General features: G+C 38.5%; 2 protein-coding genes across 2 annotated transcripts; one reads left to right on the top strand and one right to left on the bottom strand.

Annotated features, from left to right (window-relative positions):
* Positions 1-1,682: 1,682 nt before the first annotated feature.
* Positions 1,683-31,964, bottom strand: SPATA7 (spermatogenesis associated 7). The gene is made up of 14 exons (XM_062495697.1): positions 31,911-31,964; positions 31,562-31,565; positions 24,191-24,253; positions 23,424-23,516; positions 22,491-22,538; positions 14,674-14,807; positions 8,075-8,331; positions 7,784-7,999; positions 6,689-6,755; positions 6,161-6,231; positions 5,282-5,335; positions 3,946-4,023; positions 2,526-2,583; positions 1,683-2,162 (listed from the first exon to the last, which is right to left on the bottom strand). Exons 1-14 carry the CDS (start codon positions 31,962-31,964, stop codon positions 1,683-1,685), a joined length of 1,677 nt encoding a protein of 558 aa, XP_062351681.1.
* A 17,459-nt stretch (positions 31,965-49,423) lies between these two features.
* Positions 49,424-98,474, top strand: KCNK10 (potassium two pore domain channel subfamily K member 10). The gene is made up of 7 exons (XM_062494717.1): positions 49,424-49,475; positions 72,070-72,398; positions 76,504-76,621; positions 79,790-79,950; positions 92,561-92,747; positions 95,833-95,975; positions 97,863-98,474. The coding sequence occupies exons 1-7, from the start codon at positions 49,424-49,426 to the stop codon at positions 98,472-98,474; spliced, it is 1,602 nt and encodes a 533-aa protein (XP_062350701.1).
* Positions 98,475-139,895: the final 41,421 nt, after the last annotated feature.

Here is a 139,895-nt window from a genome sequence, read left to right as displayed (position 1 = left end):
TGGATACATCTAACCACACTCTAGTTTTCCAACCAGTCCCTCTCTGTCAGAATTCTGCATAAAGTTGAAACAACAGTTTCCTAGGACATCCCTTCTGTTCAGCTCTCTGGGGTAATTGAGAAGGACTTTCCTTGAGGACAGGAGATCTGTGATTGCTTGTGACTGAGGATAAACCCTCCCTGCACTCTACTGACTCAGCCCCGTGGCCACATCTTTCCAAGAAGACAGGCTCTGATATAGGGATGAAAAAGTCCTCACATTATCTCACCTGCTTTTCAGTGAGCCAGAGCACTTATGCTGCAGGCCAGATTTACAAGGCAGCCACCTGAGTGTGGCAGATGAAAGGCTGGTGCCCACCTGCCCAACCACAAGTATACGGCTAAAATAAACTCTGGTCTCCTGTCATTTAAGTGCAATTTATTATTGTGGACAAAGCACCCAGGAAAGTGCTTTTTGTTTTCTTTGGGAATTTGTGTTCTGCACTGCAGTGCTGTGATTATGTCAGACATGTTTTTCTCTGGCTTCCTCTAGCTGGTTTTTGACATTTCTTTTTTATCTGAAAGTTTATCCTTCCCAAATGAAGCAGTGGTCTGTGTCTATAGGAGCTACCTGAAGCTTCACTGGGTCATCCGGCCGACAGAGTCACAGACTTAAGTCGATGCTCATGAGGCACAGGGGAGGCAGGTGGTGGCAGCTGTTGTGTAAGAACTGGTACAACTTGGGCCTGTCCTTGGAGGAAGAAGGTTAAAAACTGACCCTAGGACGTATTGGGGGACAGGCTTCATCCTGGTTCCTAAGACGTCTCCTACTTCCTCAACCAAAAGCAAGAGTGTAACTTGCCAGCATTTCCTCAGAACCTGTATTACTCATTCTGCAGCAACGGGAATGCCAGGCAATAGCTGTACTCTGATTATATAATCACATTTGAGTTGATTTCATGCAATGCATGTGCTGACTTCAATTGAAATTTTAACCAGAAAATACGTCACCTCTTTTCCATTGGCTGTACAAGGTGCCTGATGTGTCTTCTTCTAGATAGTCCTAGTCATCAAACAGTAAGCAACTCAATCCTTTTCCAAAACCAAAGCTTGATGCAGAATGCTATGCCATAGCTGTCATCAGTACAAGAAATTGACCTTAGCAGTCTCATTCAGTTAAGAACTGAAAATAAAAAACTACAGTCATTTATCTACATAGATCTGTCAGAAGTAGGATTTTCTTCTTGTGGGCTTCCGTGAGTGGTAACATATTACACTACATAGTACAGCTGTTTGTCCATTCTGGAAGAGGACATTGTTTGACCTTACATATATGTTAAGTTGTTCAATTTTTGCAGACTACAGAATCTCAGATCTTTATAGCAGGACCACTATCAATTAATTTATTTAAACCAATAAATATTTCATAATTTATTATTAAAGCTCTAAAAATATAAATCTAATTTTAATATTCTCTAGTTTGTTTCGAGTTATAGGCAATATATAAAAAATTCTTCTGATAACTGACACTTTATCCTTTGAAGTCTAATTCACACAGAGATTAATGCCCAATTAATGGTATCCTGCTAGAGAGATCTTAACAGTATTTAAAGAGAAGTAACAACAGTTTACTACTGGTTGACAAATGGCAGCTCACCACAGAAGGAGCTCTATCCCTATTTAAGAGGTAAGTTTTGGTTACTGTTATGAATAGTTACGTGAAATGTGAAGGGTGCCTGCAAAGTTTTCCTCAAGTTCATCAAGTTCCTTACTGACGCCCAAACCACAGTCACAAGAAATCAAGTTTAAATCTGCCTCACAGGTGGGTGGAGTGTCTGGGTGTTCTTCAAATTCCACACCACAGAAATCACACTCTGTCCCAGCATCCATAGTTTCTGTGGTATCTTCTGAAGACTCCTCCCTGCTGCGTGTCTCCCTTGACCTTTTGCTCCATGACAGTGAGTCACATTTTTTTGGTTTCTTTAGTGAGACATCCATGGTCTCACGAAATTCTTCACTTTCTTTCCTCAGCCCGTGACTTTCACTGGTAAACTCGAGTTCTTCTGTCTCATCAAACTTCTGTGGGTCCAAGGCATCCTGGCCTTCATGGATTAGCTCTGTCTCGCTGTCCTGGCCACAGCCAAGGTCTGATTTCAGCACGTCCAACATCTGGCGCATTTTGCCCTAAGGGGTGAAGGAAGAAGAGTGTGACACTTCTCCAGCCCCATGGCACTGAGCACTGCTCAGACTCAGGGCTTAACATTCACAGAAGGAAAGGGAAGCTGCTTACAATCAAGTGACTAAATTAAGCGCTGAGTGTCACCAAATTGAATTGGCTGCCATCCATTCTTTGCCACTGTACCTGTGACTCCTGACCTGCCATGACCCATGAGTGAGCAAATCTCATTTACAGAGAGAGAGAGAGAGAGAGGTTCCCCCTGAGTATTCTGGTTACCTGTACCCTCAAATATACCAATGCATTTTCCCTGCTCCTTGGAAACTTCACCTAAATCATATGCAGAGTCTATTATAAAGGGCAGTACACACCTCATCAAGGCGGTTCTTATTTTCTTCTATATAGCTCTCAAACAGTTGATCCAGAACCCTACAAAAAAAAAATCAAACTATTTCACAGGAGGAAAAACAACTTTTATCAGATGTATGTAACCTAATGACTATAGGTTTTTATTTCCATTTCTTAGCTGAATGGCACCTCTAAGACTGTTTCAATTCCACTCTGTCACAAACAGGGCTACCTGTAATCAGGAACGCACATGCTCAGCAGGCAGATCTGGCTTTGGACAGCACATGGCAATTGTGGGGTGACTTGTAGCACAACTGTGATCTGTTGGGCCTATGTGCTGGGAGAAATCAACAATCCAGTCATGATTCTACTGGCATGCTGAAGTATCCAAAATCTCTTGCATGCACCATAGTGGCTGCTATATACAAGAATAAATAAAAGGAATAAAATCCAGCTTCAGTAAAATAATCCAGAGAGAAGTCCTCAGTCCTGATAGCTCTCTTCCATTTCTTCGGCTGAATGAGAAAGAAAACTCTGTAAAGAAAGTGTTCTGTGACAACTGAAGAACACAGTTGCTGGAACAGAATTCCAGAAAGTAAAGTGAATTTAACCTAGCTTACTTGCAAAATTATTTTAAAAAATGTGCAAGAAAGGTTCTAACCGAAGAAAACATTAATGTAAAAGAGCCAGAAGGAGACTGCTCTCAAAATTTCTTGAAGATCAATTTTTTTACTTGGTGTATTTAGTACTCTCGTTTACAGCCTTGACATAAGATGAAAAAATAAGAGTGCACAGAACAGGAAAAACAGCTGGGAACATAATCAACCCAGAGCAAGATCAGAATGAAATGAGACTGCCTTGAATGCAGAATTTCAAAAATGTGTTACAATTCCATATATATATATTCTGTGTATGTACAGAAATACTGCAATGTTTTTTTGCATAAATTGAGAGTTGTTTCTTAGAATGAGCCAGTATCATTGAAAAAAAAATCTGATTTACCAGCTGGTGAACTTTTATCTGAAAGAGGATGTAACGCTTTCAACCCATGCTGAAGACTGAATTCATACTGGAACAGGAAGAAGGACAGAAGGGGAACAAAGACTCGTGACGTAAAAGATTAGTAACCTGGTTTATTTAGCAAAACAGATGTTGCAGACTAAAATGAGTTCTTAGTATTATTCCACCTAGGGCTCCAGCTCAGTTTTGAACAGAAGCTTTTATCTCATGCTACATAGCAGCAGATCAAAGTCGATGACCCAAAGGTATTTCCTAGTTCCCCTTTCTTACATAAAGAAAAAAGAAGAGGAAACAAAATGAAAGCAAGGGCTAACTGTGTATATGTGTGTATAAAGAAATTATTACTAATCACTACTTCCCTTACTTATGGAGTCCATGGGTTTCTGACATAGCATTACAAAATTGAAAACAACTGTAACTTACCTGTTAGAAAATAACCCAAGTCTAAGAATTTCATTTGTTACATCTTCGATGAAAGTTAAATATAAAAGCTCCTCTTCTCTGTAGGGAGAATAGAAACCCCAATGTTAAATGCTTTACCATAGAAACACATATGACATATTTTAGTAGGTTTAGTCACCTTCACAGGGAAGGCCATTAAGAAGATTTTACAGTTCTTGTATCAGCAGTTATTTTTCATAAAAGGTAATGCTATTATGACAAACTAAGTATTTCCTTCAATCTGGATAATAATAAAAAACTGCAAAATATGAGACTGTTAGAAAGGGGGTCATGGTGCTTTGTCTTTATGCTAACTTTCTGTTGTGGTATAAATTAGCACAAAGATCCCAAGCAAGGGAATCGGTGAATCTTCGCAAGTGTTTAGAACCTGCACTGCACTCAAGAAAGGGGAGCTAATTGGAAGGCAAGTGTACAATTGCAGTTTGATGCTCTAGGTAAAGGCTTCTGAAGGAGCTTCTAGAGAATCTGACTGCAGCTGAAAACTGCTGGTCCTAAATGGAAGCTGAGAAGGATTTAACTGCTTACTTGGCAGCATCAACTCACTTCAGCGTATCTCCTTGATGTACAAAATCTTGTTAGTGTTAGACATGACTTCCACCTCTATTTTTATCTCTAAATTGGACACTCTCTAAAAGTCTGGAGTTCTGCTTGAAAGACAACAGGAAGGAAAACCCCAGAAAAAAATATTTCAGTGTTTTTTCTCTTTCACAGCATCTTTCTAAGTCTCCGAAAGCATCCAATCAAACTCTATTGAGTCATTTTCCAGTCTTAATAAACATAAAATAAAAAAATGGAATACATCTTACATGATTTTCATGACATAAAATTTGTTATCATGGCGAAAGACTATAATTTTGGTTTCCCTATAGTCAAGAAGGTTACCTACAGCTGGTACTTGAGACCTCTATTATAAGCCTTAAGTTAGGCAAACACAAGCCTAAAGCATGAAGAATTAAATTACTTTTCCAAGGCTACTTGATGAAGCATTAGTAGTGTTTCTGAATATAACTCAAAACTCTTATAATTTTCATCAAATTTCAGTGCAGAAATGTGGTAAGAATGCCTTTCAATTTAGTGTTTAATTTGCCAATATTTGCTTCAGAGAAAAAGAAAACATAAAAAAAATGGAAACAAACTATAGGTACTGTACAATCTTCTGAAGTTTTAACTAATTTTCTTCATTTTTAGATTAACAGAAAATTTTTTAACTATTGCATGTTTCAAGCTCATTAGTTTTGAGGAAAGCTTTCTAGTTTGATGTTGCAAATGAGCAGAAAAATGGTTTAAGCATACTTACTCAGTATCGACAGTACTCCTTGGTGAAGACTTCTGAGGACACCATGATGACTTTCTAATCAGAGAATCAGAAGGCAAGAAAAAGAACATGTGAAACCCCTTTTAGACAACCTTGCATGTAACTTTCTTTTGGAGCCATGGAGTGACATTTTATGGTTTTCTTTTGCCAAAAACCCCACCATAACACCCCTAAACCCTGCTCCAGTAGCAAAAATCCCTGCTGGCACAGAAACCTGAAAGACAGTGGTTCCAGAGTATTACACCACCTCACTTGATGCAGTGATCACAAGACCTCAGTGCTACTTCAGATGTTATTCAATCTCTGTTATCTACAAGAATGCTTTTTTAAGTCAGAGTACATTTTTCTTCCTCAGATAAAAGTGCCTTTGTATGAAGAGGCCAGAGAGCAAATCAGTGAGTCATGCATGACACTTAGGTCAGCAAAGAGGAGAATCAGCTCGGAGCCCTTGGGTTCTGGCCTGATTTCCAACACTGCTCTTACATTGTAGCAATCCCAGTATTAAGTTTTCAGAAAAAGATGCAGGAAATGCTCCAGTAATGCAGTGTTTAATTATAGTACTATACAGTCTGTGAGCTCAGATGTACAGAACTAACGACTGAATTCATGTGTCATTACTCAATTCTGACAAAAATACTCAATATATTTCAGAGCTCTCTTTCTTAATTAGCTACCCAGTAGAACTTGCCACAAAAAAAAATGAATTTTGAAGTTGGGAAAGGCCATTGATATAAAAATCCCAACAAAAGTCCTGTGAGAATAAGACTTATAAAGAGAAATGCTAGTGAAGACTTATGGCCTAAGGACCAGCTGTAGAGAAAGTAACACTTCAAATATTCCCTCCTGCTGTAAATCAGGCACCTTAGGCTGGAGTATTGAAAACCACCTATTCCTCTCTCAGGCTCATCCAAAGTATCTCTTTCATCTTCAACCTGCAACACAGAAATAAAACTCTTTATTATCAGTGCAAGTACACAGAAAATTTTACCATTAAAATTAATGCAGTAACTCTTTGTGATTAGAAATTCCGAGAAATTCCATGTATTTTCTGAGAACCTCTGGGTAAACAGACAAAAGGCATACCTTCTTCTGCTGGAAAGTCATGTGCCAATTATCTATGACCGTGGCAGACATTTGATAGCGCACTTACAGAAAAATAAAAAAGATAAATTTAAAGAGATCTCTTCATGTGCCCCAGTGTTTTTTCTTACAGTTTCCACTCAATGTTCTGAAATTCTCTCCCTGTGGAACTCATTCATGTCACAGCAATAGAGAGAAGAACACCTAAATCAGCTGCTCACAGCTGTGGCAGTGGTGAAGTGTATTACCCCACAGTGATGGTGGCAGGTGTGGGAACAGTACCCAGATGACTGATGGATGCATTATTACCTCTGATGTCATCTTCTGCTGTTCATAAGTAACTTCACTCTCGTATGCTTTGTCTGCAGATGGAAAGCTACAAAATATAGAGAGGTATTAGATTCCCAAGTAGACTACTTTTAAAATATGCAGGATGAGAATGCCAGTGCCACTGTTGAAATGTCTCATCGGCCTGAACAGAATGTATTACTGAACAGTTCAGAAAATTTCTGCCAGACAGGTGATCCAAATTAATTATTTAGCTGCATATTAGCAGGAGATAACTAAATTATTCAAAATAATTGTACAGAATTAAGAATGGAGATGATCCTAAAATTAAAAGTGCACCAGGAAAACAGATGATCCATAGCCAGAAAGTCAACAGTTGCAATACAGAGCCAAAGCTATCATAATTCCAGTTTTAGGAAATCCCTAATTTATTCTATGACAAAACTGAAGTTGGACATGCAGGCATGGAGGACACAAAAGGGAAAATATTTCTCTTTACAAAGTAGTATCAGTAGAAACAAAACTAAATCAGAACTGTTCAATTTGCTAAGAAGTTCAGTGCAAGAGAAGGACACTAATTTTGTTTAAAATATTTTATATGGGGTATATCTGAAGGTATTTAAATTCAAGTGACAAAAAAAAATGAAGAGCCGCATTCAAGAGTTTGTTGGATGAAAAAACGATGTTTGCATGGTATATTAATTAACAGACTGGAAAGTATGAGACTACAGGGGCAATAGTGGGGAACTACTTGCATGCTTATATTGGTTAATTCTTTACAAGACAGAACTATACATCAGAGAGCACAGGTAAGAGAGAGAGAATGATTATCACCACCACATGCGAGATTTGACAGTTTGAATTTACTGGCACCTAATATCCCATGTGAAGAGATTAAACCAGTTGTTCCAGAAAGAAGACAGCAAAATATGCCAGTGAAAAAAGGAAAATCACATTCTGTTCTAGCTTTTGCTAAGGCATATCTAGAATAGCCTCAGAATAATTATTCTGGTTTTATACAAATGCAATGAGAGAAAAACATCTTGGTTTTATAAAGATACTGTTACGATAACATCTAAATCCAAGAATTTCAAAATAAAGTTTCAATCTCTGTACCTGATCGTATCAGTCTGTGTTTGAACTTCCACACGCTGCTTGCGGTGGTTTTTCTTCTTCTTTCGAGGAGGAGTGTAATACCTGTACTGTGACAGGAAAGATTTAGCATCTGATACTAAGGTGCGTGGAGTAAAAGGTTGTTCTCTCTTAGTAAAGCACTCAGAGTGCCTCTCTAGAAGATCCCCACTGCTCACTTTGGGGTTGTTTCCTTGACACCTCTGGGAACAACCAACAGTCTCAAAACTCTTGGCAAGATCCCTGCTGCTCGCTTTGGGGTTGTTTCCTTGACACCTCTGAGAACAACCAACAGTCACAAAACTCTCGGTGGAGCGACTGCGTGACAGTCCAGCATGTTTAACTGTTGGCCTTGACACACAGGTGCTTGAGTTGGAGTGGGATGCCTTCGACGTATGCCGACAACATTTCCTGGTACATTTTACTGGGCAGGAGTGAACCAAGCAACGCTTGCCATGAGCAGATGGTGCTCTTGACAGGTACTGTGCCTGCCCAGAACAGGGGAAGTGACTGTCTTCTGCTTCCATGAAAGTCTAGAAAAAAAAATAAAACAACATTTCATTGCTTTGCAAGTTACCTACTTTGATTATGATGACACTCCCAGCTATTACTGTTACCACCTTGGAGGTATTCTCTATGTAAAAACTTTCAATTTTTTTGTAAAATCAAACTGGTTTCACAGCAGCCTCAGTGCTAACAGATTTTAAAACCTAGTCACTGGAAATAAGAGAGTAATAAGCAAATAATTTGCTTCAGTAGCAAAACATTGGTGCTCTGTTACAGAATACTGATGGCTACATCAAACCAAGAGTTTAGTAACTCAAGAAATCATCGCACTGAGGCAAATTATTTTATCTGGATATACTCCGTTCATACCACCTGGGCAAGCTAAGGTGGACACCATCCGTAACTATCCCATGCTTAAAAATTCAAGATTATTCCTGAATTGTATTATGACACTGTAGCAAAGATAAATAAGACAGAAACACAACTAAATTCAAGTGACATTTTAAGGTGGAGTTTTTGGTTGGTTTGGCCATTTATTCAGATTTCTTTTGATAAATTAGAAAGAACAATTAAATAGAAATTTTATTTCAGTCACAGAGAGAGTTCTTAAAAATTTACAGTATCAAAACATAAATACCTGGACAGGGTATGCACACTCATACATTTGCTGTACAATGTGTCTGAAACACCTTATAAAAACAGCTGTTGTATGTTCTTTTCCTTCCTAGTATACAGCCACCCACCGAATATTCTGTCAATCAGTGAAAATTATGTATGACATTTTACAATCTCCATGGGCAGGCATACTGCACAACTGGAAGATTAAACCGGAAGCCTACCAGCAAACAAAATTTGTATGAACCAATTTTGCTTCCACACATATGACTATGAAATTAAAGTTCTGTTACACACAACTGTATGACACAGAAGAGATGACTCCCACTGTGTGTACTCAAACTATCCAGCACCACAACTCCCCAGAGACAGTGCTTACAGTGCAACAGTGAGGGAGACAAGCTGAGGATAGTGTTATTCTGGAAAATCTCACTACTGTCCCATGCAATCAGCAAGGCAAAATAAAAGCTGAATTATAATAAATAAGAAAACCCAATTCAAAATCAAGAGCTAACTTTCTAAAATTACTATCATACTTTCCCAACACTAGGGCAGTTCATATAGGTCCACATCATCAGCAACCAAGTGTTGTAAGGTTTTAAGAGAATTTATATAAGTAGAGATGTTTCCTAAGAAGTAAATTCAATTTCTAAGGCCTTTTGAGGTTTTTAACAAACTTAAAGTTTAGTTCAGATAGGCTAACACAGAAATTAACTTGTCCGTGTGCCTCTGCTACCTGAACAAAGAACAGGAAGCTAAGGAGACACCAGTACAGACCATAAGCTCTGTAGTGACAAAAGGAAAAAAAGGAAGATGATTTCTGTACTTGTTTCACTCATCCCTATTATAGTTCTATCAAACAAATAAAAACTATTAAGCAAAAGCATTTCATTACTTAAGGAACATGTACCCTTTGGGAAGCCTGAGAAAGAGTGGATGCAGTATGGTATGACTTATACATATGCTGTGACATGCATTTATTTATGACATTCAACCATAATGCCAGCTGAGAAGATTCACAGATTCACCAAGTAGCCTATCCTGATCTCACAATTAAGCTGTGTGGAAATGACTTTAAGAAAGTAACACTGAAACACAGATCCAGGGCATTTCCAATAAGTCTTCATTGCCTGAACATAATATAAACCTTGAGAAAATCCACAAGAACACTTCACTTTTTGAAAATAATCAGATGATTAAGATGTGGATTGAAGGCTGGATGTGTGATTTTCCCCACCAGGAAGTGACAGTGGACTGAATGCCAACAAAAGTCACAAAAACAACTGAAAAAGAAAGTGCCTGTGGGGATTCCACAAGATAATCAATACTTGTCCTGAGACTTCTGAAGTCTCCTATTGTGGTGGGCATGGAGAGAAAAAAAACCCAATGACCAAAACTGGAAATCTTTATAAATTTATTGAAAATTCATGACATTCTAACCCACAAATAGATAGTATAAGACAGTAGTAATATATTACTAGAAACCCAGTAAGACATAGTGTAGTATATTAACCTATGTAATTGGTAGTACAGCTTGTAAATATACACAGATTTTCTATTCTACTATTCAACCCTAAAACCTGTGTTTTTAAAAATTCTAAGCAATAGACTCTTAGTGTATAAATGCTCCATTTTCTCATAACACTGCTACTGTTATTGCTTAGAATCTATGCTATTTCATTCTTTTTCCTTTCAAACACAGTATTTTAAATTAAAACTCAATTATGATGAATAAACATTTTGTAGCATGCAGCAAATGCTATTTAGAGGAATATTAAAAATGCAGGTATTTTATCATGAGAATTAAGTCACAGATCATACTGCTGTCATACCATATAATTCCTTCACAACAATTTTTTCTCACACCAGTAAGACCTATCTAAACTATTCCAGTACCCCAAAATATCCAGAGCTGCGGGTGCTTAACGCATAGAGGATTTTTTTAGTTAGCTGATGCAAATAAGCTCTTCTTGATGGTGTCTCATGTGAATCAACTGTATTTTACTACTACAGCATTATTAAATGCTGAACTGATAACATGCAGTTACAATGCCAAACAAATGCCTGTGTTAGCAAGCAGAATAATGAGGTTTACCAGTGTGATTGTTTCCATATAAAGTAGTTGCAGTGGTAGCTCAGCACTATAGAAAAGAGATAAGACTAGAAAGTTTCAGCATCCACCTATATATAGATAAAAGCTAACTCCATACCTTTCAGTGTGTATTATTAACAACTTAGTTCTCGTAAAAGCTTTACTCTCAGTGACTCAGTTCATTGAGCTGCAATATAAATTGGATTGTAGAAGCATTTGTGAGCATATGAGGACTGGTTCCCTGCATTATGCAAAATAATTATTAAGAAATCATATGAAGTTATATCAGCCAATTGTTTATCTACACCTCATGAAAACTACATGTTCTGCTCCTCAGAAGCAGTTGAGTTGATCCAAAACAAGACAAAGGCACCAGGTTGACATGGCAGTATCCTAAATTTGAGCACTCCTTATACATGAGGAAGCTTAAGGCAGTTATCTTCTCAAACATTTCGTAAGTAGAACAGACCAAGTAGCTTGCTGGTGACTAGAGAGAATTGCAACCCAAAGCTGCATCTGTGTCATCTGTGAGATGTACTCATTCAAGTACTGAGAAAAGAATGTCTTTCAAAGGCCTTATCCTGAGGCAAAACTTTACTACTCAAACAGGGAGAAGCAGACAAACAGACAAAGAAACAATATAATGAACAAGGAACAGTGTCACTTCAAAAGATTTTAAGAAGTGTCAGAGAATGCTGTTTGTCCGCAATTTGTCTCTTTTGAACTTTCAGAAAACTATCCTGTGTTGCAATTAACTGTAAGCAAGTATGCTCACTTTCTGCTCTAGTCTGTTTTCTATAAAAACATCAGACGTTTAAGTAGGGAACAAAAAAAAAAAAAAGATAAAAACATGCCTACAAATAGCACACATTAAAATATGTTTAGTTCTATTCTTCAAATAAAATTTTTAAAAAATCCATTACAGTATATGAGCTTTAGCTATTAGAACTATCAAGAACTATAACTAATGCAATCTGGAGTAAAAAAATCTTAACTTATATCTTGCTTATCAACGTATGTTGCTATTCTGCTGATTCAACCAAGTATAACTGTTTTGAAAGATACAAATCTTCTCAATGATACATTTCAGCAACTCCTTAAAAAGTTTCATAAAGTATGTATTTATGCTTCAATTTTCTTAGTCACAAAACTGGGGTAAACTGAACAGTACTTTGCAACAAACATGTAGAGACTTTTGAATTTTCATGGACTCTATGGAAGGGAAAATTCAGTAAAAAGAGATCAAAGCATACTTCGGTCATTTGATGAGCAAAAGAAGTAACACAGAGGAAGAATCCAGATTTCTCTGTAAGTCAAGTTTACTTTCCACAAGAAGTTTAGTTTCCCAACTCAAAAGCCACTAAAATATCAGCTGCCTTATAAAAAACAAACTCTGAGAAGTTGCTAAATAGTTTTTCACAGAAAAGGTCCAAGGCAGTTCTCACTGGGGTCACTGAAATTACAGTAAGATTTATTTAATCTTGAAATTAACTTGCTCTTGTATGAAAAGGTCTTCTAATAGAAGAGTTCATTTATCATCAAAAAATGAGATCAAAGAGATGTTTTATGAACTGCTCTGTCAGGACACAGAAGCTGCAAATTTGCAATAAATGAGTGTATGATTCTTTTAACTTGAGAAAGCCATTTAAATATTGCTGTAAGTCAGCTGAGCACCTGGTCTCTGCTCTCTGGACAGAGCAAAGATCTACTATAGGAAGTGACAACTGGCCTTTAGATAAAATTCATACAAATATATGAACAAATTGAACGTTCTATGAATATATTCAGTTTGTATACTGGTATCGCTATTTTTCAAAACGATGTTCCTGGTACACTCCATCATTGTGTACATGTGTGTATGGGTATCAATTCTGTATTATGGTAGGTTCCTACTTTTATCAAATACTGTGATGCTATTAATAAGGGGTATTACTGAGTGTACATTAATTCAAACAACCAGCGCAAGAGGTAATTGTCACTATGAAGCCTGAAAGGAAATCTGAACATTCCTAATGAAAACAACTTTCTTGGATGCTCAGAAGATTCTCTTGCTTTGTTTCATCACTGACATCTCCCATTATGACAGAATTAATTTAAGCACAATAAATGTTCACACTGCTAGTATCATAAGAGTATAATAAATCTTTAAATATAAAGCATTTGAGCAGCATTTCACACAGCCACACATGTGTTGCATACAAAATTAACAAGAGACCAGAACCAGTTAGTGGTATTTCCCAATCTCTATTTCATATGTACAAGCAAATGCACAACTTTCATTCTTCAGAGAAAAAAAAAAATAATCTCAAAAATCAGGCTGAAAGGGATCTTGAAATGTCAAGGCAATGGCATACTTCAAATAGGTAAAAAAGAAAATTTACCTTCCTGTGAAGCAGCCTTCCTTCAGCTGACTTATGGTATTTTTCATTTATTTAAAAAAAATCATTAGCAGACAGAAATACCTATCAATAAGATTACTTGAACATGAGATATGAAATGAGATATGAAATATGAATTACCAAATCAGAGATCTTACTCATGGGCAGCTTGACTCAGGTGGAATTTTAGAAAATCTTATTTTGAAAAACAAAGGAAAGAAGCTGCACTTTGTTATAGTGCATAATTTTAATTTAAAGCTGGGAGTTCATGCAGTAATTAGACACACATGTTATTTGGTTTTGCAATGAAACAATTTAAGGAACTTTTTCTGCCCTAAGTTTGCAAAAAAAAAACCAAAAACATGGAAGGATAAAAATGGTATTAATAAGAAATAAAATTTATATTTTAAACATCACATTTCCTCCCTTTTCTTATAAATGCTTGTGCTTTCATCCATAACTAAGAGCCATGTATTGAATTTCAAAGCATTATTTCTCTCCACTGCAGTAAGGTCACACTCAAGCTGCTTGCCACAAAAATCAGTCACACAGAAAGAAACTGACAGTGTTTGCTGTACTACTTGGAAACGTCCTCTAGCTTTACAGATATTTAAATGATGAAGCTTATGCTGTTAGAATCAGAGTTAAATCATTATTCTGTTTTAAGCTGCAATTGCTCATTTACAGCGATGAACAAGAATGTAATTTATTGGGCTATTTATGTATTTATTTATTATTTAGAAATACATCACATACGTCTTGATGAAATGGCAGCCAAACTGAGTGAGCCTATAAGCAGAATATATACATTCAGAATGGCATGTTTTGGTTTAAGCACTACTTTGTCTTTCAAGAAATGCAACTGAATGATTTGGCACAGTGTTAGATACAAAATTTATTATCAACTAGGACTTTTCATTAAGAAAAAAATGGAAGATTCCTGATTCTTCTGCTTGGAAGGGTAGAGATAACAGAGTTCTGCCTTAGGAAATGATACAAAACTCTGGAGTGACAGACGACAGGAATTTCACCTGAGATGAAAGCAAGAGAATTCAAGGGTAATTAGAGCTTGTATTTACTGCAAGCACTCTTCATCCAGATACCTGACATCTCTGTCAGAAGGTCAAGACATGCATTCAGTGTTGGACTCATGCCAGGAAGACCCTTGTCTACTTTCTGCTGCTTGAAAGATGCCATCCCTCACTGCTTCACAGCAGCGATCAGCTGTTACTATGGGAGGCAAGTATATGATAGTATCCACTGAACAGAATTAAAATACATACCTTTCCAAAGGAGGATGGCAGCAGCCTTCTGCCATCTCTTGAACAGCACTGAGAGACAGCTTCACACACATGTGGTTTCTCTTCACACTTGCCTATCTTCTTTTTTAGTTTCTCTCTTCTTTGCTGGTCAGCAACTTAGGGAAGAGACAAAATTGGTCAGATCCAAACTGAAATATTCTTTGTTTCCCTAAGTTAACACTGCAGTGGTTTCCAATTGCTCCATAAAGTCAGACTATTGAGATATATTCCACTTCCAACACATAGCAGTTATAAAATTTATGTCTACTCTTAGAAGAAAAATTCTTAATAGAGTATGCTGGTAGCTGAAGCTGTGCCTTAACTTTCCTGAAATTTTCTTACCTCACAACAAACACCAGCATACATGTCTTCCAAGATCAGTGCTGCTAACAGAGGATTTTGCCCAAAGTTACAAGTTTTCTGTAGGTTTTTTACAGCTAAAACTCCTCTGACTGTACTCTTACCCAGTATTTCAGAAAAAAACCCTGTGTTTATTGTTAGCAAATATGATATGTAAAAAAATCCATGCTTACAATATGGAGTTTCCTAAATACAGAAATCCAGGGCAAAGCAAGCAAGTTTTTTGTCAAGAACACAAAAAAAAAAAAAAATGAAGGCCAGCTCTGAGAAGGCTACTGTCAGATCACGAACGGGGGACTTCTATCAGTCCACACTGGTCTGCAGTCCAAGACCTCTTCTACAGTGCAAAAAGTTGAGTCAGGTATCTATCAGATAAAGAAGCCCAAATGACGGGTGAATTTTCTGTGTACGAGTTTGTCATCAGCCACCTAAACCTTACATAATACAGTCCAGTGTTTTTGCATATTGGGAGCAGCCAGGTTTCACAGATGAAACAAAAAAATCATTTATGTTAGAAAAAAACTCCAAGAACAAGCCCAACCTTTGACCAAAACTTCCTCACCAACTACCACATTGAGTTGCTTCTTAAATACTTCCAGAGGCGGTGACTCCAGCACCTTCCTGGGCAGGCCATTCCTATGCTTGACAACCCTTTCCATGAAGAAATTCTTCCTGATGTCAAACCTAAATCTCCCCTGTGTCCTGTTGTCCTGGCACTGGTTGCCTGGCAGAAGAGGCTGACCATCACCTGGCTACAGCCTCCTTTCTAGGCAGTTCTAGAGTGTGAGAAGGTCTCCCCTGAGCCTCCTTTTCTCCAGGCTAAATAATAACCCCAGCTCCCTCAGACACTCCTCACAGGATTTGTGCTCCAGACCCCTCACCAGCCTTGTTGCCCTTGTCTGAATACACTCCAGCACCTCGATGTCTTCCTCGAAGTGAGGGGCCCAGAACTGGACACAATACTCGAAGTTCACAAAGTAAAATCAAAATGAGGCTGATGAAAAAGTTAATAATTTCATTTCTAAATAGGGAAAAAATAAACAAACATAGTTTTGAAGCCTGTATACCAAATAAAAATTTTCTCATTCACTTAACACATGTCCAAGTGTATGAATCATTTGTTTGATAGAGACACACAAAGGCCTTTGAGGATTTCTTCTCTGGTTTCATAATATATTTATATCATACTCTGGGAGACCCCAGTCACACATGCACTACTATATTTAATGCATGGAAATGCAAACTTCAGGGATTGTGTGGTACATTCTTCTACACAGCTGAGACCTATAGCAATCTGAGGATGTTTAATGAACCTTTAAAATGCATTCATCTGTGTACATATACCCTACACACGTTTAATCTCCAGGAAATACCTAAGCAAGTGAATTCATCGCATTAAACATTTTAGTCCCCTTTTAAGATAGAATTTAAGCTTTCATATGTAAAATCTTTTCTTTCATTGCTCAGGAAAATCCCACTTTCTCTTTCTTTTAATTCTTACTTGATATCTAAGACTTAGTTCTTAATTGATATGTAAAATACAGAGTAATTTATGTTATGGCTGCTCATTTATCCATCATATGTTATTAGAGTACTTCCAGTATGAGACTTAAATTACTGGGAGAATATTAGCTGAAATTGCAAATGCTACATTATACAACCCTGAATAAAAAATACACCTTCTAACAGAATAATAAAATATACTGTACCATTAAATAATTAAATGTGAATGCTTTTCTTTCTATACTGGGTTATTGTGTCTGTTCAAAATTGCTGTTATTTTTAATTCTAATTATGTCTGTCTTAAAAGTTAAGACTTTTAAGTGAGGAGCACTCAAAAATTAGCTACAGGGTATACATTTTGTATGTTTGAAATAAATAATTACTTATTCTGGGCCAATACAGCCAATGTCTGTGTATAGCATGGAGGCTATAAAAACTCACATCTTGCCTACTACTCAGGTAATATGGTAATGGCTGATTGAACAAATATCTAGAGAAACAATAGGCGAATGACAGCCCTACAAAAGAAAAATGCAAATCACACAGAAGCATCTGTATGAGTGGCATCATCATGAGTGGCATCTGAATCAGCAAATTCTTTACACTCAAGTGCTTAGGTGAAAAGTGGGTCTGCCTAAGACAAGACAAGCTTTAACATTTTACTGCATGTTCCACCTGCACACCACAGCTTAACAGGTGTGTCTTGGCAAAGTGCAAAGCAGTGTGAATATTACTGCAAGACAGAATTCTCATGTTATCCTTATTCTGCTCTTTACAGGAGAAACTCTGAAATTTGACATCCTTGAACGCCTTTACTACTGGCATAGTTAAAAAAGCTGTTAAAAAACCTCCTCCAGGACTGTGTGCTGTGACTTTTCACCCAAAACATGGCTTGTGCCCAAAAATAAAGAATGAAAGAACAGTAAGTATTCCAGTTAAGGCTATCTTGGGCTATCAGAACGATGACTGGGACTACCACCACCACGGGAAATGTGGAGTCTTTGCCTTGCACCTGTCACACAGTGAACTTAGCTCAGCTAATCCATTAAGTGTGTTCCACAAGCCATAAAGTCACTCATGTACTGAAAGGCAACATAGACATGCAAAACAGAATGTCAGAAAACTCCAGTGATATACACATCTTATTGCCAAGTTATGAATGTTTAGGCTAGATCTGTGGTAAAAGCTAGAAATTTTGAAAGCAGCGAAGTAAGAGATAGAGAAATCCTTCTTTAAAAAAGTTAATGTAGAAGTAAACAGACATCTGGAGGTTTGTTAGGAAAGCTCTGAGGCAGTCAACAAGTAGCACAGACAAATGCAGAAACAAGCATGCTGCCCTACCTCTCCTTAGCTGTCCTTTATCCACGCAAGGACTGGAGAATCCAGTCTTATGCTTTGCCTTCAGACAGATAGAAAAATTACCTGGAACTTTGAGGCACTAACTACAATATTACAACTGAGAGGAGCTGAAGATACTTAAGGCTATCATAAATAACCACTTGTGTTGCAATGTGAATATATTAAACAGAAAGAAAGAGACCAGCATTCAAGAGACACCCAACTTCAGAAGGGACATTTAGCTTTTAATTGAAAGAATTGCTCACATTTTAAGGTATCTTCTGCTTCAAATCCATTACAGATATAAAGATACACAGATACAGCCTCTAAAGGCTAATTAATTTTTCTGTAAGTCTAGACTGCAGCAGCATTTCAGGACGTGCTTAGAGTTCTGAAACAAATGGCATAAATCTGGGAGAAACAAACTAATCATATGTTTCACAGTCCCAGTCAGCTTGAAAGCTCTGCACTTAGAAGGACAGTATGACCTGGAATGCCAGTGGTTGTCAGTGGTTGTCCTTTGCTCTGAATGTCCAATTGCTAAATTTATCACATGTCACATCACAAAACAGTTAGCAGTCAAACTTCAAGTTATTTCATTTTTGATGTAAATAATCCATGACAGACAATGAAATATAAAGTTAGATTTAAACTGAGTTCAGCTTGCAGAACAATATATCTTATAGGAATTATCCAACACTCAGAATTTCTCCACTGTGTTTTATATATGCTATTTTTGCAATAACACACTTGGAATTATTATTTCCCTTTTGAATTCTTTCTAGATAAATTATACAAACATCATCTCAGCTGAGCTTGAAGTGCTTAGTGACTGTCCAGTGTATCAGTCAGTGGCATTATTTCTGCAAGCAAGCTCTTCCTTCTCTAAAAATTTTTACTATCCATTTCCTAGCTCTACACAAACTTCCAGTACAGCATGATTTAAGCACCTGGGGTGGGATCTCATCAAATGCAAATTTGAATTTTGCCATTAGCTATGAAGTTCAGGTTTCTTATAAGTCTAAATTTAAAGTTCCTTAACACAGAAAGTTTAGTTTTTGTAACTCTAAGAGATGATTTTGCAGTCCTTCTTCACATCTGGCATCAGTAGTACTGTTTCATCAAATAAGGGAGGAACCATCAAGAAAAAGGGTTACAAAGTATTTATTAAAGGCTTAATAGTGAAGCTTTGCTTTTATCAAATACAAAATAACAGCTATATGAAGATATCAGAAATCTGATACTACTAGGCAAAGTTACTAAGGGCAAAATTTGGTCATTGCTAAGACTTGGAAATAAAGCCTAGCAGTGAGCTATAAATCCTTCACAGGCATATTAGAAGAGGCTAGAAGCACTGGATTACCCCAAATGCATCCACCTCTGAAGCTTGTATGGGGTCCTCATCCAGCAGACATCTCCAATATACTTCTGACAGGAAGAACACAGCAGCCTGCCAACAATGACTGCACAGAACCAGCAGAATGCTGCACCAGCTCTAAAGGAAACATCTAAGCCTGCCCAGACAAACCTCCATTTGTGCACCCTACACAGAGGTCCATCGGGCTTCTAGGTGGCACTTGACTGTGATTTTTTTTCCGAGGTACCACTGGGGCAGCTCCCAAGGACAACTTATACACACTGTACTGAGATAATGCTGAAAATAAGTGGAATGCATAATTTTATTCTTGTTCTCTGGTATGTTATGGCTATTTTGTAATCCTGAGTAATGGTGGATAACTGTATAAAAACAATAGCTCTGACTACCAGTAGACAAATAATAAAGCTGGGCACGTTACATTAAACATCACGGACACATTTCCAGTTATAATGATGAATAATTATTTAAACATCTACAAAGAAAACATAATTTTATGTTTTCTCTATTTCTTGACCTTTGCAAGCCAAGACTACAGGCTTTCCTTGTTTATGTGCTTTATTTATCACATTCAATATGGCTGTTAAATTCCGTATTAGCACAACTAGATGGAACTTTTGGTCTGTTTAACTCATGGTGTCAGACTAGATGATCTAAAGCCTTTTCACAACTACAAGTTGTGAAAAATATGTTTTTTATTTGCTTATCTAAAATTAATTACCTCTCATTAAAAAAAACCCAACACCTTTTATTACAGAAGAAACTTTACAGTAAATAACTTCTGGGAGGAAAAAAGTAAAATCTTTTAACTACAGTTAAAAGTACAGATTCATAAAGATGCTTTCCCTGTAAGTTTTCCTGCTCACCAATTTTCAGACTTGATAAATATATTTATAACACTTTCCAAACACATAACACAGGCATTAGAATTACCTGAGTGTTTGAATTTTAAGAGCTTATAACTTTCATCTTCAGAAATACATACTTAAGGACAAGATCTAACAGAAAAAAAAAGAGGGTGATTTTGTGAAAGCTTCCTCTAAAATGGCAGCAACAACAAAACATGTAAGACAGCTTTTCATAGATCTCCGTTTCTTCATGATGTAAAGTGCAGACAGATAAATGTGTTCACGGGAAAAATTAAGATTTAAATACAGAATTATGCATTTCTTGATATTTTCACTTGAACTTAACCCTTTGAAAGGGTAGAAAACCAACATTTCCATCAGTCTGAATTGTTGCCTGTCCCCATCTCTCACCGCCCTCCTTCCAAGAATTCAAGTTCCACCTAAAATAGATCTATGGTGGGTAACTTCTCAGAATATTTGTTTTCCTTCTTCTCCCCCTGCCCCAGTATCAAAGAGACCTGTAGTTCTAAGCACACTAATCACTGGGTTCAAGTTGTACTATCAATATGCCTTGTGGAAAAACCTCTAAACATATGGGTTGAAAAGTTAGTACTGTTAGAAACCAGGCATGTATAGCAGCAGCTGTCTTACTTGGCACAGCCTTTGTCAAGTTTTCTGGCACAAGTTTCACAACCACAGACTTCTAATAGCCACTGGTATCAATCAACATGCTTGGACTAATTCTAAACATAGAAGTTTCACATTTCAAGAAGTTTCACATTTTAACAACTATTTTAAGTCAGTAAGCCTGATCTAATACACAGGAACATGCTCACTGCTAGCCCAGAGGCATGGCACCCTGCCTGCTTTGCTACCAGCTAAGATACCAGGAAAAGAACAGTGGAAACTAAATCCACTTTAAGGACAGAACACATTCAGTTGGCCAGGGAGAATGCCAACTATAGTATCATGTTTAATTCTTATACGCTAATGACTGATTCATGGCAACAACCCCAAAGGGAAATACTCACCTGCTATTCTAGCAGTACATGAAGCATATTTTCAGACGTTTTTTAACACTATCTGCAGGAATTCTGTTTTGTAACTCTATGCTATTAATAAATCTTATAATTTTAAACTAAATTTACCCCCCTGCTGAAATCTCAAAATAGAGAGGGAACAGAAATTTTATTTGGAATTCAATAACTAGTAAGACAAAGAACACAAAGAGAAAAAAATTAATAATATGCCTTAGTTGAAGCAATGACAGGCAGAGAACTACTGTGAGAAAAAAGGTGCAAGCCCTTCATCCTCAGTGACACCATAAAGATACTGCTGATATTCAACTATATTGAGGTTAAAACTGTGCCTGGATAAATCATGTGTCTCATCTTGAGCAAGAAAGAAGAAATTGTTTTGAAAGTATTCTAAAACCCCTTTTCCATTACTTTTCTTCCTCAGCACATTTTCAACATTCTTACTGTCTGAGTTACTGGCTGTCACCTCCACATGATCTGTTTCACAAAACAACAGAGGAAGAAAAATGATTCTCCAGTGATTTACCAGAGACTCTACAAATGGTACCTTGCACTGAGCTTAACACCTGAACATGTCACCCTTGGTTGTGTGGTTATTACAGTGCAGAAATCTGTATTTCTTGATGAACAATGGAAAGAACTGCAGGAAAAAAATACAATCACTCTAATTTTAGGTATGAAATAAAACTGAAATAATTTTTAATTTCATTCTAAAAAATTTAGCATTTATAAGGATAGTGTAGAAACTGAACAAGATGCACCTGGGTAGTCTTAACTTCAAATACCTTAAAGACAGTGAGACAAATAATGATGAATTTGAAAGAAGGCGTTTCCCATGGAATTTACCTCTTTGGTAACTGCAAAACTTTCAGCCTAAATGGCAGTTTCTTATCTTATGTGTTTATAAAGGAATCTTGGTCAAATAGAACAGCATATAAAGAAAAGCAGGTCAGAAAAAAAAATACTACTTGCATGCACACATTGAGCAGTCAGAGAAATCCTCAAAGGCTTTAATTAAGAAAGGTCCAAGATTTTTGTCTATGCATTTGTACCAGACACTTAAGATTATCCAATCTCTTGCAGTTGAGAGAGTTTTGCCATTGACAAATGAATTGTCATGCTAAGCACAACTAATCACTGACAGATCTGCCTCTACAGCATTCCATTTGATGCAGACCAAATGCATCTACAAGCAGCTGAAGAAGGATGTGAAAGCTGAATAAATAAGCAGACAAAGTTCTCAATTAAGGGCTATATGTTATTGTTACTCTTTGGTGGCTCTTTTGCTAAGTTATTTTTACAGAAGCATTTGAGTATCAACATATAACAAATACTTACATTTGATGCTGGACAACCTACTTTTGGGAACTGAAGAGTCTACAGCTGCTGAAAATAAGAAAAACACCAAATATGAGTGATTCAGTATTTCCTTAGTATACGTGATAGCTAGAAAAACTTAGTAATAAACCAACACAGAACAAAGACTAATTTAATTCTTCTCTATTTTAAAACATACTAGTTACTGTGTACTTAAAATATTATGTCTATATTCATATGGTCACAGGATTTGAGAGATACAATTGTCTGGGTAAAACATATTTAAAGGAAGAATCATTACTTAAATGAAGACTCCTTTCAAAAGGTTTCAGTACATTTTGTTCTGATGGTATTTACCTGCATACCTGAGGGTACTGAGTAAGTTACATGAGATAACATTGTGAGTATTATATTTGTCAGTAACATGATTTTCTCATTTGCAAACACACATGGCAAGATGAGTCCTCAGAACTCATCTATTACTATTTGCTGCAAGATGAACAAAAGATTATGAAGTTTTTGAAATAAAAACTAAAAAAAAAAGACGTTGTGATCTGAGTTTAACTAGAAATGTTCTGCCTTCATTCCTAAAATAATTTCCATATGTTTGCCGTTACAACTATCACTACGACTTTCAGTTCAGCATATTATTTCATAATTCATTAATTCATCAAAAGCAGAATGAAGCCAATACAGCACAAAGTGCTCTAAAATAAAGGTAGGATCTTTGGGAACACTTAAGGAAAATGTTTTCATACAAAACTTCTCATCTTAATAACACAGAAGTATTATTAAGTAGCAATCACATCTCCTTGCTGACCCATATCTGTGCAAGAAACAGGAAGAATAGTAAACTTCCTACAATCCTGTTAATTCTGTCTCGGTATGAGCCTACTCTGAGAGACTGAGCTAAATTCAGGGGGAGACAGGTCATTCATACATGCACATTTTTACCTTTGGCTGAATTAATTCTGTTATAATGAAACACCATGTGATTTCTGATCAGGTATTGGCCAGGCAAATGTCGAGAGGAGTCAATACAGAAAGCTGTAAGATTAAAATACATTTTAACATTAGAAAGGCAAGCAAAAAAATACTAAAACTGTTAGAAGTTATTAACTGCAATTCAAAGTCACAAACTGTTTAACTTCTTTGTTCAAAGGGAGCATTTTTTTACTAGTTACTATCACAGGAAATCATCCTGTCTCCTTTTTCTTTCTCCAATGGACCAATAATTCAATAAATAGCAGCAAATGTGGCTGAAATTGTACTATGAAAATGTTAACATGGAAACTTCCTGTTTCTTCACTCTGTTCTTTTGAAAAACAAAAGTATCTGAGGTGTCAGTACAGCACAGAAACACACACTAGCCCATGTAAACTACTGATCCTAAAGGAACATGTTTAACCTCAGGAGTTCTTTAAATTGGTAAAGAAATATATATATATATATATGTTACAGCTGATAAAGATGGGACATCTTTGTATATTTGTTCATCTTGCTGCCAATTTGTAGCCAGCAGTACAATCAAGCCAAAACTTACTCCTTGAAAGTAAGTAATGCACTAATTTTCAGTAATGCATACTAAATACAAGTACTATTAAACTTCTTCAAATAAGCACAATGTAAAACTATTGATAAAAAACATTTTAAGCTTAAAATCAATGAATTCACATAAAAGGAAACAGGTTGACCTTCTGATGAAAGTTTATGTCACTTACCATTACTCTTATTACTTAACTGTCCTTTAAATGGACATGCTGGACCACATCTGGGAATGACAACTGAACATCCACCCACTGTAACAAAACATCAAACAAAAACCAAAAGTTAGAGAAAAATCCCCACACATATTTTTATAGACAAGATAAAGTCTTTCTCCAAAGAATGCATGAAAGGTTCTAATGGATCTATTTTCGAAATCATATTCAATAATTTTACAATCACTGAACTACAAGTGTAGTTAAATACCTTAATGTAAACACCAAGATACAATGATAGTGCTCTCAGTGGTTCAGGGAGCTAAACAGCAGAACAGACCATCAGAACACTTTAGTCCAAACTTTACACGGGTCATTACACTGAACAGAGATACAGCCACAATTCTGTTTCCACTCTAACCTCCAATTTGTTTCAAATACAGCAAGAATTGATTAGATTTATTAGATTCAGAATGTTTCCACAATGACTGCAAACTTTTGCCAATAAAGCCTTTCTTTCCTGGTAAAATATTGCATTTCTCTACCATACATTATTGCATACAAGTGTAATTCACAGTCTAGCTAGATCCAACCTGAAATTCATTACTTCTGCAATTTACCATATGCAGGTGTTGGAAGAATGCAAGTCTTTGGGATGATTTGAATGTTAGATTGTAAATTTCAGTTGACAGAATTTTCTCTAATGATAAAAACCTGTATGCATATATACCTGCAATCAGCAGACATCTGAGAATCAGAAGTACCTCGTTCACAATTGCTCAAATAACCTAAATATTCCACTGTTTTTTGTGCTTCAGAGTCAGGCTATAATTCCAGAGGGAAGCACCTGTGGTATTGTCCAGCAAATGCTTACAGTACCACCTCTATGTGACAGAATCATAGGAGGGCAGGCATGGTCACTTTAAAAAACAGACATTTTTCTCTGTACAACTGATTCTCTTCAAGTAAGCTAAATTACTTTGTTCCACATTAAACACCATCAGGGACACTCAGAAACCTGTTGCTTTTACTGTCTTCAGCTGGAGACACAACTGCTCAGCACTGCAGGAGACCGGACTTTACAATGTTCATTTGCTTTGCATCACCAGCAGATGGCACAGTGGAAATTCTACCAGAAAAACTATTGACTACTGGTTTTCTCCTTTACAATTAATTTGTATCTGGTTTGCAGGGAAGGAGAAGGGAGGGGAAAAAATAAAGAAGTCGGCATGAGTATTTCATAGGCAAGAAAAGCTGCCAAAAAGCGTCAGTCAGGAGAAATAAAAAACATTTCTGTGCCCTCTATTTTGACTCTGGACATATAGATGGCACAGAAATCACTCTTATCATGGAGAAGCGTGTTGCTAATGTCAGAGAAGAAACTGGAGAATTTGATATGTACAGGCTCTTTCTACTTCAATGAAGGTAGAAAGTTCTACTGGTCAAAAGTTTCACAACTATAATTTCAGGTTGTCTTTTGACTTGAATGGCTGGGTATGAATTTATTTGGGTTTAGGCTGCGTTTCCACAGCTATTTGCACAACAGCAGAAACAAACTGAAGGCTTAGATATGTGAAGAGAATTTTACAGGAGAAGGTAGTATTTTCAGTAATTTACAGTTAATCAAATATAAACCGAACAACGGGAGGATAACTATGAAAGTACCTTTAATATATGACATATGTAACTATCTGATCTAAATGTTAATTTTCTTATAAATGCAAGTAGACTGTCCACACTGAATACAAAATCAGGATTTTCATGCTGAGTGTTCTCCTAAAGTACAGAGAGCAAACAAATCAAAATCTGATCAAAAAACAAATTTGATCTTTAATTCATTCTATGACACTAAGCAACAACGCAGATAAAAACAAAAAAGCTTTATCTAAATTTTTTTCCAACTGGTATCTAATGTAACTAACAACTACATTATTCCAAAGAGAATTGAAAGATATTTTGTTTAAATTATATTCTAATTTTAATTTAAAATGCATCCTATCTTAATTTCTGATTTTACAGTATTAAGAATTATAGAAATTGGTGGTTTGCTTTGTTTCCTGGTTGTTAGTAGATATGCAGAATTTATGGAAATTATTCTTCTATAAGCCATTTCAGATTTGGAATGCGACTATGTACTAGAAAGAAACCCAGTCTTTCATTATCATGTTCTCCCAGAAAAGATTTTAAACACAAGTATTAGACTTATTATTCTTGCTACTTAAAAGATAATCCATAAAAATACAGAGGCCTTAGGTGGGATACTGGATATAGGCATCTAAATCCAGCACTACAAGACATGAAACTTTAACTGTGTAGAGATCTGTGAACACTGTAATTTCCAAAGGCAGCTCCCAGACCTGCAGGTCTCCCCAGCTGTTCCAGAAGAATATAGTTATCACTGCCAGTATTGATCCTTTTGTGCAGTGGTTTAGTTTTTTGGTGGCTCCAGGACTCCTGCATTCCTAGCTCTATAGTGGCCTCCTCTCAGCTGGCAATGCAGAAAGCACCTCTGTCTCTAACAGACTAGAACTGCATCATTTGCATGAGATTTGGACATTTGATCCCTCTGAGGCTGATAAGGACACAAGCTGACAAAAGCTTTCCAAACACTCTAACCACTATAGTGATTTATAATGGTTTGGTATTATTGCTTCTTCCACTGCCAACTCTTTTTCTTCCTTTTTTTTATTTATTCCCTAGTATCTCAATGCTCTAAACCAGAAATAATTAGAGACACCTTTGTATAAAGGGATTATTCAGGCAACAACATGCAGAAGGTTTGTGCTGTGAACTTCATACAAGTCAAGGATGTTTATCATTACCACCCTTAATTCCACCAAGCAGTTTTATGATCTTTTCAGTGGGCTTCCTTCTATGAATTAACTCTATACAACTAACAGTACACTACAGCACTAATGCTGTACACATGCTGAGAAAGAACAAAACTGGTTCAAATAATCCCTGTGAAATCCCAAATGACTTCGAGCAGTCATGGAAACTAAGCATCTTATATAATATGTCTGACAAGGTCATACTTGAAGGAATTAAATTATGACCTGAAATCTATGTTCCTCTCTTTCTGGTACTAGGAGAATTTTCAAACCAGAGGATCCGTTAATTCTCTATGCTACAGAAATAGTTTTATATATGAATACAACACAGAAATACATGGAGTAAAGACTGATAGCTCAGGGTACATTAAAAGCTGAACCTAGTTACGAAAATCCACATTGGATTTAAACATTATTTAAATAAGAAACTAATTTTTTCTATTTTTAACTATTTTCCCTTCATATTAGCATGATATACTTAAAAAAAAACCCCATATGCTTTTAGTAGTACTACAAACGAGGCCAGCACTCCTATTCATGTAGCTTACACCTTTGTACCATCCCTCCTAAAGTCCTTTCAATGCTCCCAGATTGCTTGCTCTTCCTTACCTGTGGTCATTCCTCCCCTCAAACACCCCCTACTTGCTCAGCTGTGGCTGACAAGGTGCTATAGGAACTACAATTGGTCTTCTAGTTTAAGCTTCTCTGGTTGATAAGTTTAAGCTCATCCTTGGCTGCCTAGTTCTTACCCTCTACTTACATATCTGGGAATGAACACAAAACAGGATGAGTTTCTCTAAAAAATGTGTAGTAATTTGTTGGGTTTTCTCCTACCCAGCTACTGGGTGATACTGATGCTCCTAGCTCTTACTCACAGATGGGTGAAGTTGGCAAATAGATGCAGAACTGAATAGACCAAAAAGGCCAGTGGAGAGCAGTGACTCCCCCAGACTCCTTCTTTAGGTGAAGAACACAGGTGAAAACCTGGCAAGCCTCCACTACTTTTCTGCAGCAGCTATGCAATCACAAGAGAGCTTCAAACATGGCTTTAGATTCAGCCATTTACCAAATGCAGATAGTACCCCATTTTACTTAAAAGTTACAGTGAGGAAAAACAAGCACATCATAATCACACTGTATTTTCTTTCCTGTTCTTGCAAATGAAAGAGAAGCCTCTTGTACCCCTTTCTGTTTTCACTGATAACAAAACTCTTATCAATCCTAGGAGTATAAAGTCTCACACTTGAGGACATCTTTAAAAGAATCAAATTTAAGATTTGTTAATAAATAGCAGAATTCACCAGCAAAAAGAATAGTCATTATTATCTAAATTTCCTGAAGCAAAACTCAATTAACAGAGACACAGGAAATCATACTACCCCAATTTTGAAATAAAGTCCCAAATGTTCCATCTGAATTTTGCATGGGATCATTTGTGTAAGAGGCAAAATATTTATGGAAATGATGCACTGCCATACATACATAACCTCCTAAACCATTAATTAGATGGGTGCTATTTATACACTTACTATGCTGGATTACACAAAAGCTCTTCTTTACACATACTCTCAATGGCTAAGAGTTAGGTCTCTCAGACCTTCAGAATTAATAATCTTACAGTATTCCATATAAATTAAAATAATACAACGAAAATTGCATTTCAGTTTCAAGAGTCAAACCCTCTCATGAAAAATTTAAGGAATCTAATGAAATAGTACAGTAGCCCTGAGCCATATCTGATTAAATAACTCTTGAAATATATACCTACATGTATAGACACACTATATATAGATTCTTCTACATATATGGGAAAAAAAATCTATTTTTGCTAGTATAATCTGGACCTACAGGGATGCCCCCTCCTTCATCCATGAGCACCTATTTCTACCTGGAAATACATCACCAAAACTCTAATGCACAGCCAGCCTCACCCAGAAAGGAGAGCAGAAAAACCTTGATCTACTGTGCCTCAGAGAAAGCTGCAGGATATAACCTTTAGAGAAGAAGCAGCTAGGGTTTGAACACTGTTCATTTTAACAGGTAGTTCACTTGAAGCACGCAAGAAACCCTTGATAAAATGGGACCAATTAGGCATTTAAGTCATTATAAAAATTTAAGTTATTTGCTGAATGGAGTCAGGATCTTAAGCACATTAAGTGATTAAAACTCACTTAATAGACTATCTGAATAATGGTTAAATTAAGGCTAGGTTTTAAGAGATTTACTGAGTGAAGGTTTTAATTTGGTAAAAAGTTAAGAACAGCGATTAACATTTCCCAGTTTCAGTTAAAATTATTGTGATTCAAACAGAACTTCTATATGTCCTTCCTTCTTTGAAGATACAACTAGCTTTTCATCTTGTTGGTCAAAGAAAACTTCAGCTTCTAAAAACTGGTGCTACCAAACTAATAAATCAGTAAGTTTAATAAGGTGTTTGTTCAAGTGGCAAATGAAGGAATAATAGTAATAATAATAAGTAGTCCACAAGTCTCTGTGTTAACAGTCTTTCAGCCCTAGTCAGATTAATGCAAGGACTTCCTACAAAGCAGGAAAAATCTAAATAAGATGGTATTGTCTATGAACATGTGAAGCATTTAAATTTTGTTTTAAAATCCTGGAAGCCTGTGCAAATTGCCTAAATCTAACATGCAGCTGTAATGATGAGTTCCCCACTGCTGTAAGATAAAAGTGGCACAAATGTGTGTCACTGATTAACAGTAGGTGCACAATGCTGTTAGGTATTGCTGTTCAGGTATGTGTCCCCACTGGCTGTGGGAATGAAACATCCCAATGCACAAGACTGGATTTAAACAACAAAGCTGGTTTAAAATTACAGTATTCAGATTATTTGAGGTCATACTATAAATCTGTGAGTATATTAACTGACTCCTGAAATCACTACAGCAAATAGCTTCAAGGTTTATACCTGGAATTATGGAAAAACATAGCAGATTAATTCTTTGATATTTCTAGGAGGGTAAAAAAAATCTCAGCCTTATTTGAACTTTGACAAGACCTACACACAAATCCTATATACTCCAACATATATATGAAAAAATATATATTTTCTCCGTACTCTCACTAGACAAAACAAGGCCTGATACAAGCTAAGCATAAAGTTTTAGTTCTTTCTTTAAAATGATGAGGCTAAGTCTGAACAAGGAACTTTGCACGGCATACAACCAGGACATGGAACAGTGTATCCCACCTTTCCTGTATAAACATTTTAGATACAACTCTTTTGAGAAACCTTAAATATGATGTGTTCTCCCCCTTTCATGAACTGCAAGTAACCCAGGGGCTGTTCTGCCAAGTTTGCTCAGGCACACAGATTTCCAGCTTAGCTTAGTGTATTAAGTCTCTCTGCCTGTGCTAATCCTTGCTCTCTGTAAGGATCCTTCCTGTGTCCTGAGAACCCCCACACTGGACTGTTCGGTCCCACATTTCTACCTCCGTTGTAACCTCCTATGCAGACAAGCAATGCCTTCCCAGTTTAACAGACACATAGTAATTCTTCCCTACTTTTGAATGTTTTTTGTTAAACAGAAGTCATTTAAGCAAAGCTTGCTGCTGAATGAAATTCACTCAAACCTGAATGAAATTCAGATCCTGTATCCCATTTATTCCCGTTTTATGGTCAGCAATCAGCATGCTTTCTGATTGTCTATAAAAGTATTTTGACAAATGTAAGAATAGTCAGATAAAGGCTGTATTTGCCATAGAACTGCCTTCACACTACACAAGAGGGCATAAAAGTTGGGTGCACAAGATACTAGTTTTTGCTTCGAATTTCATATTCCCATATAGTATTAGAATTGATGTTCAAACTGTACTTCGATATTGGACATTTTCTGAAGTGGCATCTGTCACTGTCTCCAAGATTGGAACTCACACCAAGATGCAACACAACAGCCTAACATCATCTCAAATGGCTCTGATTTCATGCAGCAATGTATTATCTTGACTTTACAGTGCATCACTGAGCAATTCCTACCATTGTCTTACATTATATTATATGTATCTATACTAGGTATTTTCCAAGAGCCACAGTTGGCTCATGCAAGCATTTTTGCCTGTCTGTGCCTTTTTTTATCATGAATGACAAGTGCCCCTAGGACTATTCACAGGAACAGGGCACCAGAGCAGCCCATGGATGGCTAAGTGTGGATAAGAATCACTATATAAGACCTTTAAAACTTTTGAGTCTTTTATTTTTCAACTACACTTGCATTAAAATCCCACTAAACTAAAACACTCGGATCTACAGCCAAACGCCGTGTACGCTGTACACGCAGTGTACAATCCATTATAATAATTAACGAATAACAGCTTTGGAGAAGGCGACTCCAGAAGCCGAAAGAGAAGAAGCGGGCACAGAAATGGGCCTCGCAAACGCGGCGAGCCCGGCAGTCTGAAGCGCTGCCCAGAGCAGCGCTCGATGCCGGTACCGTGGGGAAACACCGCGCGATGGCGGCTGTAGGACGCACGGTTCCAGGCCGCGACTCTCGGAGGATTACAGCTCGTCAGGGGCCGTACGTGCCCCCTTCCAGAGCCGCGGAACCTGGCTCTTCCCACCGCCGTGCCACCGCCGCGCCCGCTCCCCACGCGGAACGGACGGGCCGGCACGGCTCGGGGCGGCCGCGAGGGCAGGAGCGAGGCGCGACCCCCGAGCCGCCGCGACGGGAGCCACGGCGGCTCGGGCGGCCCCCACCCCGCGGGATCCGTGCCCGCCCACACACGCCAGAGGGGAAGACGGAGGCGCCGCCTGCCCCCAGCCCCAGGCGAGACGGGCCGCGCCCCGCACCCCCACGCCCGGCAGGGCCGGGGGAGGCCGCAACGCGACGCGACCCTCGGGCTGCAGCCCCCGCCCTGCCGCGGCGAGCGCTCCCCGCTCCTCCCGCAGCCGCCACCGAGCCCCCCGCACCTTGGTTCCGCCTGCCGCCGGCCTGGGTCTTCAGCCCCATGCTCCCGGCCGGGCCCCAAGGGACGGCGCCGGCCGGGGCTCGGCCGGGCGGCTGCGGCGGTTCGTTCCGCGCTGCGGGCGGGCGGAGCGCGGGCCGGGCCCCGCTCGCCGTTGCCATGGCGCCGGGGGCGGCGCGGGGCCCTCGCCCGGGCGGTGCCCGCCCTCGCTGCCGCGGCCCGGGCTGGCTGAGGGGAGGGCCCGCAGGGCCTCGGGACCGAAACCCCCTTCCAGCGGGGCGCTGCTGCCCGGGGACGTTTTGTCCCCGTCGGTGAACGGGCCCTTATTACCCAGCCTTCTCCTTGTAACCTGGCTGAAAGTTGAAGGATAATCAATGCCCGGGAGAAATTCACGGCAAATCGCTGGTATTTCATTGAACGACTGACAAAGCAAGAGCCTCGAGCGGTCCCAGTGTGTTACAGTGAAGAAATAAATCTCGATGTCTTTGAAAACGAACAGAGCCTTTAAAACGAACCACAAAATAACGTTTTGAAAAGCAGCTTTTGATCCCATCATTGATTAATGTGTGCGTGCCGATGTGCTGGATTTGAACTTTCTGAAGAAGCAATAGGGTATTTACAGTTTGTCTGACAGGTTGCTATTTCCCCTAACGTGAAATCTCAGAGGCCTTTTGTACTTTTTGTGTGAAGGTTTTTCTCACTGACCAGTCAGTGGTACAGCAGGCCCCTCCACAGCCTGACACATATTGTCCCAGATGGAGGGATGTTCCCCTTCACTATCTAGAAATAAGTATTAATTAAAGGCTAAATACAGCGTTTTATGTGATTTGCTGCACTTCCTTACAGGCTAGAAAAATTAATTTGAATGTAGTTCAAAATCATAGCAAAATCAAGGAGATGTTACTTGAAAACAACTTTTCTTCCTTATTTCTGCCCCAGTCATTGCTCTCACTTGTGCATTCACACAGATATACGTGCTGGATGAAACCAGTAGTTTATCTACGACAGTATTTTGTGTAGACTCTTCCAAATACTTCAAAAAGATTTTCAATACTATTCTTACTACGGAATGTTGTGATGTTCCTTTTAATTTTAGATATACCAATTTGCTATATGAAGTACTCCTTCAATGTAGCCTTAGTTTCTGTGCTTCATGTTGTAGTGATCATTTTGGCAGTCTGTTTTCTGTAAAATAATCCTTAAATGTCGTTGGATCAAATTTATCTGGGAGAGGTCAGGGGAGGGAATATCTTCCTTGGAAATTCATTAGTCCTCCATCTTCTGGTGGTAATCTGTCTTTCTGAATTTTTTTTTATATAAAAGCATCAGTTGCTGTGGCATTTCAACTACTGTCAACCATAAGGTCACAAACACCTTTCCTTCTTGCCAAATCAAAATAATTAGACAGCATTTTGTAATTTTCCTTTATGCCTCTTGGATTCAAGGTCAATGTCTTGGAAAATATGTGCCAGGAAAAAGTTACAAAACCAAAAAAAAAGCACCATCCAAGAATTTGGGTATGGGTTTTGTTTGTTTTTGTTAATGTGTTTTTGTTTGTTTGTTTTTGTTGTTTTATTTTGTTTATTTGTTTTTGTTGTTTTTTTTTCTGTGAAGCAGATTGTGTATGAGATTAGAGATAGGGGAAAGGGATTCCAGAAATTAGTTATCATTGCTGTTGTGTTTCAGGGTCTCTGGTTTATACTTTGATACTATTCAGATCATTAAATCTGTAGATTTTAAAGGTAGAGATAGTCTTTAAACAGTTTCCATTTCAGATACTTAAAGATACTGGAGAGAATGAAAATATGTGTACAAGATAACAAGTGTACAAGATAACAAGTGTACACAAAAAGTGTACAAGTGTACACCTCTACATGGTTGGCCATAATACTCTCTACTAGAGAGATCATGTCACAGAAAACACTTATCTCTGCTTTCTTTTTCCAAAGAAACACAGAAACATGCTGCTTGTAGTTAACTTTCTATACTTTCTAAAGACTTTTTTTGTTGGTTTTTTTTTTTTTTTTGTTTGTTTGTTTGGTTTTTTTGTTTTTCTGAATTCTGAATGTCAGGTTCCCAAATACTCAGTTTGTAGTACTCAATATACAGTGTTAGGCTGTTCTGTGCAAACCCATATGACAGATTTCTCATAGTCTCTTCCTTGTTGTTCCTGTGCTTTTTTTCCACCATATCGATAATTAAAACACATAAATGTAAGTAAGCATTTTTAGAAATATTCCCCTTGTTTCTAGGCAACGCTGGGGGAGTGTAGAGATTTCCATTTGTTCCCTCTCAATCAGCAGTCACAACATCATAGGGATGTCCTGTCTCTGAAATTTTTGACCACCAGTGGCAACAAATACCAAAGCTTTTATGTATTTCTAATTGGTCTCACTTGATGGCCTTAGGCCTTTGGTGGCTTTTGGCCCCCTTTGGTCAGTGAGAGTATGTATATTTTGAGTGTAATTGAAAAGTGATGCAATTTTATAGTGGTGTGTTCATTAAGTCCCATAACATGCCCTAAACTTTAAAAAATAATAATAATAATAAAGCCTTAACAAAAGCTGAATCAGTTCTGGATTTTTATCCACTCCAAAAAGTAGAGAAATAAGTTACACAGATAGCTGCAGAGATCTTACCACTGTTGAAGAAGCAATAACATGTCAAAATCTGTAAGATTTGTCCTTTCCCAATCTGAAAAAAAGGAAACATGGCAATTGCTGTTGCTGTCTGTACTGTTCAGCAGGCATTTCCCCCTTTTCCTTAGAATGCATTACAACAGAACATGGTTTTAAAATGTGCCTTCACTGGGAGGGAAGGAAAGCAGCAGGAATATGAGAGTCACATTTGCAAGTGTAGGTGGGCATTTGTCTCCACCCTGGCATGGACTTAGGGAACAATTGCCTTCTTTTCTACTACCTCTGCCCTCTGTATGAGCCAATGTAGACCCACCTAACTGCTGTGAAAATGTACAGTTCATAGTATTCAGCAAGAAATCATGTAGCGAAATATGTCCAGAAAAAAAAAAATACCCCATAAAATGTCCACCTTTTGCATGCTCATCCCAGACAAGTTTCCATTCCTCTGAAGAAGATGGTGTGTGTGGCAGGAGCTCACACAGCTACCTACCTGCTCACTTGGGACAGAGATCTGTTCATAATGTAAGAACCCTGTTTTTGTAGGATTTGGCTTTCTTGGAAAAATAGTTCGTGTGTACTTTGGAAAATTAAAATCTGCAGTTGTTTGGAAAGTCTTCTCCTCTTTCAAGCCATTGATTGTCTTTCATACTTGCTTTTCCTTACAGCAGTCAAGTGAGCATACATATGCAGGCAGGAAACAGCCCAACAACCAGATCTGCACACAGAGTATTCTAGAAAAGTCCTAAATTCATCACAGTATGTACTTCATCATGGAAATAAATCTCCTGGGTTTACTTGAGTATTTATGTGGCATAAGTGCCCTATCTCAGTGCAGGTTGTCACCTGCCTGTGGCTCTGTGTGTCAGTGCTCCAAATCCCTTGTTGCAGCTTTCAGAGGGCTGTCACTGAGTTGCAGCAATTTCCACCTGGTGCGTTCAGACCATCAACTTGTAGTCTGTTCCCCTACAACTACATGGAAATAAAAACATTTACCTGAAAGATTAGAGGACCTTCTAAATGCATTTAATCAGACTGGCTGAGCATTTTTCTTTTGCTACCTACTTAGGAAATTCTTGTGTTGAAACAACTGAAGTAGCTTTCAGACATCTAGTGTGAGGGGAAAAAAGATTTAATAGTTACTGAAATATGTTGTTTGCTTGTTTTGGTTTATTTTGGATTTCTTTTAAGGATTACTTTTCCAGGAGGGATGGTGGGATCTTTTCTGCCTTGTGTTTGCTGCATGTTCTTTGGTCATATGGTTCTTCAAGTTATTTAAAATCATGTGAAGTCTTGAAGTATCATTGCAGCTTTCTAAATGATACGGAGTTACGTGTTTTGGAAGAGTTGCAGACTCCTTCACTTTCTTCATGGCAATGCATTTAGTTGTTCTGCTATTGTCTGTATGGCAGCAGTAGTCATAGACTGTTGTAAAGCTAAGGCTCCAGTAGGAAAGATGATGAAACAAAAACTTCAGAGGACACAATCCATATCTTTTTAATACATGTACTTTTTAATACCTTGTAATTTAGAATGCAATAAGGGAGCTAACTTAAAATAAGAGGGAGTTGTATAAGGAAGATTAGGGCACCTACAAGAATATATAAATATATAATCATAAAAAGTTTATATGAACACGGTATTAAACTTCCAGAAAATTTATCAGCTTAGAATAAAAAGTCTCCCCTACAGCATATATAGAATAACTACTACAAAAACCCCTTCAGGAAGCTACTGTACACATGTACACTATACAACTATTCTTTCTCTTCTTTAGATCTATACAGAGTTTTATAATGCATCTATACTGTGATACAAGACTAATTTTAGGTGTGTCAAGGAAGAAGCCTGGATAAATCATGTGAGATGGTATTCTCAGCTGTAATGGAATATCTGGTATCTGGGGTGACTCAAGATCTGCTTTTATTTCTCCTTGTATTGTGTCATTCTCTGTTTATCTACTGTTCCCATGCAAGTTTGAAGACAGAAGGTTTGGAGGTGAAAAACTGTCCTTTAGTAGGGCTGACTGCTGAGGGCTGTTCTTTTCTCATTACTTTAATTGAAATATTAGGTATTAGAATGTAGACTGGAATAACTGATGAAATATATTGGAATTTTAAAGGGAAAAAAGCCCATGTAAATATTGTAACACTGTTGTCTAGACCATAAGAAATTCTTTCTTTTCTACCTGATTTATCTACTGTGATACATAGAAATGCTTACTCATGCTAATTAATGAGAAACAGGATGGGTTTTTTTATATTTTGGTGAAGATCAGAAACTTATGAATCAGATTAGACATATATAAATGATAAAACTCCAGTAAATTCAGTGAAGCTATTCCTGCTTAGGCTGGATGGATCATCTATGTCTACCTAGCCCATGTCAGGCACACAGAAGAATGTCACTGTGGCATTTTCTGTGGTCCGTCCACTTTATACACAGCTACTACAGCATGCTCAGGCATACCTGGCAACGTATTAATCCATGCACATGCTTGAATAAATGGGATCCTCTGTGCTAAAGAGGGTTCTTCCAGCTTTGTCAAGGTTAAGAAGAGAAGTTCTCAAGGGTATCTTTAGAACTGCCTACAAAAGGAGACACAGATATACCATGATTTTCCAAAGCATTTTGATACATTTTCAATATCTACATGAGTGTGGAAAGCAGTTTTACTATAAATGCGCTTAAATTCCTGCTCAGAAGAGTGTGGGGGGTATTATTTAACCTTTAAAAGGTACTGTAATATTTATACATTAACTTCATAAAAGCCTGTGTGTTTATACAAACTTCCATATATATATGGAAGATGAAGGAAACAGACTGAGAAAATAGCTGACATGCAAAGTTTCATAAGTAATAGCAATTTTGGTCACATTAACCACTTCAAAATATGTGTGAAAGAAAACAATAGCCAAGAAAATGACCAGAATCAAAACGGAGTATCTGGAATTTAACTATTACAATGAAATACTTCAAGAGTAATTTTTCTGTGGAGTTATTTTATTAATACTTAGAAAAAAATCTTTGGAAGAATTACTATAGGTAATTTCTGTTATATTCTTTAGGACTTCCTTTATGTTATGTTCCAAGGATAACATCCACTACACACTAAACTTTCATGTTTGTACTGGCATCATAAAATTTCAGGAATATCCAATGTTCCAATTTAGACAGAACCAGAAATTTACTGGTTTAAAATTAGATATACAACCTTTTTATGCTCCCACTGTCCATTAACATGTTAAATGTATCAGAAAAGAAAGGAGCTTCAGTTTGATGGATGTTTCACAGGCCCAAGGGCTAGGATGCTCAGGATCTATTTATAACTTTGTCAGTGACACGTGTGACCTTGTGTACAGCAATTTGGGTGTCTTGGTAGGTTGTAGTCTGAATCACCTTAATTCATAGTTGGCAGTAAAAATTGAGGCATTTAGAGTTAGTGCATTTGTCTGCATTTTTGAGATGAGCCTTTTTGCACTGTGCTTATGATCAATAGGAGCAGAAATTACATCTCTCCTTTGAATAATAAATATCAGGACTGCAGATTACATTATATGGGTGAGACCTAAATGTAGAATAATATTTAACCCTAAGATAATGTAGCAGAAGCCAGTAGGGCCTGTGATTTTTAATATTAAACATGAATATCTGTAATGGGGTCTAGCAATTCCACACAAGGCTAGAAGAAGTTGAATTTACTCTGAGTAAGCAAAGAGTTATGTGACGTAGAAAGAAAGAAAGAAAAATATGATTAGGATGGAAACTCTTACCAGTTCTTATGGTTTATTTAATAAAAGACAATATCATCATATAAATCTCTTTCATAAGCTTTTTAATCTTTGTCTTAAAAGTTGCATGTGTCTTTAAAAGTTTACTCAAAAATTCAGTTCCATAGAGGAATACAAAACCTTTGCATTCATGATCAGTGTATACACAGTTAATGTTATGAATTAGTTTCAGGTGAAATTAGTCTCATGCTCTTCTGTTCATTTTTCAGAAGTTAGCATTTCCATTCCTTCCAGTTCATAATTTCCTTCATATAGTCTAGTAAGATCTGTGCTGGAAATTCGACCTGGTTGATATGAATTTTATTTTCTAAGACTTTCCATGCTCATTTAATATTCCTATGTCTGGTTCTTCCTGTGTCATCTGCTTTTCTTAATGACTGTTCTTCTTTCTCTTCCAAGGCATGCCTCTGCACTTGGTGCTGCTAATACCAATTGTTTTCTGATCTGTACCACACAAATTTGCAGTATTAGTAAATGCTCTTCAAAGTATAATATATATTGACAATACCTTTCAGTTTCTGTCATTCCCACATCCCATACATTTGCACAACTAGTTATTTTACAGAATGTACTATGATACTATCTAAAGTCTTCAGTATTGGTTTTCCAGGATCATCACTAATAACTTCAATCCTTGTAGTTTACCTATCAAGAAAACATGCTTTAGCTAAGTGCACCTAAAAACCCCTCAGTTTCAATTTGATTAATAAACCTACTGGGTTTTGTTGCATTTACTGGTTACTTCTGCAAGTCGTTTGCAAAGGGATTTAAGAGATAGCAATTTAAGACACAAGTTGCTTTACTGATTGAAGTTTAATGCAAGCTTTAAGTAGCCCTAGTTATTCTTGGTCTCAGTGACATTAGCAATTTTTGAAGTGGAATAAAATGTCTGAGAAGGAAGATAACATAAAGCAAAGCAATCATGATCAAAATAAAATGGAAGTGAATGCAAGGCTCATTGTAAGACATTGGAGCCTATAAAAATGTTTAATTTACAATTAAACTAAAATTAAAATAAAGCAAGAGTTTTCTTTTTGGGAAGGGGAGGGTGGTGGGCAGTAATGGTAGTTTTCATTTGAAGATTTCACTGGTCATTTTTGTTGAATTCCAGAAGATTTTGAGGAATACGTTACTGGTAACTAACTCATGTTTGCTGTGTTATGACTGCTGCAGTGTTACTGATTTGAAAACTCATTTGTCATATAATAAAATGTATAGCTATATTGGTTTACCGTTGTCAGTTCCCATGGCAGCCTCTCCAGTTCTAAAGATGGTATCAGCTGGCAGACTGTTATGTATCCAATGGTTGCAAGAGCTGGATTTCCTCCTACCTCTATGTGTTTGTTTTAATGACATCATCCCTAAAGCCAAAATGGAAATATTACTCATTTTGGAAACTTCACAACAAAGAGCTACAATCTTAGAGAATATTCATGCACAAAGTCCTAGTCCCTGTATCTCAAAATTTGTTGGCCTGTGTTCATTGCATAACCAAAGAAAAAACTCACTTGTTTGAATATCCTTCACCACTCAGTGAAGCAGAATGAGGTTCTATGTGCCATGAATAGGCTACAACTCTGAAGAAGAAAAGAAATATGTTTCAAAGACAAATACTAAATACTACCTCATTTGTTTTAGGGCTTGTCACAACTTAAGTGATTACTGCTTTCAGTGTTTCCAACAATTTCCTACAAGAAATGGGTAAACAATAGGTTCCCAGCATTTCTGTATTTTACCTTGAGTGAATGTCTTTACCCAATTATGAGAGAAGCAAAAGAATGAGAGAAGCAAAAGAAGCAGCTTTGACCACTGCTTCTCAAGAGAGTGGAATGAAGATCAAAAAGACAAAGAGCATTATGGGAGTGAGAAAAAGGATGTTGAAGCATGAAGTTAAATTGACAGGTATAAATTTCTGTTCTTACACAAAATGAAAAATTAAGGAGTCTTTGTGATTTTTTCTTTTTGACTGTTAAAAAAATTAAGAATGAGATATTTATTATAATTAAAAGAGGATGCTTTGCTGCCAGAAAGTGACATAAAATTGCCAGCATGTATATATAATATACAGGTTTGTGGTAGTTGAGGGAGAGGGTGGTTTTATGCAAAGATTAGCTATTGAATAAACTGCTGGAATAATAGGTATAATACTATCAAGCAAAATGATAATTACAGTTATGTGTATGTCTTGGTTCTTATATTATTTCTTTAACAACAGTGTTTTTAAGTATACCAATCTGGGTTCTTAGGTCATAAAATTAGCTTTTTTTTTTTTTTTCCCTGATTAAAAGGTTGGGCTTTGTAAAACCTCATTTTTATTTTTCACTGTATTGAGAATTTTCATGAAATTGCATGAGATGCTAAACCATTCCATATAGCAATTAAATAATCTGTAAATGGCTATTATAATATTTATTCTAAAGGGTTTTCATGATTCATTTTTTCTAGTGGACTGTTTGAGATACTGAGCTGGAAGATGCTAAAGAAAGTAACATTAGTTGCATTAAATGTCTCTTTGAAATATCATGTACAGGCACTAGCAATGGCAAATTATTGATCTATCCAGCAAGGACCTGTAGTAACCAACTTCCATGCCTCTTTATATATTTAGCAGCATCTACTGTTAGCTGAGTCCAATTTATGCAAACAGTTTTATAACCACCACTGCTCTGAGTTCCAACACAGCATTCAGAAAACTTGTGCTGTAAATGTACACCTGTGCCCTACTTCTGAACTTGCTGACAATGGGGTCCACCATTACAAGTTTGTGCAGATAGAGAAGTATGACAGTGACAGAACCTTCATTCCATCACCTTTCTTTACTCAAAATGCTGGCCAATAGAGTGCTGTGCTAAATTAATTCCTTCTTTAATTCCATTAGCATGGTTACAGTACTGATGCATTAGCTGATGTGTGCTTAAGAGGTCTGCAAGATATTTAGATGCCTACCTAACTGTCATTGACTCAGAGTTTCTTGCCTAAATACCTTTGGGAACTTGTGAAACAATTTCTTTAAGATAATGAAAAAAGAAGGAAAAACAAATTGAGTGCTTTATGACTGCTCATCAGAGCTGTATATGCCTTTTGTAATACAGGCAATTTCAATCTGATTGTTAAATAATGTAACTGGGATCTAGATATTGCCTACACCACATTATTTTATATAGTAAAAAGGCAGATTAGAATTACCAAGTAGGATCTTTGTAGACAATATGAAGATGTAAAAGCACATAGTGTTTTATATTGTTCCTTTTAAACAGGAGATCTCTAGGCTTTTCTATGCATTACATACAGAAGTAACTGCAGCTGGTTTAGATCTGTAGGGGTGCATTCCTGAATTAGTCCATAAGAAGTTTAAAGGAAGTGTTAATTCAAAATATAAATGTAAAAAGGAGGCTGCCTACAGATAACCTGCAAGTTTTAGCTTAGGAAAGCAATATAAATTACATTTTTCCATTCTTCAACATGAAGACATGTTATCTTCAAATATATATTATAGTTCTCAAATCACATAAACTCTTTTTTTTTTCCTTTATATTACCAGAATACAAATATACAGTGACATATTTCTTTTGATGGGTAGCTGAATTAAATGCATGTCACCTCTTGGTCTGTAGGCTGTAGCAGATCTGCTAACTGTGAGAAGTCACTGCCTATGGGTTGATTCACAGTGAGGTTCTCACTTTGCTGAGAATATGCCATGTGTGAATAACACTGCATTCTCTTGCCATGTTGCATCTAAACTGTTGTAATTCCACTACATCTTTTCTCACAAAATACTATGAAACAGTTAATGAAATGAAGAATGTTAGTTTTTTTCTGGAAGGTGACATTATGCATTAGGATGAATCTAATATTTTCCTTGCTCTCTTTTTGCCAAATCCACTAGATTCCCCTCATGGGTTTGAATTGGAGGTTTTTTGTTTGGTTGGTTGGTTTTGGGGTTTTTTTGTAACTCTAGATGAGTATGTATGCACAATTTGTGTAGAAACTCAATTTGGGATGCACCTATTGTTAGGCTACGCATCTTCAGAAATGCAGAAATAGGTTTTTCCTTGTGAGTATATTAAGACAGTCATGAGCTGTTTTCATGATTGTTATACTGCCTGACACACTGTTCCTACTATTAATATTGATGATTTCTAACTTACACTCAGAACACAGCCCTCACTCTTCCTACAACAGAATAATAATTTATCGATTTTATTTTGCTTGAAATATCATCCTGTTTCAAAGTAATTTTCCCCTGAGAGCTCCTGCACTGAAAGTGTGAATGGTGTACAGATAAAGGGATACAGGAAATTCCCAGTGTTAACCTTCCAAATAATAGCTAAACTAGTGATTGCAAAAGTTCTGCATCTGACAGAAAAAATGCATATCCTGGACTACAGGGTCGGGGAAAAACACGAGACAGTGCTGGGAGTGAAATGCAATGGAAAGCCTCATCTCATTCCTTATTCCACAGGTCCAATCTCAATTCCATTGCTTTCACATTTTGGGAACTACTTCTTACTACTTGAGCCATGTGAGAAATATGTTACTGAATTTAGAAAGTAGTAAAGCTCTTCTGAGTACTGTAAAAGTGAGGATGATTAATGCAAGAGTTGTAGTCAGCCCTTCAAATGCTCAGTATAGCTTTTTCTTCCCTTGCTGTTCAGAGTAGAAAAGAAATAGGCACAACTGAAAGCTATAGGACTGCTCACAGTGGTGAATGGTGTTTGTGCAGACTGTTCCTCCCTACTTTAACTGTTTGATAGCTGCACAATCAATCCCCACATTTAATAGGCTGCTGGTACAATATACTGCATTGCAAAACACTGACAGGAACAGCTGCTGTTAGTGGAATACTTGATTCTAAGAAATGTGGAAGTTTTCAGTCAAAATGGGTGGTAAGACAGTGCTTCTGAGACCAGCATTAATGTCTTCAGTGTGTATGGCCCCTGATCCCACCCCACTGGCGTTGGGACAGTGATGAGGCCGCTGTCATATCTGTGGGAGATAAGGTCAGTGTGCAGGATAAGCATTCTTCGATGTAGCTGCATTAGTTCTACTGGTCCTGCTGAGTAACAAGCAAATATGCAGGCTAGGCAGCAGCATATAAAATAATCTGAACTGTTGCCCAAGATCTCTGTGTCTTATAAATGAAAAGCTTTGTAGGTTTATTTCTTACATCTGGAGGCTTTAAACAAAGGAACATTAACGCAGCAAGCATATTCATAAAACTGTGGGGTCTTTGGCTTATTTTCCTTTCCTTTCTACTCAAGCAGTGCAGTTTTGCACCTTGCATGTGAAGGTGTGGTTTAATGTATTTCTTCCATTCATTTATCCCTTCCAGTCATTTATCCCTGAGTCTGTATACAAGCTAGGGAGTCTGTCCACTTATTTATCCTCACCCTTCTCACGTCAAAGCCATCTATTCTTCAGTCTTTCATTTGTATTTCAAGTGTTGGGGTTTTCTTTTTCCCTTCTGACCTCATCACTAACATGGTTGTCCATACTTCTGTCAGTATGTTCCTGATATTGATCGCCCTTCATCTGCTGCCTCTCATTTTGCCTTTCTGGATATTTTGCGCGCTACTCTTCCTCCGTGCCTGCTGCTGTGTTCTTTAACAAAGTGCAAGTGCCACTGCACGGGCACGGCATTGCCATGGCAGGCGGGGCTCTCACAAGGGCCATGGACGCTCATGCCCAGCGGGGCTCACCGCTCTGTTCCCCTCCCCAGCCCCGGGACCCACGGGCAGCGGTGGCAGAGGGTTTCCCTGTCCAGGGTCCTGAAAGCTGACCAGGCTGACTCCTGGCACCTGCCGCCGCCCCTACTTTCGTGGCTCTGCTACTGGTGTTAATAGCAAATAAACGGAGGCATCTTCGAAAGCTAACTCCCAAATTTCCTGTTTAATATGGAGGAAAGTTATCAAGTGGCTAAGATAGAGTTTAATGTGTCTATCAAGTAAGAAATTTTAGAAAATTGACATGGGGAAAGGGAATAGTACTGCTTAAAATGAACTTGGTGACTTGTTTTTATTAATCAGGCTTGCTATTTTTGTCAGATATTGGCCCTTGATCTTATGAGCATTCTTCAGGGATATAGTGGAAAAACTGAGAGGCAGATTGTAATTCTCTCATGAGTATGATGCAGGAGTAATTGAACTGAAGTCAAATTAAACTAATGTGAAACAGATGTCAGTGGGTTCAGACAGACTCAGTACTCTGCAGCCTTAGTTAATATTTTCTTACACGGAAAAAAAATCTACAGTATACTAATACACTCATAATGTGCATGTACTTTTTCAAATAGAACAGACAAGTGAGGGAACTACTACACTATACTCCCTGCTGGCCATGCAAAGGGACTGGTATAAAAGGTGTCTGAAAGCTGGAGTCTGGCTAATGAGGAATGAGTACCAGAAAAGAGCCAAGAATGGTGAAGATGATCACAAACTGTGAACAGGTACCCCCTGTCCTCTTCCGGCACTTAGATGATTGATGTGTTAGGATGTGAGAGGCAGCATCATAGTGTATTCTGTTTAGTGTCACTGGTCAAAGGAACTGCAGACAGGCTGTGGTACCATCACAGCATAGTTTATTGCTGATGTGTAATTGCCTCGGGCAGATTCACTGTTTTCACTGAAACCATTTCTGCCAGTCAGTAAATTTCCTGTTCTGCAGATTAATCCATGAAATAAGGAAAACATGGCACTGCATGCTGTAACTTAAAAAGTGATAAGAAACTCAGTGCAATAGAAGATAATAAAAATAACAGGTTGCCTTTCCTTACACAGTCCCCATTCTTAGTTAATTCTCTGATTCCTAATGACATTAAACCTTCTGAAAACTATTTTGAACAAGAAGTTTTCAGGTTATCTAAAGACAAGGCTTTAAATGCTCTCCTTGACAGAAAGCTTCCTAGACAACAAAGAAATTATAATAGGATTCTGCACTGGATCATGTCCAAATTAATACTACTGCAGAATGGGTCAATAGAATATAAAGAACAGGATGCAATTCACTTTAGTTGCTCTCTTGGTCTCAGTGTAAATAACAGCACTCCTGTGGCAATAAACTGAATCAAGAATAATATTCACAATTAGAAATACCAAATTTCAAACAACTACGTAGTTAATCATAAGCTGAATAGTTATATACAAAAAGTTAAGTGATAACGCTAAGACTGTCTAGACTTCCACCTAACCCTGTCTTATTTCTTCAGAGCATCTAAGAAAAGGAACATATAAGTTACAGATGATTTCTATCTGATCAAGGATCAAGTAGTTTGTCCATTCCTGCTCAATAGATTCAAGCTGGTATAAGAGGTATTTATTAATCTGTTTTTCTATGGCTTTCTTTGAATTACATCAAATTCACTTCTAAATCGTTCATGCCACATTACTAATGAATGGTAAAAGGGCACTTAGCATTTTATTCTTTTTTCAATGTGATGGCTTGTAATAGGAAGCCTTTGTTTTTCTATTGTGTTGTGACTGTCACAGGCCCTGTCCTGTAAGGCACTGATTCTCAACTAACTTCAGCTCTGAGGGACATTAAGTCTGAACAATAAATCCTGAATAAGATGTAAGAATTTAGGAAGACCAGTCAAATCCTGAAAATTCTTTTCCAGGTACTAAAATAGGTTTCTTTTTCTTGGTGATTCATTTAAATATTAAACATTACTGAATCCATTTATCTTACAAAAGTTGACAGAGTAGCAGCTTGAAACACTATAGCTTCAAGGCACCAGTTCTCCCTGTCATAAGAATATGACATCACTGAGGGGGTTAAAGGTCTTTTATTTGCATAAGATAATAGTTATGTTTCTATGCAGCAGCTGTGCTGTCAGTGAAAGATGCCAAATCTATCTCTGGAGTAACCCCATTGATTTTAAATGAGTTACTTTGGGAATAAATTGGCCCACTCAATAAAATTGCAGGTTTGAAGCATTGAAATAACTGAGCAAGTTTTCCATGATCATAACATGGTTAAAAAAAAAATCGCAAAACAATTACATGATGTCATGCATTTATGTACAGGATAGACCACAGCTGATTTGCCACAAGGTTTTTCAGTCATATGGCTAGAGCAAGTATGTAGAGCTTACATATTTTGGAATATGGGAAGATTGAGGGGATACAAGAAATATTAATATGGTATTGTGTCATTGTTATCGTTTTATTGTTACAATAAGTCAAACAAATATGAGATGTTTCTATGTCATTTTCATGACAATTCCTCTTCTTCAGACAGTAAGAATCAGGATGTGTTTCTGCTAATGAACCTGAAGAATTCACCCCCAGACTATAGACTTCTCGCATGTCTTAGCAGGAATTTAATGCTGTCAGCTTATCAATGGACTGTTTCTGTTTCATTATCTTAGCTGAATTCTCATTGGACAGGTGTCTGTGGCAGAATAGACATTTCCATCAGTTAACTGCTGATAGTTGTAGCAGAGGGACAGGGTAGTGCTTGTGTTAGGGTGACACAATTGAGTAATATTTGTTTATATGTTAGGTATTCCCTGGTAATGTACAAGGAAGATGCCAGTAAGCTGGAAACATTTGCATGCCAAGGAAAAGTTATTTACACACAGATATATATTATACATGTGGGTGTATAAATACATGAATTGTCCTTTATTGATACATATTTGATAACTGATCTTGTTGGGGTTTCAGAAAGCTTCTGAAGACTTTTAGGTTACTGTAACCATAACTCAAGTGAGTACACAGCACAGTTAGCAAAGCCCACCCTCACTTTTGTTCCCACTCAGTTCACAGAAGTAATGTCAACAGAAATCCCAAAGTGTGTTCAGAATGCATCATGATTTGCTTGCAAAGGAAATACCTTGTGCTCCTGATGTCATCATTGCAATCATCTCAAATTCAAGTCTGACTGAGCAGGCTCATTATCATTCTCACCATGTCCTCCCTTAGAGCAGCCTCTCCCTCCTCCCTCTGTACAGCACAAAAACAGAGCCACAGGGGTGCTCAGATTAGGGGAAGGAAAGACTCATAGCACCTCCCCTGACAAAACTTGCTGCATTAATTCCATCTAGTTTCTTCAAACTACATTTTGCTTTACAAGACCTTGCACACCACCACTGAAAGAAAGTGTGGATTCCCCAGTACTGATTTCCTCTTCCTGTTTAGGGTTGAACAAAGACTGGGAAAAAGCACGGATTTAGTTTCACAATGTGAATGTGAAAAGAGTGTGCCAACCTTCACAGTAAGAGTTTCCTGAGGAGAGTCACACATTTTGGACTGTTTTGGGTTTGGGTGTTGTTTTTTTTTTTCTTGACCAGGGTGAATTTCTCCTTTTTGGTCTTACAAGGCTACCTAACATTCGAGCAACAGATAGAAAAGAAAAACAGAAAAAGGGCAGTTGAGAAAAAAGTACAGGATACTAGTTGTCACAGGTAACAGGCTTAGATCCAAATCACATTTCCTGAAAATCCAGAAGGTTTGTGGACCTCTGTACTTATTCAGGTATGGGTCTCTGACCATGACATATGAAAATTTGTGGATGTCTCCACTAAACCATCCCCCGTGGATGGTCCCCTTCACACAAAGAGTTGATTTCCACTGTGGAAGAGAATAGTCAGGACAGGGTTAACCTCACACAGTTTTCTTTCAGGCCCCCAGAGGGGCTGGGGTTTTGTTTTCCTGGCTTAGGGAGGGGAGCTGGGGCATGTATTGTAACTGGAACTGGAGACCTCTCTGGTGTTACTAGCCTGTTTTGGGTTTGAGGGAAAGCCTGGAGAACGAGGAAGAGGAGGAAGAACGCAGATCTGGAAGGAAGCAAGTGCCTGGTAATTGCACGAGTGTCCTCCGTTTCCCCGAAGGCCCCTGAGAGCTTAGGGGGGCTTCGAGGGCCCTCCAGCCTCCTGCCCTCTCCCTGCAGCGTGGCCACATCTGACAGCCCCGCTGTGCCGGGCACTGCCTGGTCGCGAAGTGTCTGTCCCTGTCCACAGCGCGGATCGGGGACAGAAAGGGGAGCAGGGGTCCCCTGGCTTTCGGGTACCCCGTCCTGCTCCCCAGAGACTGCGGGGGCTCGGACCATCCCCTGCCCTTCCCCTCCCCCTGCGCTGCAGAGCCTGTGGATGTTGCCGTACTCCTGCCATGTGCTGCCGCGGCCGCCACTGCTGCTCGTAGCTTAGTCGAGCGTGTCTCCGGCTGCAAACTCCGCCGAACAAGCCTGCATTCCCCTTTCGGGAAGGATACCTCGTGAGTACCAGCCGGAGCCTGTCCCCTCCCTAGGCACCCCGCCACTGCCTCTTACAAAGGGACTCGCAGGCTCTCCCCACCCCTTTTTTATGCCAGTGCAGAGAGGGGCTCCGTGAATTCCCTCCAAAGCTGTAGGGTGGCTCCCTCCTCCTCCTCCTTTTCTTCCTGCTCCGGCTCTCCTGGGCGAGCCAGGCTGGTGCTGCATTGAGCCGGGGTGGTCCCCAGCCTCGCCCCAGCCATGCTGCTGCGGCTCACGCCCCGCGGCTGACTTTTGCTGCCCCTCCAGCGCCCGGGGCTGAGCTGAGGTGCGCTCATTTTTAGGGGATGGCTGAGGCTAGGGAGCTTGTGCACGTGTGGGAGGTGTCTCAGGGGGCGTGGGGGGCCGGACGAGACCCCGATCGTTGCAAGCCTGCGTTGTGTCGAGCCCGGGTCCCCCTCGGGTGGGAGCAGCAGAGGGGCCGCGCTGCAGCGGGGACCCCGCCACCCTGACATCTGCAGGTGGACGGGGCGAAACAGCTGCGGGAGCCTCCCCAGGAGCCGGCAGCACCCTGGACCCGCTGCCTGCCTCAGTCTGCTCCGTTCCTGTTCCTCCAGATTCTATCCGGTCCTCAGTCCATCCCTTGTGCCCCTCTCTGTGTTGGGGTGCCTGCAATCCCCTGCGCTCCTGCAAACTCCACTCCCCTGCCTGCCCCTCCCTACTTTTTCGATTTATTTGTGTATTTCTTTCCTTGGCAACCACCAGTTTCCCTCTGTCAAACAGCGCAGGCTCTCTATAATTTGAAATTAATTTGTTTGACTGCAGCATCGAGACAGGAAGGTTGGGAATTTATTCAATTCTTTTTACTCCCTTTGCAAAAAGGAAGCGATGAAATTTCCAATTGAGACTCCAAGAAAACAGGTGAACTGGGATCCTCAAGGTTGGTGATTCTCTATTACTATCATTACTACTGTAATAACAATTATTATTATTCCTTGTGTCTATTGACTCGTAGAAGACTATGTGACTCCAAATGGGAGGAGGCGTTGGATGTTTGTCTGCTTCACAGGAGTGCTGCTCAGTCTTTCTTGCTCAATCCTATAGCAGTGCATTAGAAAATGCTACTCAGTTATAGGGTTGGGTGGCTGCATGGCTAAAACCTCTTCTGGTGTAAGTTTTACAGTTTTATATTTGATATCTCTCTTGCCTCCTTGTCTCCTTTTTTCTTCAGTATTTTCAAGGCAAACTTGGCTGGCATGGCAGTGATCTCTGGCTCACAGCATTGTTTGTTTTATCTGTGGCTCCTTTGTTGTTTCTAGTGATCATTGTCTCTGCTAAATGGGTGGTACAGGAGTGGACACAGATGTGAGTGCCTGTTCAGGGCTCCTCGATGGCACATGTTGGCAGGAGCAGAATGCTGCAGCAATATAACCTTTAGTGTGGATAGACCTTTAGTCTGGATGGTATAAAATGACACATAAATAAGGGAGCCCAAAGGGACCTTTACATTCTTTACTGTGTCCTATTAACAACTGATCAGTCCAGGTAGATAGTTTGATTAGGTACTTTTGGACTCAGTCTTAGGGAATGTGTTTGTGTGATGGTGGAATGAGATTTATGCCAGTGCATTGGTTTTCAATAAAATGATCCAAGTAGTATTTAAAAATAAACCATAGTCACATACTCTCCTTGCCTGACATGGGGAGGAGGTTCATCTGCATCGTACAGAAGTGACTGAAAAAACGCTACTGGTAATTTGTACACTGGTGTGTCATATTTCTGTGCATTGGTACAGGAGCAGAACAACTTGAAGCCATTGCTCAGGTTTGCAGCAGAACTGCGGGCAGCCAGTTGCTGTACAGCAGTGCTTGCAGGAATTATGAAGTGGTAACATGGGCTTTGACTGTTCCTCTTTATTCCAGATGTTTGGTTTTAGTGGTCAATTTGCCTGTCATCCTCCATGCCCTCACATTTACAAAATAAAACATTAGAAACAGTTTCTCATGTCATAGAAGGAATACAGTAGAACAATCTGCTGTACATGCAATTCAGGTTTAGTTTAAGTCTTAGTACATCTTTAATTAGGTGAAGGCTGAAATCAACACATCAGCCTCCTCCGCCCTCATCTTCCTAATGAACACATGGATAATAGTGCTAACAGAGATTTGATTATTTAAATAACAGTATATTCCTTATCCTAGGGTCTAAATTCTTTGTGGTGAAAACTTGCACTACAAGGTGCTTTTCTAAATTTGTGTTTACTGCATCTCAATTTAAATCCATTTTATTAATTGCAAAATGTATTTTAATGCAGAAATCTCTTTCCTTCTTTTCTCTGACAAGGCACACAGGAGAATGTATAGATGACATTTTGTGTGCAGATGCTTTGCTTGGCAATCAGCTTTAAAGCATATGGATCCAACAGGTGGCTGGCCACAATTTACTGATGTGACAAAACCATAGAGTATTGTAGCAGTTAAAAGACCCCAAACCCAGCAGGTTTCCTCTCCACCAAGATGAATGCCTGCTAATAACTTCAGAATCCTACCAGTTATTTCCCCTCAGTGTATTTACTTTTTTAGGCAGACAGGAAGGAGGTTGATGTATTGCCAAGGAGGAAGAAAAAAAGTTATTTTCTGATTCTCCAAGAGACTCAGAAAATAGACAAAATTTGGTGGAATGGAAAAAAGGCAATTTGGCAAGGAAAAGCTGTCCAAGTCCCAATCCTTTAACCAACAGAGGAACAGTGCGTTGGCATTGTATTTACATAGTCCCACTGAAGAATTATATGTGTGGAAGACAAGGTAGATCAGAGTTCTATTATTTATGAAACAAAAATATATTTATGTAGATATAAATGTTAGCCATGATATAACTAAAAGCTCTAAAATTAATTTGGTTTACAATCACATATGTAGTCTGTTCTCTGCATGTACAAGAATGATGTATTTTGCATTCTACGTGGTATCTCTGGAGTTAAGAGCTGAAGTAGCTTTTCTCAGATACAAAGATCAGCATATAGAATGTTGGTGGTGAGGGGATGCAAAGTCTCCTAAGTATTAGAGCACAGCTCATGACCAGTTAGTATTTACACTCTAATACCAGGCCCATTTCAGAGTGTATTTTATGATTGTGCACTGTTCTGGTTGTCAGCCAGAGAACATGCAGTTTCCATAGTTTTGTCTAGTAGGAATTGTGATAACTTGTGCTAACAGTACTTTGAATAGATCTGCTGATGCTCCTGGCAAGCAAGCTAGCAGCCCATGGACATAAGTGAGAGCTATGGCATCTCAAAGACTGTTTAGAAATTATTATTTCAGGCAATATTTTCTAGGAACAATACAGATTTCTAAAGGCTGGGACCCATTTTGTGGAGACATGGCTGGCTTGGAATTGATGATATTGCTGGTTTGAACCCAGGTCAGAGTGATAGTCATTGAAATGAATTACTGCTACTCCATAATGCTGACTAAACTATAAATATTTACATAGATAAATAGATTAAGGGCTGCTGGTAACTTTCATCTGGCATAGAACTGGTATTCTCAGTTTGCATCAGCGAAGATCAATGTACCATAGAAAGACTTTGTGCAGAGAAGATTTTTTAAAAGAATAGAATTGACGTGAAGAATGGTCTGACAGACAGGTAATGGGAGACTGAATTCTTAGCCATTAAACTGGTACAAGCAGGGCTTGAAGATGAAACTGTGATTTTATCACATTGTGTATTATCTTCACGGGTCTTGGGCATAAAGTATATCTCTGTGTTACATGTAAATGCTGAGTGTGTTTTCTGTATAAACCAAATATTTCATAAAGTGAAAATGGATATGGTCCAGATTCCTATGGTGAAGTCCCCATAGTACATCAGCCAATCCAACTATATGAACCTCTTAACAAACAAATCAGACTAAATCACAAAAGTCATTGGGACTTGGTCTTAACAATCCAATGTGAAATATGCCATAGAATTTCATACATATTGTTTATAACCCATGCAATTTATATTCAGTGAATGAATAGGGTAAAAAATGACTAACAAAAAAACCAAAGCAGGTGCTTCAAGAATGTTTTAGGGAGCACTAGACATGTTGAGCAGGAGTAAAGTATATCACAATACCTGGCCTTACATTTATAAAAAACAAGCTTGCTATTTTGTGTTACTGGTGGGATCAGTATGTATGTACTCAATCAGAAAACATTTGATCTGCCAATCTCTTATTGTTGCTTCTCACATTTGGTGCAATTCAGGTAAAGTAGTAATAACTGAAATTAGTGAAAGACCAGATTTTCAGATTCATACTTAATGCAACCTCTCATCTATATCTTCCAGAATATGAGATTTGCTTTTTAGCAGCATATGAAGATTTTAATTCTCATAATTGTTGTTCATATATCTCCTTTCTTGCAGTCCTCCTGCTGCTTGTTACACCCACCCGTTTTCTGTGCTTGAATTAGCTCATAATGTCTTTGCACATATATTTTTATACAGTACCTAAAATGGAGTGTGTCCCTCTTCCTGTCTGGGACATCTGGATGTTACGAAAATATAAACTTTTTTCCTAAAAATTATCTACTTAAAATTGATGTTCCTTTGTGGAAAAAAAAATAAATGAAATAGTTTCAAATATGCTTGGAAATTATCTCCAAGTGTGACTGTCTTTTAGGGTGAGGGTGAGATTTTTTCATTTTTCCCCTTCTTTTTCAAGGGAAGCATATCTTGTGATGCTCTTAGCAGGGAGCAAATGGAATTCAGTCTTGTTTGTTCCTTTGTGCCTGCAGTTTCAGTTCCGTTGCAGTGATATGGATTGTCAGAGCTTTTTTGATATCCAGCTCAATTTTTACCTCAACACTAAAGTTTTGTAGCTCAGAAGTCTTAATTCAAGTTCCTGCATCGTTTTGCAAATGCGCTGTTTTCAGTTTGAAACTCTAAAATCACGTATTTATTACCATCTTTACATTTGCATGAGAGAGTTAATGGTCTGTGGGAAACTCAAACTGTGGTTGAGAGTCTGCAGTTCCTCTTCAAATTTTGCTACTGACTTACTGTTTAACCTTCAGGAAGCCACTTACCCTTCTTGTCTTCCCTTTTTCTTAGACTGGAAAACAGGAATATTAATACTTCCCTAATGCACAAGGGTGTTGTGAAATATAATTATCTTGTTTAGAGCAATCGAAAATCTGCTATTGAAAGAAGAGCTTATGCATTGCAATTAAATGCTAAAACAATTAGGAGGGAGCAAAACAGCCTGTCATCATACACAGATCACATCAATTAAGAAATAAGGTTGTCTCTGCACTTTACAACTAGAGGAAACTCGTATCACTTATGCTTCTTTACAGACACTGAACAGTCAATTGACTTTCTCATTAGAAGTATTGAAACACCTTTGATATTTCCCAGCTTCTTCTTCAGAGAGGCTCAAATTTTCCATAGGTCCTTTGTCACCAGCCTTGGGATTGCTCACTTCACTCGAGACACCTCAAGCAGCAGTGGACACCTATGTGTGGGACAATGAGCTGAGTTTCAAATGCTTTTGTGCAGGTATCAGGATTGGACCATCCCTTGATGACTGAAAAATCTTCAAAGTTATTACTCAGTACAAGTTAAATTGACTGCTTGTGAAGTGTTACAAATTGCTGCAGTACCTCCTTTTTCTCTTCTTTTGTTTGAAGAGACCAATGCAGAAGGTAAACTTGATTAGAAATCCATAGAGGAGCAGAATAAAGCTGTTCGTTTCTGTCCTTTATTTTCGAGAAGATATGTAAAAAGGAGTAGAATGCAACTGTGAGTTAGACAATATCTTTCTGCACTGGCAAGTTGGCTCAGTAGATGAAGACTTTTCTGGGAAGCTGTAATGGGTGAAAAAGTAGATCTGATACCTGCCAATGACCTATGGTCAGAGGCTACTGACCCTGTGCTAGTTGTGTCACAAAGTCATATGGGCTACTTACCCACCCATCTGATAGACTGGGACTCTGCTGTGCCTAGTAAATACGGATTGTAAAACACTGAGGGGAGTTTATTTAAATGAGATGTCCAAAGGAGGATATAAATTGGACAAATGGGAGGACACTCCTGGAAGTGCATGGTGTAGGCACAATAGTGCCAAATACAGTATGGTGGAAAATTTGAAGAGTTTGGAAAAACAAATACAAGAGATTGAAAAAATCAGAACTTTACTAAATGCCATGTGGAGCCTGCAGAGAAGACAGGTGAGTACTGTGGATGCCAGTGTGGTAAGAGATAGAAAGATACAATTGAATTAGGAGGAGAGAAAGAAAGACAGCAGAGAACTGTTAGTTTTGTCATTGTTGTCTTTAGGATGCCCTGGTAATGGTAAAACAAAGAATTCAGAAAAGTAAAATTAATGGTAAGAAAATGACAGAGCAAAAGACTTGGCAGCAGCTTTCTTAGAGTAGTGAAGGAAGACTGAACTCTAGTCAAGGTAAGAAAGAGGGAGGTTAGGGTGTCATTAAGATGTCATCTGTAGTGTGAGGAAAAAGGAATGAAAAAATCAAAGGCAATAGGAAGCTGTAAGTCTAAGATAGGAAGAGCAATAGGATTGCCATCAGTGGACAGGACTATGATTTCAGTGAAGAAAACCAGTGCTCTTTTTTACCGTGTGTGTACAAGAGTAATTTGTTAATGGCTTTTGGACAGAAAAGTCCCTTGGGCAACTCTTGAAAAAACGGATGCTACCTGAAGTGATGGAGTTTGCTCTTGGGATGAAGATATATGATACCAGTTGTAATTGGGCAGGTTTTGGTTCAGCTTTTGGCATTTATGTGGATTTATGTAGCTAGTGTGTGGATTATATTAGCTTCAGACAGAAGAGTGCATACAGATGGTGATATAGTTTAATTCTTACCCTCTTTTAATCAAGAGCTAGGACTTTTCCCACTCATTTCAGTGTGAACAAAATGCAATTCTTCATTTAAAAATAACTGTGTTGTTGCCGCAGGCTTTACTGAGTTAAGAGTAAGGAAGTGCCTGGAATTACCGGGAAAACAGAGGCCCTAGATTTTGTGCTCTAATAGGGTAAGCACCTGGAGTGAAATGGCAAAGGAAGAATGAGGAGGTTGATATAAGAGAGGGATAAGCAATACACTAGTATTGAAGGTAGAGTATTAAAGAGCTCAGTGTAATGCAAGTGCCTAACTTTTATTTTGTAAAAATCTCAGTGTAATAGAAAAGTCCAAAGCAGAGAATATGAATGCTAAACAGTTGTCTGTTTTTTATATAGAAGTTTTATGTAAAAGAAATGACATTTAGAAAAAGGCTAAGTAATGTTTTTAAGATATCCTTTTCATAGGAATTTCTCTGGTCTTTGTTTTCTGTAGGAGTTAAAAGCATCCTGGGACCTGGCCTCTGTCAAACAGAGGCTGTTTATATATAACCTTATATATAAAGTTGTTTGTCTATAATGTAATAAGAAACATGCTGTTAGATGAACCAGCTGACTTTCATAAATGATGTGCAGTTCTCACTGCTTACCCCATTGAGATAAAACAACAGGTGAAAACAGCATGTATCCTACACCCTTTTACTTCACAGTGGTAGTACCAATCCTTTTTAGTCAATGGACCACTATTATTCTCCAAACATACTTTCTGGAATGCTTTTCCAATCAAATATCAACTCACAGTATTTAAACAAAAATTTACTTCAAAACTGAACTATGAATCCCTTACCGCATTGATGAGTCACATAATTTAGGGACTGTTTCCTTGGTTTGGGAATGCTGAAACCAAGAATTCAGATTCATATTTTCTTTAATTGCTAATACAATGTTTATGCTATTGCAAATCATCCTGTTGGCAAAGTATCTCATGCACATATGTTATTATGTGTTATCCAGTTGTCCTAAAATACGAGCATATGAGAACATTGGTGCAATTTTGAGGTTAGGGTAGAAATTTCAATGTGGGTATATCATGGTGCTGGAAGTTGAAATGAAAGCTAGTAGGGTGATTTGTTATCAAAACCTGTATGAGGGTAAGAAAAGGTGGAAAGAATGCACAAACCCGGCTTAATTCTATTTTTCTGCTTTTAAAATGGAAAGGGAACATTCTGCTGGAAGCTGGAGTTTGGGACAAGAAGTGTGAGATGTAGCATATATGAAAGGACTTGAAACATGTTGCACTTAGGATCTGGAGTCCTGAATAAGAGTAGTAATCAGGTGCAAAATCTGGGTGTAGTTTGATTTCTTTTTTGAAATCCAGACATGCGTAGGTCTAGCATTTTGTTGGAGTTTGCTGTTTGAAATTTTAGAAATAATTTGAAAATAAATAAAGACCTAACAAAGAGAGGCAAAATAAATTGCTCCAGGAATATGGATTACAACAGTGTGGGTTCAAAGTGTAACAAGGTCAGATGTGCTGACCGAAGTATAGAAAATGCAGAATGAATAGAGTGTACCTGTGGTAAGGCTGAAAATGCTGTGAAAATAAAATAAATATGTGGACATAAAGATGAGTTTGGCTACCTTCAACTAGAATTCATTGTTCTCAAGCACACAATGTTATTTCTGACTTTTAGAAATAAGCATATATCATAGTTAATATTTTAAAAATCCCTGAAATATTTTTGTGTTCTCTAATGGTACCTCAGGCATGTACCAAGGTCTTCTTCTGTGAGTAAAACTAAATCACATTATAAATAATCTTATGGACATATTACAAAATATCTTTATCTCATGAATTATCTGTCATAGATGATGATTCTGTTTATTTGACTAGTCTTTCATTGGAGAAACATGCTTAATATTTCTTCAATTTTTTCCTCTATTTTGTACCCAAATGGATGCGTTTAATAGATCATTAAATTACTTCAGTTCTTTTTCTGGTAATCTGTGTTTAATGCATGACTCTGTGATACTTTTTTTGCTGAAGACAGTAGACTGTTTTGCTAGAAGGTGATGATAAAAACAACACCCTAAAAAGTCTTCTTAGAAAGCAATACAAGTTATTATGGTATCACAGGTCCTACAGGATCATTGCAGTGCTTTAAGTGCCAGTGCTTTGAGTACCTAGGTTTTTTACAGCCATATGTTCATATCTCAGCAGGACTGAGTCATCTTTTCTTCCCTAGGATGAAAAAACAACATGCAACTGGCTTAACTGGATGAGGATTTTGGATTTTGTCACCTTAAACTTGTGCCAATGAGTTTTTGAAGATTATGTTGTTGAAGGGTGTTTGGATTATTTGTCATTTGATACTGTAATATAATAATATTAGCATAATTTGAAAATAGAAAATACATACTGACAGCTTGTCCAGGGCTCTTAACCTCCCAGATTTCAGCTTTTCATCTTAGAGAAACAAAAGACAGTCACTAGCTACTGTGTGTGAAAAACCTCATTGATGAAAGAATTATGAAAGAAATAGTACTGCAGAAGCTCCCAGCTGAAATGCAGGAAGCAGCAGGAACATCTCAAAGATGTTATTCTAGGCTAACCCAGATCTATCACTGATTACTTAAATGTTAACATTGCTAAGTTTGGATTGCACAAGAAAGCACTGGGCAGAGAGGCCTTGGGTAGCAGCAATCATAACAACTGCAGAAACAATCCCAGAGTCACCTCTTTATGATCCTACAGACTAATTTGTCTTCATAGGAAATAGAATCTGTTTATTGGGTTACAATGACATATAACTTTGTAACCTGAATTTCTCATTGCTACCAGACTTTTTTGTTGATTCAGTTTTCTAAAGATAGGCATCTGCTGATATTTAAGGTGCTTTAAGGTGGCTGAGATATTTGCATAGACCTGGTACATGTGCTAATAAACCTAAGGGAGATTTCTGCCCTTCTGGAGCACAGCTTAAGGCCAGTTAAGTTATCCCATAGCCTTTCACTTGGTAGTGGGATGGGAAACTGAATTACACCATTTGAGTGTGACTCAGCTGGAGTATAAAACAGCTATAAGTAATATAATAATATAATAATTAATCTAAAATAACATAATATAAGTAGGTATCTGAAATTCTAGGGTATTCTAAGTTTCTAAGGACCTGCCTTGCTTAAGGGGGCTATAGTCAAATATGGTTATTAGAGCCAGGAGAATTTTCAGTAAAGGTCTGGTTTAGGGTCAGCAGAATCTCTCTAGGCTGCACTGATTGATTTGACCACATCTATTATGGCAGATTAGTGGGATGTATTCCAAGTTACAGCCAAGCAAAGAAATGAGACAAGGGTTGTTACTGCTGGCTTACACACTGAAAGTGTAAAAGAATGATGTGTATATTACAAAGAATTTAGAATAAGAGAATATCAAAATGCCTATGCTGAATAAATGAGTTTTAAACAGCAACTTTCTCTTCCTTGTGAAGAATCTTTTCTGCACAGATTAATTTTGTCCTACCTGTCTTATATGTATTCTTTATCCTGTTCTAGAATAGGTTTTTAAAGTATTGGAAAGTTTTTATTCACTTTAACTAAGAGTATTAATGTGTATGAGAACTTAAGACAACAAAATAGATTGGATCTTCTGGTTATGCAAATACGATAGCTTCAGTGAACTAAAAAACAGCCCAAGCAATGTGCTTCTTACAAGGTTTCTGGCCATTGGCACAAGGAAAGATCCACTTTTATTGCTGTTGCACAGAAAATTTGAGAAATTATCACTAATTGAAATGGTAAGTGACTAATGAGATTTGCTTGAATTCAAAGTATTTTTCTATAGATCCTAATTAATAGTCAGACTGGGGGAGACATGCCTAGTCTGATGTCCAGTCAGTGGTGCTGCTGAAGTCCCTTCTCATGACTGAGATGCTCAAGAAATTTCTTCACTCCACTGTAAGGCTGTACCTCTGGCAGACAGCCAGCATCAATCTTATTTCAAATGTAGATTCAATAGCTTCCTTCTATGAAGCCCAGCATGAATCTTTGTTTTGTTGTCTCTTCCACTTGATTGTTTTATCACTAGGTTTCTTTCAATAAGCATGTCTTTCCCTTTGTACATAGGCCTTCTTATGCTAAATTCCAAGACTTAGGTTTCCTTGATTATTTGGTCTGGCCATGAGACCATTGGCTGAATTTTTTTTCTGAATCTGTGAGATAGGCTATTTGGAAGATCCCAGCAAAAACCCTGACCCTACATCATCCTGTGAGTACTTTGAAGGGGAACACACTGAAAACCAGTGGTGAGAGATTAAGACTCTTCCTAAATGTTGCTGGAATCTTGGGATACTTCCTATTGAGGAAAACTAAGCAACTTTCATGCAAAGCACATAATGATGTAATAAAAATAAAATGGTTTAGTCTGTAATAAGAAGATTATGGATAAATAGCAGCATCACTGTTCTGCCTGTCTGTTGTTCATTGAAGGGTGAAATCTGCAGGAAACCCAAGAGCAGCTGTTTATTCCTTGGTGATTGTACCATACTGACAAAAATGGAGTTTTTGTATATGTTGCCTTATGAGGAAAAACAATGGTATGGTCATTTCTTCTGACAGGAACTCTTTTTCACAAAGTCATCTCTACACCTCAAGATCTTGAGCCAAAAGAGCTTGATTCCTATTTGGCAGAGCAGAGACCTGCATGAAGTAGAACTCTCAATTTTAGCAGGAGCAAGAATTCCCAAACTATTGCTAGGGAAAGAGGTTTTGGCATGAACTATTGGTTTCAGTCTTATTTAAGAAAGAGAAAGGTGAGAATTTTTCATGGGTTTCTCAGTATTCAGTTTCTCTATAAATAGCCTCATAAAGCTGATGATAGCTCTGCTGCCAATGAGTGTGTTGGAACAAACACAGTCACCAATCTTGAAACAGGAGGGTTCCATATTTGGGACTTTCCCCTGTCAATCACTTCTAATCTCCCCTCAGTACTTCATGCTCCTCACTTAATGCTCTTCTGCTCAAGTTTTCATTCTCCTGAAGTTCATTGATGAGCCTTGTCACACATGAACATGGGCTCAGGTATCGGGGGCTATGGGAAGGGTAGTGCCGAGAAGAGGAACTGAACAGGGAGTTAGGGGAGTGCTACCTCCCACACTGCCAGTATGGTTGGAGGGAAGTGAGGGACAAGAGCAGATGGGTGGATTTGGAGGAGGGCAGGGTGGAAGAGAGGTCAGAAGAGAGAGAAGGCAAAAGCAAAGGAAACAAAATCCAAACTGCCCTCCAGCAGTGAGTGTACAATCTCACTCCAGCACAAGACCAACCTCTATCAAGTATTCCTCTGGACTTGGCAGCTCTGTAAGTAGTGCTACAAATGGTGTCAGCAGCAGTGCATCTTCATGCGAATGCCAGTGTCAGCTAGAAACCCCCCTGAGGACTGCTGTCCTGAAGCCAAACTAGAAAAAAACCCTGATGCTTTCAGCTATTCCTGGAGTTCATGTCCTGCCTTAGCACATCCATTCTTTTGACCAGTGAACTGTCACGTATGCATTAGAATAGTGCAGTGCCTGGGAGAGGGAGGAGGGAGGGCAAAGTATCCCAGCATCCTATGACTTTTGGAGAGATTTTGTTTAATGTCAGTGAGTAAGTCCTGGCAGATACCTGCTCAAGCCAGCCTTGGGCTTCCTGTTGTTTCCCTGACATTTGCATAGCCTCAGTAGCAGGAGCTCTAAGGCTGTGTTTGCAAGAGAGTAACTCTTGGGCAGTCCATTTTAAGTTCACGAGCACATTCAGGCTGCAGTTCCGATGGAGGAGAGGCTGGGTCAGAACCTGGAAATTCTTGTAAACAATTGTCTAGAGCAGATTACACGTGGTTATCATATTTTTCTATTATAACCAACAAAAGAAAGGAATCTGATTTATGGCTATCTGTTAATTTGGTAACAGATAGAACAGCATTCTGTAATGTAAAGTGGAAAAGAGCATGTCCCCTAAAAGAACTTGAAAATTTGCTAATACATTGATGAAAAATCATTGTACCTTCTTGATGCTCATATGACAAAGAGCTTGTTTAATCAGCTTTTGAAATTACTCTTGAATTTAATTAATTTGCTAAGTTCTCTATGGCAGTGTTTACATGAGCCAAACTGTGAACACATACAGTGTTGTTTCTTCTCAGTGTCACTGGGTTTTATCTATTATTTGTGAAATGCTATGAGATTTGGCACAACTGATGCAAAAAGGAATGTTGAGGTGTGATTGACTATCTTACAATACAGAGGAAGAAAAGGATTTCAAGAGTGTTTTCCTGCTAGGAGTTGAGACTAGATTGTCAAGATGAATTATTTTTTTTAATATACATTTAACATTTCATTAGTTTCTATTTTTACAGATTCTGGATGTTGAATACAACAGCATTATGCTGTTTTTCTCTGTTACCCTTCACTGGTAGCTTTTCTTCTTGGATTCACAGGGATATGCAGGACATGAATAACCTTGACAACTTCTGGCAGGTGATTTTATGCCCTGTTCTTAGATACCTCCAATAAAGGACATTTCAATATAATTGATGGTTATTCCCATGCTTAGCTCTCCTTGTGGCTAGACTTTTTCCTAATATATATTCCCCTACTTCCTTGGTACAGATTAATCAGTTAATTCCTGCACAGTCCTTAAGAGATCTAGGAAAGAATTCATCACTCTCTTTAGTTACTCGGTGTCTTGCTTTCATTTGTGAGATTACACTTCACCTTTTTATATATAATCTAAACAGCATTTTCATTTATATAAAGCAAATACTTTGGAAGCTGGAAAAGAAATTGATGTGGGATGTTGAAAACACAACTGTGTTGACTATTAATAAGGACATATACAAAAACTAATTTAGGAACAAACTTATTGGCATAGTGAGATTTTTTTGGGGGGGTTATATGGTTAAGGGCACTTAGATTTTAGCCCTTCAGGCTTCTTATTTTCCTAGGCCACCATTGTGAGTTTTCCCTTTCCCTACTTTGAAATCTCCTGTGAGATGCTTGAACTGCCATTCTTCTGTGATTTAAAACATTCAAAATTAGAAATAGCACTGTGTTTCAGAAATAGAATAAGCATGAAAATGGTATTTAGACCCTCCTCTCTAACTACACTTCCATGACCAAAGTCAGATTTGCTGATACATACATTTTTCTATCTCTTTAGGGACAGTAGGTTCAGAATTGCTAAATTATAGAATAGCAGAGAGTTTTACACCAGCCTCACAAAGCAGAGGGACATTGCATAGCTCAGGGGAATGATAATTGCATAGACTTTTTAATTGTTTTCATACTTGTTAAACTGATTACAAGTAGATTAATGAGTAATCCAACTTGTCAGGTTTACCCAGCACCCAATTTCAAGCCATTTAGCATCTACAAGAATATTGAGGTTTTCTTATACATTTTTAGAATTTTCAGAGACATCATGTTATATTGCTACTTCACTGGTTATGTATGCATGCACTTCCTGCCATCATGAAATATTTAATCAAATTGACATTTCACTTTATGTAAAAAATGTATACTGCTGGCATCCATTTTTCTTAAATGTGTGTAGAAAGTGAGTGAAATAAAATGCTTATGTTTGAGAAGGGAAAATTAGAATGACAGGTGATAAAAAGAGAAAAAAATCAAATCTTCTCAACAATGGAATGTTTTTGTTCCAAATTGACCCAGCTCCAGTAGAGAGTGACAAAAATGCATTATTGTTGGAAGGATGTTTGCTGCTTTTTTAGCTAACTCCATTTCATCACTGTGGTTTAGATCCTAATCTATACATTGGTATTCTTAGAGCTTGGACTGATGACTTCTTCACTAAATCCATATGCAAATAACTCAAACTTAGAGGAAAAGTGTTGCTGAACAATACAGGCTGAGTTGTGTCCTCATCTTTATTACACCTGTGCAAACTCTCTCTGGTGGGTTGACCTTGCCTGGCTACCAGATGCCCACCCAGCCAGTCTCACTCCTTCTCCTCAAAGGAGAGGGGGAGAAAATAAGACTGAAAAAGTTTGTGGGTTGAGATAAAGCCAGGGAGACCAGTTAGAAATTGGCATCACAGACAAATGAGACTTGACTTGGAGAAAATTTATTTTATTTGTAGCTAATTAAAATAGATTTGGGTGATAAGAAATAAAGGTGAAGGTTAAAATACCTCTCCACGCTTTACTTTTTCTAGAAACTTTATTGCTTCATTCCTGAATCTTCTTCTTCCTCCCCACCTCACATGGTTCAGGGGTAATAGGAAGTATGGGATTTTGGAGGGTCTAGCTCCTGTAGACTGCACCTTTCTTATTATACTTTTCCTTTGCTCCTGCATGAGTCCATCCCATGGTCTGCTGTCCTTTAGGATAAACCTCCTCCAGCATGGTCTCTCCACAGGTAACAGCACTTCAGGAAATATCCTGGACTGGATTCCTCTGCGTGCTGCAGTGTGAATATCTGCTCTGGTGTGATTCTCTCTGAGCTCCAGGGAAATACCAAGTCCATCATGATCTCTTCCAAAACTCATAGGCTGCAGATAGGATTGATACTGTCCTTCAGTGGAGGGTAAAATTCATTCTAATAACTTACTGCATAACTAAGTTCTTGTGTGACACTAAAGAAGCTCTTTGGGAAGAGACAAGAGGCTTAGCTTCTCCCTAGCTGTGATCATGTACAGTGCCACCAGCATCACCTCTATGCAGAGACTCTCATCATTGGAAAGCTCTTTCTAAACAGACACCTTAACTCAGACCATATTGTTTTCTTAATTTCTACGATGTTCCAGTTTAGGCTGCTATTTTTTTTTTTTGGCCTAAACTATAGTTTTCTAATGAAAAATAATGAAAAAAATTATAAAACAATGCCTTTTTGTTTTCTCATAACAACTGTGTTCCAGATAAATTAAGTGGCCGGGGTACTCCAAGAGCTATTAATTAGTATGTTTTAATTATAACTGATGCAGCAGAATAATTTTTTTGGAAGCTTACTGAGAATCATCATTTTGAGCACTAGATGAGAATATATGACATATGGTACAGAAATTGCAGAACCCTTTTGGTATGACATACTCCCCAAAGCTGCTACCAGGGATGGCAAAACAATGGTCAGATACAATTCCATCTGATACATATTGCTGACATTTCTCTCCCCACCAACAGAGACAACTCAGTATTATGAACTTTTACTCTATTTCACTAACATTACCCTATAATAGGAAGCAAACAGTGCCTTTATTCCTTTTGCAGATTTGTAACCTAACAGACTCTTTCCCTTCTCACCCCACTCAGGGAAAGGAGCAACTGGGAGGCATCAATGATATTTTTCTTCTACCAGCATCCAATCTATTTTGTTTAATGTGTATTGCCCTTTCTGCCTTTACCTGTCTCTCATACAACATGGACTGCCTTGTTGCTGAAGTCTGCATTTGCAGCAGACAGCTGAGATTTTGCTGAAGTCAGCAGCACTAGTGCTGCATTAGAGAATCCTCTTCAGGGAAAACAGTGTTAGATTTAACCCAAGGGCTGCTGCTGCAGTGAAAAGTTCTATGCTCAGAGGCACTATGTGTTTTTGTAACAGTGTGTCAAGCTTTCCTTTCATGAACAGTAAATGCAGTAGTAATGCTTCTCATTTCAGTGATAGTCCTCAGCAAAATGCCATAGGAGCAGTAGGGTGAAATTCCCCTTGTGTGACAAACCTGCAATGACTTTCACTGCTCAATTTGTGTGCCTTGGGGATAGGCAGAAGGACCAGTGCCAAACTGGTGCAAGACACGTCAGCACTGATAACACTTTTCTTGATCCATGACTGTATGAATCCCGTGGTCCCCAGATAGCAATTCTTCTTATTCCTCAATCCAGAACAATTGCCAAAGGGATACCAGTGTTTTGCCCCATACATAACCGTAGCCTGCAGGCAGGACTTTTCTCCCATTTCTTGATCACAGCTTTACTGTCACCTGTTAATTAGCCTGCATCATACAAAGATGCTGCACAAACACAAAGGCAAACATGACCATTATCTACTGGGATTTTTGTTCTAAAGGCCAGGCTTTCTAAACCAGCATCCAATTTTTGAATGCTCAGCTTTAAAAATTCAACATTCATTGTGCTGTTTACATGGATGGTCTCTACAAAACTTGTTAAAAACCACAACAGAAAGAGATGAATGGGGGGTGAGGGGCAAATCAGATAGTGGAAATGATTTGCAATATCCTCAAAATGCAAAATTTTGATGGCTTAATAATTTTTTGGTAACACATGGACAGAACCTTCAGTGTTTTATTACTTTCACCTGCTTCCTGTTAGACCATCCAATTTCCTTCATTTGTAGATCTGCATGCATTTTCTGTTTGTGACATATTCTTGAAAAGTTCATATAGGTGATCACTAAATACACTAATTGCCTCCACTGTTTATCTAACATACCTCTTATACTTGCCATGACCTCCAGGCACAGTCCTGCTATCCTAGCTCCAGCAGCCCTTATCTGAAAGAATGTGGGGAGTCTGTGGGAAAGATTTGAGATTGGAAGAAAATGCTAGATACTCACATCCCCCAGGAACTTCTGTTTGGAGATGAGCAAGGGCCTTGGAGTGAAAGATTAATATGGTATCCACTGGTGGGTGGCTTATTTTCCTGCCTTTCTGTATTGTTCAGTCAGGAAGACTTTTAATGTTAAATTCAGCATGGGGCTATTTTAGAAGAGGGACTTGGGGAGGAAAAAATCCCGTACAGTTAAATTGAAATAAATTCTTTAAACCAATTATGGCCAATGAAGTCCCTTCATCCCCCAGTCCTTTATGATCCATTCTAAAGAAGGTGGATCCACCTACTCTTAGTGGTCAGTTCAGACAAGCTGTAGTGGACTTTGTTAACACCTCACAGACATTTCCGAGCTTTGGTGCATGAGAGCTCTGTCCTGCAGCTTCATACACTTGGCAAAAAAATAATCATATTTCCATATTATTTCAGGAAGGAATGCTGGCTTATTAAACAGTGCTACAGGAAGTATGTAGAAGTGCCAGTAATTCAAAGTAGGATCTTGTAAGAACTGTAGGGAAGACCATTTGCTCCTGAATTTTCTCAGTGAAGTTGGACTACATGATGAGTTTACTTGATAATTTTAACTAAATTTCTAGTATAATATAAAATGTAAGAAAGATTTCATGGAAAATTTTGGATATTTGAATATGAACATGTCTGAAGAATGCAAAAATTCCTTTTTTTAAAGAAACCTTCTGTTGTATTATGAAGATTTTAGGACAAAAACATTGGTCTGTACCTTTAGACATGTATCAACAAGCCTATTTAATAGAGCTGAATGTATTTTGTTTCCTACCTTCAATGGCACTGCTAAATGGGAGATGAAATATCCAATTTCATTTCTGATCAACTCATGTTTCAAACTTAAAGCCTGTTGCTGAGTTTATGATTGTGTAATTGCATATGGCTTCTATGTAATTCTGTGTTGAATTCTTTGAAGGCAGTATTTTCAATAGATGTGTTTATTATTCTCTCATTAAAATGTACACGCCTTGCTGTGTGTCTGTGTAACACAGGAATGTGGAAGAAAATGAAGTACTAAATAAGACACTATTAAACCTGACTTACACTTTTTTCACAATAGAAATTGTGATGGCAGTAACACAGAGATAGGCATGTTTAAAAAAAAAATTATTTGGCTTAAACCATTTAAGAAACTCTCCTCCAAAACCAGGTTTCTTTGTATCTCCTATGTTCTTAGCATATTGAATAAGACAGTTGCCAGAATATAGGTCACTGTGGAAAAGCCACATTTTGATGTTTTCATAATCAAAAGTCACTTGAACGCAGGCTGTCTTTGAAGACTGAGGCAAAAAAGTTGTTGAGTACCCCAGCCTTCTTTTCATCTGTTGTTACCAGTTTACCAATGTTGTTCATCAGGGGGCTTGTTTACTTTCCTTTTCTGCTTAACATACCAGTAGAAGCCCTTCTTGTTATTACTGGTGTCCTTGTGAGGTTCAGTTTCAGCTTTACCTTAGCCTTCCTTACCTCATCCCTTCATCTCTATACTCTTCCCAGGTTACATGACCTTGTCTCCACTGACTGTACATTTGCCTCTTTACCTTTAGTTTGACCTGCAGTTCCTACTCAACCTCAGCTATACCAGTCTCTTGCCTTCCTTGTCCAATTTCTTGCTCCTGGGGACTGACAGGCTGGCTTCCACTAGGAGCACCCCACTATTCCTTTCAGAAATTTCCCTGGTGTTTCCCTGTGTCTTCTGTTCAGACTCCCTGGCTCATCTCCCTGAGACTGTGGGTATGGTCCAGGGTGGCTAGCATAGTTCAGAGTCACTGCAAAGAACCCTCGCTGTCCCTCTATGTATCTATTTTCACATCTTCTCGCATTTGTCAGGGACAAGCCTCATATTGCTGCTCTACGCCCTCACATCTAGTTCAAAGCCACGCCAGTGACCCCCACTAGTTCCGAGCAAAGACTCTCTTCCACCACTGAGAAAGGTGAACCCGTCTGATGCCAGCATGCCTGGGGCTGTGTAGAACCATTCCATTGTCGAAGCCCTCAAAATTTTGATGATGATGCCAGCCATGGAGCCATAGGCTCAGTTTGTCCATTTCTTCCCATGATGCTGCCTTCAACTGTAACTCGAGAGGAGAATATCACCCACACCCCAGATTCCCTTACCAAACATCCGAAGGCCCTGAAGTCCTTTCTGATCGCCCTTGGACCATGTGTTGCCATCTCCTCGGCCCTGTGGGTGGCAGATCAGCAAGGGCAGCGGTCTGAGGGCCGTGCCGGGCTGGGAAGTGTCCTGGTGATGTCCGTGACCCAGGCCCAGGGGGCAGCACGGCCTGCCATGGGCTGGGCCTGCTCAGCACATTGGGGCCTCTGCTCTCCGTAGCAGGGAATTACCTACAACTTCAACCAGTTAAGCTTTGACCCATCATCTTGATGGCAAGTGGGATTTTGCTTCCTTAATTCTCATTGGTATTAGCAGAAATCTGAGGTATTTAAGTTCTTCAAACATCAGTGGGAACCCTGGCTGTCATGTTCGCCGGTACAAGCTCAGGTAATGTGGTGATCTCAAATGTGAATAACTGTAGAGATTTTAACCTTGCAATTTCACTTGGAACATTATTATCTTCAGCTGTTTAATTTTGAAGGTTATCCAAACAATCAGGAATTTACCATTCTTTGCTCTCTGGCATCCTTTTACTGGGATAAGGCCTTTTTTGAAGCACCGGAGTGTTCCTTTGAGGGTTCCTGTACCTATGAGATTAGCTGTTAGCTAATATAGTGCATGCATGTGAATGGATATCTATCACTGCTATCACTGAGACTGATTAAGTCTTCTTTGATATGATTTAACAAACATATGCATGAGGCTCTGTTTGGGGAAAAGCCTGTTCTGCCAACATCTTGTTTCGAAAAAAATATGAACAAATGAAGTAGGGATTGTTCTGCATTTATTATATTTTGCTCTATGTTTGTTCTAAACTATGGCCTAAACTGCCTCTACAAGTGCAAGAATTTATGTAGTCCTTATTTTTTTTAAGCTGTATACCTCTGCACATTGTTGAATTGCCAGTGTTGTTTGTCCTTTCATTTTAGTAAAACTACTAGTTAAACTTCTGGAATTTTAGTTAGTTCTTATTTTCAGAAATGGAAATACTTGTAGAAAAGTAAGCATTACTTTCTCTTTTTCCAGTTGATGGTTTAAAGGCCAATGGCAGCACTTTTGTGAGAGTACAGGTTCAGAGACACTGTTGCAATTAGAAATCAGGATTTCCTACTTCTAATCATGTGTTTAAGTCACTAACCCCACTGTCTTGTAAAGAATGGGATAGCTCCTAGATGGAGTAGCTACACTGTTCTTTCAGTACCTAACTCCTGCTTAAAATCTCTGCAGTGTTGACTGCAGTTGTGTCTTGTCCATTGGTTTTGTAAGAAGACAATTTCTGTTACACATCAGTTGTTTAACTAGCTGGTTTAGTAGTCTTCCTGTGAATTTATTTATATAATATAAAATACTTCAGGATCAACTGTTCTACATTCACTTGGGATAGCTATTACTAATAGCAGAAAATGAAAAACTAAGACATAAAATGAAAAACTAAATGAAAAACTTCTTTTTAGAGATAAGCAAGCTGAGCACAGTAGTCCACTAAGTTGCTTGACAAAATATTTATAAAAACATTTTATGTTCTCTACTGTGAACTTCCCATCTTGTTCTCAAATCAGTACAACACATTTTCCTTAGAAGACAGAATCAAACAGGTCATGATTTTACTGTAAGGCTGTTACTAACACTTTGCCAGAAACATTATTTGGATAAGAAGAAACATTTATACTAGCAGAGAGGAAAAGAAAACTCACAAATGCTGTTTTAATGATAGCAGCTCTTGACTTCCATCTTCTTGACTTTTTTGTGTCATATCAAAGGCAGGCATTGCTTTCCACTGAGAGGCTCACCCAGTCTACCCTGGACTATGCCAGTTGTGGTGAGGTGGATACCTGTTTCAAAAAATCGTATCATTCTGTCACATGAATTCTGCTTTCTTCTTACCATACGAGCCTTGGATCCTGATACTGGATAATCAGAAATGCAAAAAATCAGCCCTCACGCTCACAGATTTTGTGTTGGTTTACAATATACACAGTAGTTATGGGCTCTAGCTACTTCAAACCATGAAATCTACGGAACCTATGTAAGCTATGTTACGTGGAATGACATCAGCTGAGCCACTTCTGTGACTACTCAAATTTAGTTCAGTAAGGAGATGTTTTGACTTAGGTTTAAGATACTTGCCTATAGAGAAAGGGAAGTTCCAACTGCTTCATACAACCTCAATATTTTATGTTTCTTCTACATATTTTTCTGGTGTTTCCTGCTGAAATTCACTGTAGGTATTACAATAATACTTTCAGGAGACTTAGAGAATAAATATACTGATATCTTACTAAAAGTGTAACTTCTTTCTAATATTGTCACTCTTCTTTCTATTGTCATATGAACTTCTTAAAAGTCACATGAAATACATCTGGAGGTAAGAGAAAATATCCTTTTAAGTTTGATATTACCCCATAGTTAATAAGTGTTGGGAACCATAAAGATCTTTTGATGGTCAAACCAAACAGCTGTGTCACAGAGTGTTGCAAAACAAATGAAAAAGGAATCAACCACAAAGGCTTTTTCTCTGATCTTGGATCCTTTCTAATCTATGTGGTATCTGGAACCTCTAATTCATATATGAAATGAAATATTAGCTGTAAGTGTAAAGTAACTATAGATTTCTGTAGTTTACTGGTTATCAAGTAAGCTGGAAGCATCCTCCAAGCAATGCTTCAGAGTTGCATTGCTTGTAGGAAAACATGACTGTAGTAAACGCCCTAGTTCTGAAATTATGCAGTATCATAAAATGGTTTCTGTTGGGAAAGAGTTTAGGCCCACTTCAGACTCAAGGTATAATCATGTTGTATGTTTAAATTTAGAGAATGGGGTTACAATGCCACTCTGATGGGAAGTTGTAAATCTTTCTTCTTTAATTTCTAAGCAAAACAGCAAAGACGCATTGTGAATAAGTTCAGACAATGCACCTAAAATATCTGTATTTTAACTATAATCTGATTTAGGTCTGATATGAAAAAATTTAATCTGTTTTCAAAGAATTTACAGGCCAGTGGCAGCTGCCACTTACTATGGTAAGATTACACAGGAATTTGGTTTAAAATGAGTCCAGCATCTTCAGATTCTACATGTGGTACCATTATATCAGTGGATCCTGAGGAATCTGGCCTCATCTTACCATTGGTAACACTAGCAAGAGAGAGTGGGGAAGTGTGATGTTGAGATATCTGAATTGTTTGGAGGTGACCCAGCTTTGATTTACGTGCCTTGGTAGCTTGACACAGTGGTTGGGCTATTACGTCCAACTGGAGGTCAGGACTTGTTAGCTCTGATGTATCGTCAAGGTCATCTGGGCTGTGCAGTGACTCAGTCCCAAAGTGAGAGGTCCACAGTTGCTCTTGGCATGTAACTTTGATCTCAAACATCTCGTATACTCTGGTTGACATATTATTTATGCTTTTGTGATGCTTCCAGGCTTTAAAGACATTTTCACAAGTGATGGTTTTGTGAACCCAGGTAAATAGATAGGCCAGTTTATGTTAGAGAGCCAAACAGCATTGTGGTTTGCAAAGCATTTTCTGTTTCTGTCAATACCATGTCTGGTAGTGATTAGTGTTCATTAACAGTTCAATTTCTTAGCACTATTAATACTATTATTATGATTTAAGGATGTAAAAGGACCACTGCCAGGGTACTTCACTGGATTCCACCATGTGTAATTTACATCCTAGTTGGTCAGAATTTTTATGTTTATTTTGCATAAATAGTTTTCTGCATATTTCTGAACTTTTTGCACATGTAACTGGCCTGTCCAGTTCTAGAGGTAATGGGTGAAGTTCTATAGATAATGGGCAAAAGAAACCCTTGAGGTGTCCATTGAGTATGAATGGACAACACAGACATGGAACCTTCCAGATCAGAAGAACCATATCTATGTGAACAACATGATTTATGTAAAAGTCTTGAAAATGTTATTTAGGAATTTTTTTATGAAAATCAAGGTCATACCCTAAGAGATTTGATTTTGAATAAGGTTTTTTGCTTTGTGTTTCAGTGACTGTTCCCTCATCAGTGCCAGCTTGTGAGCCTGAGCCCAAAATTAAAGGGCATTACCCATCTCCACAATTCTCTGCTTCCTCCCGAGCCACTGTTGTTGCTGCCATGGAAGCCCCTTGTCAAGGACGGCAGAAAGTCATGGATTGGAGAGCAGTGGTGGCCATCTTTATCGTGGTGGTAGTTTACCTGGTGGCGGGAGGACTCGTTTTCCGTGCCCTGGAGCAGCCCTTTGAAAGCAGGCAGAAGCACACAATCGCGTCAGAGAAGGCTGACTTTCTTCGGGAGCATGTTTGTGTAACTGAGCTAGAGCTGGAGACACTGATTCAGGTAGGCCATGTTAAGAAAATGGTACTTCTTTGAAGTTTGGAGAAACATCTCAGTGGTTTATTGACCAGCTGAGTTGGTAGGGAACAAAATGGTTCACAGAGGCCTTTGAATGGACAGTGTGAAGAGCAGGCTCTTTCCCAGTCATTTTAAGCTCTGAGAAGCAAAAGTGAGTCTCCAAAATATTGTAAATGTAGAACCATAGAATCATATATTCCCTTTGAATAAGCTTGAGTTGGAAGGGACCCATCAGGATTATTGAGTCCAACTTCTGACCCTATGCAGGACACCTTAAGAGTCACACCACATGCCTGACAGCATTATTCAATTGCTTCTTCAACTCTGTCAGGCTTGGGGATCTTCGAGGATCCTGTTCTAGTGCTCGACCACCCTCTGGGTGAAAAGCTTTCTCCTGATATCCAACCATTGGCTGCAGGAACCCTGGTTTGTAATGTCAATCCAGAGTTGTTCCAGCTGTGTAGGAGACAGACTGAGCCTAAGATGTGTCACAAGTCTGCAGCTGTCCTGTAGCTATATTGCTCCCAGAACTTATCTGACGTCTTGGCAGGGAGCTAAACCTTTTGGACTTGGGTCTCTGTGCATATTCCTCATTGAATGCTGTAGGTCTACCCTCAGACACAGTGCATGCATGACTATCAAATCACTCTAAGTGTAGGTCAATCACTTTCTGGCTGATTGGTTCCTAAAGTCCTTTGTGGGATAGGCAGAAATATTTAAGGAATGGGCTTTGGAAATTTGTTACTTTGATTAAACCTGAAAAAAAATGCTGGCCTTAGTCCTTAGAAAATGCTGTTCTGGAAAAGTGAATAAATGTGAATTTATAATGAGGGTCCCTATTCACTGTATAAGAGGTGGAGAGAATAAGTAGAGAGTTAGGGAGTATAGAAAAAAGTTATTAAAGAATTAGTTATTAAACGCTGTTTGCTAATGAGAAGCATCTTAATAATACTAATAAAGAAATATCAGAGCATGAAAGGCAATTGAAGCAACCCTTTGTATGCTTGATAGGATAGAAAAAGAATTGTAGAGGGAGATAATAATTATTGAATTAGAATGGTCTGTGGAGAGGAATTTATAGAGCTGGGCAAAAAAAGGACAAAAATTTTCTTTTCCTATCAAATTCCTATCCTTGATAACACACAGGCTAGGTACATGTTTAACTGTCTTATTACTTGAGAGGGATATTATACTTGTCCTTGAAGAAGATTTGTCTTCCTCATACTTGGGATCTGACTGGAGAAATTACAGAAACATGAACAAATGAACCAGATAAAAACCTTTCTTCATAGAGAAACCAGAAACAGTCTGTTTTACTCCTCTTTCCCCATCAGCTGCACAGGTTTTAAGCTATCTTGTTGCTTATGCAATTGGAATTAATGAAGTGTACTTCAGACTGAGATGCAGTTTGGTTTCACTCTCTTTGGGAATACAGGATTCAGTTGTCCCAGTCACTGCAAATGCTACACTTCTGCTCTGGGATTTGCCTTCGGTCCCATGCAGACCATGTCACCAGGCCACATCTTTTTTTGTTACAGAAGGACTGTACTATGCTGATAACAAAGAGGCCAAGAGTAAAATATCGAGTACTTTTATTTACTTCAGTAGTTTTGTCATTCTCTTCATTCCTACCTGCCTGTTGGCTTTAGCATGCATCCATTACTTGAACATCCAGAAAGACAGTATCAGCCCTTTGAGGTATTTCAAACTATTGCTTTGCCTAAAATAGGTGGCATTTCAAAAGAAAAAATTACTATAGGTTGGTAGCGTTTCAGTAAAGAAGATTGCACTTTCAATTAATGAACTATACTGAAAAGATACTGTGTACTTTTAGGTCCTCTGGAGAAGGAAAAAGGGGTCAGGAAAGGAGCAAGTGTGAAACAGTTTTGAGTGCTTTCATGATCTGTTACTTTCAACAATAGTTCAATTATAAAAGTAGCTGAAACTACTAATTTAAAATCTGTTAAGTATGTGAAGTTTGTTACATAGTGTTTAGCACTCTGGAAATCAGCTTTTTTCCTATTCTGAGATAACTTGAGGATGCGGCTCTCTGGGTAATTGCTGCAAAGCCTATCTGAAGTTTCAGATGGGAAACTTGTACAATTTTGTGGCCTGTGAACGGGGACACCCTTGCCAGTAATAGTAACATTTGAATTTTGTGTCGATTTTCATCTAGCAGGATAGTTCTGTGTAGGTGGACTTGTGGTGGTGGTAGTAAGGCATCCTTTTCTCATGCATGAGCTGAAATTTGTTGTTAAAGTGCTGTTAGCTGCAGACTGCTGTCTGCTTTTTTTTTTTGTTTGTTTTGTTTTGTTTTGCTGCTCTCTTTTTGTCCTCCATCGAAGTATGCAAAATACTGTATATTAAAAGACAGTATTAGAAGAGTTGGATATTTATAAATGAATGATGTCAGTGAAGCTTTAAAGAAAAAATGGATTTGTCCTGGATGAGAAAGGAGCCTGAGAATCTCAAAGCTATCTAAGATAACAGGATACTCCTTCACTTCAGGGGTTAGTGCTTGGCCCAGAAAGACTTGCTAAACTGTATAAACTCAAGTGTGATTTAAGTGTAATTAGCTTGCTGACATTCACACACTCAAGGGGAGGGTAGACAGCATTCCTTGGCAGAAGTAACCAGAGTAGCTGACAGTGTGTCATGGCCTATTTAAACAGGCAACCTGTCTGTTATGCTGATTTATGCTGTTCTGCATAAACCAACAAATGATCTCTGTTTTCACACCACCTGCAATATGCCAGCAGCTGGTACAGAAGCCTTTCCAAAGGGTTTGGTCCAAAACACATCCATGCTCTATATCCCTGTTTTTTGAGGTATGGACATAAGCTGAGGAGCCCTGGCTTTATGCCCACGTGAAATGAAATCAATCCAGCCTGGAGCTTGCTCATGCTATGGTTTTACAATCAACTTAGCCTGGCATGTATTAGCTCTACTTTTTAAAAAGGCTGTCCTGTACTGATCTCTTTAGCTGTAGCTGTCTCTGTTCTTGCCCATACGCCTCTCCTCCCACTCCTTTCCCTTTTTGTGAGGCAATGTGATGAATAAGTGAAAGCTGGGAAGCAGATTAGCTGAAACTTGCCCAGGCTAAAAAAGCTGAAGAGGAACACTTATGATCATGAAGTCAGTTGGAAATATAGGCAAAAAATTACTGAGAAAAATGGAAGGGGAAGAAAAGAAAAAATGTGGTAAGTAAGCCATTGGTGGAAAGAGGTTAATGAGGAGAAAAGGGTATCATGAAGGCTAGGGACAAAAGCAGTGTAGATGTGTTTAAAAGTCAGCGCTAAACCCACAAGAGTATGTGAGGTTATAGAGAAGATCAGGTAATAAGTGAGGCAATGGTGAAATAGAATGGCTAACCTTGCTTTGCACACGGACTGTATAGGAAAAGGTGAAATAGAAAACCACGATGACAATTCATAGATCATAAATCAGAAGGAAAAGATATCTAGTTAAATAAAAGGAATAAGAAAAGTCAAACCTGTGTTGGAGGATGGGAAGTCTGTGTTGAACAAATCCAAAGAAAAGGAGGATGCAAGACGTAGTGCTTTGCTTCACTTGTTGAGCCCAGCAATAAGTTCACTGAAACTACCAAGGCTAAAGATTGGTGAGAATATTTAGGAGGAGGAGCAAATAACAGAATGAGAAGGAGAAAGTCTGGCAGTAGTGTGAACAGCTGATAACAGCAACATGAAATGAGGTTGGAGCAGAATGGGAGAAAAGCAAAGAGCTGGAAATGTTAGGAAGCAGAAAAAGAGAAGCTTGGTTCCTCTGCAGTGCTTTTATGGAAATTAGACTCAGTTGGGAACATTTGGAAGGGATAAAGGCAGCCATTTCAGTTGCTGCTCTAGAGTGAGGTCTGAATTTCTTGTATCTTTCTTCCACCTTAATGGATATTCTGTTCAGTTGTATATTCAACTTACATGTATAGAAGAGGCTACTATACTTTGAACACACATTAAAAACTTAAATTGGAGCTGTTTCCATGATCCTAGAAATTTCCCTTTGGAGCCTCTACCAACTTTCATAGGATACAGTAACCCATTCATATTGCTGATCCTTTGTATTTTCTTTGCAGCATGCTGTTGATGCTGATAATGCAGGAGTCAGTCCCATTGGAAATTCTTCTAACAACAGCAGTCATTGGGACCTTGGAGGTGCCTTTTTCTTTGCTGGAACAGTCATCACAACTATAGGTGTGTTTATTGTTTATTTTTTAAAATACATAGTCACACTGAGACATGGATAATGAAATAAATTTGAGGAAGGTAGACAGCAAAGAAATAAAGTAGCTGAGGTGTATTTCTCTGTTAGCAGAAGACATGACTCCAGCATGTGTCATGGGCCCTGAGTCTTCGGGTAAGTGTCAGAAGCTGTTTACATAATTAGGGTAGAATAGCAATGCTAAACTGAAAACTGGTGACACTCATGCAGGCTTTATAACTCTGTTCTTGATGTAGATGGTCTCAATTTTCACTAAAAAGATCATGAAGCTGTACCAAATGAAATATATTATGGTTGTTGGGAATTTGGATTTTAATATTGTAGATGAATTTGCCCAGAAGTGTAACTTTCTTCCTAAGCACACCAATAAATTTTAGCTTATACTGTGAAGTTTGATAGAAGCAATTCTTCTCATACCCTACTCCTTGTAACTGGAAATATATTCTCATAACTATCACATCCTTATTAAAATTCTTACTTGGTTTCATACTAACAATTGGAAGGAATTCCACAAATGATGCATTGTGCAAAAAACACATTTTGTTTCTCTTTCTAGAATTCATGGCCTTGATTACTGAGACATTTCTCTGTATTATATATTATATGTATAGTATAGTATAGTATAATATAGTATAGTATAGTACAGTATAGTATATGTTATATAAGTATACTGAACTGCTCCATTCACTTTTCTTGAACCACTAATTTTAATAAGATCATTATTCAGGCCCTTATCATCTCTTTCCCCATGCATTGTGTCCAAGGTATTTGATTTCTGAATGTTGGCCTTAGATATGCTAAGGTTTTTAATCTCTCTCTAAGCCAGTTCCTCTCTTGAAGAATGTTCAATGAACTTGGCTTTCAGAAGACAGTCTGAAGGAAAAAGAAAATAAACCAGGAACATTGTTGATAAAGTTAATCTGCTGACAATTATGCAGTAGTTTTATAATTTTAAGCTTCATTTCAGTGCTGTCATAATAATCAGATCAAGAGGTCAAATAATTTTGAAATCACTGGAAAATTGTTGATTTTTATTCGCATTTTCTATGAGTATTATTCTGCTTTAAATATTGTATAAAATGCTTCTCCACATTACAGCTGTGATGCACCCACTGGTGACTATTGAGATAAATAACTTGAAAATCACATAACCCTTCAATAAAGCGTGAGAATCTGACTAAATTCTGTAGGCTTTTTATGCAAGTAATACAATTAAAACAAAAAAACCCCAACCTTGTGGCAGTTAAAAGACTTGCTCTGGTGATCATCTCTAACAGTAGAGTCTGTGCCTTTAGCTCTGCCTTTTCTTTGCTGTCAGAGTGAGGGGGAAAGAGTGATTGCATAGTGTGTACAATCTGTGTTCCTCTATATTAAGCTACATTACCATGTATTTTTGATGGTAGCATGAAACCAGTGGGTGGCAAGAAAGAAAACATTTCTGGTTCATACGTAAGAAAACCCTCCCTTAATATTTGTTTACTCAATAGACCTAAGTGATAAGCTTTTAAATTACTCGCTAAATAAATGCCACTTTGTAGGCATAGTTTATGTAAGCATATTCATTGACATCTGCTATTTAAATAACTTATTGAAAAGACCTTATTATGTATATATTTTTGCCTGTATGTGTTTTAAATTCTCCATGAACGAGATCTTGGCGGATTATTGGCTGCATTGAGCAAGATTATTGACTGTATAAAGTCTATGTATTGTGTTAGGGCATGAAAATGGTTTTAGTTTATCCACCAGAGACCTGTTAGGACTCCTGTTAGGCAGAAATTCAGCAGATTACCTGGTCAACCTCAGTCCTGTGGTGCACGGAGCCTGGACTTTCTTGGACTTTTAGGAGAAATCTGGGATGATGGAGGCAGCTGTGAAAAGGACAGGAGATTATGGGACATGCATTATTGTGTGTCAGCATAGTTATTTCAGCATCCCATGACAGACAGATATATCCAGTGACAGTGTCACCAACCCAACAGGAATAGGACCTGATGCTTTTATATATTTCCTCCTCTCTGGATGTTTCATTGATGCCTTAAGTTTTAGCTTTCATGTTTTCCAGATTCTGTACTGCATTAGTATATAACTCTGAAGTTCATATAAAGTGTTAGCAAGTTCTCTTCACAGTTTAGTTAGAAAAAACAATCCTTTTCCAGCCTGAGAACCAAGGACACCTTTGGAGCTTCAAGCCCAAAAAATATAAACAGTAAATTGATGAGAGCAAATGGGGAGGATGGGACTTCATAACCTGAAGCTGTGATTGAACAATTAACCCAAATATGTAAATGGGCCAAAACTTGAGTGAAAACATGTGAACTGTCATCCATCTTGGGTGTAGCCTTGGCCAGGCTCTTGTACTGCCCAAGGTGTATCCTTTGAAAGCCTTTTTAATAAATACCTTCTTCATTCCTTTAACTTCGTCTAGCCTCTGCACTAGATGGCCTCTCAAGGCATCATTATTGCATCAGTGATTTGTGATTATGTGATAATGTTTAATATTTAAGTAATTATGAATAGTTAAAATCAAAGTCTCTATGACATGTCAGCTGATCTTAAAAAGGTACAAATATTACTGTTACAATTCTTGGATTTTTTTTCTCTTTAACATTTTAACAGAAATATATTGTCTACTGGAGTCATAATGCTTTACTGAAAAAAGAGTTCAAGGGCAGAATTGCATAGTGTGGGTACAGTTTGGGGGCTGCAAGGTAACTAGACAGTATGATGAGGGGCTGAGGAAAGTATGAGCTAACCACTGAAAATGAGCCTTGTCAGATGAATCACACTCCTGTCAGGAAACCATTGGCACAGACCAAGAGGAGAAACAGCATGCAGGCACCAGGCCAGCATGGAGGGATTTTTGTGCCATGATATCAGCTAGATTAATTAAGCAAACAGCTATTTTAGATAGATTGAATCTACAGAAAATATGAGATACTGAGGCTTCAAGAAAAATGAAATAACAGAGGGTGGCTTGGACAAGAAAAGGCATCATGTCATTGAAAGTCTATAAATAGGAATTATAGGTGGAACAAAGGTATGCCTGCAGGAAGAGCAGTTTTTAAAAACCTAATAGGTTTATTTTCTAAAAATCTGTGTATAAATTCTCAGAGTCTGACAATTGTTTTTCTCCTCAGGGTATGGGAAGATGGCCCCAAGCACTGTTGGTGGCAAGGTTTTCTGCATCTTATATGCCCTATTTGGGATCCCACTGTTTGGCTTCTTGCTGGCTGGGATTGGAGACCAACTTGGAACCATCTTTGGGAAGAGTATTGCAAGGGTGGAAAAGGTTTTCAGAGTAAGTTCACTTTCAGTTTTTTGCTTGTGTTGAACACCCTGCTCTTAATTTTGTTGCTAATACCTGTGGCGTTTTTTACGTATTTGACACCATGAAACATTTACATGTTTAGTTGATATGATAATGCCTGTAAGGATCTCTGCAGTCAGTGGAGAAGAACAGACTTCTCTAGATGATAATGCAGGGGTTATAGATCAGACTGAATGTCCTTATTGAGGGTATTGCTGGGGAATATATCTACTAAGTTAGTTTCCTTACAAGGAATTCTTGTAAAACAGTCTTCAAAACACCACAAGTTGCTTTAGACATGTACACCTATTCACTGAAAGTGGAGAGAAGGCAATGGCTACCTGAAGGAACAGGGCTGCGGATCATGTTCCTGACTGTGTTACAGATACAGCCTAAAAGACTTGGAAAGCAAGGTTGCTGTTGTGAATGTGAGCCTGGAAGAGAGATGGTTGAGTGATATGCCTTCACTGTAGGGTGACAGATGTGTTGGAGTAGATCTGCAGCTCTAGTACAAAAACTGCTGTAATGTCATTGGCTCAAATCACCATCATTCTCTGCCCTGCCTACCATGAAGATATCCTGCCCTAAATTTTTTTGTAGACTTCCTTATGTAATTTCCCTTTATGTTGCCAGTACCCTCTGTTTTTGACTCTGAATTGCTGTAAGCAGTTCTTTTTCAAGCAGTGCCACAGACCTGGCAAATGCTGTTTTGCTAACTTGCTAATGGTTCGCTTCAGGGATTCTCTCTTTGAGGCAGAACTTCTAGACGTGACCTGTGTGATACTTCCCTTGGAAGTGGCATAACCAAAGGTAAGTCTTTCCAGGGATGGAGTGGATTAGAAGCTGCCCAAGCTGGTTAGTTTAATAGACATCTATTTCTAAAACATTCCCACAGGTGAGAGCAAGTTAGTTGTAAGTGTTTTTGAAAGGAACTAATTAAATATTAGGCTGAAGAATGAGCAGTTTCCATTTTGATTAAATGACTTCTAGGTGTCCCAGACTATACATAAATAGTATATCAGAATAAATGTAGTAGGAGGTGGCTAGTAATTATGGGTGAGTAAGCATGTACATGCCTGTCTGGAGAGCACTTCAAAAGGCTTATATTTTCATTTAATGAAAATAATGTTATTGAAAACTGTCTCTGTTGAGTTTGGCAAAAACGCACGTAAGATCCCTAGTTTATTTTTTGTCTACCTTTTTATTACACCTACTTCACTTTAAGGGAATCTCTAAAAATTCCATCCTGCTTCTACCCAAGAAAAACAGCAATCTCAAAGTCATGATATGGATTGAAAGTCAGAAAAATCTTTGATTAATTGTCAGCTGAGTATTGTATTTCTGAGTGACATGGACAAGACCTTTAAACTGTTGGCATGATATTTTATGATTAAAATAATCAGAGAAACACAGAATGGGGCTGGAAGGGACATCTTGAGATCATCTAGCCTCCTTGCTAAAGCATAACACATACTCTACTTGAAGCATTCTAAGATTTACAGATTAATGCTGATCCTAATATTTCATACAGAATATAGCTCTTTGGCCCATAATGTGAGTTCTTTTGGTATTCAAAGTATTCCTTCATTTTCATGAGTTCATGCAGTTGCTTGTTGCTTATAGCCATCCAAAGTATTTATTTTTTTCCTTGGTATTTTGTCAGCTTCCAAAGGAATTTAGCAATTGTGGTCTTCTTGTCTAGCCAAGATGTGTGCTTATTCCTTTTATTTTGATTGTCAAAAACCCATTACATTCAATTACATCTATTATTTTGTGATTGGTGAACAGGGTTATACATAATTTCCTTTGTTATTCTTAGTAATGAACTTCAGCTATTTGAAATATTTCTGATAGAGTTTAGAATTTGCATGCATCTTAGTAACTAGTCTTAAAACCTATAGTTTCACTTTGAGTGATTACTTAACATTTGGCATATGCAGAATATAATAATCATTATAATTTTAGTAATTATGTAATTTATTATCACATTATATTTACACGTTAGACTTCACAAATGTTAGGACCTAATGAGATGAAGCCTCAAATAGAGTAACAGTTCTTGATTTAATCCTGAGCTGTGAGCAAAGTTTAATTCAATGTGTAACTCTTGTTTTTTATTTTGTACCCATCTTCTTATGAACTGAAATTCAGCATGCTTGTGGGTATAAAACAATCTGTTACCACCTTTAAAGAGAGGACATCAAGATTAGGAGAGTAGTTACCAAGAAACTAAAAGGAGCAAACATAAGCTAAAAGTCACTGAAAAGCATAATAAAATGTTGGGTGATGTGTCTGACAAATCTTCTGGAGGTAGCTGAGAAATCACTAAGTGCATCAATGCTCTAGAGAGAGTACAAACTAGTTGCCTGTATTATTTGTCCTCACAGGCAATTTGGGACAGTCCAGTTTCTTGTGAAGAGAATGGGAAGAAATTCATCATGGGTATAAAATGCATCAAATTTCCATGTTCATATGCCCCAGCACTCTGCTTCTGTATGTATCCAGGTGCCTCTATTTCTGCTGTTCACTCTTATGAACATTGCATGGGTAGTGTCAGGGCAGCCCAAAGTTCTGGAAGTCCTTGCAGCTTTGTCATTGCCTGTACAGGTCAAAGGAACTTGAAGGCAACTTGATCCTGCATTGTGGTTAGGATCATTTTTGAAGCTCAGTAAGATGCAGTATGCACACACTGGCAGGTGGGAAGGAGAGGAAAAATTTTCTGTTTTCACTGCAGTCCTTTCTCCCAAAGCATTTCCCTAGCAGGTCTCTTGCTCCCTCCAACAGTGTATCTGTGAACATGGAGCCCATGCTGCTCTAGGGACAGCTTGCCTCTGGCATTCCTTGGCATATCTGGGAAGATGAAAGAAGGATTCCTCCCAGAGGACCTGTGCTAGTGCATTTCTGCTGCCTCTGACATGACCTGTGCAGAGGCCCACCAACTCTACCTTAATTAACACCACAAATTAGAACCTAGTAATCCCACATTTAGCTACTGCAGTAATCAGCCCACGTGTTCTGTGGGAATTTTAGGAACAATTTGAACTACATAAAGTGAGAAAGAGATCTGCTGTTATCAAGTACCCACTACCCCAACAGTATTGACAGAATATTTCAGCAGAGGAGCTGGGCACATGCCACTACTCATGTTCTAATCCAAAATGTTGCCATTATTTCAGTGTGTAACTAGCCAGGAAAACAACTACTCATTTATGAATAGGTAGGGCTGGAAGTATTTAATTGCAAAATAATGCTTTGTGAAAAATACAACTTCTCAAGTACCATTTTAGGAAACAGAGGCTCTGGCAGAATGATGCTATCCCAAACACCATGAATTGAATAATTTATGCTGGAATGATTATATTTGCTACAAGTAAATAAACAACAAACAGGTCAGAGATGTAAACCAAAGCTTCCCCCCACAAAAGCCCTGTCTTCTCAGCTCCTGGTTATTCCTGTATGTTCCACCTTCAATAATCTAGGGCAGAACCTGGGTCCCAGTCTGTTTTCACATACGTGCAAGTGTGATTCCTCAGAAAATGAATATGTGCCAGGCCACCAGATTGACTATATACACTGGTCACAAACATCCAATTTCTGGGTCCAGTGATGAATCAGCCCCCCCAGACCACCTCGGAAAAGCACATATATGCTCAAAATTTAATTTAAAAGTTGATAATTCCTATAAATAGATTTTCACCCAGTGAAACTTTCCAGACACAACAGAAATGAGATATGCATTTCAAGATGACATAATGCCATAAAAGTAGTATTTTTATCTTACAAACATGAAGGATCTTATGAACAACCTGTGAATGTTTCTATAATAAACAGTAGAACAAAGCCTCATTCTTTTGGCTTGCTCTGTACACAGAGTGTCTGCAGGGATCTAAAGATAGAAATCCCTCCATAGGCAGAGTACACTGTTACAGAACACAGCAGCTGCCATTATCATGAGTTAAGTATAGGCTAATTAGGATAGTCTTTTTTTTTTTTTTTCTCAAACCTTGAATGGATGAGTGTTTAGATTCTCACCAGAAGTCGATGGGTTTAGCATAACCTGAATGATTTTCCCTTATCTTGCAGTTTCCTACAGATGCAGGAATTCAGCCTGGACATAACGTGTTTCTGAGAGCACTCCAGGATTTTCTGGCTTCTGAGGTGAAGCCACTGAGAGCAGTTTCTGGGCTTGGTTGCTGCTTTCATTCCTGTGGTTTCCAGCAGGACACAGAGGACAGGGCTGGCAAGACAGCTGCTGGCAGACTGTGAATTGCAATACCAGGATGTGAGCAAGTAGCCAGAGACATGAGTGGTGGCAAGGCTGCATCACTGAAAATAACTCTGCTTTATGCAGAGAGGCAATGCCTCTGTAAGCAACTTGTGCTTCACTGAACCAGGGACTTGTCAGAACATACACATCTGCTACTTGCCTTTCAGGTTTTCAGCTTAGAGAACATGTTTTGCTCTAGTTTTCAGAGGCCTACTATGAAAATGACCTACACTTAATATTTTTCTGAAAGATAGCAGTACACATCACCTAACCTTGGAATTGTCCTAGGAAAAGTAGTTCTTAGTTGGCACATAGGGATGAGGCTGGTGTAGCAGTAAGGGTAGTCTCATTGAGCTGGTGGAAAGCTTTCTTTCAGCATCTCTCAAAGCTCTACCTTTCCTAAGTTTTATTGTTTGCCTTTCTGAATACATCTGATCAACTCTAGCTACTCTTTCACTTGCAAGATTCAACTTCTATTTAGACATTTTTGGCTTCTCTCATCTAAGAATTCCTTCCCTGAGAATGAATGGAAAATGGTATCTGGGAAAGAAACATAGTATAAGACAGTAATGTTATAGAGGAGAAGCACTTAAAAATACAGTCTTTTTACATACTATCCCTTCTATTCATGAATTTCCTCTGTTCAAGATGATCTCTTTTATTTTGTTTAATTAGATTGCATTACTAACCAGCATCAGTGTGTTATTATAATAGCTGATTAAAACCCACTGAGGAAATTAATACTTTATGTTTTCTGGTTTTTTTTTTCAATATAGTGTTATTCACTAAGATTTTCTGAAAGGAAAAAGGTAAAAAAAAAATGTATTATACTCACTCAACAATGTCCACAGAGTCTGATGCAGTGATCTGCCATCTGCTGGCATCCTGTCTCTGGACAGAGCTGTCACGACAGGGTGTGAAATTCAACCTATTGTTGCACAATCCCAGTATTATTCCAAAATTATACAAGGTTTATGAGCTGAAAGTTCAGATCTCATCCTAACAATTTGCTGAGTCATTTCCACCAAAACAAAATGGAAAAGAAATATAAAAAATCAGTGATCAGAAAGGTGATGTACAAACCCAGAACAAATGCACGTAAACAATCTCAGCTCATGATCTGTTCTTTTGCCTGTCACACCTTAAAGGCCCTTCTAAGAGTCACATTTCCCTGAGCAGGGTTAAAATAAAGGTGCTTGTAGGCTTGATGGAGAGGGTTGTGACTTTATTACAGATGGTGGCTCCTCATCAACCAGAGCCAAATTTGTCTCTGAATTCTGTTTTAGGTTAAACCACTGTCTTGAATATGTTGGGTTTATTCTCTAGATCACTTACCCCCTCCATTATATTTGAGCTGCAGAGAAGTATCTTTTTCTGCACAGAAGTAAGACAGTAAGCTAATACTAAAAAATAATTAGAACATCTATGGATCTCAGATTTTGACATCTTGGGCCCTCTAACTGGGTATTTAATTTAGTTAGTGATGCTTACAGCTATCCACTTCAAGGAAACTGAAGTGTAGCAGACAATTTTCTACTTTTGTTCTTATCCTCTGGTCTTTGATGGTGAGTGTATTATACCAGGAATGGCAAGATCAGATCCATTCAGGTGCAGGGAAGCTATGTGGAACAATCATTATTAACCCATTCTACCAGTCTCTGGGTGGGAGAATATAGGTGCAACTCAGACCTGAGTTGAAGGAGGGAAGGGAGGAGCAACACATTAAAAATTCAGCCTCTCTAAATTTGCTTAAGTCTATACCATCAACCTCTGTTGTCCTTTGCCTGCTCCAGTGTTTGAGAAAAGCATATGTATACATGGATTCCTCTTACTCAATTTGGTTTTCTGCTTTTTTTTCCCTTGGGCTGAATACAACTCAGCCATAACAGAGGTTTGGGATCATAATTTTTATTTTTGGAATAAGCAACATGCAGAAATTAGTGGGTCCATATCAGAAAGGCCTGTGCGTGCTTTTTAGTGAGAGGGAGAAGTTTGGAAAGGGGTATATCAAGCTTAGAAAATGTTTGAGCCAGTGTTTCTTTATTTTCATGAGACAGTACTCACATTATGACTGCAGCAAGATCCATGCACAGCGATTTAGAAAAATGACATTAGAGAAAGCTGCTGCTCTGTGAGAAGCTTGTTGCATATGCCATCTGGGTCTAGAAAAACACCCCACATAAATGTGGATTTATGGGAAAAAATGATGTTAAAAAAAGAAAAAAAAGAAGAAATTCTTCTTTACACTGACCCTTGTCTTGTATGAGTTCAGGATTGTCTCTCCTAAGCTTAGTAGTAAAGGTGAATGCTTACAGCTTTTAATAGCTGTCTCCCCTCCAGTACTGACTACAGTTAAAAAGCAGATGATAGGTTGTGCACCTTCTTGTGCAGCCATAGCAGCATTCTTTATAAAACATGGTAACAAAAATAATACTGAGGCACCAAGAGATTAGAGTGTAGGGGAAGCCCATGTCTAGTAGAATGGTTCAACACCCTTTTTATAACCCGTGGATGTGTCTGAAATGTCATCTATATTTTAAGATATATTATAATCCTGTTGCTTGTCATCAAGGAGTGTTGTCTTCTTCACTGATGTGGTGAGTAGGTCCTGACTGGCAGCAAACACCCACAGAGCTGTTGCTCACTCGTCTACAGTGATGGAGAGAACATGGGAAGAACAATAGAATGCTCTCTAAAAAACCTCATGGGTCAAAATAAAGACAGCAAAGTCACTTATTATGTGCTCTCACAGGCAAAAGAAACTTGTTGAATTTAAATTAATTTATTGACAATTAGCATAAAAAATTAATTACTGAGTTGAGTGTTTGGAAAGAATATCCCCACAAAAATTCAAAATGCCTTTCTTCCCCCTTTTTTAAGCTCGGCTTCAGCCCTAGGCTCACTTCACTCCAAACACCTCTCCTCCATCCATGTTGTTACTGTGGGTCACATTCAGTCCCTCTGGTGCAGCAGCAAATGGCACAGGACTTGGGGTCTGAACACAGTGGTTTCTCTGCTGTTCTGAACCCTTTTCCTCTGTTCCTTTCCTGATCCTCCATGAGCTGCAGACCCTGAAGTACTTGTGTTACCATGGAGAAGCTCCCACTCACCTGACCTTGTTATTCCCTTGTTCTCTCCTCTATCCCTTTGTCTTCTGCCTGTCCGGTATTCCTGCCCTTTCTTAAACACACTTTCCCCCAGATGCCACCTCATCTCAGTGGCTCAGCAGTGCCCTAAGGTGGGTCTCTTGGAGATGACAGGAACCAGCAGTGTTCAGAGAAGAACAAAATATTGTTATATTGTTCTTAGGTGCTTTGTCCAAGTCAGTGATGTTTAAAATACTTTCACTCTCATTTTGAACATGAAGGAGCTAGAACAAGTTATGATGAAATCCACAGTGACAGTTACAGACAGCAAAGAGGTTGATGTGACCAAATCACTGATGACCAAGGAGCTCTGTGAGCCAGTGCTGCGCCAGTCTTTCCATGCAGCCTGTTGAGAAGGGCATCACACCTTACTGAGGTGTGTGCCAGGCTCTGGACCACGACTGGCTTGCATTTGGCTGATCTGAAAGACAAGCAGTGTGAACCTGTGGCTGCCTGCACCATCTACATTAGCTTTGCAAACATATTTTGACTGAGGACATATCAAATGTTTGTGAGCTGATATATGTGATATTCTGGTTTATGGCTTTAGTACAAAGACTGTCATTCCTACTGTTAAAATATTTTGGTCTGGAAAAAAGTGATTTAGAAGACAAGTTGTTTAATTAGTGCATGGGCAGAGACAATCTGTTCTGAGAATAGTTGGCAGCATGGAGAAGAGCACAAAGTTAAGAGTAAGTGAAGGGAACAAAAGGAATATTAAAGAAATGTGTTTAGTTTGAAACGTGTTTTCTCTGCTACAAAATATAGACCCTTTTGGAGAGATGAAGACAGCATTTTCCATACAGGTATATTACATTATCTCAAAAAATGTGCCATTGGTCATTGTAGTGGTTTTGGTTTGTTAATTTTGTTTTGTTAATTTTGAGATTTTTCTGGCCAATGTATTAATTTATGTTGTGGGTTTTAGCTTTGGCCAAATTGCTAGTGTATTGACTAGAATTATTTTTTTGTTGTGGTTGCTGTGAGATGGGATTAGGAGGAAAGTAAAACAGGTTTAAACTTTAAAGGGTATAAATAAAAATTTTATACTAGAAAATATAAGAAAAAAATTCAGAATAAAAATTTTAGAACATTTGTCTTTCTCCCATACACTTCTTTTTTTTTCCACACTGACAATGTACAGAAAACTAATCAGTTAGTTTACCATTTTAAAAAGAAAATATTTTATTAATTTACTTAGGAGAGGATATATTTTTCTTCAGTCTATGGAAATTTTTACATAAGAAACACTTTTATTGTGGCTTTGTTGTCACAGTGATCGGCCACCCAGGAGAATGGACATTTGATTACTATGTAAAATTTTTTTTCTTGACTAATAGTTTTATCACAATCATTATTGAGGACTATATTAATGTATGGGGCATACTTTAAGGATTATAACAGTTTAAATAGAAGCTCTTTTCATTTTTAAAAAAACACTAGCAAAAAAAAGGTAGCAGCTTGGTGGAGCCTTGGGGAGATTTGTCAGGAATTCAGAAAAGGGAAAGTTTAGAAGATGGAAAAACCATCTGAGCTCACTGTGAAGCGGGAAGTGTTCCAGTGCTATATTTGATGTAGTAGTATTGTATACTGGGGGAGCCTTCTATGAAATGAGAGGTGACACTACAGAATCTTGGAATAAGCTTATATAAAATATGCTGTTCTTGGAAATATATATGTTCCATATATTTAGCATTTAGTCTAATCTGATAAATGACTGTAGCTTCTTTAATTCCCCTACTTAATGGATCCACTCCTTTTTCATAGGAATATATATCAACCCTGTGGTCTCAGTTTGCAAACTTAAAAACACAATTTGGTGCTTTTATTGTCAACCATCACATCAGAAAAACTGTACCTCAGTTAATTCACCTGAAGAAAGCAGAAGACATAAAATAATCCACTACACTAGCTTTGATCTGCTGGGCCAGAGAGAAAAAAGAAAGTAAAATCTCAAGGTTTATTTTAACTCCTTAAATTATTAGGTAACAATAAAACTACTAAAACCCCTGTATATATAATAAAAAATGAGGAAAAAACAAAGCTGCAGTTACTGATGGAAAAGATGGATAAGAACTCAATTCCACTGATAAGAGTGCTTTCATTACTCTGTCTTTCCTTACCCCTTTGGCACTAGAGCAGATTGACAGTAGCTTGTTTGAATTCATGTAAGCAAGATGACATCAGTAAGGTTGCCAGTTTAGCACTTTGCCACCTGAAGAATAAAATCAGCACTGTCAGTGAAGAATGGAAATTACCCTGATGAGTGCACAGAAAACTCTCCATTCTTAGAGTCTTAGATAACTTCTTCAATGTTTTCCAGAGTAGTTCTAGGTGGATTTAAATTGGTCTCATTAGCTGGGAATAATTTGAAGAATGTCTTACAAATTATCTGCTTCATCACTGTGGAAAGAACTTGTGGGTAAACAAACTTAAAAAGAAAAAGAGTGGAAAACATCTCTTTCAAAGGTGCTTTAATTTTTCTTAAACAGTTATAAGATTAGTTACCTTTCCTGGAGGAAGGGGTTTGTTATTATTTCTTTTTGACACCTGTAGAAAATTCTGTACTCATGTCACAAAATGGGTTCAGATCTTAGCCTGGAACAAGTTGCTCAGCTATTTGACAATGTTTGGCTCCAAGCTGAAAATACTGTTTAAAAGAGAAATTTGTATTAATTTATTCAGACTTCTCAACATTTAGTGTTATATAGAGTGATTATTTATTTAATACTTATTTATTTAAATAATTACTTGGTAGAACACTACAGTGGATTACATTTTTGTAGTATGTCATTATTAAAATGTACATATTCCATTAGTAAGTTACAACTATGCCTTAGTATTTTTTTATCTGTAGCAGTTAGACTCTTCTGTGAATTTCCTCTGAATGCATGCCTAACTGTAAAAAGACCCCCTTTTCATGTCTGTCCAGCATTTTGTCCGCTATTGTTCATTAATTCTTTTTCTGAGTCCTGCTTTTGTGCACTTTACAGCAGCTCTAAAAATGCTGTGCCTGATTCACCATTAATTTCTGCCTTCATTTGTACCCTCAGATGCTCTGCTTTGGTGTGAGTGACAAAGGTGCACAATAACCATGAGTCAGGCCTTTTACAGATCCTTTCATTAACATTGTCACCATTTCTCCTTAAAAAAACCAACAGCCTTTGGCTGAGTTTATCACTCATGAACAAGGGGATGTCCTGAACATTTGTTACTGATTAGAAGGCCATTCTTTTGATTCCTGTCTCTCTCATGAGACAATTCTGACACATACTGAAGTGCATTTTAATTTTTGCTATGTGGGGGGTGGAGGAAGAATTAGTATATATAACTTTGATGCTGGGCAGCCCCAAATTACTTTTTGTTCAAGGATTCCCAAGAGGCACTTGTCTCCTAATTTCCACAACACAAGGTTTCTGACATTTTGCTTTTACATATCAGGAAACTAAAGGATTTGGTAGAAGTAAACAAGTTGCCTTGGTCAAACTAGAAAATAAACATCAATTTGGTTAAATCCTCATTCTCAATGACAAAAGGCAAGGGTGCCCATGTAGGACACTATGTAACATTCATGTGATCTGTTCTTTTCCTTTCACTGCTCATTCAGTAAGTCTTAAATCCTGCCATTGTGAATATATGTCCATACCTCTTAAAGAAGATAGATAATCCTTTGGTGTTTTAGCAAAATACTCAAAATGGCTCTTTGGAAAAAGAGGCAATAAGGAATGAGTTAATTTTATATTTTTGTGTTGCTTTTCCCCTTGGTACTTGGCAGTTTCTTCCATGTCTTATATTTGGCATTATATTACTAATATTATTGAACTATTTCTATTCATCCAGACACAGAAAATAGTACACACACACACACACAAATAAAATATTAAGTGTAGGGATTATCTTAAACAGTTTCAGAATTTAAAGTATTTATGAAACATGACATTTATGCTACCTAGATCTGAATGCATCCCAGATCACAGTACTTAATGAGGGTCAGACAATGCACCTCTAAAAGAAATGCTCCCGTTCTAGGGGAAGAACAGTATTGCTCACAAGCTGCTTAGATATTAACCAGTTCAGGCAATATCCCTTCTGTATATTACGAAGATAACTTCTGAGATCTTATTTCCTGGCTAGGCAATGCCTTAATCTGAAATGAGATCTCATTTCTGGGTTAAGGGAGATGCTTGATTTGGAAAACTAATTTGGAAATATGACTTGCAGTGAACTCCACATTGCTTTTCCAGTATAACTAGAGAATTTACACTACCACTGTAATTAATCCACAGTAAGTTTGTTAGTAATTTACAGGTTTCTGATGAAACTATTGGATGCAGAGTTTACTCACAGCAGAGAGAATCTGAAATAAATCTGCCAGAGTCAATTGTGTTAATCTAAGCTTGCACTGATATTAATAGAAACAAAATCTAAGTATATATTAAGTAAATTGAGCATTTATATGATTTAGGAGTGTAAAATATTACAATTACACTGACTATATTTGAATTCATTTTGTAGAACCGAGTAACATATTCTTTGTTCAAGAGCTTTCCAGTGTGGATTTACATAGGTAATTTTATCCCAGGCTGTTTGGTATTTGACATAAATCCTTTTTTTCTGAAGTAAATCAATAATACAGCTTTCTATTTTTGAAAAGGAGATTTAACCTTCATATTTGTGAATGAAAGCTGGAAATCCTGCGTCTAGAAAACCCAAAGCATGAATTATTTGTACATAAAATTGCAGCTTTTTAGTGGAAGAAAATGGGTTTATTTTCATTTTAATCTTGGTCCTGTTTGTTGAATGCTTCATGCTGGTGAGGCAATGTGGGTCTAAACATACTTGTATGGAGGTGTGAATGTGCACTTTTTCTTACACATTGTACCTGATATGGAGCATATGGAGCATAGCCTTTCTGAAGCTCAGGAAGGTTTTTCCAGGTGGTGTTTGTGGTAGATTAGTTATTTCCTAGTGCATAGAAAATGGGAATCACGATAAACTGGAGCCAGACATGGGGGTTTACTATTAGCTGGGCAGGACTCTCACCAACAGGAAGAGACTCCACTCAACAAGCTCACAAAAGAAAGAGACGTATCAGGTGACACCAGCATAATCAGTCTGACATTCACAAAGAATACAGTTCCAGAAATTCACTCAAACATTTTTTTTTCCTGTTTTTTCCCTTTTCTAGAATAAACAAGTGAGTCAAACAAAGATCCGGGTGATCTCCACCATCGCCTTCATCCTTGTAGGCTGCATTGTCTTTGTGACCATTCCTGCATTTATCTTCAAATACATCGAGGGATGGACAGCCTTGGAGTCCATTTACTTTGTAGTTGTTACTCTGACCACTGTTGGCTTCGGTGACTTTGTAGCAGGTGAGGAGCTTTAAGCCAAGGTGCTGTGCACAAGGGCCTTGGCTCTTAAAATTTGTTTTCTGGTCTAGACAGGAGGCTCTTCATAATATGTTATATTCCAGTGAAATGATGCAGGGGTTTCTGTTGGGATTACTGTGCAGTACACACCAGGCTGATTTAAGGGCCATTTTGTAGACTGAGCCCTCAGCAGTGCAGATAACGGGAGCCTGAAAAGTCCTGATTATACTTTATCATGCAATGAATTATGCAAAAGTAAAATTACTTTCCCGTTGAATTAAAGATTTGTATTGGTCCATTAACACTCAATCTGAGGCTGCCTGCAGAAGCAAGTAGCTCAAATGATGAATAGAGGAAGCTTTTACAAAGGACAACTGAGCCATAGGTCTGTAGAATTCTCTGGTCAGATGCAGTAGTGGGCTGCTACTACAGGAGATGCAGCATTTCAAATCCTGCATTCTGCTTCCTAACCTTGGCAGAAATTTTGACATTGTAGTTGCCTTGTTAAGGAGAACTCTTGTAGGAGAGAAGGACTAATGGGGTATGTATCTCAGTGCTTGGAGGAGATTCTCCAAGATTAATACAGTACGAGCAGGAACTATAAATATCTACCCATACACAATTTCCAAAGAGGGAATTGAGATAGTTGGCTGGAGAGATGAGAGATAATTTTTTTTTTTTCATACAACTGCTTGGCTAACAAGAAGCTGGTTAAAATAAGTGGATTTTTTCCCATCAGTGCATAACCTCTACTCATTCCTGTTAGTGGTCCTAATTAAAGGTATTAAGTTGCCTGTGTTATACTGTGCTTCTTAGTCCCTATAAACAGAATGAGTTAAAAACATCAAATAAAACTACAAAATTTATTTGCTGAAGAACAGTAGACAAGTCTTTTTTTTGTACAGAAGACTCTAATCCTCCTTTTTATGACATACTGTCATAGAAGAAATGAATTATTGAGAAAAAAAAATCACTGAACAAAGAAAGACCCAGATATAAAAAAGAAAATTTTACAAGCATTCAGTTAGAGAAGTGATTGTGTGAGCTTTGTCCATTTGTCCATTTTAGTCACTTTGACGTGTAAAAGAATTCACTGATACTCTTTGAGGTATCACAGTGTGAAATAAAAATAATTTACAATATTTTCCTTAATGATACCACATTTCAGTATTGTTTAATAATATGATAGTAAAAAAGCTCTGAATATTAAATTGTTCTATATGCACATGGTTAGGAGAATATAATCCACAGCTGGGTGGCTACTAACAAGCAGGATTTTTAAAAAATCTTATGGAAGATCCTGAATAAGAAAACTTCAGAGGCATTTTCATGATAAGAGTTTAAGGCAGGTGATCACCAGGAGATTTGGGGTTTATTGCTGGTTTTGAGAGATATTTTCTGCCCCTTTTATTTTCTACTTTAATCTCTCAGTATCTCTGTTCCTTCAACAGCAAATCAAAAATACTATATCTTAATGGTTAAAACAGTGCCAGTGGGGCTATGCTGGCTTATTCCACCTAGAACAAATCCCAGCTCTTGGGAAACTGGGAGGTTTTTGTACTACAGTGGGAAATAAAATTGTGCATGGAGCCTGAAAAAACAGAGTATCTGATAGGCTGAAAAAAGTGGTCTCATACTTTCTCAGTCACCTGATTACTCTGCAAGATAGATCTAGACAATCTGTTTCCTAGTGAGCTTCCTCAGGGACATGTATGATCAGAAGAGGCTTCTTGTTCCATAGCAACAGCAGTCCCTGCCTCCCATTGTTTCAGACTCTTAAAGACAGGAAAAAAGGACTGTGATTCATGTAGTCTATGGGGAGAGATTAACATCAAAACCAATATTTAGGTCCCTGCCAATTCTTAAATGTCTGACCTTCCACGGGGGTGTTCAAACACTGTAACTATACTCATATTGAGGCATGATAAAATTAAAGAGTCATAGAAATGTCTCAGATTGCAAAAAGCAAAAGGGAAAATGCTGAACTGTGTTGTCTGGTGATTTTAACGGGGAAAAATCCTAAAATCTCTCTGCAGTTGTACAGCAGCATAGGTGTCTAGCTCTTTCTAACCAAGGCTGGAATCCAGGAAATATGCAGACCTCTGCCTGAGTCTCCTGGTAGGCTTGCTCTTTGGGCAGGGATTTACACAGGTACCACCAAGGTGATGTTCACTTGCATTGAGGGATGGGGCTCTGCAGACTCTTTGCTGCTCACTCTCTTCCACTCAGGGCTGTGCCTGCCTCTCACTGGCTCTCATTCTTACAGTGCACATAGTTCTGTGATGGGACTGAGAGTCTCAAAAATGAGGTTGTGGTTTCTTTCTTTTGTAAAAATTTACTCTGTAGTAGGTAGCAATCCGGCCACTACCACATTTATTTAAAGGATCTTTTTAGTCCATTGGATTTGCCAAATGCCTCACTTCTTGTTTTGCCAGCTTATCCAGAGACTTACATAAATAACAATATAGTATATTTGTTGCTTGGTTTGACCCACATCTCCTATGAAGTCACTGGCCAGAGTGAATCCTTCTGAATGATACCCAAGCAGAATGTATAGCCTTATTTTCAGGGCTAATGCATGGTTGACTTCTTGTCAGACACCCTGATTTGGAAGACAAAGCTGCATTTCTTTTTTCTGCACACAGATCTCTCAATCCTGTAGCTAAATCCAAAAAAGTCAGGGAACTCTATAACTTAAGGGAGTTGATCTGTAAATTTTCTCAACTATGACGCTGCAGGCAATTCAGAATAAGGAAGACTAAGGAAACTTTTTTCTTGGACATGTGTTGTTGATGTTGCAAGTACTATCAAATTTCAGAGCTGCTTCAGCATATGAGCAATACAGAGGAAAGTGTTTTTACTAGGTGCTCTGGCAGGTCACATAGCAGCAGAACACTAGGCAATTTTGAAGACTTTTAAATTCAAACAGACTGGGCTCCTCCCATCTGACACGCTTTTTGTCTTATTATCAAAACTATAGTGCTGTTGACAATAGTCAAATACTTATAGGCATTTTTCAGAATTGCAGGTATCTTGTAATAATTTTGGCACCTCATGATTTGTAAGCATAAGTATATGCTTATTTCAGGGGGAAATGCTGATATCAAATACATGGAGTGGTATAAACCCTTAGTGTGGTTCTGGATCCTTGTTGGCCTTGCTTACTTTGCTGCTGTCCTGAGTATGATTGGAGACTGGTTAAGAGTCCTGTCCAAGAAGACACAAGAAGAGGTATGACCAGTAATTTCTCAATGGTTTGTCATTTTACAAGAGAGATTTAAGTGCCTGATTCCTGCTTGTCTAAATAAGGAAGATGCTCTGCATGACCAATACTCAGTATGCCCCATGGTTTACTTCACTGTCTGCCTTTGGTATAGAGTTAGCTCTGATCTTTAGCTCCTGCACAAAGGAAGAGAAAAAAATGATGGAAGCAACCAAGGTTGTTACACCTCTATGAGTACTTAAAAATACAAAGAACACATCAGTAGGATTGCAATTATGGAATGAGATGCCAGCCTTTACTCTGAAACTACCTAAGAAATTGTACTAAAAATTTCAGTGTTCTTTCATTAAAATTTAGAATATTTTCCTGTCCCAAGAGTATGGTTCTGAATAGAAGTTTAGATTCAAGTCCCTTACTGTGTATTCCATTTTTAAAAGTTGAGGAAATGGAGTTGTCAGCATCAAGGACAACATGACTAAATTCACTCAGAAAAAGCCCTCTGTGATTCAAAGAGGACACTGCTAATGCTTCACTCAAATAAGTAAAGTTCTACACTCAAATAAGTGAGGAAAATAGAAAGGCAATTGCCCTGACTCTAGAGTTGAAGCCTGTGGTGGAGGATGTTAGTAATATAATTCGAAATTTGAAGGCAATCTCCTCCCGCTTTACTAGCAAAGCTTACCTGGCAGGGTTAACCAAATAGAAGGCAAAATTTGGCAGGGGAGTAGTGCTGTTTCTAATTTTTGAAGGCATTTGCACCACCCAAGGCCTGGTGCATCCCACATACATGTCCATTAATAAAGGGCACTGCAGAGAGTGCGTGGCTGTTCTGTTGATCATCAGGCACCTACAAGCGGTGAATCTGGTCACCCACATGGATGCAAGATGCCCTCTGCCACAGTGCTAAATGAACACCTGTGCATCTGGCCTGCAGGAAAAAGATGACTCCTTGTGTCTTATTGGCTGCAAAAACTTGAGTTCAGGCTGCAGCAGCACAAGCAAGCCATTGAATGTGCTGGGCTCCTGCAGATGCTGTACTCCTGAATCTCTTCTTTAGCTGAACTTTGAGAAAGGCCTGTTTTAATTGAAATATTGCTCGGTCATTTATCTTGATTTTTCTCGTTTTGGATGGCATATTTATTGAATACAGCCGTCAGCTTTATTCTGAACCGTTATTCCAGCCACCAGTGCAAAACAGACAAAGACAGTAGAACATTCAAGGATATGCTCCTAGCACCCATACAGAATGTGTGTTGAAAACTCCTCCAGATGGCTTGACAGTGTGGTATTTGGATAATTGTGCAATGGAAACCTCCAATAAAGACAGCTACATTTGTCCCTGAAAATGAACCCTAGACTGGAGGAGTCAGAAGGCCACTTGAAATTATCTAATGGGTATTTAACTGTGATTCTGTGGCTCTGAACAGAACCTTTAGTGGGACTAAGCAGATGCATCCATGAGCAATACAGAACACATTCCTGTACTGCTGCACTGGTTGTTGTGCTGTTCTGAAGCATATTGGTTTAACTACGTGTGATTAACTTTGCCCACTCTTGGCCATCTACTGCTGACATTATGAGTCAGGAGTTTTGTTCTTAATCAAGGATGGATTAGCATGAACATGTCCCATCACGCAACACAGCTATAAAGTGTGTGGGGTGGCAAAGTGACACAGGCAGATGAGTTCTATGTCACAAGAGCCATCAGTTGGTGTGTTTAGAGTTTGCCCAGTGTAAGCCCTTTCCTACTGAAATTTGGGTCCAGTTCGATACAGTGGAGATGGGACCACTCCCCAGTTTCATGCCAAAGAAGAAAGCACTTGTGCTACTGTTCTACAGGACAGATTTTCCCTTTTTTTAAAAAAAAATAATTTCTATTTCTTCATGTTGTAAAGGTTGGAGAAATAAAAGCCCATGCAGCAGAGTGGAAAGCAAATGTGACAGCTGAGTTCAGAGAGACACGGAGGCGGCTCAGCGTGGAGATCCATGACAAACTTCAACGGGCAGCCACCATCCGGAGCATGGAGCGCAGGCGCCTGGGCCTGGACCAGCGAGCCCACTCCTTAGACATGCTCTCTCCAGAGAAACGCTCCGTCTTTGCTACCTTGGAAACAGGACGCTTCAAGGCCTCCTCTCAGGAAAGCATCAACAACAGGCCTAACAACCTGCGCCTTAAAGGGTCAGATAAGCTCAACAAGCACGGGCAGGGAGCGTCTGAGGATAACATCATTAACAAATTTGGATCGTCCTCTAAGATGACCAAGAGGAAAAACAAAGACCTCAAAAAAACCATGCCTGAGGATATGCATAAAATTTATGAGACCTTCAGAAACTATTCCCTGGATGAAGAAAAAAAGGAAGAGGAGACAGAGAAGATGTGTAATTCCAAGAACACTTCTAGCACTGCAGTTCTGACCAACTGCATCCAGCAACACTCAGACCTGGAAAATGGAGTGATTCCGAATGAAGCCAAAGAAAGGGAGCATAAAAACAAAGTGTTACTTTAAGACAGAAGTTAAATGTAAAAGATACTTGTTTTGAATTAACAATGTTGGTGTTTTTATATACATATATATTGAGACACGTGCCTTATACAGACTCCTTATTCAGTCTGAATTATAAAGCATCGAAGAATATTTCACTGTGCCATAAAGACTCAAGCTTGCTCTGCCAAAAGAAATCAGGAACACAGCACTGCAGAATGGCAACAGAAAGCTACGCACATGGAAATTTCAGCCTGTATAAGATTACCAGGGCAAGACACAAAGGAAGGGATTGAACCATGGCAGCATCACCAGAGGGCTCCTACCATGGTGTGATATTAGACAAAGGGCAGCTATGCAAGAAGGGCCTATGAAAGGGATGAAAAACCGTGAATCTTTGTAATGGAGTATACATCCATAAAGCCTTCCCCTGGTGATTAAAAAGAGGAGAAATTATTGGAATGAACTAGAAACCTTCAGTAAGGCTTAGTTTACGTTTTGGCACGTGATCCAAGCTAGATTTGTTTTCCCCCATATTTGAGTCAGATGCATTACCTTTCTAAATGCCAAAAGAATGTCCATGGACACAGCTAGCAGCTGGATGCTGGTTGGAAAATCAACACAGACATAAATAAGGGTTGGATTGCTCTTTTCATTAAAAAAAAAAGAAAAAAAAAGAAGAAAACAAAACAAAGCAAAAAAAATTCTGTGGGTATTTATCTTAAGCAATGAAAATGGATTTTTCTTTTCTCATGTAGGAAAATTCAATGTAAAGTCACAGCAAGAAAGTGCATATGAAGAAAATAAATCACATACTATGTTGTTTAAAAGAAGAGTAACATCAATTCAGTGATATTTGGCTAAAAGTATAAAACAGTAGGCCAACTTTTTTTAAAAAATAATTTCTCATTCACACTTTCTACCACTGAAAAAACTCCTATTTAATGCTGTAAGACTATAAGGACAGAAGGGAAGCTATAGCTTTTGCATGTCAGCAAACTGCTGTTCTCTAGCTGAATCTGAATTTTTAAAAATAGACATAAGAGCATATATATGAGTCAAAGGAGGGCCAGGGCTACCATAGAATCTCAGGGCTCTCTGCTCCCTTTTGCTGGGTTTGGTTCAGACATAAGCTGCTGTCATAATCTCAGAAAAAAAAAAGAAAAAAGAAATTTAGGACAAAAATATTGTGGCAATCTTTTAAGTGCTTATAGCTTTAAGTGCCATTAATGCTGTCATATTTTGTAACTTTTTAAACAAGTATTTTTAATTATCTGGTTTATTTCCTTTCAAGTACTATCTTTGTTGGAAATTTGCTATCCCTTTTATCGAGAAAAACTAAACATAAGCTCTCTGCATTTTTAGACTAAAGTGAAATGTAACTAAACCAGGGGGATTTAAAAAAAATCCTTTTTGCTGTCTAGACATATGAATATGAAAAAATAGAATTTGGTCTAGACTTCACAGTAAATTTTCAAAGAAAATGCTGCAAAATAAACAAGAGGAGTTGCAAAACCTACTAAATTTTTTATATATCAGCCTGTGAGCTACAGTGGGTGGACCATTGCAGATGACTGTACCAGCCTTGCTTTCCTTGCGCTTTCACAAAACCCTAAATATCCTTGCAATTCAAACTGTAGGCTTATAGGTAAGGTAAACATGGATGTTGATTGCAGAGACTCTTGCAAGCTAGTCAAACATGCAGACATCCATAGGTCATGCAGACACAGGCTTTTGGAATTGCATGTTGATGTCTACATACACAAAATGTATATGATACGCATGTATCATTCCTTGATATTTTCTGAGATTTTATGCACAATAAGACAGCTCAAAATAAAATTGACCATCAGAATTCAAGATTGCCATGGCTATGAATGGAAGCATGGCAGTGTGAATGCAAATTCTGAGTATTCATATTTGCATATATAATGACTCTGCTGGATTTGCAGGAGCGAGCCAAATTCCACTAGTGTGGAGGCGGAAAGAAGTTTTTAGTTTGTTCTGTCTGCTGGTTCACTTCTCTTGAAATGTCTTACCATCTTTCTAATTTCATTACCTGTCTGAAAATCAAGGATGAAAAAGCAATGTCTAAAAATTTCAGGTCATTTGGGATTGCTCTAACTCAATAAGATCCAAGAGAAATTGAATTCTGCTTACTTCACCAGTGAATCCCTTGAGGTGCAGGGCTGCACTCTGGCTTAACCTTACCAGAGGCAGGGCAGTAAGCCCAGTCCCTGGGGAAGGTTCCACTTAACTGAAGAACTGCCCTGGCTTCTGGAGACTTTTGTGCCAGACAGCCCTGTGTTTGGCTTCACAAACACACAGATGGTGGCTTGTGACCAGCCTCCTCAAGCCCCAGGTAGAACTAGCAAGGTGCGGGTGTCCTCAAGCACTCAAACTCTTCAACCTGCCTGCTACTGCTGGTTTTGGGCACATCATGAGTGCCACATATGAGCAAATGTTCTGAAGTTTCATCCATGAGCATCACTATTTCTGAAGTGCCAGGATGGATGAAGCACATCTGGATGTACCAAGGCTGTTCAGATCTGTTTTTTTATTGGTAGGAGGTTGGGAATGAAAGCTACAATTCAGATTTGTGTTTCAGTTCCAGAAAAGGTTCAGAAGTGCTGAGACATACAATTCAGGTCTGAGAACTGAAGTAATTCCTTGCTGCATCATCCTGTGCTTTGCATCTATGAAGGATCTGGCACACAAATGCATCTCATCTGACTCTGAATGCATGCGATACATTCAGTCGTGCAAATAATTCTCCTTGGTTACCAAATGCCAAGATCATCATCATGCATACAGTGTTATCTGTTCTTCAGATGAGTTCTTCTCACAATAAATACTTGCCTGCAATAGAAAATTTCTGCATAGCCACACAGACATCTGTAAGGATATGGGAGATGCATTTTCTGTATGTGAAATTTTCTGTTTGTGTAATAAAGTTTAGCCATAGCCAGGGCATTTCTTCTGATTAGGGTCAGGTAAAGTAAAATTTGTCTTGTAGGAATTGTCTGTGTGGGCAAGGAGTTGGACAACAGGCAAATCACAGAAAACAAGTCAACATGGAGAAGTGAGGTGGCAAAACTTGTTGGGCAAAATCAGAACTCTTTGCCCTGATGGAAGAGAAGGACAATGACACCTTGGCATAATTTTAATCCTAACCTTCTGAGCTCTCAAGTCTGTCCCCTGTCCAGATTTCTAAGTGATACTGTGTGTGTCTCATTCTAGTTTCTGTGCAGCCATGCCATACAGAAGCCCCTGGCTGACATTTTATCAGCTGTTTCTTCAGCATCCCTTGGTTTGGGCTATAATAGTTCAGGGACAAAAGGTGGTGATGCTCAAGAAACTCTCAGTGAGATATTAAGCAGAGCATTTGATGACCTTCTATATGAAAGCAAAATGTTCTCTTTCATTCCTCTCCATTTCAGTGTCTATGAAACTTGCTGAGGAAGTTGCCAGGCTATAACAGGAGTAAATATTTTCTGTAGATTATTACCTCTTAAATACCTCAATATACATAATTTTTATTATAATATGGGAAGTGCAAATGGTGTATTTCCTAGGGGGTCAGACAAAAACCTCTTGACACCTAAAATGACATTTTAATGAGCTAAATTACTTTTCTGCTTTTGAAGGGCATCCTTTGGTTTGAATTGTCTGCAACAGCTTGAGAGAGAATCTCATCATCAATCTCATCAAAACACCAAGTGTTTTTATGGCTAAAATTCTCATCCTCTGGCATTTAGTAACACCTATAAAAACTTGTCATGTTATTTCTAGTGAGGCCATTCCATCATTATAGAAAAGTTTTAGCAGAAGTAGTCTGAACCATATTCAAAACTTTGTTCTCTAAATTAGGCCGTTTCCAAGCAGCCTGAAAATAAGAAGTCAAATAAAAGGGTGGGTTACTGACTTTTACTTTATGATCCTGCCCTGAGAATAACATGGGAACTGGGACCTGAAAGAACAAAGGAAACATGGATTTTCTGTAGCTGCAACCCTCACACATAGAGGATGACTCAGCTGCTGTATCACTACAACTTTCAGCTCTGCAGTCCCACTTTCCACTGCCTTGTGCAGAAGAATTCTGCTATGCCACTTTGGGAATCCTCCTAAACCATTAACCATCATAATCTTTGCTGAATTTGTGCAAATACTGGTCTTCAAAAGATTTTTAATTTCATAACCACTGAATAGGGAACATTATTACAATAGTAAATAAAATACAATAATCCCCCACCCCCACCCCCCCACCCCCATGATTTATATTTATGAAACCTGATTGTGGCATGAAATTATAAATCACTTGAGCTTATGCTGCCTGGCTTTAGGATGTCTCCAGTACCAGTCTGCTTCCTCCAAAGCCATTAATGGACTACACCAGAGACTTTCTGAAATCTCTAACCCATAATAAATGAAATTATGTCTGAGTTCAGGTTATTAAAACCTTGTCCTTAAAAGCCCTTGATTTTTCTGAAGTATTTGTATTTATCCTGTACATGGGCTGCTTATTTGCCAGCTTTGGTTTTCTCAGGGGTTTATTTCCATTGTCAGGTTGCATGATGTCTGCTACCCTCACTTTTCCCACTGTTCATTAGAAATAAATTACAGGTAAAGACTGAGCATCTTGTTATGTTGTGTACTAACCTAGAGGAGGAAGTCTCCTACTAAACAGATATGAATTGGCTGGGGACTGTTTCAGTCCTCCCTGTACCTTTACTTGTTCTGAGCTATGTTTTGTCTAATCTAGGCCAAAATCTGCCCCTGTAACTCTGTGCAGTAAAATGAAGCTCGCTTGTTATTTTTAAACTTTTTATAGCAAAGGCCTGCTGTTATAACTCATCTCTACTGTGCAATTTATACTTACTGGAATGACATTACACCAATACTAAACACAAATAAGCTCAGCTTCAGAAACAGTTCCCTAGGCATTTAAATATCAATGAAGATACAAGGCAAATCAACAGAAATCTGTGGAACTCAAATAAAGGCTTGTAGATTGCTGTATGAAACTGGTTGGCTGAAATGTATCACCAAAAAACAGATCTGAAAACTCCTCTGTGTTACAGAAATTTTCCAAAGGTCCCCATCTCTTTTACTATCAGTAACAGTTACTCTCCTTAATACCATTGCTAAACTGGACTGTATTTTTACCTCCTGCCACTGCAGCTGCAGTTCATAGCATTGTTAGTCTCTGTTGACTTGTGCTGTTGAAATCACTGAGGAAGAAGCTGCAAAAGCTAATTTGGAATTGTCCTGATGTAGCCAGCACATAGTCTGTGAGCTGGATCATGCTGGGATGGAAGGTCACTCTAAAGGCAAGCCTTATCCATCACATTGGAGAGTTCTCAGGAACCAGATGAAGAATTGCCTCATGCTAACACCCCTGACATGACACACATAACCAGCTCTTGCACAAAAATTTACTGGTGAGACCTTCTTGCTCCATGCAAGTAGAGGCAAACTTCTTGTGCTCCCTCCCCTCTGGTTACATACCTGAGCTAAGACTTATCACCAGGAAATAATAGGGCTTCTGCTTTTAGGGGGAAGTGGTCATTTCTGTAGCATTTGGCCTTTTGAGGCAAAGAGGATCTGCTTTCCCTTGCTGGTCTTGAGAGAAAATCAAAGGCAGGTGATACTTGGCATGTGAGAGAGAATACTTTCCACTCCTAAATACATTCTATCCCCAAAGTAGTTTTCTTTTGTGAGAGTTGGATGCTCTCAAGAAGAAAGCTTATGGTGCCTGTTGTGAGATGTAAGCCAAACATGACAGCTTTCAGCCTACCATTTAGCAGTTTCTCAGATACTGGATTCATATAGTAGCTTTATTTAATAAAAACCAGAGTTTGTGTCTAGATTGTATCTTCACAACAACTTAAATTTATTCAGCGCAGTGTATCAATGTAGTTTTAGAATTATTTTTTCCAAGTTCTAATAGAACTTGATCTGGACCTTGGACAGTACTGAGAAACCACTATTAGTAATTTTCCGCTTTGTGTCTAAAAAAGAAGTTTCTTAAAATTTGGGGAAACATTTTTTTTGTGATGCTGTTCTACCATTTTTTCCTGATCAAATTATACTGTAAACAATCAGTAAAACCACTTGCAAGGATATTCTATCTACTTTCTTGTCTCTGTCCCTCTTTCACTCTTTCTATAAGATTCAATGGTGCTTTAGAAAGGCATTCTCAGAAAAATGAAATTTTCCGAAATGTCATTACCAGGGTGCAGAGCAGAATGTGCTTGTACCAACTTGATATGTTTTGCTGCTATTGTCTTTATTTTATGATGTAATGTTTAAAAGATTAAAAAAATGAAACAAAGCTCATCAAGATGACAACACTTTTCCTGTTGTTTTTGGAATTGTTTTTTGTTTTTTTTTTCTCTTTCTGTTGTCCTATCATCCAGCAAGAAGACAGGAATTGTAATTAACGTCCTCCTTTGTGTATCTCTAGAAAACTGTGCATTGCTGGTAATATCACTTTTGCAGGACCTTTGAGCTTGTTTTTTGCCCCTTCTATGTTTTCTCCCTGGCTGAGGAACCAGATTCCCATATTTCCTGGGTGTCTAATTTGGGAAGCGATGGTGCTGGGCTGGTTTCAAAAGAGAGGCACAAATTTCTACTCATACTTAGCCGTTTCGGCATTTAGTGACCAGTAAATAGGGAAGCAAGAATCAGAACTCTGAGGAGTCTCTGTGTCTCTTTCCTAGTTTCTTTATAGAAATTATTTGCCAGCATGATTGGAAGAAGTTATGGATGGAGAGATGAGGTGAAGTTTTTTGACATTGGGAAGCACAGACAAGGCTGGGGTCATCTTTTACTGTGATTTGCTGAATTTTTTTTATGTTTTCCTGTTGACTGTTTTCTATGTTGGGCCTCAGATTCCCTCACTGTCTTGTTTTTCCTTCAGCCTGGGAAATTGCAACACAGGCCAGTCCAGTCACATAGGGTGCAAACTCTTGAACTATGGTTCCTTTTGTCAGCAAATCAGGGTGATAAAATAATTCTAGTAATCTTCCTTCATAGTTCTGTCCAGTGTGTATAGAGACCCCCCATGTCTGAACCTTTGCTTTACTTTGAGGAAAAAAGAGAAAATCTTCTCTGGACTGAGCAAAACAGCAAAATCTCCCTTGTATTTGTGCTACTTTTTATATGCTGTTTGTGCTACTCGGTCCATACTGATTCTTGCTACTTGTGTATTAACTGTGCAAGTCCATACATATTTTTCCAAAGCCCACCTCCATCTCCAAAATTAGCTGTCTTTCCTTATGAGTCGCTTAATTTGACCTAATTTAGCTACTCTGTATCACTCTTTTCATGCAAAAATGGTTATTTGCATGGTCTAGTTTATGCACATTCTGCTTGTTCACTTGATTTCCAGGTCCAGACTTCATCAAGCTACAGCTGTTTGCTCTGACTTTGTGACCTATTTCCTGGTATATTGAGATGGTACTTAAGTTTCTGAAATCTTCCAGCAAATTGACCTACTTAGCAAACGGACCCAAGTCACTGTTCTGAGAGGTGATTAAGAAAGACAAAGAAAAGAAGAAACCCCAACAAACCAGCAAAAAACCAAAGGGTGGATGTGTAACAAATTGTGAAATACCTTTTTTTTTCTCCAGAATCTGCATGCATGATGCTGAGTGTCACCCTAAGATTCTTGTTGAAAAACGATTTTCTCAGTACAGTCTGCAGTTTTGCTTAATGACAACTATTTTTGAAAAAAAATGTTACATGGTAGAAAACCAATTAAAGTTGCTTTTAAAACAATAAATTAGTATATAATAATAAAGTAACATACTAAAAGTGAATAGTTCAGAAAGGAGTGCCCCACAGAGATTTCATAGCACATTTTTTGGCCTGGCAGTTGTCATTGCTTTCTAGCAAAGCTTTAGATCATTTCCATGGGGCACCCTGGAGACTTTCACCATTGTAGGCGACTCCCCCTGGGTCATCCATTCCTTTCACTCTGACATAAGGTGCTGATGTTTCTCTTGATGGAGAACTCCTTTGACAGTGCCATTTCTGAAGCAGAGCAATGTAAATGTCATTACTGAACCCAATTTAAACAGGATGGATGGACACCACAGGTTTGACTTGAAGCAATTAGCTAAATGGACCTGTGCCACTATTTCCTTCTAAGTACAATGATCTGACTGGGAAGAATAAAACAGCAAATTAAGATTGTATTACATTTCAAAGCATGTGGTGACTGTGAATCTTAGTTGTGCATATGAAGAACTTGCTTTCTCTTTGCATGAATATCTGGGCAGAAAAAGAGACACAAAAAAATTCCACAAAGGACAGAGGCTGGGCCTGCACATCTCTTCTTCCTACAAGGGTTTGTGGGAAACACCCAGTGTGTTCCAGGGCACAAGCTAGGAACACTATGATTGAAAAAGGAACAAAACAGCACATAAAACTGAGGCTGTTTGGCAAAGAGTCATTAAATACAGACAAGAACCTTGTGAGATCATTTTTATGATGTCAGCTTACAGACCTGGGAGTGACTTTTAAGATGTGGCAGAAGGAAAACCAAGAGCCCTGACAATCATTGTCACATCTGTTGAAGTGTGGAGAGGCTGGAGCAGGGCTAATTGATAACTCCTCCACAGTGAATAGAGCAGCAGCTTTGAGGGATTAAGCACAAACGAATGATGACTGTGTTTTGTAACAAGGGAAATAATAGGCACTGAGTCACAACAAGATTTCAGGTGTGCCTTAGGTGCCAAAAGATACAAGTTGTGCTGTCAGATTTACACCATTTGTTTAACTCTCCAAACAAGGGTGTTTGTAAGGCAACAGCCTACTCAAGTTTTTAGCCCAGACTCTATCCTAGACTAGGTCCACCCTGTGGGGAATTCATGCTGTGCTGTGAAGCCATTTATATTGTTTCATTTCCATTTATCAGTCTCATGTAGCTCAATTTGACAAAATAAACATATTTTGTCAAGCTAAGGAAAAAAACCCCCAACAACTAAATGCAAAATAGCAACAAATATCCCCTTAAAGGCTGCAATTTTCACTTTTTCCCCCTTGGATTCCTTCAGCACAGCTGCCTGCTGAGAATGATTTATAGCAGCATTTATAATGTTGTTTAGAAACATCAACTCTTGCTGTTCGAGGAAAGGTGCATGACTGCATTTCTCACGAGAAGGAAAAGAAGAGGTATCTCTGAAATCTGGGCTTGTCTTAAACTGGAAAAGAAATTTTTTACTTTCTCATCCTGAAACTATGAATTCCTTTTTAGCAGGAAGTTATTTTATACTTCACAGCTTAACAAGAGCTTTAAATGAATGATTTCATTCCTGCTTTTGATTGCTTAAATTTCCTGCCTTGCTAAACCTTCACTAATCTATGAAAACAGGTGGCTTCCTCTCTGTAGAACAGACCTCCCTCCCTCAGGCTGACTGCTAATAAATTAGCCCTGCCCACTTGCAATCCTGTATTAAGCAATCCAAGCTCGTTAGTTCTTATTTGGCAGTTCCCAAATTTATTGGCATTTAATTTAAGGCAATTTAATACAACAGCAAAAGCGGTTCAGGCTGCGTTTGTAGTTTCTCTTGCTTGTCGTTAGTAGCACATCCCTCCCTGGGTTTCTTGTTGCTGCTTGTCTGCTCCTCACTAACACCCATCCCAAGGGGCTTGCCTACAGTAAGTTTAATCTGAATTCTCTGTAAGGGGGTTGCTGATGTATGTTTTTTTCATGTGTAAGGTCAAGCTGTGAAGGCTAAGAAAATGGAGGTACTTTCTGTAAATATGATAGTGACCATTGTATTTATGGTCCTCAGGCTCTTTTTCTTAAGCAGTGGCCTTCTCTGGTGTGTGGATCTCTGTACATTGGTCAAGGTACACCTATCTGCTATTGACACTTATAGTACATTTCCATTAAGCATCCAGATGATGGGGAAATAAGTACATTGGGAATGCTCTCAGGTGCTGAAAGAAGTTCCAAAGAAATGAAGTGTTATTTGTCAAACCTTGCAGCATAATAAATAGTTAAGTCTTTGCCTCTCTGTGACTGGTGGTATTACTTATTTAGTCAGTTTGTTGGCCAGTCTGTACAAATAATTAAAAGAGAAGGAACTTTGTTTTACAGTGCTGTGTGCTTTGGAAAGGAAAACTGTCTTATAGGGAGAAAGTGAAAATTCTTTGGAGGAGGTTTTCATGTCCATTAATGTAATCATTAATAACTTGCATCACAATCAATGTCTATCTGGAATGAAGAAAATCAGAAAATGTTGGTTGAAATGTCAGCCTGTCAGGCCACAGATCCAGATGTGTCGGGGTCCCTCGGCCAGGCAAAGACGTGGATGTGTTACCAGCTGTGACACTGTGGGTGTGGGGACACTGCAGGGTCGGCTTTAAACGAGGACTACTGCGGAGCAGGCAGATGTGGGGGTTCTTCTACTGTGATCAGGGCCCTTCTTTGGTGTCTCTGGTCTGCTTTGAGACAGAAGAACTCACGTTGTTTCTGAGTATTTTAACAACAATAACAGCAAAAGTCTTACCTTCTCATTGTAACAAAAATTCTGTTGTATTTTGATGGGTACTAGGAGTAGTTTTCCAGAGAAGTAAACTCTGGTAAAAAGATTTGGGTTTTTAAAATTAATTTTAAGAAAGTGAAATAGGAATGGATTAGATTAAGGGATGCTATGTTTGGATCAGACTTGAAATAGGGTTTTGATCAAACATTAGATGTAAAATTGCACAAGGCTAGCAATATACTATGGCAAACCTGGACTAAAGACCTACTGGCAAACTGGAGCTCAGCATTACTGATTTTTCAGTTCAAAGATAACCTCTGGAAAACAAACAAACAAAAAAAAAGGCACCATTTGTGGGTCAAAACCAAATTGAAGTAATATCTTCTCAGAGAAATACAAGAGCAGTAAAAAACCTCCAGACAAATTCAATTGGAATTAATGATCTTTTCAATCTGAAAACAAATGTCACATTTCCATTTAAAATTAATTTTTCCCTGAAAGTTATAGGAGCCATCTACTGCTTCAAATGAAGAAAAAAAGGCCTACTTATTAAAAAAAAGCTTTGCTTTTTTTTTTTTTTTTTTTTCCCTTTCAGATGAATAACCAGCATATGTTTCAACTGAATTTGGGTTGAGAAGTCAGATGATTTAGCCAGTAGGAGGCATATATGGCTCAACTAGGAGCTAGCTGATTCTTTCCTGTTGTAAACTAAATCTCTGGGCAGCTCCGAAGCCTGCTCTCACCAGTGTGTATTGAATACAATCACTAAATCACCGAAAAAACAAACTCATGTTTTGGAGACACAGATGTTTCCCATTAGAAGTTTAATATAAGGAACTAATTTTCAATTGAGCAGCCAATGCAAGATTAGGGCATGTATGAACTCTTGATAATTTATATTATTTTGGTAGCATAGTAAGTGCTACCTGTGTATTAATTAAAATCCTAGACAGAGGATGTTCTCTTCCTTCAGGCTCTTTTTTCAGTTTCATCTGTAATGTACTGGGTTGTATTTTTGAAGTCATAGGATTTACATGAAGCACTAGAAAGACAGGAGAATGTTAAGTGCAGAAAAAACTGTAGTGTTGTTAGTGATGTGATGATTAATATTTAGCTACCTTTTTTCCATAGTGAAACACTTCCTTGCCAGATCTCATGTGCTAGGAAATAAAAATTAATTATTGTCAAAAAACCTAGGAAATATTCTAATTCCTACTTTATAGCACTGGAAATGAATTAGATAATACAGGTTACCCAGAAACCTGTGTCCAAACAAGGGTTTTAACTCTAACCTGTTACAATGTGCTCTAGTAGCTGACCAGCCACGCTTTCTTTACTATACCATGGCTCAGGTACAGCTTTTCCTATAAATAAACTGCTGGATTAAGTGTTGAGAGCATTCCATGTACATTTTCTTTCTTAATTAATTGCTAAATTGTAGTCAAGCTTTCACAAAACTTTTAGATACCAGAACTGAGATTGTCTATGCACCTTAATTTGTCCTATGTCTGCTTTATGGGCCCATCTTTGATTTACATCACCTCATACTTGTCATGGGGTTTCTGTCTCATGCCATGTGTTCTGATCAGCTACTGAGTACTTTAACTGTTTCTTCATGTTCACCGCATAAACCCTGGCCTTATTTACTGAAAGCTCTTCCACCCACACTCTGTAGATTGATCTTTTCTCATGTGCTTTTCAGTATCATTAATCATGAGTGCATCAGGAATGATTCACAAGCCCTGACTATCCTTCAGGGGTGCTGCAGGAAGGTTGCTGGCAGTGCTATTCCTCCACTCAGAGGGCAGAATGAAGGACAAAGTGTCTTTCCATTAACACCATGGGTTCAGTCTGAGGAGTTTGGAACCTGAGATTTTACTGTAGTACTACGTAGCACCTTGTGATATAAGAGCTCCAGGAGCATATGTCCAGAAAATGAGGATCAAAGAGATTCTGGTCACCTTAGAAAATCTTGGTTATATGGCTTGTTCAACCTTTCCAAGGACAGACAGGAGAAAGAATATTGTTTTCTATTGTGTCATTTAATTTCCTAAACCAAGAGACCTCTTCTAATTTGTGTATCAGAGTTTTTGAAGACATACCACATCCTGGAAGGATACCAGTGTTTTTATTAAAGTCAAAGCAAAATCCTTGAGGAATTGCACATGAGACTTTTTCCCTTCAATCAACACAGAAGCTAGTATTGGGTAAGGCATCAAGAATGCTTAGAACCTTTTAGATGCCAAAGAGGTGACAGGATTTGTCCTGAAGTTCTTCCCAAGTTCTGAAAAGATTCAGAACATATCTTAACCCATGATGGAGCAATGGCAAAAGAGGAATATCAGTGCATGAAGATACCAATCCACCTGTAAAAAGGAAACACAGCATAGAGAGTTGAAGAAAAACAGTAGCGTAATGCAAACATTTCCCAGGTAAGAGAGTGAACTTTTGGTGATGCATTATGAATACCCAGCCTTTCTGGGCCCTGGGTGTGTTTAATACTGCTGCTTTGTTTTCAAGGTGTGGAGAAAAGTGAAGGTACATAGATACCATGGATGTTTCAGAAAGTATTTCATGTATACAGCTCAATTTAAGTCCTTGTATAAGATCTTAAATTTGCAGTAGATAGTACACGAAATGCAAAAATTTCCACAAACCTGTCATATTTTGTAGTTAATCAAAAGCTCAATAAAAGGGCAATTTTCCAGTTGAAGTATTCCAGAAAGTCACGGGTTTCCAGGATTCTAAAAGCGCATTAAAGGGAGCACCAACATGCATCTGTGACGATCAGATTCAGAAATAGCACAGTTTGCACTCCTCTTGCTTCAGGCAAATTTATTATTTTGGCTTTGCAACTGCAAGACACCATATTGTAGGTTTTTTTTCACCTTAAATATTTCATAAGTTGCTCATGGATTTTGAGTAACTCTTTGATCAAAGATGGAAACAATGGCTCAGTTTTGGAACTGCTTGTTGAACTGCCTTCCACATGGACAATGCACTGAGACCTCACATTTCTTAACTTTCTGTCCCCAGTTTCATCACTTAATGAGAAACAAGAGAGTAGTTGGTGAGGGAGATCTTGAAATAGGATCCTTCTCCAGAGTCCTACCACACCAGTATCCAGTCTTCTTTCTTCCAGCACTTTTCTCTTTTTTTTTCTTGCCAAGTGCAAGATTTTTTGCAGTACCCCTTTTTTTCCCCTCCCCCAAGTCTTGTGAGCATAAAATGTTACCAGTGCAGATGCTATCAGTCCTTTCAACTGTGCCATCTGGGGAAGGTGATGCTTAGAAGATGAAGGGTCTCTTGCTTTTCAAATGGTCAGGTGTCCTGGAAAGGGGAAAGAACAGGAGCTTCTGGCAGAAGAGGGAATAACAGGAGGGTATGAGTGCCCTCCTGAGTCAGTCTGGGCTGTCAGGAGCTGGGGAGTGAGCTCTTCAGTGCACCCCAGTGCCTCTTCTGCTGCTTATGGAACAATCTTGCAGGAAGTGGGGGCTCTCAGGTTTGTTTCCCATGCTGTCCTTCTACACACACTTTAGAGTGTTCTCTGGAGTACATTTTCTTCTAAGCTTGACACTTAAAACTGTCCTGGAAGCCACTTCTATGTATTCGACCTATCCATATCTATCTTAACCCATCCCAGAAAAGTCCTTTATGACCAGATAGCCTTATGAAAGCAGCTTTACTCTGAGCAGCAATCTCCTTTACTTTTTCTCCTTTTGTTGCAGTTGGTTACAATCTCAGGTAGACTTAATCCTATACCTTTTCTTCTTTTTCACTCTACAAAAGAAAAAAATATTGTTGAAGTTCCAGGGAAAGTATATTTTTTCCCAAATCAATTCCCATCACAGATTTTAGTGGGAACTGAATTTGGCTTGCACTTTTGTAATCTGCATTAAAAGCTTAAAATAGTGCAGCACATTTTGCTTTGAACCTGGGAATCTGTTGCTTGACCTCACTTGTTTATACTTCACTGTATTTCCTTCAAGTTGTACATAATTATTTCTAAATAGAGTAGCAATCTGTGCTTTTTCTTTAGTGTAACTATTCTTCTATAACCTGTGATTAGTTATTATTTTGTTATATGATTGTTTGGAGTTTTCTGCTTGTTTGTTTTAAATAGCCAAAATAATGCTTCAGTTCATCCTCTGTCAACTCTATTAAAAATGCTACTTTTTTAATGGCTCTGGCAGACTGAGGTCTTGAAGTCTTTGATCTGGAACATCACACATTCATTTTTTTATTTCAATATCTTATTGAAAGATAAGTTCTGCTTATTAGAGGTCTATCAGCATTAATAGGCTGTTTCCAGCTGAACCTCCTGTCATGGCTCCATTATCTCAGTGATGCCCAACTAAAATGCAGAGGAGCCTTAGTGCAGTTCTTTCTCCCGTGGTTGCATTAATTGTGCTGGGCTAACAGGGTAAGAAGTAGAAGGTATTTAGTTTTGGCACTGCTTTGCTTTGGCTTGGAATACACATCACAAAATGGATAGGTTCAATTACCAGTTTTATATAGAAACTTGTCAGAGTAGAACCACACTATAAGCCTAATGTTTACCAGCTGCTTTAGGGATTGAGACACTTTTGCATCAACTAAGTCCTTTCTAGGGCAAAAATATCATTCCCTAAAATGAAGAGGGCAGAACACTTAAGGCTCACCCTGTAACTTTTCAAGTCTATTTTAAGTATTGTAACTCAAAGCATTTGGAATGAAAAAAAAATTGCCTTTTTGCCCAGCTCCAAAAAAACCCCACCATTTTGAAAACCTTTATTTCTGAATTCAGTAGGCTGTTAATAATGGAATATAAAGCTTTTCAAAGAGTCCCATTTGCTGTTCCATAGATTTCTATACTGTAAATGTTTTGTTCAATTTCAGATTGAGTAAGTGGCCTGGACATATTATCAAAGGACATTTCAATCCTTTATGAAAAATATGGAGGAAGCAGAGGAGTAAATTTAAAATTTTACTTCTTATATAAGTAATTTAAATTCAATGTAAACATTTGTGAATCTCTGTGAGCAAAGAGGAATGGAGACACCATTCACCCTTCGATCCCATGAGGAAATATTTACAGCCATAAATTGCAAAGACATTGAAGCAGCATTTTCAAGGACCTCTTTATGCACTGCATTTTCATGTTTAGATGATAACTGAGCATGGCAAAGCCGGTGTGACACTTGTCAGGGATGGGGATTGGTCTTGGGTGCAATGGGGACCTCATTACAATATGGCAATATGTCTCAGAGGACCCTTGGTAATGGTGATAGATAAATAGGGTTGTGCATGTCCAGTATCATAAATACATGTTATCATGCCATGCCACTTCAATGAGCTTATCTGTTTATATATGCATCAAAGGGAGCAAAAAATGTTTAACTTGCTTCAGTGAGCTGTAAGCAGAAAGGGAATAGATGAGAGCTGAGGCCTTGGAGCACACTGATTCATATCTCATTCAGGAAATCTTCTGAATTATTGATTAAGTTTTTCCTTTCATTTTTTCATTTTTTGAGTCACCACATTTGTGCTAGCCAGGCATAGTCTTCTGAGGTTATCTGCACTAATTTATAAGTGGCTTCTAACCATCATGCTAGTTCAAAGTGGGGTGTGCCCTTTTTGTCTGAGATGGTCAGCAGCCAATGTGGAGTGATTAATGTGGATTCCTGCCTGTGCATAATGGCTTGACAGCAATGTCTCCTTTCTGCTGCCTCCTAAGCAGGTTCAAACACAACAAAGATCTCTGCTTAATGAATCAAATTCACATATGTGGTTTAGAGGTATTGACATCTGCCCCTTTCAAACAGACCCAAGAGGTTTCCCATCTCCCTCCCCCTCTTAGGACTTCATACATTTTTACTGAACATTAACTTCAAAAAGGGCTTGTGCTGTTTCAGCCAGAGGATTGTTCTGTGCCTGGCATGTGCTGATTTTCTGTCTTGGAGACCAAAGCATCCAGAAAGCAAGGTTTGAAGTCAGTAACAAATCAGGAGAGGGGATGAGCTCTCCAGTTGAATGTGGACTTGGCACAGGACTTGAAACCTGCTGTCCTTTGTGGCAATGCTATTGTGCATTCCAGCTGCTTTGTGGTCAAGTGGTTTTAGGCAAACAATGAGATGACAAACCTGTTTTGCTTTCCATTACCTAGTGTAATGTGTGGCTTCTGGTGCCCCTTTCAGTCTTTAGTGCTGATGAACTGTGGCTCTGAAATGTGAGATCGCCCAGTACTGATGATATAAATGCTGTGCTTTCTTCTAAGCTCAGGGGATCCACAGGAGAGAAAGGAATTATCTCCATGCAAATGTAGCTGCTTCTCTGAGGTCTTAGTGTTCACCTAGACAGCTGAGTGATTCCTGATGAGCCTGCAGATAATTCAAAGGACTCTGGAACCCATATGGATTGGTCTTTTACTTATTCTAATTAATTTCAGTATTCACTGTACAGTAAATATAGAACAAGCAGATGGTAGGAGAACAGATTCTACTCCCCGAGGTGAGACGATAATTTTTGCATGAATATGCCCTGCCAAGCACTGGGGTGGTTCTGGGCTTTATTGCTAACCCTTGGTGAGAGCAGTCCTGGGTGGCTACTGGGCGTTCCTCCTCTGACCCACCTTGGGGTGGCAGCTCCTCCCCACCACAGGCTGTCCCACCTGCTCTTTCCATGCTGTGTCCTCATGGCTCCCACAATAAGGACAGTGAAGATAACGGATGCTCTCCCAGTCACTTGAAAAATGCCTCTTCTTTCAGTGTGGGGAAAACCACAGCCATTGTCTGAACTCAACAGAAACACAAAAATGAAGTATTTTTTTCCTTGGAACATACTTTTTAGAGCATTTATTTTCCTCGTTTTAACATATCTTTTCAACTATTCTGTTATCAAAGTCTCTAGTCAACACAGGTCAGATTGTTGGTTTTTATACACAAGTTTTTGATATTATTTAATGTTCAATTATTGTATGATCACTTATTTTAAAAGAAGCCCCTGGGAACTTCCTATTATCTCCCTTTATTTTTTTTTTTCCTCAGATGAAGCAGAGAAAAATGTTCTTCTCTTATACTCTGAATACTTTCTTGAGCCCAGCACCACTTATTTAAGAATTTCTATGTTACTCAGCCCACCAAGTGATGGATAAAAGCCTTTTGCCTCAGGCTCCCAAACCAGCTCTGCATAGCATGTTCTGCTCCTTGCTCCTTTTTACTTCACAGCTAATTGCAGTGCTTGGTGCTGCATAAAGTGCAGCTGGGGAGAGGCGCCACCTGATCCTGGGGAAGGTCACTGATCACCCAGTCTGTCTGGGCAGAAATCCTGCCGGGGTTAGCAGGAGAAGGAGCATTGCCAGGACGTGCTTGTGAGTATCCTCCTGGGTAAAACCCAGTGTGTTGCCGACAGTCACCACCTGTTTAATTCAGGGAGAGGCAGAACCTTAGTATCACAAGGCAATATTGCCAAGGTTTTCTATTCAGGAGAGGAAAGAAGTGAGAAAAACCTGTCTCAGGCATTTAGTGGGGTCCTTAAGAGAGCAGACAGACTTGCAAGTGATGAGCATCTATCAGTTATTTGCCCCAGCCTCAAAGGACCTAGTGCAGTTTAAGCTGTCCCATCAAAGAAGATAACTAATGCTGGGTAGCAGGATCAGCACTTCAAATCAAGTCGCATGTTTTGTCTGCTAAAAACTATGAAGGCTGAATTAATAAAAACTCTTGCCTGGGAAATCCAGCCCTCACTGTTCAGCTGAGGAGGTTTAACTACTACCAAGTGTCTCAGATCCACTGCAGCAGTACAGAGAATCAATGCCAGCTGTGGGCAGGCTGCTGTACCTGCTCTCCCCAAGGCTCCTGTGCTTGGATCAGCTTGGATGGTCCATCTGATACACTCCAGGCTAGTCAAGGTGCTCCTCCTTCAGTTTGGAGAGGAAGGGGGGGGGAATGGCCACAAGGAGAATCTCCCCATGGTCTGGGTTAGGAGAGCTGTGTGATAAAGAATTGAACAAGCCAGGGGAAGGAACTGAGGATGAGATGGCTCTAACTGTGGCTGGTAAAAGACACAAGTTCCCTGGGCACTATTTTAAACACAGCTATTTATAACAGTGATTTTACTGGTAGCAGCAAAACCAGTGCATCTCAACAAGAGAACAGAGACTTTTTCACCACTCAGTAAATAAACCTCTTTACTGTATTTCACCCAGTACACTGCTAGTCTTGCACCAGAATTCTGGACCAGAAGTCTTGGAACATAGATTGAAAATCCTGGTGGTCTCACACTGTTCTGTGTTTAAGTTATAAGGGCTCCATGCACCGGGAAGTAAAGCTGTGCCTTCACCCTACTGTTTAGGATCAGTGCATGGAAATCATCCAAGCCACTGCTACTCCAGCCAGCACACAGGACTTCATCCATGAGTGACAAGACTACAGTGACTCCACTTGAGAAAATCAACATTAATTGCTGTCATATTCCCTGGGGAAACCATGTGGCTGAAACTGACTGAGAACTGGAGAACAACCAGATTGTAAAATTACTAAGTTCTTTGGGGAGGGGAGCAGCTTCTCTGCCTGAGCATCCTGCCATATTGGGCTTCTATTTTGCTAATCTTCACTCCCTGGTGTTTTTTTTTGGACTGTTGCCTGACTGAGATTAAGACAGTTTACAGCATGCACCCCAAAGTGGAGTGAATGTAGTTGGATATGGGAGGGAGACCTAATGTTCTCTCCTGTGTGCTATGTCCCCCACCTGCCACTCAGCACAGGGATTTCAATCAGAAGGAAAGAGGGAACTCTGCACATTGCACAGACCAAGGCCACTATCCCCATGGGGCAAAGACTGCTTACCTATTCAGTCTCTTGCTTGAGCATTATCATAAATTCAAACACTTGAAAGAAACTTTGCAAAACCCAAGTGGTAATTGTGTGTGGTCCTCATAGGACCAGGGGAAAAAAACACTGAAGAACACTATCTGAGAAGCAAGATGTCTATTTGGGAATCACAGCATTTAGAGCATTTTAGAAATGTGCTTCAGCTCTCTAAATCAAGTAAGAACATTGTTGTAATGGGCCAGACCAAGTGTCTCTCTTGGCTTCATGTCTCACTAAATTCTCTGTAATATTTTACATGACAGTACCATGGGATACAGAGGTAGAAGCAGAACATGCATGAAATTCTTCTCCTTCTGCTTTCTGTTTGTCCTCTGCCTCCTTGTTTGAACTGCCAGATAATACAACTCCATGTTTTTCCTTTCCCACTGAGACTTCCTGCTGATTATTGCTATTAGCAAAACACCCTAACTTAACTTTTCTCCTCCTCACTGCATTTTAGCAAAGGTCACCAGTGTTAATAATTGAAGAAATTATTTATATTAATGCTTATCATCCAGATGGCTCAAGGCAGTAGAGTGAAAAAAAACAATGGAAAATAATTTGAATTTTTACTCTGATACCGCAAGTAACAGGAGCTGGAACTTTGGAAGATAACACAGTGAACCTCTTAATGTTAAAAAACATGTCAGAATCAATTCCAATAAGCTAGGCAAGCCAGTAGCAGCTGTATAATACCTAGGACTGGTAAATAGGAGCAGACCTAGAAAATGAGGGTGAGGGCTCTCTTACAGGTACAGAAGACTCCAGTATGTCCACCAGCTAGTGCCCAGGAGAACAGCTCCAGCCCTGGAAGGCTGCAGTGTGCTTGGCTTGCCAGGCTCTGTGGGAGTGCCTGTGTCTGCACTGTCCCTGTCCCTGCTCTTACCTGTGATGTCAGGAGAGAGCAGCAGGACACGTATCCCTGCTGCCATGAACAGGTGTGTGGACATACTCAAGCAGGTCCAAAACTACATGTCTCACACAAGCTTGTTATGAAGATACGTTCCCTAATTTTTTATTTAAATCACTTACAGGGTCAATTTTAATGTTTCTTTTATCTCAGACAGAATTTTATCAGGGATAGATGCATCTGATTCCTTGGGAAGTGAAACAAAAAATGAGGAGATAATGCGTGCTGCTCTTTGGGAATTGCCTTCCCTGTGGGAAGTTGTCTCTGATTGCAATGATCCTATCTGAAGCCAGATAAAACCACAAAATGTACTTGAAATCTCAGCCGTCATCACTCTGGAATGTCATAAATATCTAAAAAATTCTGGGTTTCTTCTTTATGTTAGGTCTTGCCCAGACTCTGCAAGACCTCCCTGTTCTGGAGAGTCCAGCCTGAAAAGCTTAGTGATCAAATGGAAAGTCCTCAGAGTTGTGCATTGATGATGGCACTGGGTGAATCTGTGTGCAATTCCTTGCCCTGCCACAATTTTATTTGCTTTGGTTTTTTAATGGCTCAAAAATTCATAATTCTCAAAAATTCAGTCATGAGTAGGCGATTTCTGCTTGAATATGATTATTAAAAGGAAGGGAATAGGATTTGTATTTGTTTTTAGTTTTAGCCACTTAAGAAAAAAGCTTTCATGCTTGAAGTTACATATATATCACTGATTTTATTCAGGTAACCTGCCCAAACGAATTTATGGGCCTATAGTTTCAGATTCATGTTCACTGCTGTGATGTTCAGGGGTTTCTTTGTCTTGTGGCTGCTAAACAGCTTATTTAAAGACCTTGACTTAATTTTTTCCCCCTAGTCCTAAGGTAGTTATTAATCCAGTTACAAGCTGCTTCTGTTTGTCAAAGTTGAAATACTGTGCTGATCCCAGACATGAACTGGGGACACAAAAGTAAAGGACTCAATGTGCCTTTTCCTCCCCCAAATCCCATAGAACTGATTTTATGTCAAACTTAAGGGAAAATGTTAGTATCTGAAAACAGTGAACTGAAATACAGTAACACCAATATTGCACCAAAGAAATGCTGGAGATAGAATTGTGCACACTCTTAACACTCGAAGACAGCATCTTCATGCTGGAGCCTTTATATATTTTGCAATACTGAGAAACACTAATATGTGTCTAGGCCTCTAGTGCCAACCTCACCCAAGGTGCTGGGCGTGCAAAGTTGAGAGATGGCCAGGGCAGGAGCCTCAGCGTGACTGACCACGAGTCCTGGGCACAGCCCATCATTGCTACCTGACCACTAATGGGACTTCCTTCATTACAGATATAAGAGAGTGCAACTAAGCTGTCAAAGTGTTGATAAGAAAACTGATCCTAATCTTCAGGCTTACTTTTGAGCCTATGGTTACCTAAGCAAGTCAGATTTTATTCCGGGATCGTCTCTAATGTATAGGTGAAAACCTTATTTCTAGTGCTTCCTCTGGCTTGACAACATTTCCCTTTATCTCATGTCAGAAGGAGGCCATGGAGTTTGAGATTAAGAGTTTTACTAAACTTTCAGTTTAAAAAGCAGCCCCCAAAAAAGAGACTTTAAGAAGTCTGCCAGCACTAGCTACTATGTAGCATTTCCTATTCAGTATTTCTATTAGCAGCAGAATTCTGCTGGGTAAGAGCAGCATGCAGCACCAGCCTGGGCCCCTCATTTGTGCTCTGTGCAGACCCCTGATCTTTATTTCTGCTAATACTGTTCAGGGCATCTCTTCAAAGTACAGACGTGGTCTGTGTAGTCAAGAAGGTACCTGATCTATAACAAGCTGTGTCTGTGCTGGGAAAGATAAATTTCAGAAGTTGTGGGAATTTAAATCTATGCAATGATGCAGGAAAATCAGACCGCCAGGAGCCTTCAGAAACATTTGTTTTTAATAATAAGCATTAAGTCTTCTGCAGTACTCAAGAGAGACAAGACAATATGGGTTTTTTTCCTTCATGTTTTGACAATGAGCCCTCCGAGTGTAAGGATATTTTCTTTTTGCCAATCACCTAAAACTTACCAAATTGAGATTTTGAGATTTGGTAATAAACTAAAAATGTAACTGAGATCTATAAAATATATCTTTGTTTGCTTGTTCTTGAGCATTAATCTGTATCTGTATTATGTGTACAGATGAAATTCATTCAGGTCCACTCTCAACTATGGAACATCAAATACTATTTCATAATGCATGCAAACTGCAGTCTACTGAAACCAAAGCACAATAAAAAGCACTAAATTTGCAATAAAACAGGTGACTAACATATTTTAGCCAAAACGTAGGGAGAGGAAGGATTGATTTGTGTTTGTTTGTAGTATCACGCTACAGTATTAGATACATATGCAGAACTAATGTTTCATATATATGCAATAAATTGCATTAAAACAAGTTATTTTTTAAAATTAATGCGTACATAGGAATGTCCAAAATCAGGCCTTGGTATCATTTTCTCCTTAATTTCATCAACTGTTGGAATAAAAAGACAATTATTGCAAAACTAACAAAAATTTTGACCAAATTCTTATTTGTGCTTGAAAGGCCACAGTCAAAACAAAAAAAACCCTCTTGCTCCCCAAGGCCTTCCTGAATAATGATTAACTGCAATACTTACTTTGATGAATTCTTGCAGATATATTCTGCTTTCAGTAATGATCAGGAAATGGAGATTTTTGGGGAGAATTAATTATTTTATGGAGATAATACATCCATTCATCTAAGATGGTAATTAGTTCACAAGAAGTGTATCCATTGTATTTAGGCAGTTGTCATATAAATTTAAATTAAATTACTTTAGGAAACCAACTTCAGTGTGAGTGACTGTGGAAATATGCTACCCTGAGCTCAAGTCCAGCTGAACTGCATTCCAAGGATTCAATTGGAAAGTCCTGTTATGGGCACATGTTCCTGGCATACCTGCAAAGCCACAGATTTGTTGTTGTGGCTGACATTTTCAGAAATGTAGGAACTTGGGTGAAACAGGTCCAGCCAGTTCTGGAATGATGTAAGAGCTCCAATACAGGTTATGCTTGTCTGAGTGAAGCAACAGGAACTGTGTTGTGAAGACACTTCTGTGATGACCTTGCTAATGCTCCTCTGTGTCATGCATGGCTTTTTAGCTGTATCAAAAGCACCACATCAGATTTGTATTTTGAAATGATATGGTAAAGGGGTCTTTCTGTCTTAAGTGGTAGACACTATGTAGAAGTTCTTGTAAACTGCCTCTGAAATATGTGTAGTTTTTATGGATATCCTTCTCCCTCCCTCTACCATGCCCCCCCCCCCCCCCCCCCCCAAGAAGCTTATTTTTCTCATCTTTAAAAGAAAAGTTCCCAGAGGTCAGATGCTTATTCTTTCTACCTTCTTCAAAAAGTTAGTTCTTTGTTGCTTGTACGGTTACTCCTTTCCCCTCCCAAAATAGAAGCATAGTTCTTACCTCATTTTTCTTTATATGATCTCTTCTTTTCTCCTCTCCTCATTCTATGATGTTAAGTTGTTCAAAACCCAGACAAAAAATAGCTTGTGCCTCCACTCCTGCAGAACAGATCGATATTGTTGCAAAACAGAGTAAAGGTTAACCCCATTTCAGTTCTGGACCACCAATGTACTGACAGAAGGTTTATCCAGAAGGGCACTGCAAGGACTATAGGTATTTCTGGTCTACACAGGAAAAGAAAAGGAGCCAACTGAAAAACTATAGAGGGTGATAAAAGCCCTGCTTGTACTGACTTGCTTGGGTCACAAATGGCTCTGTTTTTGAGAACAGGGTCTGTTGCTTCGTTCCCTAAGGAATTTTGCATTTAGCTGCAGGGAAGAATAGGCTGTCCAGCACAGGCACTCCCCTGGGTAAAGGAGCAGGTTGCTTGTGCTCTTTCTGCACCCACCATCAGTTGGCTGGCTTTCTCTCAGCAAGGTTCCAAACATGCAGCAGGCAAGGTTGTCCAAACAGATTTGAGTGAAGCTCTTTAACAAGCCCTAAGTTTTATCCTTTAGAAACTATTTCACACGTATTTTAAGTCAACATTGGAAGAGCCTAAAAATCCCCCTTAAAATCAACAAGAAAGTCTACTGTCTTCTGGTAAGTATTTTAAAATCCCATTGAAATAAAAGGTAAATTCAGGGTAAATTTTGCCAAAGTTCAGGTTTTCTGCCATATAATTCAGTTGGTTAAATTTTAAAGAGTCTTCTTGAACAGCCTTTTTCATCTGGATTGGAAACAGAAGCTCAAGAGAAGCTGTGTCTCAAAGCGAGATGAACCCGAGATTTGTATTTTGTAGCACAGCAGTGATTGCAAATATCCTTTGAGGCCAGGCGTATTTGAATCTCCTTTTTATTAGTTGCCATTAGTATGTATTTTTGCATGCAATCTTCTCTGTGCTTAGCTTTTCAGTGAAGGCTTCTGACATTTTCTGGTACATTTCACCTTTTCTCACTTGTTCCAACCCTGCCCAAAGATGGCTAATTGAGCAGGCCACAGTACAGACGTGGGAGATATGTTAAGCATGGTTATTCACTACCTCACCCTTCAGAGCCCTGCTTGGACAGCACCAGGAAGCCAGATTTGAAAGGTTTGCTCTTGCTTTGAGTGAATGCAAATACTTCTACAAGGGCCAAGCTGCAGAAGATTTGGCTACAGAGAGCATATTTAGAGATGCTTAGGTTTCTGGTGTTCTACAGTGATGTTCAAACCTCAAAAGCTCCCCATTTACACATCAAAAATGAATACATACTGTGTGATGGGCCAATTTTCTTGTGAATAATAATCATTGTTGCACAAGTCACGCTGTTCTTGTTTGAAGGGTTTAATTCTGTGACATGCAGAAGGAAAATAAAGAAAGAAGGGAAATATTTTAAAGTATCGATAGCCAGCAGAAAAAGATAAAAGATCAAGAAGATTTCAGTGAAATTTCATATTTAAATAGCTTATGAAATCCAATACATTGCTTGTTAGAAAGTGTCGCTAAGATTTACAAGTATCAGCTGACATAGACAGATTCTTAAACATAGACTGAACAGTAAAGTTTGAATTGAAATTCAATATTGCAGGTGTTTCCATGATACATAAAGAGGGGAAATGGCCCAAAGTCAGTCTTACAGTTTTGGGATGAAAGATCATTGAGAAATGATCAGTGTTTCAGGTGTCAGTGGCCACCTCAGGTACATGATGCTCTTCATGCTGTTCTGCTCTGGCTGGCTGTGCATTACAGCAATAATCAGACATCATTTTAATGAGAATTCTGCATTTGCAGCAGAAAATAATGTTCATTTTTGGTTGTCTGTTGAGGACTTTCCTCTTCAGTTTATAAACTGATTTATATTGGCTGTTTTATATTGTCAGTGTGTATTTGCTTTCTCAGTAAGGAGGGTGTGGCTTACTGCTGGAGAACTCGGGCAGTGGAAAACAACTTTCAACAGTACTGTAGAGTAAGTACATTTCTGAACAGAGGGGTTTTCAAATCTTTATCAACTTTAAATGTACATTCTTAGTATTTTGCAGAGTTAAATGTTACATCAGCCATTTCCAGCTACCCAGAATATAAAATCATGCTTATCTATATCATGTGCTACTCTGCACTTACAGAATGTGTAAGTGCATAAGTATGTGACAGCATCTCTTATAAGTGTAGGGTAATATTTAAGGGGAAATCACGACTTTCTGATGGAAAACACTGCAAATGGAATAACTATTTCATGAAGTTATTCCTTAGTGTAAAAATTTGATGATCTTCACTTCTCCGCTCATAATTTACTGGTGGATTTCATTATGGCATCAATTCCCATGCCTCCCCGCAATCTGTAAAAATCATATTCCAGGTCTCCCACCAGAAACTATGTGAAAGTGAATATGGTTTTGTCTTGCTAGCTTGGAGTGCTGGTACAGAAATCTAATAAATGTATAGTTAATTTCATGACTTAAGCATCATTCAGTTGGTCAGGAATTTGCATTCTGAAGTCCTCCTTAAAGCCATTTGATTCCAGTAATGTGCCAGGTAAATTGAAAAAGTCCCAAAGGTATCTCATTAAGGCAAATCAAAGGTCCCTTTGGATCATGCAAATGAATTAATGTACTACTTTATGCTTCCAAATGTATTTATTAGCAGTTTACTTTCAATAAGTTCTTCAGTGAGCTGTTTTCTTTACTTGCCAGCTGCTTAATTATACATTTTCTGTACTTCAGCAAGTGATATCTTCTGTCACTTAAAATGTTAAAGGGTAACACAGGACTGATATATCTGTTTGAATTGGCATGAATGTAGGGAAAATCCCATAATGTGCTGGTAAGTTACTTGCTATTGTAACAGTTGATCTAGATAAATCATAAAATTGCAGCTTTGAAAAACTGTAACGGCACTGTAGAATAAAATTTATGTAGAATAAAAGTAATTTGGGTTAGGTACTCTCTGAAGTCTACATGATGCTGGAAGCTGTATCTACACTGCCTTGGGAAATGCTGCCTTGTGCCTGTTTGCCTTGGGTTTGCAAGCCTTGCACAAGTGTTATATCCACCACCCATTCTAGTGCTGCCTATCCCACTGAACCTTGCATTTCTAATTGCATGCTCTTCTTGGGACTTGTCGTGCCTCATTTGCCTGCTTTGAATGAAGCTGGTTGCTGTCTGTCAGTCTCCAAGAGGCCTGATAGAGCAGGCTGTCAACCACATCAGTTGCAGGTGTTGTGTCCCTGCTGCGGTGCAGCCACGGCTGGCAGGTGGGCACAGCCTCTCACAGGGATGGACTGGCCCATCCCAGGGGCCTGTGTGAACCAGGAGGCTCCATGGTGTGCAACTCTTCAGCTTCTCCACACCTTTCCTTCCAGAAGCTAGGACAGATATTTTCTTGGGATGCAATTTCTTTCATCTTCCAGCAGCTGTCTGAACTTTGACTTAGTCCAGATTCTCCATTAGAAAGTTTTGGTTTTGGAGACAGTCTGTCAATACCCACTGAAAGGAGCCTCTTTTCTAGTTGAGCATGCAGTGACAGACAGAAAAAGTCTGGATGAGGTAGGTCATGCTCAATGCCAGGTACCTGTCCTGCAGACAAGGCATTTTGCACGTCTGGAACAATTGCCCCAATTGTGGGTTCCTGCACAATAATTAATAATAAATAAAGAATTAATCCAAAACCACTGATACTGGAGTGACAACCAAATTCCAAAAAATACACTTGCCTGTTTAGTGCACACTTTCCACAGCTGGGTTCAGCCTGAAAATGATGGAAGGCCAGCCAGGCAGTGAGAGAAGAAGGATATCTTTGCAGCTGCATATCTGCTTTACATTGCTGTAAAAGGGAAATGAAATGAACAATGGAAGTCATGAACCTAAACTTGTTGCATGACTAAAGCATTTGGGTCATGACTAAGGCTGTTGTGAGACTTCGCATACCAAACTGCCAGCAGTTAGTAGAAGGCTGAACTGTGTTCCTGACAAATACTAAACCCACAAATGTGCAGTTACCAAATATGGCTGGCTTGCAAAATTCATTCTCTTTTATTCTAGCTGTTTTGTCCCCATCCTGCCCACTCACACCCTCTGCAATCAGTAACACGTCTGGTGTCTGGAATGATGATGGTTCTGCATGACTTCTGAGATAACAAAATCTTGATTAATAGGAAGATTATTGTGAGGATTTATTTTATAGAAGATGGCTGTGGGAATACCCCATATGTGTCTGCTTCATCCAGATTGAAAGCAACCACTCCAGAATCTCCTGGGTGCTAGGCAAAAATGGGCTTATTGAAAAAGCACTTTTTCTCTTGCTCATTTTACCAAACCTTAGTTCTGGCTTCCATATTTTCATTTTCTCTACAATCAGAGTTTAACATGCTTTTGTTTTTCTCCCTTTCTGCATAGTACTTAGCAGATTGGGTGCTCTCTTAGCGTTCAGAGACTGAACTGTGGTTCAGATGAAATGGTTCAGATGAAAAATCCTAATGGCATGGTCCATGCACCAGAGCAGAATTCTGATGAAAATTAAATCTACTTAAAGAACAGTAAGCATGCAGGAAATCCCTTTACTGGCTTCTACTGAACAAGTGGATATAAACAGGTATCTCATGGAGACCAAGACCAAAACCAAGACTCCAATATCTTAAAATCATAAGGCAAACATGTCTGAAGTCAGAAGGCAGTGAAATGAAAACTATGCTTATTTTAAAGATATGTTTATTTACATTTATTTTAATGCTGTGTTTATTTCAAGTTGAGTTTGGTGCAGGAAGCAGGAGTACACCTGCTGTTCCAAAAGGAAGTGTCACACATTTGTGTTTAGACATGATGTACTGGATTCAGGCAATGAAAGACCCAAAAGACAGACCACATGTATGTGTTGACTTAATGAATGAATCATGCAATACATTTCAACATTACATTAAAGACAGGTATCCTGTGGCAGACACATTAAATTGTACATGTGTTCTTACCAGAGAAAGCAAAAGAAAAAAAAGCCTAACCCATGTTTAAGAATGCTGTAAAACTTTTCTTTTGGTTATAGATATTTTCACCAAATTACTTTTCTCAATGGAAGAGACCAGTGGAAAAAGAAGTACTTCAGATAATTCCTATTTACAAAACTTAGGAACCTACATAGATTTTATGTGCTGTTTTTATCAGTTTTGACTCTCATCTATCCCTCCCACTGTCACCTCCTGACTATTTTTGCACAGTCTTAGAGCAAAACATTGGTACAGAAGAAACACTTTTCCTGCAAACATTTGGAGAATGGCCTGCAGAGGTGCCTAGTGAATGGGCACAGATGTCAGGATTTTACTGAGATGTGACTCGAGGGTAGTCTCCCTGACCAGCCTTTAAATGTTCCCTGATATTAGGGCAAGGGTGGCAAAAAGAGGAATGGGACCACAACACAGGTCTGGATCTAAATACTTTAATAACTATAAAAGAAAATGAGGGACGAGGCCTAACACATGTACATACACTATAGGAGTCAGAGGTCAAAGACAAATGTGAGGGAAAACAATCTGGAGTATATATATGGGATGGTGAGAGGTGGGTCCAGGGTCAGAATTCAATGGGTAAAGGGAAAAGTGGTGCAAAGGAGGAGCAATGCAGGGTAGGAGCCAACAGGGAACAGGGGGTGGAACAATGCAGTAAACATGAACCAATGGGGCACAAAGATGTAAGAACTTTCCAGAACTGGGAGGAGAAAAGGGATGACATATTGGGAGTAAGGGCAACCAGTAGGAAATGATGGTTATAAAACATCACTACAAGCAGTCAAAAACTTTTGAGAACTTTTCTTCCTGGGGACTATTGTGAACTTGAACAAATGACCTCCAAGGCCTGGGGCCAAGGGGCAACTCTTCATCAAGAATACTGGTCTGGCCTGGGATGTTGGCCAAGCCAACTCCCACATTCAGGAGAAGAATCCGTGCAAGAAATAAAAATGGCTACTGCTCCATAAAAGCTGTGTGACACTAAAAAAATTCTGTATGCAATGGAGGAAACAAAACTTCCATTCAATAATAATTTGAAGATTTCTACTTGTCCTGAATTGTTGACTGATGGTTTGCAAAGCTTTGGATCTGTTAATTATTAGACATGTGATTTTCCTTACTGAATAATTCTCAGGATGCAATTTCTATGTAATGCAATAAATAAGCAGCTGAGTGTGTGAGTTTAGTCATGGGAATCATGTTCTGTCCTCACACACTTAACACAAGGTTTATAGTATATCTTGCCACCGACTGCAAGCAAAAGCAGCATACGAAATATTTCCTTGGAGATTACTTGGGCTAACACTGATCTTTTAACACATAACAAATGCTACTAGAGTTCAAAACCACAGCCTGCCCAAAAGAGGGCTTGCCATCAAAAAGCCTTTGGAAATAGTAGGTATACTTGAACCAACAAATTACAACAGTTGAATTATTTGATGCAAACCCTTCAGCATGATCTTTTGTCTTCTTTTCTCTCATCCTAACTACAGTAGAGTGGGGAAATGTTCTGCCTCAGCAGAAAATCATTACAGTGAACACAGCTGCATTGTGCAGTCTATATGAGTAGAAATGCGTGAAGGACGGGGCCCAGATCCTCTTAGACTCTCAGTGTCATAGACTCCTGAAATCAGGGCCTCTGTCTCTCAGACGGATGAATATTATTTCTTGCCCCTCTCACTTTTAGAGTCTATGAAGGTCATGACAGAAATCAAGCTTGATGGTTCTTTCATGTCTGTAATGGCAGATGATGCTGTGAAATGTGGTCTCTCAAAACCCTGCAACTGAGTTTCATTCTGGACCCATGTTCAGATTATTTTTGAAGTTATGAAGAAGAGCCACAAGGCATAACTCCAGACAGGCTGTGAGCAAGGAGACAACTGTTTTTTGACTGTGAGGGGGAATCTGAGGATTATGGGTCATTCGAGTGGGAGCTTGCTCCAGGCATTGAGCTTGTTATCCCGGCTTATGCAATATCCATATGGTACAGCCATGTCCACAGGTACACCCAAGTCTGTGAAAAATGCAGGAGATATTGGATAAAAACTTCAGTCAAAACCAAGGCCCTCACACCTCAGTATTGCCTTATACCCACCACCACCAGAGCTTCATAAACTTCAGGTTTGAAATCCTGAGCAATGAGGTGATCACACACAGGCTAGTACCAAATCATGTCATGCCAAGACATCCAAGCACACTATGCCCCCCCAATACCCCTGTTGGCCAAAAGACTTTGGAGACATCATTAGCTAGAAGTGACTTCTTTCTGACCCAGGAGCTGTACAAGAGCCTACAGCACCATAGTTTATCACCTCTGGCTGCAATGGCTGTAGCAGCTGTAACATCTGAAATTACTTAGCTCAAGCTTTAACTTAATTTTTATTCCATCACTCTTGCACCATACTAAGGCATTTATTCTGTGGTGTTTTAGAAGGAAGCTGCTGACACCTGACTCACCATTTCCTGCAGCATGTAGGTGTTTCTTGGAGCTCCATCAAACAGGAGCCCATCCCCATGTTGCTCACCATGAGAGCTGGCTCTGAATCACAGCCACAGAATCACAGTACTGCTCAAGCTGGAATGTCCAGGCTACTTGTACAGACTAACAAAAGCAGTTTATAGTAGCTAAATGCATCTCCTGTGTGTCTATTTTTGTAATATCTTTGCTTTGGTTTTGCACTTTGAAAACAAAGGATAACATATAATTTCCAGTAGAACCAGAGTTGTTGCAGTGGAGATGGACTAAAATGGAAATGGCCCCAAACATTTGATTCACTCTCTACAAAACTGAATAGCAAAAGGATTAAATAAATTGTAGAATGCAAATGAAGATTTTCCTGCCCATGTCCAAAAGTGAAAATCATTGTAATAAGTAACATGGTTGTCATGGTGATCAAGTGCTTGTTTATGATCAAATATATCAGGCAAAGCTAAAATGTTTTTAATTTAAATCTCAGATGATGGGAAACTAAGTAATGTAAGCAAGAGCGGAAATATATTTTGGTAGATACATGCAATTAATTATTTTTCCTCTGAAAATTCATGTCACTTTCTTATCTTCATTCAAGTTCTGAATATGTTTGTCTTCCAACAGTGCAATGAGCCAGCAAGACAGGTTTCAAGGAAAATGGAAATGGGCACTACTCACAGGCACACTCCTGGTAGTAAAGAGACAATAGGCCCTCTTATAGTAACGTTTCGGAGAAAAACAATTCTTAAATCTGAATGCTGCACTGTATCTTCTGTGCTCCTGGCACCTGCAAATATATAAGCACTCAGCTGAATAATATGCAGCATTGTATTAGTTCAGCATTTCTTTCTCCTGAAATTGTCAGATGATTCAATTGTCTGAGCACCAGAGACTAAAATTCAGTTTCCTTTGCCTAAAAATAGCAGTCATTGCAAAAGGAAAAAAAAAAATAATTCAATTTGCTTCTATTTAAAATGAGGGGGAAATCCTGTTAAGGGAGGAAGTGTCTGACAGACTAGAAGATAGTTTGCCACATGATTACAAATTATTGCATGTAAATTACTCTTGTTAAGATGCAATAGGCCCTAGTTCTACACGGAACTTTATGAAAACATTGGGGCAAAGCTGCCTACTTTAATTTGATGGCAAATTTCCCAGAGACTTCAGCACCTCTGGGCTCAGCTGAAGACGACTGAAAAACAGCATCCTCACCTACAGCTGTGTAATTCCAGATGGTATTTTATGCCCATGTCAGAATATCTAATGGACTGTAAAAGGAGATTTCGATGAGGCCTGCAACACAGAGCTCAGTTATTAAAGTGTAGGAAGCAGGGATTTTGTAGAGAGCCTAAAGAACATCACAGGAATCACCTCGTCTCTCCTCTCCACCTCTCTCTGATTAAAGGCAATGAATGTGATAAACAGAGACGAGGATCTGAATGAATTGTGTGTGAGGACTGCTGGCTCACAGGCGAGGCTTTGGTGGTAACAGTAGGGAAATAGAATTTCTTCTGAATTTAATGATATTTTTTGCAATGTGACTCTTTATGCTTTATCATAATACTACCATAAATGCTATAATTTTAAATGAACGGGTAAAAGATAAGCTGGCAACAATCATTATGGATTAATGGTCAGAGATAAATCTCATTGAATTCAGTAGGAAGGCATACCAGTTTTAGCAGGCTTGAGATCAAGGCTTTAATGGTACATGATACAAGCTGGGTACCTTACGAAGATGTCACTTCATAGTAAAAAAAAAGAAAACTGTTTAAAGTTCCCATCCTATCAAAGAGGAAAAGATGTGGTTTTAAGTTGAAAATAATAATTTCATTTGCTACCTAATTAGATTTGCAGATACCTATATAGATCATGGGAATCATTTTCATGGCATCATTAGTAACCACAGCATTGTTATTATCATAATGAAAATAGCTTTCAAATGAAATTTCCATCTCTTAATGCTTCACCAAAGCAGCATCAATTTCACATTTATTGAAAAACAGTCCTTAGGCATGGATGAACTTGAAGGTAAAATTTATTATTTGGCCTAAGAAGATGTATTAAATCAGTGTAGCTCAAATTATTTCAATAGTTCTATATTTCTTGCAAGCCAAAGTGTGTGTCTTTTTTAAAAGAGCTGAAAGTCCCTCAAGGTCTCCATTTTGCAGAGTGCAATGTCCTTGAGATGCAAGACTAGAAAGTATTACGTAATTAGATTAAGGCTAAAATTCATCCAAATATAAACACTTGACTGGTAAAAGCTTGGTTTTGGTAAGAGCTGCAAGTGTTTAGCCCTTGGGAAGTGAGACAGGAGACCTTTGTGACAATTTTAATCTGGAAAATTTTGAGCTGGGTTTCTTGGGAGGTGATACAGAAGTCAACAGACCTGAGAACTAATACTAGTTCTGCTGGCCACTCACAGTCCAGGCAGGACATGAACAGGTAAACATGGCAAACAGCACAGACATCTGCTTTCTTCCACTGGCCTTACCTTTGAAGCAGAAGAAATATTTACAGTAATAAAAAGTTTGTCCTTTGTCTTGGTCTTAATGGTACTGAGTGATGCCATGGACTTTGTCATGAGGATATCTGCTAGAAGGTGGATCCTCCTATCATCATCCATTAAACCTTCTATTGCACTAGGCAGGAGTTGCCTGGAAATCTTTTTTAAGCACTGTAGTCCATTTCTTTCCCCCCATCTCTTGCAGAATTCTCCTTGTTCATCACTGTAATGTCTGATCATATTATCCACATCCCAGTCAGGCGCCAGAGGTAGCATTGTGGAGAAAAAAAATGGTTGAATAAACATAATTTTCTTTATGTTTTGCTGTGTTTGAGGCTACTATTTTGTTAAAACCATTTAGTTTCATTATTCAATTCAGAACTGAAACACTAGCCTGAAAGTTTCCTCTGGAGTGGGCTAAAATGATATCTGATTTCCCTTCTGTTTCCCCTGCCCGCTTTATAATTTTTCCACAGAAATAGATAAGGATACAGATTTTCAGCAAAATGGCAAGGAAAAAGATAAAAATGTTAATGTGCCAAGGCTTCTTTGCTAACGTGAAATCAGGCATATTCCTGCCTGTTGGCACAGGCTGGGGTCTGGAGCAGCTGCAAGTCACCTGCTCAGCCCCCACAGTCACTCACCCTGCACAGCCAGCACTAATGCTGTGTTGGGAGGCCACGGGAGAAACAGGAGACCTTTTCTTCATAATGCAGGGTAAATTAACTTTCCAATAAAATATGGGCTCAGCCTTCAGAGTGAAAGAGCTTAACTACAAAGGTCAGGTTATTCAGAAATGACAAAAGCAGTGACACACAACTCATTGAAATATGCACTTGTTCCCCAAGAAGGATGAATACTGCACCTCTGGAGCCCAGATGGAGTCCTGGGCACTCCTGGAAATCAGGATTTTTGTGCTGAAATATCAATCACAAACCAAGCCCAGGAATATTAAGCAAAAATGTGACTTTGTAAAGAAATTAAAAAATAGGCTGGAATTGCAACAAAATTTTCAATTTCAACTCATAAATTAATTTTTTGCTTTGACAGAATCCTGGTCTTCAGCAATTTTTCTTAGTGGCTTTCTTCCTCAGCCCTAAAGTAAGGAAGACTGTATTCAAACTTAACTAGATGTCTTCTGTTTACTCCTCAGAAAGGTAAATAAGATGCCTAAAAAGTGGTAGCACACATACAAAACAAAATTATAAACACAAAAAAGACCAGATACTCTTTTTACAAGCACTATTTTTTTGTGAAGAGCTTTTGGTGTGTTAATAATTGATTTCTTAGCCCTTTTTATTCTGAGGAATTTTGTTTTAGAAAAGCATAGTATTTGTCAGTAATTTCAGAATGCTTGAGCTCCTCAGTATATTTAATATATTCTTCTGGCAGCAGGTAACATGTAGGCAAGTCCTATTGTGTTGGGTATTGAAGTATTACAGTTTTGAATAATCCTTTCATACTACTAAAGGTTACAGCACAGGGAGTTTCACAATCTTGTGTGGGGTGTTTATCTGTACCTAAATAGTCCCAGACCATCTGCCAGGACTGTTTTTCCTTGATTATGGATCAGAAAAATTATAGTGACAATGAATAATTATTTTCCATGATAAACCAGCAGCCAGATGAATCAAATGACTAATAATGCCTAGAAAATAAGTCTTTGTCTTCCAGTTCACTGGAATGAATGTGGCTCAAATGCAGTTTGAGCCACAAGAGACCAGAAATCAGGCCCAAATAATTTTTGGGATACCTTATGGAATAAACTCAGTCGTATTATTTTAACAGTTGTGGCACTTCATGAGAAAACGTGGAAGAACGTCAGGACAGGCTGAGTCTATATACTACAGTAAAATTAAACACCTAACTCACTCCACGGCGGCAACATGATGCACCAAGAAAAGGACCATGGGGAATGAAAAATGTGCAGTGTTTGGGTGTCTCTCATGGCCACATGAGAACCTGGCAATCAGTTTGGGACTGAAACTGCTGAGAACCATCAGCACAGCCACTGAAATACAAACGTAATAGAAGGGAAAGTGGGAAATCAGTCCTTGAGAGTGGTTACAAAAATAGTAACTATTTACACATTTAAGGTATAAACTGTTATCTGCAGGTCTCAAGTCGTTTTACAGACACTGATGAATTAATTTTCAATACACCCTTACGACATATTTTATTCCCATTTTTCTCTCATAAGTAATGTATTAATAAATGCACAGGGACATGAGGTGATCTGGCACTAAGCCCACTGTAGGTTTATGTGATATAGTATAAAAATTAGCCCTTATGTTTCCAGCTGTCCACCACAGGCATTAGAGGTTCTTCAGTTTCCAAGGGCATCAGTTAATATGGTCAGGGATTGTCAAACTGTTCAGCTGCCCTCTTCATAAAGAATAGAAGGAAAAAAGGGTAATTATCAGAATTTCTGTGGAATAATTACAGATTATATTCCTATTGATTAACTGAAGGTTAGCAAGGTTCATTTGTTTTCCTGGTTAAAGTGATGTTTCCCCATGTACAATGGCCTCTCTTGTCCCATTAGAAATAGAGGCAATGATATCACTCTGAAATTGTTTAAAAATTATGCAAGGCTTAGAGAAAATTGTTGTATGCAATAGCCAGCAATATAAACAGGGATTATGGAAAGAAAAGATTCAGAGGTTTATACTGAATTCTTTTTTTCTTGAATTTGCACTGGCTCCAATGTATTTTAAGTTTGGAATATTTATAGAGAAAATGCATTATAGGATATACAAATCTTTTTGATTTACCAAGCAGGAAATGTTCTTATTGTTTAAAAAATTATTTCTGAATAAAACCAAAATCAGTGGTCTTCCTGTGATCAAAATCTCTTTTCCTTTAATGATTTCTGCAGGTATAAGGAAACTGTTATATCTTCTGGTTTTGATTTTTGTTTCAAAGCTCTGGTTCTCTTACAGGTGCTTTCCCTGTCGTTTTGGATTGTTTTGTAGAGGACACTTTGAAACAAACTAAAATCAAGTTGGAACAAATAACTGCCTTTGGTAAAAGCAAAGCCTGTTGCTATTTTTTTTTTTTCTTTTGTAATTGAAGTTCCAAAATATCTTTTTCACATTAGAGCCAATTTAGAAAACTGGTGATTTTACAGGGAGAGAAATGGGCTTTTTCTGTGGTTTACTTTGTTCCCACTACTATTGTTGAAGGTTTTATTTTTTTTCTCCTTCCATTCTGCAGTTCAGGGTTGCTGTCTTTCCAGAACAGCCCTTTGAAAGACAGGTCTGATTGTCCGTGCCATTATTCTTGCATTGGCTTTCCTGCTGTTTACCTGATTCCAGGTGAGCATTCCCGATGTACATCACTCGGGAAGGAGGAGTGGCTGGAAATCAGAGCAGTGGTTAGATGGCATGACTGGCAGCTCAGGAGCCCTTAGCAGCGGCTCTGCATCTCCCTGACAGCCATCACTTAGTGCTTGACTCTGGAATTCAGTCCTAATCGCTTGGAGCCCGTCTTGAGTGGGCAGGCAATTAACAACAAGGAGCACTGACTTAGGGGGACAAAGCTCAGCCTTCTGCACAAGTACCTTTGTCTACAGTACATCAGGAGAGTTTATGCCCAGTTCGGGTGAAAGCTCTGGCTTTCTCTATTCTTCCTTCTAGTAAGGCAGGGATGATGTAAATAATTTCATTTAAAATTTTATTTCTCTTTAGTGATACTTTCAGATTTTTAGCTGCTTTGTGCCTCTAAAAGCTTGATCAAGCCTACAGAGAAACACATATCTACTTCTAGAAATGCCAAATGCCTCTTGGGGAAGTTTATCAAAAGCACATAAAGGAAGCAGGAGCACAAATTATTGGGCTTTTGAAACTTTTGACTCCTGTTTTAACCTTTTTTACCTACAGATCTGAGAGCTTTAAACAAGTCAGTACTTTTATTTCAGTTTCTCCATAGCTTGGCAGGCTGGCCACTGAGAGAACTGTCAGTCGGCTGTGAGAGGCACATATGGCAGTCATGTTAGTGTGTTTGGAATGGAGACCCATCCCAAGTCATTCCTATATTAATCTTTTGCCATTCCTTTAGCCACCCATGTCGTTGAATACCTTCCTTGCCTTTCTTCTTCAACTATGAGGGCCACTGTCATTAGTGCAAGATTTGAAAAATAAACTCTTAGCTGCTGGGTTAAAGGATGTATTAGTAAGCAGGATTTACTTGGTAAGATCATTATATGTTTAACTGGAGAAAAGCTTGCACTGGCCTTCTGTTATTCTTTGAGCACCTCCTGTGCAGATCCCTCAGTTATTTCTATCTGCTTCTCTGTGCTGAAATATTCTCCCATGATCAGCTGTGTCACTAGGTGGAGAAGCTGTCATTCAGGGAGAAAATGGGGGATGCATAGTGAAAGGATTTCAAAGTCAGCTTACCTTCATGTACCTTCAACTAGTCACAGCAAACTGGACTAGTTCTGGATGAAGGTAGCCCTGTTTGCCCCGTAGGGAAGAAGCACTGCAGCATAGCTTGAACATACTCCTTCAGTCAAGTAAATTAGCTTAGGACACATATTTTCCACATATATTCCAAGGTATTAAGGTTTTCTTTCCAAAGGAGACTCTTTTTAAACTGCATAGTAATAAAATAAACCTTCAATGACAGGGATAATGCAGGATAATTAGACTTGATACAATACAGTGGACTTTACACTGCCTGCAGGGTAATTAGACTTTATATGATGCATCACATAAGCTGATGAAGTTTTCTAATTACTAAATTTCACATGCACAATTAGAAGTATAAGGTGAACCTGAGAAAAAAAGTGATTAAAAAAATTCTTGTTATGGTTGGAGCTTGGTAGGAAGTTTTCTTCATCTCACAGTGGTAGTAACTGGCCAATCTGTGCTTCATGTCTTCATGGTTTTCTCTGTGGCTGTGTAGGATGGGATTGCAGCCTTGCACCTCTTTTGTCATACAGATTCCCTGCTGGGAAATAACCTGGAGCATTAACAATGTCTTTGAGTTCACCTGCTCTCTCTACTTAAAAATTTTTATTTGTGCCTGTATGTATTTTATTAAAGGTTTAAGGTTGTTAAGGAGGTTTGAGGAAATGTTTTATGTCATGTGGGAGTAAGGAGGAATTGATATTCCATGGATCTACCATTGTGCAGTCACAGTTTTGAAGTTCATATGTTCACTTTCAGTCTTACATTTCTACTGTCCCAGTATCTTTTTAATTGATCTGAAAGGTTTTCACATCTTTATGTATCATAGAAAGCTCCTTTTGAAAGGAGAGTCTTTATACAGGTTTAAAGGATTTGAAAGAGGGAATACAAACTAAAAAGAGAAGGTGGGTGGTGAAATGTAGACCTAGGACAATTTTAGATAGCAGGCACAAACCTTTCTGAGATGTCATGGTATGGGGAATGCTGTGGTAAAAAGAACTGCCCAGGGCAATAAAGAAATCAGCCATTTCTCAAGTAATTGTAGGAAGTGAACTTAGGAAGTGAAGTAATTGAAATGAGACACTATTAGCCAGAAGGGGAAGCATAAATCAGTAGCTGGAGGAAAATTAAATGACAAATGGAGACAGTACTGGGGAATAGGCAGGAGTACAGATAAAATGACAACAATAATGAAAGAAAAAAAATTACAGCTGTTCTATAGAGCCAGTTTTGGGGGTAGAGAGAAACTGAATATCCTGAATTATGTATTTTTATTAATTTAGATGGTTAATTTCTGCCTACATGTTTATTTTGCTAGAGATTGCTCACAATTGTGGACAGATCATTAAGAACATATTTGGAAAGCCTCTTCTGATGTCAGCAGTTTCTTTGATTTGATGGGCAAGATTTATACCTACATAACCACTGGTATTTCCCATATATGTAATAATTTCATTGTTTTGAAGATGGTGGCTGCTCTCTAGTAGATTCAATTGCTATTCTTCAAGCTGACATTCTCCCTCATGGAAATTGGACTCCAGACTTTTAACTGTTTTTGATCTGAAATTATTTCAGTTTTGATTGCAAAATGCCTTTCATTAAAGGGGAATGGGAAGCAACAGAAGGCAAACTTGTCCTTAAAGGTAATTCTTACCTACATATTGCTGTACTGACATTACAGAATGTAAATCTGTAAATTTTTAAATCTGTCATAGATTTTTCACAAAAAAATCCCAAAACAAAAAACAAACAAAAACAAACAAAAAACCCACCCCCCAAAAAAACAGAAAACAAAAAAACCAAAACCCAAAAAAACCCCACCAAAAGACAAAGCAACATACAAATCCAACAATATTCACACCTTTAAGGGGTATTATTGAAATAAAGAAAGATTAACGTGACACAGCACAGCTCTTTCAACTAAGTTTTTTTCTATTACATGTTTTAAACACAGTGTCACATAAAAGCCTTTTGTCTTCCTCACAGGAGGCTGCACAAAGCATTTAGCATCCAGTTCAATATCCTTTACTGTGCAGAGCCTCCTGAATCTCAAGTGAATATCCCATTTCGTTCACAGCCAGCAATCATGCTGGGGAAACCAGCTCATCTATGCTTTGGACCTCTGACTCCTGCTACAACTCTTCAATCTGTCTCTTTGTTTGTGTGTGTAACATTTTATGCCCTTTCATTCATTCCAAATAGGTTTTCTCTCCTTGTGGTAGCAAAATATTTACTTGTATTTTAAATTAATGGCATTTGGTAATTGGCAATGCACTAAGTGGCAAAGGGCACCTCAAGTAATTTACTTCAATGCTGTTTGAGGTTGAAATAATTTGGTTTTCAGCAAAGGGCTATAAGCATACTAACAGTGTCTTCTGAGCCATTAGTGTAAAGAGGCTGTCTTGGCTCTGCACTTTGACTGCTTTAAAATAAATACCTATTAATAAGGAGGACAAATAATAAAGGCATAAAGTGGTTTGGAAATAGCTACTTTCATTGTCTAGATTATATAGTGACTTCACTGTAACTTTATCTTTCAATATTTAATCAAAAATTGAAATATTTCTGATGTTGAAATTGTAGTTTTCTCACCAATCCTAAGTATTATCTGTACGTACACATGTCAGAGAAAGAAAATGAAGTATAAATATGCAATTATGTGTGAAGGCAAAAGGGCATATCTACAAGATTCACTATGGTTTAAAAGGCAATGTGAGCCCTGGGGCCGTGTATAGGGCTCAGAGTTGGACATTAAACCGTATGATGCTTGAACAAAAAGATTGAAAGGTATGATTGACCATATGAACTTTACATGAAGTGAACAGTGTGTCCTAAGTTTCTCCTTCTTCAAAGTGGAAATGATTCTGTGGAGCACTTTGGAGCCTTTAAACACATGTTTCAGGCAAGGAGGGCAGGCAGAACAGGGAGTCTTGGTAGTTTGTATTATTTTCTTCTGTTTACATAAAAAATGCAAAGATTTGTTTTGGCCAAGTCTATCATATTTAAGCTAGTCTTGTTCATCTAAGTAGACATTATTATCTAATAATTATCAAAACAAAACTTAAGTATATCTATTTTGTTAAGTTACAGGTGGGAATTACTTGCCTAAGCAAAAAAAGAAGGGAATAAGGAGAGAGGCACATGTACCTGAAGTGAATTTCAAAAAGATCTGACTGACAAACCCACCAGAAACAGAAGAATTTTCTAGATGTATATTTTGATATGTAGTCCAAATTTTTTTTTTGCCTCCTATTTCTCAAACCATTTCATTTTCATTCAGAACAATTCTTACTCATTTACATGTCATTATACAATGCTGATGAT

The sequence above is a fragment of the Cinclus cinclus genome, chromosome 6 (genome assembly GCF_963662255.1).
Source record: "Cinclus cinclus chromosome 6, bCinCin1.1, whole genome shotgun sequence".
Taxonomy (NCBI): domain Eukaryota; kingdom Metazoa; phylum Chordata; class Aves; order Passeriformes; family Cinclidae; genus Cinclus; species Cinclus cinclus.
Note: the sequence above shows the minus strand (reverse complement) of the source record. Positions and strands in the feature narration are given on the sequence as shown.

Coding starts and splice junctions, on each gene's coding strand:
- SPATA7 (XM_062495697.1), bottom strand. CDS start 31,964: ATGGGGCTGAAGACCCAGGCCGGCGGCAGGCGGAACCAAGGTGCGGGG. Junction 6,232..6,688: donor AGCAGAAGATGACATCAGAG/GTAATAATGCAT, acceptor TCTGTGTTGCAG/GTTGAAGATGAAAGAGATAC. Junction 2,163..2,525: donor ATAAGAACCGCCTTGATGAG/GTGTGTACTGCC, acceptor TTCACCCCTTAG/GGCAAAATGCGCCAGATGTT.
- KCNK10 (XM_062494717.1), top strand. CDS start 49,424: ATGAAATTTCCAATTGAGACTCCAAGAAAACAGGTGAACTGGGATCCT. Junction 92,748..95,832: donor CTTCGGTGACTTTGTAGCAG/GTGAGGAGCTTT, acceptor TGCTTATTTCAG/GGGGAAATGCTGATATCAAA. Junction 95,976..97,862: donor CCAAGAAGACACAAGAAGAG/GTATGACCAGTA, acceptor CATGTTGTAAAG/GTTGGAGAAATAAAAGCCCA.